The 144,179-nt window shown below is 38.2% G+C and overlaps 3 protein-coding genes across 6 annotated transcripts; 2 read left to right on the top strand and 1 right to left on the bottom strand.

The window, feature by feature from the left end:
• Positions 1–48,559: 48,559 nt before the first annotated feature.
• slc8a1b (solute carrier family 8 member 1b) lies at positions 48,560–120,018 on the top strand. 4 transcript variants are annotated; one of them, XM_057343682.1, is made up of 7 exons: positions 48,560–48,890; positions 52,630–54,460; positions 98,339–98,451; positions 103,377–103,519; positions 104,026–104,125; positions 109,609–109,884; positions 115,753–120,018. In XM_057343682.1, exons 2-7 carry the CDS (start codon positions 52,638–52,640, stop codon positions 116,127–116,129), a joined length of 2,832 nt encoding a protein of 943 aa, XP_057199665.1. In that variant the 5' UTR covers positions 48,560–48,890; positions 52,630–52,637; the 3' UTR covers positions 116,130–120,018. The 4 variants fall into 4 exon arrangements, with proteins under 4 accessions (XP_057199665.1, XP_057199664.1, XP_057199667.1 ...); XM_057343681.1 differs by having other exon boundaries at positions 103,374–103,519; XM_057343684.1 differs by lacking the exon at positions 98,339–98,451 and adding an exon at positions 98,019–98,125 and having other exon boundaries at positions 48,561–48,890.
• A 6,604-nt stretch (positions 120,019–126,622) lies between these two features.
• edaradd (EDAR-associated death domain) lies at positions 126,623–136,002 on the top strand. The gene is made up of 6 exons (XM_057344911.1): positions 126,623–127,049; positions 132,127–132,185; positions 132,622–132,673; positions 133,032–133,102; positions 133,480–133,531; positions 133,634–136,002. The coding sequence occupies exons 1-6, from the start codon at positions 126,992–126,994 to the stop codon at positions 134,008–134,010; spliced, it is 669 nt and encodes a 222-aa protein (XP_057200894.1). The 5' UTR covers positions 126,623–126,991; the 3' UTR covers positions 134,011–136,002.
• A 228-nt stretch (positions 136,003–136,230) lies between these two features.
• On the bottom strand, positions 136,231–142,617 carry si:ch211-125o16.4 (neuroblast differentiation-associated protein AHNAK). The gene is made up of 5 exons (XM_057344866.1): positions 142,491–142,617; positions 140,696–140,751; positions 140,447–140,534; positions 139,687–139,820; positions 136,231–139,588 (listed from the first exon to the last, which is right to left on the bottom strand). The coding sequence occupies exons 2-5, from the start codon at positions 140,699–140,701 to the stop codon at positions 136,742–136,744; spliced, it is 3,075 nt and encodes a 1,024-aa protein (XP_057200849.1). The 5' UTR covers positions 140,702–140,751; positions 142,491–142,617; the 3' UTR covers positions 136,231–136,741.
• Positions 142,618–144,179: the final 1,562 nt, after the last annotated feature.

Below are 144,179 nucleotides of genomic sequence, written 5' to 3'. Positions count from 1 at the left end.
AACTGTACAAGTGTTCTATCAACCTCTGCATTATTACAAGCTCACATGGGTGAAATGTGATCCGCAGATGAAATCTCACCATGCTGAAAATAATAACACTACAGCTGGTTGCTTGTGTTGTGCTTTACGCATTAGGTGCTGCTGGTGTGCTTGCTTGTTTCCACTTGACTGCTTTTTACTAGACAGTTGGTCTGCTTAACCACCAAAACCACACTAGTTGTTCATCGCTATAGATTCTGAGGTTTAGGGCTGAGTATAAATTGCTAAGCCTTTGGCGTTACAGATGCATCTACTTGAAACTGGTGATATGTGTGTGTGTTCTATTCTATTCTATTCTATTCTATTCTATTATTGCTTATGAAGACAAGCTGCATCTATAGGATGCTACTTGATATGAAACTGGTTTTACGTCATTTGAACAGATTTTTGTTTTTCCTTCCATTCCCTGAAAAACAGAGATTTATTCATTTACATATTTATGCCATGGTGTTCATCACCTGATGGCATACTGTAGATGTAGTGTCGCTACATCTAAGGAACATTTAAAAAGCGCTTATTTTTAAGCGCATGTAATAATTTAGGAATGTCTCTGGAGAATTTTTCATTTGATAGCAAATTCATTTAGATCTGCCATTTTACACAGATTTCCTTGCTTTTTGCCTCCAGTTTGAATGGAACTCTAGCAGTGAATGCTGTGTGACCTTTTCCAGCACTGACTACTCAGAGTCTTTGTGTCATGCCGATAAGAATGTTTGTGTGAAACACATTTCTGCATGAGTGGCAGATGGTGCCATCAGGAGCTGCAGTGAGTGTTTCTTCAGAGAAGTTTAAATGTGGAAGAGGAAGTGACAGTTGATAAGAAAGTTTTCCAACTTCACACTCCTTGAATACTGCACGGTTTACACTGTACTGCTTACTGTGAAATGACTGAATACACCCCATACTGCGTTAAGCTGGGGAAGTGTCATTTTAAAAATAAAAACTTATTTTGCTGTTTTAATTCAACTTTCTTAAAGTAAAATTTAAAATAATGAAGAAATGAGAGACATCTAGCGGTGAGGTTGTGAATTGCAACCAACGGTGCACTCCAACCTTCCCCTACCCTTTCAAAGCACTATGGAGGCTGACACAGCAGTAAGATTTACTCACGTTTTTGCTTCTTTGCCGAAGGAGATATTTACTAAACGTGCTCTTTAGAGCAGTTTGTCCGTTTAGGGCTACTGTAGAAACAACATGATGATTTCCATGTAAGGGGACCCTCGGTTTATGTATAGATAGAAATAGCTCATTCTAAGGTAAGAAAAACATTATGCTTCATTATGTAAGTTCTTTATACACCCCTGAAGATAGATCAATAGATCTTCCAAAACATTACACACTTGACCTTTAAGTAGCAGGTCAATTCAGAACATTTGTATACACTGAGCAGTATGCATGCTATATACTACATAAATAGCAAGAACATTATGATTGTATTATGTTTGGATATAGCCACATGTGTAGGGTGTAGAGTGAAAATGCAGGATAAGGTTGGATAAGGTTCCTTTTTTGATGGAAATACATTATTTTCTCTGTGATTACTGCTTAGAATCACATCAGACCTCACCATTTCAATGCAGTATTTCAATAAATCAAATAAATATTAGTTCTCTAAAGGCACATTGAAGAATAAGTGTAGGTTTTACAAAGCAAGCACCCTGAGAAAACACCGCATGTCAGATGGTAAAGCCAGTTATTTGTTTAAGCTTCTAATGCCGTGGCTCAATCTGATGTTGTAGACTGTTGGGTACCACAGAGTGGAAAGAGTTGATTTATCAGAAGGTCAATGGCCAGTATGGACCTTTTAAGACTAATTTAAAGCTCTTTGTGCAGAGTCTTGTTATTAATGTGTATATTTAAAGTATTTTCTTTTCCTTTCCTGCTATCTGCTCTCCATCAGTTTATCCATGCTTCCTCGGGGATGCAGGTTTATGCTGCCCATTTATTACCGTGCCAAAGAGAAAAAGTGGTTTTCCAGCTGTACGGTGATACAGTCAGCATTATTAGTCCAGGGGAAACTCTAGGCTCAGTGTGATAGCAAAAGATTCATCTGCAAAGTCATTACAATTGTATTTTCTAACTCTCTATCTCTGTGTGTGTGTCCTCCAGCCCACGGGTCTCAAGCCTGCATGGCAATGAGTGTTTGTGTCACAAACAATATACACATCATTCTAATGGAGAGCGCCTCTGTGTGTGAGAGAGAGACAATGTTTACCCTGAAAACTTTCTGCTGTGCTGTGCGTTCTGGGTTTTTGACTTGCCTAAATTGGCACTCAACCGTCTTTCAGCCAACAAGATTCTTATCCTTAATGATCTACTCACTTGGCAAATTCCAGAGAGAGAGAGCAAAAGACATTCTCGTAACATTGTCTTAAATCAAAAACATTATACATTTTACTGTACTTAAAGTGTGCCTTTTTTTGGAGGATCTATTGACAGAAATGCAATATAATATACATAACTATGTCTATACATAACTATGAGTTTGTAGTACTTCGAAAGGGAGGGGTGGAGAAAGCCATCGGATGCAATTCACAACCTCACCACTAGAGACCATTAAATTTCATACACTGGACCTTTAAATTTATATTTATTTACTCTATGCTAATTTATGGGTGATTCTTTGCTTCTTATAAAAAATGTTTGTGCAACCCAGATATGATGTGACATTGCAAAAAAGAGTTTTATCCTAACTATGATGGTGATACGTGACAATAACAGATTTTAAAATAAATGTCAGGGCATTATATCTGGTTAGGACTGTGTCTCTTTAATTTCTCATTTTTATGAATACATTTTTCTAATATAAATTTCTGTAATCGATTTAATCAGTTTCTATTATGTTCACATTTGCAAGAGTGTCCGTATTACCGAAATAACCTTTTTACTTTTTTTATTAAAAAAATGAAAATAAGAAAACTTAATTTACTTTGGATAGAAATAATGCTGCTCGGCAGAAACACAAAAACACTTCAACTTAACTTTCAGCTCTCACCAGTCATGCTACAATTCACATGAAGGCTATTCAGGACATATTATCTGTGTGACAGATGTTTTCACCTAGATTAGAAAAATAAGTCATTTTGAATAAATTCAATTTTTTAAGATTGTAGTCCAAAGCATCTGTTTTCGTAATCGCCTATATATAAATATGTATACTTTCACTTGAGGACATTTTAAAATGAAGCGTGAAACAGGTTCAGATCCAGCTTGTAAAATTTCTCCCTTCCCTCGTTTCCTTTCCTCTCTAATGTCCTCTCAATTAAAGTGCAGAACAGCGCTGTAGAACCGCTCTGCAATATGTTACCAATTCAAGCCAATAATGTCATCAAGTTTAAAATGACCACCCCAGACTGCATGCGGATCCATCGTGAGGGTGGTGCTGTAACAGACCTTTGAAATCAGGATGTGATCAGAAAAGTCTTCTCGCTGGACCTGGGCCAGCAGGGCAGTCCTCTGCAGTAATTGTCCACATGCGGTCACACAATGCACTCATGCAGGACATGCAGTACAGTACTGCAGTCCAAAGCTAATGAAACCCAGCACCCCGTTTGCAGTTTTCCCAGTTGCTTCTGATACGAGGCGACAGGAGGGCGACAACATGTCTGATGATGACATTTGCCGTGTAAGACGTCCAAGATGTGGAAGTGTGGCTGCATGACTAATTATCATGAGAAATATCTCCAGAGGAACTCAGAGCGCAGAGAACAAAGATGGATGTTGGCGCAGCTCTTGGCACTGCAGGATGCTGTGAAGAGCTCTCCAACATAATCTTTCCCACAATGCTCTTTAATTAACTCGACATTGTCTTTTTGTCTGTCTTTCTCGCTGTCTGTTTGTCTGTGAACTGTCGATCATATATGCTGACTCTACACCTGCTGCACCGCAGTGTAGTCAGATGTAGTTTGCTGGTGGGTGGGGTTTTCTCTGCGGGCAATTTGTGTTTAATGACCCTGAACAGCTAAAGAGCAGGTAGATATAGGTGTAGTTATATATCAGCCTGATGACAATCTTCCCCACAGCCACCTGTGTCCAGAGCCGTTCTCTCTCTGCAGGTGTTTTACTGAATTCTAAAGACCTTACAAACCCTTCGTCACATTACCCACTGTGTTCTACACTTTCCCTTATAAACCTGCGTGTTTGTGCGTGTGTGTGTACAGTGTTTTTGAGAAAAGGAGTGTGGAGTGTTTTTCTTGTAATTTCTCCTGGCTTTGTATGTAGCCCAGCTTTTCTTTCTGGGTGGTTTATTGATTGACAGAGTTGAGTACTGAGACTTGAAAACCATAAATTTGTTGTACACATTTCGTGTTTTTTTCTTCTGCTTTTCTTTGGTCTTTGTCTTCTGTACTACTGCAATGACCATAAGGTAGAAGAACACAGAGTCTCTCCAAGGACCAGAAAGATTCATCATTCCCAATGATCGGTTAAAGAGATCGATTAATCTCTCTCTTGCTCTCTCCTGGTGGCGCATCAACCCTCTTTATCACTCTTGAGTTCTGCAGGCGGTGTTGTACATTACAGTTTGAAGGTTTCCAAGATACAGTAGGTTCTTTCCATGAATATGGGACAAAATAGAGTGTGTTTTTCTTTATCAAATGGTTGGTAAGATGAGGTATTCAATCTTGAAAAGTGTTGATGGTCCACAGCAGACGGCCAAAGAAAAGTGTATCTGTTTTATTTTTGATTGATTTTAAATTGAAATATGGTTTGAATATGCTAGCTTGAATATTGTTTTTCTGTTTTAAACATTCAATAACCATAAATAATACCTGAATAACAACAGTATGTTTATAATAATGATAGATCATTTCAGCTGTTACGATTTTGCAGATTTTGCGCCTGGAGCGCAACAGCGGCATACAGTATGTCGTAGCACTAACCACAAGGCTATCGGCTCCGACAGGAACTTGCAATTTTATGTCTCAAACAGAGATTGTGATGGAGAGGCAAAAATAACTTATGATCATCTGACACGTTTTATAGGTCTCACAACAAACCACATTAGATTTGCTGTTCTAATGCTTTTACATTTACATTTCTGCATTGGGCAAACGCTTTTATCCAAAGCGACCATTGCATTGTACTACACATTTTTATCTGAGTATGTGCATTCCCCTGGGATAGAACCCATGACATTGGCGTTGCGAGCACCATGCGCTAACCTCTGAGCTACAGGAAAGTAAAGGGACATCAAAGTGTCGAGTTTGTGGTGTTAGGTGTGTGCGTGGCACTGGGGTAAATTGGTTTGTATTGTACAGAACAGGAGAAATAGTTCTTAATTCAGCAATCAAAACTAAATAGGTTCAACCTACCAAGAGAGCAGAACGGTGAGGTCAGACACTTATGAGAGCGTTTATCTTTTTCTCTCACACACTAGTTCAGGACATGATCACAGGCTATTATTGGTAATCGCGTATCAGCTGTGTGTTTTGCAGTATTGTGTGTGTGTGTGTGTGTGTGTGTGTGTGTGTGTCTGTTATCTCCCCCATTTCTTTTCCCAGATGTAATTGTGCTTGCCTGTAACGTTCTAGAGATCAGAAGTCATCAGGGGTTTCTGTCCATTCAGCCACTGATAAAAAAACACTGGTGTGACACAAGCGAATTAGAAGCTCTATCAACTTTACAATGCCATTACCAATATCTTCTGCTGGTTTGAAAATCTGGATAGGAACAAGAGACTTAACTCATCCGGCATTGGCCTTTTTAGCTCAAATATTACCATAAAAGTGTCATTTAACTCAGCTTTTCTTAATGATATTGCGGTCTTGATGTTGATGAAGTCCCTTGCTTTCTTTCACCCTTTCAGAAGCTCTGGGAATCATTTGTTAGTTATTCTAGCCTCCCTTTGGGCCTGCCGAGGTAAAGACCCAATGCGGAGCAAAATGGTTTTCACTGCTCAAAATGCAGCAAAATACTGCGGTAATTGCAGTGGGACCCTGAGACGAAGTTCCTTCTGACATAGATGAAAAAAATCAGAGGTAATGAAAGAGAATCAAACACACACACAGCCACCCACATCAAACGACCACAAACATTCATTCTTCGAGCTGATTGTACCAGACATTAACACAAACAAATGAGATGTAGAGAACAGGAGAACGGATGAGGATGTGAATGCTTTGATTAGACACAGTTCCACACCTGTGCAAACGCTTACACAGAGGAATCGATATTACTTTCCCCTCTCCAGGGAAACACTGAGAGACTCGTAGAACTAATATTTGCCATGGTGTTATCTAACTTTATTAAATTACTTTCAAAATCTGTCATGTGGTGCCTTGCACGACTGCGCCCGGATCAAAAGTAATGCTTTTATGAAAGCATTTCATTTCATGTTTAACTGTTTCTTTGTTTTTGCGCTCTTGAACTTTGTCCTGGAAGTAATATGTATGCAAAAAATCTTATAGCTGAAGGAGTTAAAGGGATAGTTCACCCAAAAAATACAAATTCTGTCATCATTTATCCATGTCATTCAAAACCTCTTTATTTGAAACACAAAAGTAGACATTTTGTAAAATGTCCCAGTGGTTTTGTGTCCACAATGGAAGTCAATGGGGCCAGTGTTGTTTGGTTACCAGCGTTCTTCAAAATACATTCTTTTGTGTTCTGCAGAAAAAGAAAGTTATACAGGTTTGATAAGACATGATGGTGAGTAAATAATGACAGAATCTTCATTTTTTTAGTGAGGTGACATGAAAATAGACAATACAAGTGTAAAATGGATGTAAAGCAGCATACAGTAGCTCAGATAATTTGAGGAGGTTACTTCTTAAACAGTATTTGCTTCAAACACTTTCACCTGAAACGTTTCACAGTTATAGAACACGATAATGTAATTCATCGTCAGTTTTACTGCATGAATGTGGTAATATCAGAGCCTTGATGCTGTTTTATATTTTCGTTTGTTTCATGTTTGTCTTGACAGGTCTTAGTTGTGTCAAAATCCCATGAAAAATGGTGTCTCATAATCTGACGGTCTTTAGGCATGATTTGATATTCATATACCAGAGAAATGTGCATTGATGAATTGAAAAATGAATGATGAGGTTTTCATTTAATAAGATGCAGGAGGTCTTGGTTTCAATGGGAAGTGTAATGGACGCGTATCTTATCAACACATTTTTCAATGTCATTTGCTTGTCGTCTGTGAGTGTGTGTTCATCAGCTGCTGTGCTGTTAAGCTCTTCTATCTGTGATCTTTGTGCTCTGTTGGTCTCCCCAATGAGCGGCAGAACCGATGAGAGTGAAGTGGCATAAGGTTCACGATACGACTCTCTGTTTGGTACTTCCTTTTCTCACTGTATTGATTTCTTTGCAGTAGAACTATGCCAAGTTTGTCTGTTACAAATAGGTAAAGCTTTAGCAGACTTACTCTAAGTGTCCATAGCCAAAGTTCTCACAGTGAAAGAAACAATTTCTTATTCTGTATTTTTGCCTTTTAAAGCAAATTATGGGCTTCATATGGTAGTTCAAACGGTAGATCATGGTGCATGCAGCCAAATATATTAATATTAACAAGATGCATCACTGCCATTGAAATGAATGTGGAGGAACGCAATGCTCAATATGGCTGCCCTAGCGAAGCTTTGCACATGCGCAACATGAAAAATAATGTTTTTAAGCACAATTTGATCATAGGAAACAAACGTTATGGTACCGTTTACGTCATTTTTAAATGTTGTTTTAAAATATATAATTTAATTGGGATTTTAGTCAGCGATTGTAGAAATATCACTATTTTCCATTAACGTCTTGTTTGAATTACGTAATAACACCCTGGAGGCGTGTTGCAAAGATGGCCGCCGAGTGACACAGGTCATGTGTCCAATCCACAGATAACACTTACCGAAGAAGATGCCTCATATGCAAAGTCCATTTACAGAATTTGTGGCAGTCCGTGGCCATGTTTGCATCACAATTACACAACATATTTCCTACCTGTACCACAAATTCTTTAGTTTTTACTTTCTTTAGCTTAAATGTCCAGTGTATGAAATTTAGCAGCATCTAGAGGAGAGGTTGCGAATTGCAACCAATGGCTCACTTCACCCCTCCCATCCGAAGCACTACGGTGGCTGACACAGGGCTAAGATGCTGTTACGTTTTCACTTCTTTGCTGAAGAAGATAACGTACTTATGAAACGCATTCTGTATTGCAGTGTGTCCGTTTAGGGCCACTGTAGAAACAACAAGGTGAATTTCATGCAATCCTGTGGTGTTTGTAGATAGAAATAGCTCATTCTAAGGTAAGAAAAACATAACGCTTCATTATGTTAGGTCTTTATACACCTCTGAATACATTGTTATGTATATTAAATTGCATTTCTGTCAATAGATCGAGGTTGCTTCAACTACAGTGCATGTGCACAGACTAGTGAGTACCTCACAACTCTCTCTACAGAGCGAGCTCCACCCCAGACAATCATTTGTCTGGAATGATTGATTATTGCCTCTTTTTACTGGAGGTTGGGACTTCGTTTGTTAGAGCGGCCATACTGAGCTTTTCATTTCCCAGTGTAGCAGCGTGGTGTCTTGTTAATGTGTATCTTTGCTATTTTTACTAAGTCTCTTGTTAAAACTGCCTTTCAAATGCATAAATATCAATTTTATCAGTCAGTATTTCTCTGTAAAATATTTTAACATTCTTATAACAAGACTAATTTACATAAGAAGCAAAATTATGTATGATATGTTTTTGTTGTTTTTTTGAGAATATATCCTCCTGAATTGTTTAATTAAAGAGACATTTTATTAGCTTTAGTTTGTATTTTCTTCATGTGAGGTTTATGCTTAAAACACACATACAAAATTATCAATAGAGTGACGAAGTGAACCAAACTGAATGAAAGAAGTAGTCTATAAACATTTTTGATTTCACAGAGCGTTGCCTCTCTAGTAAATGTATTTTGTTTCAAGGATGTTTAGATATTTTTACTGGGAAAATACAATTATTTTTTTTCACAGCACAGTCTCACCTTCATCAATTCTGTGTAGCTGTGTGGACATCTGTATATGTGTGTGTTTCTGAGACATTTTTGGTTAGTCATCCTGTCACTGTGGATTTGTGCACCAGGTGATCAACGTGGTATAAACGTGTTTGCTTGTATATCCTGTCATCCTGACACTGAGTAATGCCTCTGTTGTGTGAGGTCATGAAATCTTGATCCAGCAGTGATGCTGTCACTCTTAGTAAAATTCACAAACTCTTTATGAGGCCTGTAACGTGAGAACTGACCTCAACGCCCTGAACAGTTGGTGCTATCAAGATTATCTGTATTATTCCAAGACACTACAGATCATGGGCAGACCACATGGCATCTGATGTGAGTCACGTAAGACTTTGGAAAAAATGCTGTAGGATACAAATTTGCTTTGTCAAACACAAGCGTAGTTTATAGGCATGTGTGTGGGTGTGTGAAGTAATGTGGCCCTCAGACGGACCCTAGCGGGGCATCTACAGAAAATTTCTTCAGGAGGTGACAAACGTGCTGTCATTTTATTTTCCATGGCTGTGTCTATGGGGGACAAGTTTCAGTCTGAGTCATATTTCCTGTCTGATAGCTTCCCTTAAGCGAGCACTACATGACTAAATCTTTAAAACCTATGATGTTTAAAATCTGCAACTAGTATGTGAAACAAAACAAAACATACTCAGTTAGCTTAGCTGTTAGCAACACTTTTTAGTGTGTACCTTTGGCTGGCACGATTCACATCTAGAGTCTTGTTTAGTTGTTTACAGGGCCGGGGATTTTTTTTGAGCCCCTCCAAAAATTTCCAACTGACAATAAAAAATTAAAATTAAATACTTATTTTTTAATAATTTATTTTCTTTTATCTATTAATAATGATCTGTCAATTCAATGACAGATTTTTTAAAAAGTTTGCATGCAATGAACTGTGATTATCTGCCCAACCAGAATGTGTGATGGCCTCCCCAGTCGAGCAAGCCTAGTATCGAGCCTGGTTGTTTAACCTATTTATTTATTGATGATTGTTTCATCAAAAGGGGAAGTGCAAAATAAAGTGCCGCCCTACTTTTTTTTCTAATTTCAGAAGCCGTTTCACTCGGATACACGTCACGATACGAAAAAGAAGTCAATCGCAACTTCCGTTTCATGGTGACTAAGAGATTCTGTATGAAGGAATGGACCAATAATAGTGGAGGGCACTGTATAAAGTAGTGGCCATAAGTGATGTGCAACTTTGGAAAATTGACATCTTCACCCTCTATTTAAACATACTATTAGGGCTGTCAAATGATTAATCGCATCCAGAATAAAAGTTTGTGTTTTCATAAATATGTCTTTGTACTGTGTGTATTAATTTTGTATTTATAAACATATACACATACATATTTAGGAAATATTTACATGGATTTATTTACATTTACCAATAATTTTAATTATATATAAATGTATATTAATTTGTATATTTTATATATATTTTTAAATATATCAAAATATATGGATTAATCAAACTTGCCGGCTCATTATAAGCAAATATAGTGCACTTATGCCCTCCAGACATCACTTTGGCAACTACTGTAGATTGTTTTGAGTTGTGTAGCTAACTACTACTTAGTGCACTAAACCACTTTGCTTAATTAATTGAGCTCCTTTCAATAATGATCTTGTAGTTGTCGGACCTAGCTTCCCCAATACTTTCTCTTCTCTTTACTCACATAGACAGGAATGCAGGTTCATCAAACACAGATGTGAGTCTGTTCAGTCTCATGCGTGCAACTCATTACACACATGGATGAGCTTTTATCTCAGTAACTTACCTCAAGGGTTTAAGAGTCTTATCTGCACTCTTTGTCATGGTACACCACATAACTTATTTGTTGGTCTGCCATAATAACTACCCAATTACACTGTATGTAAAGGTAATCGTTCTGCGTACAATCATCATTATCATCATCAAGCTCAACACTCATAAGTGTCTGATGGTTTGTTGACAATTCTAATCAACGTGATGACTCGTCGACCTAACCCCGTAATTGTAATGCTCACAATAATGACAAAAATATAGCTACTTTATATGGGTTTAAATCTGTTACCTTTATAGTTCCTAAGGGCCATTCACTGACTCTCTTTTTAATTGGCAAAATAAATATTATTTCATTACAACCAGTTAAATGAGGACACTGCACCCAGTTCCCATCTGTTTTTATGTTTGAGCTTTGGAACTGACTGTCTATGCTGTCATTTTGAAAGTGATGAAATAGGATCGGTTTGTTCAGACTGGGAGGTCAGTTTTCAGTGCATCTACATCAGTTACTATGGGAATGACTCAAACTGATGCCAAGAGTTTTTTTGCTACAACTAAGTATGGTTTTGGAACGAGAGAATGAAAAATAGTTTTTGCCTCTAGCCATGTCTATGGTGACATCTCATCATGGTCGCATCTCATGGGGCAGAACATCGGGAGGCAAGGACACACTTCTCTAGAGCAACCAATAGTTAAAGGATTTGCTCAAAGGTGTTTTAGAGCACAATTTCTCTGTTATCAACACCCTTTGTGTCATCAGTCGTGTTGAAGTATTCTCAGCGGGTGAAATGTGTTCTCAGTGTTTATGGAGCAGTGTGGAACATTTATGTGTTAGAGTTGTTTGAGTGATTTTGTTTTGTTTTGTTGAAGAAATAAAAAGAGGAGGCTGTTAAAATATTCTGTCTGTGCAAGTTAAGGGATAGTTCACCTAAAATGACAACTGTCAATTCACCCCCATGTTGTTCCAAATGTATTGTTTTATATCGCTGCTGTCCTTCTCAAACCGTGATTTTTTTAGCTATAAATCATTATTATTAGTCACCATTTACGTTTTATTTTGCAAATGTCTAACCAATAAAACATATTAAAAAGTGTTTGTCAGCCTTTTTCCATTTCCTAAAAAACACAGAATTTGGACATCCGAGGGATTACTGTCATTCCTTCAGAAGAAAAGGACAGCAATGATATGAATAATAAATAACTTCAATATACAGTATATGGCGCAAGATTGGTGACAGTAAATGATGACAGATTTTTATTATGTTATGTAATTATCTTATTTTAATTTTTTATTGTCCTATCCAATGGGGTATATGCACACGGGGCAATGACGTATGTCCGCCAAAATCTCAGCCAGCTAAGCCACTTCCACTCTCATTGTGTAATTTTTCATCAAGTGATGACGATGTGTTTAGAAAGAAAACGTTCAAATTTTAGCGACCCGACAACACTATGGCTGAACATTGCTATATGCCTTTGTCATCATGCCTCGAGTAAGTGCAAAAGTTCACTTAGCTTTTTTTCATATTTGTGAATGTAGCTTGAAACGGATAGCCTGAAGCGCTTCTCCTTTTTGGTTGTTGATGTGTGATGTGTTTGAATAATTTGACTCCAACTTGTTTCCAATGGGCGCATTACAGAGCTGGCTGAGATTTTAGCGGACATACGCCATCGCTCCGTGTGCATATACCCCATTCTTTTTATTAGAAAATTTACATTGTGTTATTCAAATTAATTTGCAATCTGTCCATGTGTCACGGACACGCCAGGCTCCACCCCACTTCCACGCTCACACTCAACAGAATTCTAACCAGCACACCTACAGCTCACCTCAAATCACCGCACCAAGCACTATACAAAGCAGCCACTTCCACAACCACATTGTCGGGTCTCCCCTATACGGAATAGGACTCAATACTGTGTGTTTCAACTTACCTGGATTCCTGTACCTACCTCCGTGTCTCCAGCGATCTCCCAGTGTTCTCCTATGGACTGCTCGTGTTCCCCTGTGAAGTCCCAGTACTTTGGATATCGCCTGCGATCCCCTGGATTCCCAGTGTTCCCCAAACCTGTCAGTGGCTGGCTTCCTGCACCTTGCCCATTCACCTACTCCTGATAACTCAAAGAACTCTGTCATTGCTATATCTGCATTCCCAAAGACTCTCAGTTACATTGATACTCACCTGCTGTTGTCTGATAATACAGTACATCTGTCAATAAAATACCTGTCTGGCTCTTAACCCTGTCGTCTCGGTTTCTGCATACCATCACACCACGTTTAGCATTTCTGAAATTCACATTACTTAAAACAGCCTATATTCAGTTGCCTTAACTTAAAGGCTGAAATTGCTAACGTTGATTTTCTGTTTTGTAGATTAATCTTCGTTTAAAGATTTGTGGCGCTCATACTCATATAAACTTGCACAACCCTCGTTGATTTAGCTGCATTGGCTCTGAAATGTCTATTGAAGAAACAGATTCTGACAAGCCCATGATGTACATCACTATCTGCTACCAGCATGTTTGTATCTCCTCTTTGCCCCGCCTCTCTGAAACACGGCGATTTTTTACAAAGCTCATCGCTCTGAAAAGCGAGGTGTGCTATGATTGGCCAGTTAACCAGTGCATAGTGATTGGTCGAATACTGCAAGCGTGTGAGGGAAATGTAACGCCTCTTACCATATTTGGAACATCAGGTTCCAAAGCAATTGTACTGACAGGTACTCCCACCTTACTTGCGTATACATTTGGGCGGTCTTAGTCAACTCATACCACGAACTGATGTAGATTTGTGGGGGTGTGGTTACACGAGGCGTTTCAGGCAGGTCTGGGTGAGCATTCGCTTTTAGATAGAATGCATCTTTTGTTCCCACACTTTAATTTTTGCAATTTTACGTTTCTTATTCATGCATGGGCAACTTATAACACACCAAAGACACAGAAAAACATGTATTCGCGCGCCATATGACCTCTTTAACACTTTTGTGTGTTTGTTAACACTTTAGCTGCAGTAATTATCACTCACAAAGCACTCAAGCTTGTTTGCATGCACACACACACACACACACACACACACACACACACACACACGTAATCATATATGTAAATATCCAGTGATCTCTGACGAATAGAGCAGTTTGTGGACTGTGTGCAGTTTTATGTTTTCTTTATGCTTTTTCACACCTTCCTTTTTAAACATCCTACACTGTAAAATCAGTTAAATGGGTTAGAATGTACTGTATTAATGTAAAGGAAATAGAATTGGTAAGAATTTTACAGGCCTGCATTTTGAATTTTACACTGCATTGTGTTGTTGTGTTAGGGTTAACAGTAATGGGATTTGGGAGGGGTAGGCTGAACTAAAGCACTATCTTTTTGTGTTCAACAGAACAAAGAAATTTATAAAGCAATTTTTCCTACTATAGTAATCAATAGGGATGCACCAATCTGATACTTGGGATCGATACGGACCTTTTTTGCTGGATCGGGTATCGGACTGACAGGGCCGTTTCAAATCCGATCCTTTTCAGAAAACACATAACATATCTCTTATCTTTGTGTTTTAAAGGAGTAGTCTCTGCATAGAGACAGACAGCATTTAGGCCACGCCAACACCGGGGGGAAAAACAGAACAATTTCTAAAAGCTGGTGTGTGACAAGGTGTGCAGTAAACAAGCTAAAAAACCCAGAACTAAGTTTTTATAAGCTACCGAACTGTAAAAGCCAGACTTTAAGGAGACAAACGTGAAGCATCAGCAGGAAGAATGAGTAAATTGCGGGAACTTAACAACTCAGTATGCCTAACAATACATGTGCAGTAAACATTTGGTCACTTAAGTCAAATATCCAAATGTCATTATTATATAATATATTTCTGTAAACTAAGCTCTAAGCTGTAGCCTTTTGACAGTATGCAACTTTTTAGAATGTGGATAAAGCAGAAAGCTATGCAGTAACGTTATTTTTGCGAGTGCTAAAATGAACTAATATAGCTAACAGCTTTCCAACAGCTTGTCCCACCATCGTTTTAGTAAAAAAAATGACAATATGACACGCTGCGCTCCACTTTTGTGTCCTTAAACGCTCGTTTTTGGGGTAGTTCTGGGTTTTTTAGCTTGTTTACTGTACACCTTGTCACACAGCAGTTTTTAAACACCATTCTGTTTTTGTTATAAGTCAGAAATGACAAGGAGGCAGCTTCCAGCAATAGAAAGTCAATGGAGGGGTGGAATTGTTCCTCACCCCCATTGGGTGTGGTTTTCAGATTATGACGCGTTGCACACTGTAGGCTTGTTCGACTTCATGCGGCGCTGCAAGAATCTGCAGCCGCCTGACAACAGCAATGCATTCTGGTTAGACAATTTGTCCGACTTTGATCGGCGCTGCAGCCGCCTTAAGATCATGTGTGCCATTAAAGTACCGCGAGAGCCAAACGAGACCAGCTGCCTAGGTCAGGCGCTGCAATTACTCAAAATCGGCTGCGAAAGCCTTGATGACGACACACTTTATTCTCATTGGCCAGAATGTTCACGTGTATGTGTTGCGTGTTTATTCTGACACACTCGGTTACGATTATACTCACACATTTTAATTTTTATATCACATTTTATGTTTATTGTACTGATCTTAATGCAGAAAATAGGTATTCCTATCATATTCACTTAAGCCGTGATAAAGAAATGAATATCCCGTGGTCTGCTGTAGGTTCAGCTCCTTACAGGAAGCACGAAGTGTCCGACCTGACGGCCGTCTTTTCACTCCTCCCCCGCCTACAACCGGCTGATCTCGCCAGTCGGTGTCAGGAGTATGGGTCAACTCGAACAAGACATTTCTCTATAGACCCCTTTCTCGCCGACATCACGCTTACGTCATGGCACTAGCTGGAGGCAAAACAAAGGGAAAACTGGAGGCGGCCAATACAAAACAGCACAGATTCGGCTACATAAGGATTTTAAAATATCATCTTGTTTGTTGTGTTGTTTAGTGCCACAATCGACAGAATACAGTCTCCAATTTGATATTTTAACACATTCCCCTGCCATTGTCAAACAAAAACACTGAAGACAGCTATAGTTAACACAATGAAACAAGCAGACTGAGCAGAAACGATCATTAAACATGCTCGCATTTCACTTAATAACAGTAACCTAAGATTAAAAAACTACTGTCTTTTGTTGGTGCAATGGTGGAACAATGTTATTTTTCACATAGCGTTAACTTTTGAATGCATAGGTTATGCTCGCTAACTTTGTTAGTTATACAACTAGCAGTTAACTATCGGCCAGAAAGAAACTGTTTGTCATCTATTTTTAAGTTGTCACAAGTGCATTAGTATAAAGGGAGAGGGAAGGCTCATGTTATGTGTCAGGTTTGTGTTCAAGTAAATGCATTTGCTAACATTTGCCACTGTTAGCACACGCAGACATCTATAGATGTATACACTCTCAGTTCAATCTTTACTATAAACACTTGGTTTCTCTGTCTGGTAGGTGTAGATGTCAGGCCACTTAACTGGAGGTAATCCTGTCAGTTCGTCTGTGGATCCATTGAGTGAGCGCGTAAGGTCGGCCAGATTCCTTGCGTTAAAGTCAACTTTTTTTAAAAACAATCGCGGTCCTAGACAGTGAGTGACGTTACATGTTAAAGTTTAATCAGATTTTTTTCGAGTCATTCTCAAAAAGCAACCAAACAAAACGTGCGACCTAGCATTATGCGGTCAGAGCGATCTTTCTGCCTCCAGCTAAGCTCCTCCCACAAAAACGCGTCACAATGTTTGCTAACAGGAAAGGCATCTATTGGAGACTTTTATATGACGATAGTTTTGTGCAATAAACAGAGATGGATAGTATTATTTTTTACTTTTACTCAAGTAAATTTTTCAAGTATCTGTCCTTTATGAAACTGTTTTTACTATGGAAAAAATGACCTCACCTAGTAAGCACATATTCTTTTTACTCCAGTACATTTCATGAATACATTTATACATGTTGTTTACCTTTAATACAGTACGTAAGTACAGTAAAAATCCAGTGGCGGATTAAAATGTATGATATATGCTTTATAATGTAGTGAAGTAATTTTTTTCCAAAGTAAAAACACTAATAAAGTACAGAATACAGATATTTAAAAATGTACTTGAAAGTAAAAACACTTCAGTGTTCAACTATCCACCTCTGGCAATAAAAGATCAAATTATATGCAATTCTACATTTATCAGGAAAAAACAGTGCTAGTATTGGATTGGGATCGGTATCGGCTGATACTCAGAATTCAGGTATCGGATCGGGAAAGTAAAAAGTGGTATCGGTGTCTCCCTAGTAGTCAATGGTGGTCAAGAACTGTTTGGTTACATGCATTCTTCCAAATATCTTTCTCTGTGTTCATCAGAACAGAGAAATTTATACAGGTCTGGAACAACTCGAGGGTGAGTAAATGAAGACAGAATTTTTATTTTTGGGTGAACTGTTCCTTGAAGTTTACTGATGCTTCCATAAAACATAATACAATGCAGTGTAAACCAGCTGTATATTCCTTTATATTAATTCAAAACATTGTGCCCTTTTTTACATTGTAGAGCATTTTTTTAAATGTTATAGTTACAAATCTCAGTGTGAAAGGGCCTTACCCATAGTTACCCAGACAAGAACACCAGAACAACGAGGTAGACCAGGGGTTCCCAAACTTTTCAGGCCGCGACCCCCAAAATAACAGTGCCATGGACTCGAGACCCCCACTATCATCAAAGGTGGGTAAAGTTACAAACATTGCGAGCAACTGCGCACGTGCACTTATAAGGTCTATCCAAACACGCGCATAATGACAACACAAAAGAACACAGTAACATAATATATGACTTCATAGTTAGGCTATTTACTCATTATTTTATTCGTTGTTATACATAAACCATAAACCATGCATGGCAAGCCGAATTAGCTTTTAATCATTCTCAGGATATGAATTTTTTATATCAACAATTCAATTTTTACTAGTAAAAATTATAATTCTGTCAGCACTCTCAGAAATGTGTATTTTTGATATCAAAATTGAATTTCAACTAGTAAAAAACTTAATTCTTGATATCTGTAATTGCATTTTCACCAGTTAAAGCAGCAACGAGTAACTTTTTGACCTTAAAATAATGTCTCTAAAATTATTTTAGTGGTAGGACAACTTTTAACTAGATGAATTTTACTGCCGTTACTACCTAAGCAGCCTCCTATCGGCTGAAATTGCACTTGTAACTTTGGTGTTCGGGCCGGTACAAGCCCCGCCTATCCCCTGCTTTACGACATACATCACGTTTTAGTCATAGCCTGGGAGAAGTTGGCCAACAGCAGAGCTAACAGTAAGACGAAACTATCCAAAACATCACCATGGCAGAGCCAGCCAAAAAACCTAAGAAGGTTTTGTCGGAGGAAGCAAAGAAAAGAAAGCGAGAGAGTGATCGGACACGAGGCCGATGGGCTTACACTCGGTAGCGTGAGCAGCAAGAGGCAACGGGTTGCAAAACGGATGCAGACCTAGCGGTCCGGCTCCTGGATTTGTAAGTGTTATTTGTACATTTTATGTTACTGTCCTGTACTTTTGAACGTATTTGTTATTAGTCTGTGTCATTGGCGCAACACCGGTTCGCACTTTATAAGCGTAAGGTAGCTGAGAGATAATATATGGTTGCCGGTGTCGATAGCTAGCATGTTGTCGTGTCTTGTCATGAATGCGTGTAGTGCTTGTAAATAAAGACTAAAAAACCACACTAAACGTGTTGTGGTAAAAAGTAGCAGATTATTTTGTTCAGACCAGTAAACCACGTGAATGTTGAACAGTTCAGTCATTGATTAGGGTAGTGTTGTCATACAATATTACTTATTATTTATGTTTTGTAATGTAGTTACAAATGTCTGTTTTCCCCAGTTTACTTTATGTCTGATTGGTTATTCAAACAAAGATGCTATGATACAACCTTATAAACTTATGACAATGTATGCTGTATAAGCTACTATGGACATTGTTGCATGATACATGATTTTGTGGTCAATATTTCATTTTATTATACAAATGATACCCTTTGCAAACAATGCTACATAAGCGAGCTACATACACGAGAACTATGCAAGCAGAAACAACTAGGCTTACTTACCGTTCTTTGTTGACATTACAGTTTATAATTATGGAGAAACGATACATAAATCTTTGTACTGATATACGAAGAACATATGGTAACACAGACTACTTTACCTGATCGGTGGACATAGTTTGAACGATGTATCTGGGTCCATCGGCTTAGTAAACACTCACGTGTATTGAGCTGCCAGCAGGAAATCATTGCGACAGTTTTTACGACACTGCATAGAGACAATTCCGCTAAACAACCACGTGGGGCATCAGTAAGCAAAAGTTACTCGTTGCCGCTTTAAATATCACAATAGACTGCCATTCAAATTCAATTTCAGATATCAATAATTAATTTCTTACATGTTAAAAATCTTATTTCAGATATCAGAAATGCAATTCTTACTAGTAAAAAGCATAATTTTGATGTAATTACTGATATCAAAAATAGCAATTGTTACTAGTAGAAATTATATTCTTGATATCAAGAATTAAAATTTTTACTAGTAAAAATTGAATTGTTGATATCAAAAATTCATATCCTGAGGATGATTAAAAGCTAATTCGGCTTGCCATAACCATGAACTATTACTACAGATAGTCAACTATCATCAAACTGATTTGAGTGCTGATGGATGTCCTCTTTATGCAAACGCCGGCCTCTTTTCGTACCTGTCCTGAGGTCGATAGCCTTTCTGACTGCAGCGCTTCTCCGCCCTCCTCCGCTGGTCTCCCTGCGTTGTTTTTTTCCAAATTCCAAAGGCTAATGGCTTTTTATTTGCATGGTTTTATTTTTAACTTAACTAATATTTTTATATTTTGTTACACTTATTGATTAATTACGCTATTCTTAATACAAAAAAAATATTTCTGGAAATCATCTTGCGACCCCACCCTCGCGGCCTTGCGACACCCCCCCCATGGGGTCCCAACCCCTAATTTGGGAACCCCTGAGCTAGACAGCCTCCTCAACCCCCATGCACGGGTGAACGCCATCTGCATTTTCTTTAGAAAACTCTAGCTCTATAAAAATTGATTCCAGCAAGAGATTTGAGACTGTGACACCAAACTGACTTCATGCGCCGTTCTGCAGTGATGGGCTTAAAAACAAGATCAGGTCTGCATTGTTGTCTCTGTGATTCACGACTCCAGTGTAAACTCCTCTGTCTTTAATCTGCGGCTTTCATAGTTCTAAAAGACAAACCATAAAGATCCAGCAGACGTTTAAAGGCTTTATTTTTCCGATCAAACGAGCAGGCATGCCTTTCAGCTCGTTCACTGTATCTCAGTTGCTCATGGGGGAAACGGGAGACAGATTAAAGGAAAAGAGTGCACTGCTCTTCAGGAGTGACCGGATCAATATGGCAGGCAAACTCATTTCTCTTTGAAGAAAGTGTAGAAAAGGACCTGGAGGGGGGGTGGGGTTGTACTAATGAAAATCTAACGGGGTCTGTCTGGGGTGAGCAGGAGAGAGAGCCTGGCTGGAGAGTCCTGGCTATCACCAGTATGACAGGATCCAATAGATCCAGGGCCCATTTGAAATTCAAATCAGCTTCCCGCTGAGAACCCATCACTCTGAGCAGAGGGAAATCCTGTTCTGCCAATCAAATGTTAGGGGCGGGGCTACGACCCAGCAATTGATCCATGACTTTTGCCTGCCATCTCTGTTTGAAACAAAATTGAAGGTACTTGTCTTTACATGTGTTGTGATTATTGTTGTTAACTTACCTTTGTGAATCTGGGTGAGGTTAGCCAGTGAACCGGTTAACTATTAAGCAACCACCCAGCAACCTCATAGCAACCACTCGGAACACAATAATGAGATTTGTACGTGCAAGCATCACTCGCATTTTCCAAATAATGTAATCTGGTTTGTATGTACAGCCTCATTACTATTATGATAAATACGTTCTTATGTCTTCATAAATATTTGAGCATCTCATTGAGATTGACATCATATGCTACATAGAGATCTCATTACATTTTTTTTTTACTGTGGATGAACTGTGGGCACCTCCTATTGCGTCATGTTGACAATATATGCGATCACAGTAGCTCACTGAAAAGGGATGATCACAAGCAGTCTGTTCCGTTTAGTGTCTCTTTCCATCAGCTGGGTGTTTGTTGATGCGTTTTAACAAAGGAGCACACTGTGGCTTCGAATGCGCCGCATCCAAGTTTCTAAATTGTAGAACCATAGTCTGAAAGTCATGAGCGTTCAACTTTATCATGTTTTAATAGTTTTATAAAAACTGCCCGGCACATGGGGTGATGAAAACATTCTCAAAAGATCTTTATACCAAAGAAGCCAGCATTTGTAAAATAATGAGTTTGGGAATCGCTCAAATATACAGATTACTTTTAACCTTCAATCTCGTTTCAAATGTTATTTCTCTGTTGTGGCAAGATGAGAGGTTCTTTGAAACTTTCCTGTGCACAAGTGTGACTGTGATTCGTTCAGATATCACATGCCAAAAGGCGATAATAAGCACCCCAGGCCCATTATTTCCCAGAATGCCACAGCACAAGCCTTAGAGGAAACATAACATGCTTTAATGGTTGTCAGTGTTTCTAGTGAAATTCTATGAGAAACGCGAATTCTTGGAAGGTCTTTTGTATACTGCCCTTTGCTTGGATCATGGGTCAAATTAAGGGAGCGTCAATAAATTACACTGTATGTTTCCAGATGTGGATAATTGTTCCTCATTTGAAAATTGTTAGTTTGTGTTAGTTTGGATTCTTTAGTTATGTAATCATGTGTAGAAACAAAACCTCCTGTGCAATGCAATAAAATTCTCAAAAACAACAATAGAATTTCTTGAAAAATTAAGTTGTCAGAGCTTGCTTATGTAGAGAAAACTATAGTTTTGGTAGAATAATTCCCTAAAAACTTTTAACATAGCTCTGTGGTGCTTTCAGTATACTGATTGTTTGATCATCCCAACATGGCAAAATTAGCTCAACCAAATGTGCTAGTTTGAAACACAAAAAATGCTGTAAAAACACGGAGAATTTTGAACAGTAATTTACTGTTCTTCATAACTACAGATGAATACTGTAAATAACGATAAATTTGCTGAGCAAAAATAGTAACAGCAAGCTACTGTTTAGTCTTAAGGAATAATACTGTATTTTTGTTTAATTGATGCTGTTGCTTGAGTCTGCTCATTACTTCTCTGTGGAAAGTCACAACGAAGCAACATCAACAGTCAATTGTTTTAACATGACAGATATTTTATTTATTACGTGAGAAGGACTAATTAGAAGCTGTTTAAGTATATGGATTTGCTCCGACTGTGACCCTGCCAACTCAAAGTGGACAATGCATTCACGTGCATACGGGATTTCCTCCTCGTCTGTTTATCAAGGTATGTGCAAACTGATCAAAGTCATTGTTATTAGTATAATTTATAGAATTACGTTACTAATAACAAAGAGATTTATTTGATTTTTATATCCACAAGATTGTAGGATAAACGAAATCAGCAAACTACAAAACATTAACGTTAGCTAGGTTGTTAATTTGCATTTAACTTTTGTTAACTTGCAATCTAATCAATTGTTTGAGGTGTGATCCATTCATTTATTATAAAATGCCAGCAAAGAATGTGACTATTTTATAATTTAGTTTAGGGATTATTGCAATGTGCCCTAAATTTAGTAGGCTAACAGTTAGCTTACTTCACTGGTGTTCTGATGGCCTCATTATTAATTAATATTTGATTTTTTTAATTATATATTATTTCATATATAATATTAATTAATATTTGAGTATAGCTTAAAGATTGTCTGTGTTTAACTTTTGTAAGATTCTTCAGCTGTTTGTCTGTGTATTATAGTTTGAAAAACAACTTGCAACATATTGTGCAACAACATTTTTGCATGTCAGGCACATGCATACTTAGTCTTTTGCCTAATATATCTTTTGAATGTGTTTTCTCTGAATGCACAGTTTTCAGCCTCAACATGAAACGAACAGGCATAGAATAGAAATATAATGCTGTCTACATTAATATAATGCTGATACGGTACAGTACAATGGGTTTTGTCTTATTTAAGTGCAATTAATGTTTAATGTTTAAAATGACTGATTGGTGTGAACACTGAGATGGGAACAAATTTGCCAGCCTGGTGAAGGTGTCCAAGAAGACATGAAAGCTTGTGCACATAAAGCAGCAACTTTGAATCCCCTTGTGGCCATCAGTACAAAAAACCTCATGGACTTTGAATGGGGAATTTATTTAGTCAGGTGAACCTGTTTTCTGCAGCAAGATGTTAATGTGACGTCATAACATTGTGTTCTATATTATATATAATATATTTACGCATTTGGGAGATCCTTTTATCCAAAGCGACTTACATTGTACTATACATTTGTTTCTGACTATGTGCAATCCCTGGGATTGAACCCATGATCTTGGCGTTGCTAGCACCATGCTCTTACCACTGAGGTACAGGAAAGTTCTGCAATACAATATTTTTGTGACATCATAGCATTAGGCTTTGATCAGCCCAATCTTACAGGTGATGCACAACTGTACTGGCGATGCATACTGTACTTGTCATTTAATGAATGCTTTTGATGTGTTATTAGCCTTAATATAAGCATAATGTTTTTACAGTCATCTCTTGTTTGACCCATTTATGTGCAAGCAGTTATTCTATCAGTTTCTTTGACTAATGGGGGGTTATTTTTGCAGTTTTGATTGGTGATGCTAGAGGCACAAAATTCAAACATTCTACTCTCAAATTATTTCTCACTTTCAGAAAAAAATGGTATTAAGCATGAGCTTCTTCTCACCTGGGTTGTGCCCTTCCTGTCCACTGTGCCTATTTTTCATAAAAGTATAAAAAGCCTGTAGCCCATTTGGTGAAAACGACTACAGTAAAACAACATAATGAAGTATGCTCTCTCTGAAGTATGTCATTTATTTTCCATTTCCACAGCTGACGAGCTGGATGGTGGCTTTTTTCCTAGAACAGAATGAAAGACATTATCAGATTTGCTCCCTGCTTCCAGGAACATTGCACTCGATCTAAGGAACAAGAAAACAGAAAAAAAATGACTTGGTCAGTCCCCAGGAGGCCATTTTGCTATCACGTTCAGTAAAGCACAGAGCATTGTGTTCAAATGACATCCTCTCAGAGAGAACACAAACTGATAGTGAAACGATGGATGATCATTTGCTTTTACATTTGTTTTACATTAATTATGAAGCATTCATATTTATGTATATGAAGCCCACCCGACCCCTGGCATCTCTGCATTTTTAGTTAACAGAATATTTTTGCTATCTCATTTACATTATATCTGCATTCATTACTTTAACAGCTGCTTTTATGCATAGTGGATTACCAATGAGGAATACAACAAAGCTGGGACTTAGGGTCTGGGGGTAATGGGAGGGAGGTACATATATGTAACATATTAATGGAGACATTATGCATGGTTCATACTTCAACCTCAAATATACAAACCAAATCTGCCTCTGCAACAAAACAATTGATCTAAAACAAAACTCCGGCATGGTAGTGTACGGTTGCAATGTCTGCTGAGAACCCATTTACCCGCACATAACCGTCTCCACCTGCTTTGCTTACTGACGTTTTTGTTAATAGATTCTATGTAAATGAGAGCTTGAGTGAACATTCTTCAGTTTTACTGTTGTGCTGTTCTCCAAAATTTGTGCAGTGAGTTGGAAATGAAAATATTGTTTCTTTTTAATACAGCGCCAGTCTGACTGATTTAATCACTGCCATGTACATTTACTTGAAAGCAAAATTCTCCCAAATGCAATTACATTCAGATAAAATAACCACCGGTATATTCCCTCGATCTAATATGTATTACATCAAATCAGTTCAGGAAATTACAGGATGTGTTTGCTAGTCTGTTCGCTTGTGTGTAAGTGTAAGCGAGCAAAGAGAGAAGATGTGATATAGAGAGACAGCCAGTAGAAGAGAAGAAGAGAAAATGAAAGACCTTTGATAACAGGGAACAGGTCAAACGGCAAAATAATATCGGATGAAGCAAATGATGACAAAATTACATTTAAAAGGGATAGTTCACTTAAATGAAATCCTGCCATCGTTTATTCACCCTAATGTTGTTTAAAACCTGTATATGATTCTTTCTTCTGTGGAACACAAAAGACGATATTTTGAGAAATGTCTTTGTGGTTTTGTGTCCATACAATGGAAGTCAATTCGGGTCAGTTGTTTGGTTACCAACGTTCTTTAAAATGTTTTTTGTGTTCTGCAAGTAAAAAAAATGTACAAGTTTGTAATGTCATGAGGGTGAGAAAACAAGGGAAGAAATTACATTTTTGGGTGAACAATTCCTTTAATGAGTGTTCTTGAGTGGACAACCTACCACTGTACACCGGGACAGAATGAAGACAGAGAAAGATGGTGGTAGATAGAAAAAAGTAGAGAAATTAAAAGAGATACAGCATGAGTGAGTCACTGGGAGAGAAATAGAAAGAGGGAGGAACTTACAGAGAGATGGAAAGAGAAACACGGTTGTTTTGATGCTTGTTGCCGGGAGACTGAATTCTGTGGAGTTGTAGTGCATCTGAAATGATGGAGAGGCATATTAAGTGATGTGGGCTGACAGCCATGTGTGTGCAGCTTGCGCGCACGCCTACATGCATGCGCGTTTGTGTGTATGCCTGCTAACGTGTGCCTTTGTGGCCATGTCATTTTTTTCTTGCCAAGTCGAAGCTGAGTGTGTTGATTTACTGTAGCGATAAAGACCACAGATGACAAACCCCTATGGAAGAACAAACGTCACTTTGGACCAGCACTGATCTGTCCTTCAGAATGATTAGGAAACACCGCCCTCAGCTCCTGAATCCAGGACACATTCCGCTTTTCTCCATGTTTCAAACAGAAATGCTGTGGAAAGTGTTTGAGTGCTGTGAGGGTGCTGTCATACAGGTTTACAAATAGCTGAGTGCTCAGGATCTCTCTGCTATCTGATTTACAGCACCTCTGAGGGAGAAACAAGTCCCTGTTAGAACACAACAGCTGTCAGATAGACTCTGTGGTCCACTTCAGAGGAACAGTGTGCCAGTGGAATAATGTACAGTAGAGAAAATGGAGCAAAATTATATGGAGTAGAAAAACGATAGGATAGGATAGGATAGGATAGGATAGGATAGGATAGGACAGGATAGGATAGATATACTGTGTAGCAAAATGGAAATCAACCTTTGTAATGTAAAATTTGTAAAATTATATAGAATGGATATTAAACAGTAGGTTGAAATAAAATAAAAGTAAATAAAATATATTAAAATAGAGTAGACAAACAGGCTAGTAAAATAAATAGAATAGAGAAACAGTGGGGGGAAATGAATTAAACAGAGAAGGGAAAAAAGGAAAGTACATTTATAGAGAGTAGAATAGACACAATATAGTAAGATAAATGGAATGGAGAAAACATATAAATTGTATTTAATATAATAGAAAAATATATAGAATTTTTATAATAGAAAACTTAAATTTATATAGAATAATAGACTTTGTAATAAAATTAATAGAAAAGAGAGAAATGAAAAATTAGAATAGAATTGAAAGGCAGTAGTGTGAATAGAAGCTTATAGCATAGGATAGAGAAAATCATCTAAATTTACAGCGAATAGACAAACAGTATAGTAAATTGAATACAATAGAATAACAGTAGGGTGAAATGGATAAAACAGTATAGAAAATGGTGTAAAATTATTGCGGTGAGCTGCAGTTGTTAGCATAAATATCTGCTCTGCTGGTTGGGCGGTTGAGTAATTGATGCTGTACAACTGCCCATATGTATCTGGGTGTACAAGATGTCTCTATAATTCAGTCTTATTGTTGCAGAGTGATCCTGCTGGTCATAGCTCTTTGTCTGGCCTTGATATTGTGACGTTCTGAGAAGGCGCATGGCTCATAAAGCCTTTAAATTGAGCAGCACTGTTTCCGCTGAGCATGTGTATGCAAAACGCTTCTGTTCACTTTCCTGGTTTAAATTGAGCCAGAGGCATGCCGAGAAAGACAGCATGAAGTGACTACAAAAAAAGAAGAAACGGGAAAGAAGAATGGGAATACAGTAGCATTAGAAAGACAGAGGGAAACGTTCCCTCTGTGCACCTACGTAAGAAACCAATCTTAGCATCCACACGCTTGTGAACTTTTATTGTTTTGCACCATTCAGAATTCAAGAAAAGCTGTTTACAGATGCGGATAGACCTTCTAGAATGCCAAGCGGAGAAATTACATATCTGAAGTCACCCACTTTATGTTTTGCAGGCTTTGCATTGTTCTTTGCTGTTGAAAGCAAAATTGAGCTTTTTTGTGATGTTAGTCACCGGCTCTCTGATTACCATCTTTCAATCTGCTATTCTTACTCTACAATTGTTTGTTGGTAGTTATTGTAAAAGTGGTGTCTGACAGACTATTGTCTCTATCTCCTGCAATAAATCTTGCTATTACAAATGTTGTTGATCTAAAATTGGGCCTGTTTTGGTGTGGTTCTTTTGATCTTGTTGAGGTCTCAGATTATGTCTTTGCATCTCAATGTATTGAAATTAGTGACATTGTACAGATACTATAGACATTTTTGCTCTTGTGAAATGCAGCATTGGAGGAAATCTAAGTCTGGAATCGAGAGTGTGGCTGTAGGTGAAGCATGAAAGCTTAGGGCAGGCTTACAGTGATTTAACAAAGTAAGATGTGTGCTAGGGCTGTCATCATGATATCTGACTTTCACTACACGGTTATAGTGGCACGGTTAAGAATTCATGATCAAAATGTATAATATTTTTGCGATATGTTGAAACTGAATGCAAATTTTTAAATGGGTGCACCTACGATGTTGGCGTGCAACCCCCTGTATTAACATTCTTGTTGATCCCGAACAATATATAAAATGAAATACAATTTGAGGTTTACTGTAGGCTTATATTTGGAGCTTCAGTTCAGTTGGGGTTTGGAAATTAGACTAAAAAAGGGTGGGATTAGGATCTAGGATAGAACATTGGGGTTTGAAGTTTAGGGATGGGATCAGATTGGGGTTGTGAGTTTGGATTAAAGGAGATTAGAGGTAAGGACCCTCAAACGATTTGGCTAAATTGTGCAATGCCTTCTAAAGACCCAAATTTGTCTGGTGTTGAAACTCTACTGTCACACGGAGCTCAGTCCGAATGGCTGATTGCTGGAGCCACTGAAACTAATTAAATGAGCACAAAAGAGAAGGTCAATAAAAGAAAAGGATTCATGTTTGTCCTTCAGGTCAGGATAGATGGATGGATGCCCACACATAAAACCAGGTTGGCTGATATAAAAATTCTGAGGGCTTTTCTGGAGAGTGACTCTTTTAGGGAAAACAGTGTTGTGCGCTTGGCATAAGGTGCACACAAACAAAGATATATACCTCCAGTGACACCTTGCTTTTTTGTTTTGTCTCTGTTCATCGTTCTCTTTCTTCTATTTTGTGTTGAACCTCGCAGGGACGGAAACTTGAAGTGTCAGAGTAAAGATGATGAGTGCTTTGTTAACAGGCCACTTGAGATTGACTGCGGAAAACAGTTTTACAGATGAAATACATGACTGGAGCGTTTCCATTGGCACAAAACATTTTTGATTGTCTGCATGTGGCTTCATAGATTCATAGATCTCTCTGTTGGAGTCTTTAATCCCTGAAGGTGTTAAATTTTAGTGAGTGATAAGGATTACTCACAGTGTCATGGTAACAGTAACCGTAGAGAAGAGTGGTGGGAGTGGTCAGGGTTCTCAGAGAAGCAGGGTCTTAGCATACAGCAATGTGCATACAAACCAGAGGCAACCTTAATCAAGGTCACAAACCGGCTGACCAATCAAACGTGATATTTTAACGCCTCTGGCATTTATCAGTCACACCTCTGAGTGTTATGAAACACCACACTTTGAATTTCCTGTATGTAACTTACCAGTGAAGTAATACACTACTTCATCCAAAGACAGCTGAGGAGATAGGAGCCTTTCTTATTACTTATTTTTTATGTTTATAATTATATTTTTGGCCTTTATTTATAGACCCTTTCATCGGACATGCGCGTGCGCGCCTGACCCCCAGTTAACTTCCGGTTTGTGTTTAGCTAGTGTCTAATAATATAACTATTTATATTTTATTTAATTTATGTTCATATTCATTTGTATTATTATTTTACTGTATAATAATTGTATTAAATAAACGATTTGTTGAATTTTGTTGGATGTTCATTTTATTAAATAAACAATTTGTTGAATGGGTCCTGTTGTTCGGTCGCATTTAAACAAACTGTATTGTACATTGACATCTAGCAGTTGAGCTTGGTATCAGAGTCTAATTTCAAAATATTGGAGAGACAAGTTTAGCCACTTAACGGTTCTTCTCGGTGTCTTTTGATTGAAATAATCTACAGGCACATTTGTGAATGTGTACCGGAAGTTCAGTTGGGGTCACAAAAGTGTGCATGCGCAGTAACGTTTGTTTATGTTGTTAAGATGAAACCGTCTATATAAATATTGTGGAGACAGACAGGAGCATGAGGGTAAACGGGCTTTCAGAGACAGGGTACAAGATCAGGACAATACCCGGGTCGAACTCAAACCCAGGTCCCCATGAGCCAACAGCTCATATATGTGTGTGGAGTGCTGACCACTGAGCCACACCTCCGACTTATTACGTATTTTTACCTGTATTCAATTCTACTTTTATTTACAAATGTAATATCACATCATGGAGATTTTGTGGACATGTCGCTTTAGAGTAGACTTGAAAGAATCATTTGTTTTGTAGCTGTTGGAGTTGATGAGATACTGAACTGATATGGGTATTTTTAAGGGAAAATGCAAGAATAATATTGGGAAATTGCACACAAAAGATGATACATGTTTTTACTCTCAGTTCTGATAGGTTGTGTACATTGTTTAAAAGCACGTTTTTTCATTCTTTATATTCTTTCTATTTAATATTTTTTACATTTTTTATTTTGTACAGTTTATTTTATATAGCCCCTTTCCATTTAAATTAAATTAAAAATAAAATATATCTAATAATTGTGGCTGAAATATGAATCTCTGACACAGTATGCTTAAGTGGTAGGTTATTTATAATTTTGTTAATTTAAGAAGAAAAAATTATAGAACGAATCAAAAGAATTACTTATCAAAAGTAAGATCAAAATTACTTACCAAAACTCAAAGAAATGCAAATTCTTTGTTTCTAAACACTTTAAATATAAAAGACTTGTGAAAAATGTTAAGCATGTCAAGAAAATAAATTACTTTTTCGCACCACTTGACATTTTTTTGTGGCTATGGCCAGTTCAGACGAAAAACACTAAAACGACTTAATTTAAGATTCTAATCTGCATTTATATGTACACCACATTCTTAATGTTTGAATAACTACAATAGATATTATTATTAATTTGTATTTTAAAATTGGCGTGTCGAAATGTCATTGACCCACATACTTTGTAAAACAGCGCAATACATTTGAATGAAATTTTGAATTAATACTGTATTGCATTGAATAATGTGGAGTCAACACATGAAAACAATCCAATTCTTCACAAACTTCAGATGTGCGTTGGTTTGTTTATTTGCACACTGTTAAATTGTATCAGTACTAGACTTATTGTACTAGGAGCAATTGTTTGTACTCATGTGTGATGCTACTGCTGCAAATTGCTTAGAACGTCTTTGTAGATATCTTAAATGTCAATACTAAAGGTTGTGCCATTCAAATTGTTACGACTTAAAGCCTTGTTAGCAGTGAACAATGCCAGATAAATAACAGTTTCTCCATTTCTCATGTGCAGTTAAATAAAATAGGGTTATATTGACAACGCAAATGATTCCAAAATGTTTTTTTTGGTACATAACCATTTATTTATAGGTCTGCTTAAATAACCGTCTTTATTATTGCCCTAAGTCATTCTCTGCATCTCGCTGGAGGGGGTGTACGCACGCACACACCGAGCCTGTCTCTCTCAGTTAAGTGCTTTACTCATCTGCTTCATAAAGACGCATATTTAAAGAGCACAGCCTAAGCGTTTAAACCCCCCTGAAGGCTTAGGCACACAATCAATGAATTCCCAGAGACAGACTGTTGTCGTCTACTCCTCATACACAGGCAGTTAATGGTGGACAAAAAGCCGTCTGGAGTCTAAAAGAAGTCAAGGTGAACCCCATCAGACACAGGCTGTGAGTTTAATGCCCGACACACACACGGCCACACTGATAGAAACACAGTGCGCTCAGCTGCACACAGAGATTATAGTTAATGCTCATGCTATGCTGTGGTCAGGCCTGGAGGAGAGAGAGAGAGATGGTTGCCACAGGATAAAAAGGTTGTGTCCGCACTGATCACATACAGGCAGAGTTGCATTTTCTGACATCTTGGAAAACATCTTGGAGAGATGTCAGAGACACAAAAGTAAACGTTCACACTGTGTATTAAAACTTTGACCAACGGTGTAACAGTGTGCCTATTATATGAGGAACACGAGGACAACTGACAACACAAACTTTTTTATATGTGAAATGAAGGTTTTTAAACCAAGGTGTCCATACGAAATGGAGGCAGAGAGAGATTACGTTACTAGCTGATCGTCCACAGATGGCTTTCATTTGCCTGTGCATCAGTGTGTGTTATTGAGACTGTTCTTATAAAAGGTCTGACCTACACTTTGTCATTAGCCATTACAGAGATATAAATGGAGGAATTCCAGAACGTTCCAAATCCATTTATTTAATCTCTGGGTCTGTGACTGAATTGCGTTTGTGGTTCAACCATTCAGGGAGTTGTGTTATTGCTGTGGTAATTATGAAACATGTAATGACGTTGTGGTAACTGTGGGAAGTATCACGTGTTACCGTGCTAATAATTACAAGTGTGATTGTTGCTGTGAGTGTTATTGTTTCTAGACAAACATTGCACAGCAACATCACTGCCGAATTCACACTTGTATGCGTTCAGAATGTTAAGTTCTGCACGGACAGATGTTTCTAGAAAAATATTTGTTTACCCACTAATTCCGTTTTTTTTAAGAAGATCATAAACGATGGATGAATAGACACAATGGTACGTGCTATGGCATTTAAAGAAACCAAGTCAAAAAAAGTGGATAGCATCATTATGCAACATGAAGAGCTCCAGTATTAGCACTGTTTTCCCTACACATCATCACTTCACACTCCATTTCAGTAGGTGACTGTAATACTGCATCAGAAATTAGTTTGTAAATTGCCAATAAACTTAAACACATTCATTGTGAATGTGCTAAAACCATTTGCATGAGGCTACGGGTTTAAAATGTTGCAAAGCACAGATTATTGTTTTGCGTCATAAAGGCCTGGCATGGGGGATTCATTTGTTCCCTGTATTTGCTTTTTTGACCCTTGAAGCGACAACACCTTGAACTTTATACAATTTTTATTAAGTTTACTTCAAGGAACAGTTCACCCAAAAATAACAGTTCTGTCGCTGTTTACTTTGTCACCCTCATGTTGTTCCAAATGCATGGAACAAAAAGACAGATGGGCAATTCCATTGTTATGGATGTGACATTTTCAGTCAAAGCTTGAAATATAGACTCAGAAAATGTTTTTATTACACATTTGAACCATCTGTTTATAGTTTACTAAACCCCTCATGATAGAGTCCAGATATTAGAAAAAATCAGCCCATGCAGGAGTTTTCTATTTTAAAAGAGGGAAAAATTAATGGGTTATGTATGTGACAAAAAAGAACGCACATTTTTGAGAGACAAAATAAAATGTGCAAACCAGAAGTGATATACCCAAGAAATTGAGAAGGTATGCCTCTTTATAGACCGTACAATAGCAACTAGATTTGCATGTGCCCGTTTATGAGGAATATGGACTGGATGTGACAATTCTATTATAAACTTATCTGACTGTGGAAAACTATCCTTTAAAAAATGCTTTGAAACCTAAGAGAAACTATACATGGATATTTAAACCACCAAATTTGGACTTCTGACCTATACAAAAAAACCTTTGTTAAAAACTAGATTTTTTTTCATTTTAAGGTTAAGGTTATTGGATGGCCCAGATTTGATCCAAAATGCTTGTGACAAAAAGCTACACTCACCATTTGCTTTCATTATATAGAAAGAAGAGCAACATCAACATTGTTCAACATCTTGCGGGGTGTACTGTCCCTTTAATGATTTCTAACTAATACATTTAATGGCAAGTTCAAAGGCCTTTACAAGAAGCTAATGACATCCATAAATATAACCCACGGGAGAATTCACATAGCACAGCAGACAATACAAATGACCGCTAGGCTTTTCCGAGGCGCTCAATGAAATGTGTTTCACTCAATAACACCATTACAAACACAGAGAGAGAGAATTATAGAGGCCTCGTACGGTTGATCTCGTAGCAGATTCTGCTTAGAGACATTACAACAGGTCAAAAACATCTCCCAGATCTATCTTATTTGAAACCTTAAAGGTGACTAGGTCTTTAGCTGGATTGGAAGCAGTTGACCTTGAGACTGAGTGAAAGTGCACACACACACTAAGCTGTTGGATGATGCATGAACCCCTATTATTATTGAAATATGAAACGGTCCACCTTACAGTCTGCTCTCCGAGACGGTAATTACATGATTCCATCGCCACACGCACATACATACACGCTTAAACCCCCACCCCCACTCGCACACAATTTCCTCACACACTCCATTCATGAGATGACTTGTGAAATATTACCTAAGCAGGTGATTCAGTATTTTCCAGTGAATAACCTGTACTCTCATCTTATCAGGCTTTTTCCAGTGCTGTGTGGAGGGGACCAGCAGAGATCTCCTGAACATGCAGGTGAGAGCACATTTTGCACTCACACGCTGTCATTTTCCATCAATGCAGCAATATTTGCGCTTTGAGTGACAGGGGGCCTGTGTCTTTGTTTGCAAGACCAGTGAGGCCCCCAAAAAAAGAAAATGATGTTCGCCATATTGGACAGCATGCCGTTAGGTTCGTTCCCATTTTGCGCCGCTGTGCCTTTAAAAGAGCGGTGCCGTATTGCTGCAGAAATCTTTTTTCGTGTCTTCCACTGGTTTCATTAAAATGAGTTCTGCTCTGCCTCACTGCAGCAGCTGAGCGCTGACTGTGTAACTTCTGTTTCCGGCTCCTTCATAATGTCCTTTTCTTCAGCTGCTTGGTTAGTCAGAAAATATCAAAGTTAAAGATAAACTTCAAATCCGCCGACCAGGCCGCATTGCAGAACACAGCATGCGGTGTTTAAATATGTATATGTGCGTGAATGTGATTTTGCTGTTTTAGTACTTCTGGAAGTGTGTCAGGAAGAGCAAAATAATATTAGTTTGATTGGTTGTATTGATTTAGTCTTTTATAGAATAATGAATCCAAAAATGAACATTGTGTAATACATTGTGTGATATCAGTCCAAATGAGTGTGCCTTTCTTGCTATAACAAAACACAACACTCACCATTGTTTTTAAAATGAACATTTGTGACATTCTGCTATAATTTTTCAGGAAAATTAAGTCATGCTGATTTCAAAAGACTTATAGATGACTGAATCATAAAATATTTTTGTTTCCTTTCACAGCTGACCATGTGTGCCATGCGAGCTGTATACGTTGCCTACACATTTTCATGTTTGTGTGAATACAGAAAAAAATATGTATGGTGAGTATTTGTGTATTGGATAGAAACATGACACACTTATTTTCATTCAAGAAATTCATCTAGGGGTCGCAATATTTTGACAATAATTGTGATGTAAATAACCATGATTATTCTGTTAAAGGTAGCGGTTACCCAAAAATATGATTTCATCCATCATTTATTCATTTTTTGAGAAATGTCTTTGTAGTTTTGCATCCATACAATGGAAGTCAATGGGGACCAATGTTGTTTGGTTACCAACTTTCTTCAAAATATCTTCTTTTGTGTTCTGCCAAAGAAAGTCAAACAGGTTTGGAATGGCATGAGGGTGAGTAAATGGTGAAAGATTTTTCACATTTAACTTAATAGTGTTCATATTTGAGCACCAGTATCAAGTGATTGTGTAGCACAATGAAAAACTGATTTTCAACGATTTCAATGAAGTTTTGAATTATTCACATCAACATAACCACGCAGGTTTTGTCTCTTTTTGGACCATGTAACAAATACTGCTCTTGGAAATAACCCAGCAGGTTGTGGTTGTCCTAGTTTACTTCAGTTTCTGTGCAACAGAGTGTTACACCGACACTTAATTTTCTTCAACTCCAAAATGATGAAATCCTTTTTTTCTTCCTTTTTCTTTAAACTGTAATAACACGCTCCCTACTAACGTTCATCCCCATATTTGTCACACTACTAATTTCCCCATTTGTCATGTTTCTTTCACAGCAGCCTCTCCTACTTGAGCTGTGCAGTCAGGACAACATTAGCACTTTAAAGAGAAGGGAAGCCCTGTGTGAAGAAATTAAAACTGCTGCTTGAGATTAGACAGAGTAAATCAGAGTAAATCAGAAATTAGTCCTTCTCTCACACCCTTCAGTTTGTTAAACGTCTTTATTCGGCTTTGCTTGACAAAGCCACATAACGTTAAATGTGCATAGAATATTGAAACATTTTGTGAAATGACCTTTATAATAGCCCAGTTTTGCAGGCTTTCGAATAGCAGATGTTTTATGTCTGTCTCCTGATGAGAAAGGTATTGTTTTGATGCTCGCCTGCTCTGTTGTGTGGTCCGGCCAGCATGGTGCTGTTTCTTCTGAAATCGCAGCTGCGGTCACAAGCTGTGACCCCTCACTCGCAGTCACGGGGAGGTAAATGTCCAGGAGGAACCTTTGATATGTTAGCCCTCGGAAAGACAGATAATGTCAACAAAGAAAACGGATAAAAAACGATATTGTGTACTGCAGTTTTTGTTTTTCTCACAGGATGGGAACTAGGGAAAAGGTAACTAAAGAAAACCGGTTACTGCTGCTGACCTCCACTGGTCTGGAGCTTGAGAACTGACTGGCGTATAGTGTGCCAGGGCAAGGCTGTCGGCTGGCACTGCGTGTGGTTAAAAGCTGTAGAATTGTTTTATTTTATTTATTTATTTTTATTTATTTATATAGCGCTTTTTACAATTTTCATTGTTACAAAGCAGCTGTACATAAGACATATTGACTATAAGTTGAATATAGAATATATATTATTGAGAAAAAGTTGAAAACACAGAAGACAGACATACCCACATACAAAACACTCCACACACACAATATGCACACGTACTAACACACATAGACATAGACACACACACACGGACGCGCACACACACTTACACAGACAAGTACGCACACACACACAGACACGCACGCACACACACACTCTCAGTGAGAGCACACATTTAAGATAAAGAGAGAGAAGCACAGGTCAAATATAACAGACTATAAATTCCTATATGCAATATTAATTGAGTAAAACTTTAAAATTCTAAAGCAGCCCCCCGGCCAGGAAAATAGTGCAAAAAACAGTATACAAACGGTGGCGAGGAACCCAAAACTCTAATCGAGAAAAAAACCTCAGGAGAACCCAGGCCCAACCAGGGGATTCCAGTTCCCCTCTGGCAAAAGCTGCTGCCTCTGCACAAGCTCCAGAGAGCTTGCACAACAAGGCTAAATAAAATAAATAAACTTACTAATAAGGTAAATTATAGTTTAAGATTATCATTAATAATCTAATAGCATTTGAAATTTTGTGGTGAAGACGTGTCAGGTGACCCCTTCTTTATCCAGCTCTATCATCTCAGCTCTCGTCAGGTCGCTGCTTCCCATTCTCTGCTCTACCATCAGGTCAGGCCATGAACTGCATCCTGCTCGCTGTGGTAACCTTGGAACAATGAGACAAGACTGGCTGAGAGTAGAGTACTGTTCTGTACTCTTTGATGCAACAAGTACATCGGTTGTGTTTTTGGTTCCGGTTGATCTAACTAATGCAGCCTAAACCCTCAGAGGATTTATATTATGGAAGAGTAGTGTATGCAAGATTAAAAAGATGCGTCTTTAGTCTAGATTTAAACTGACAGAGTGTGTCTGCCTCCCGGACAGTGCAGGGAAGACTATTCCAAAGTTTAGGCGCTAGATAGGAAAAGGATCTATCACCTGCACTTGATTTTGAAATTCTAGGTATTACCAACTGACAGGACGCCTGAGAGCGTAATGCACGTGAAGGACTGTAATACAAAAGGAGTTCATTCAAGTATTGAGGAGCTAAACCATGTAGGGCTTTATAGGTAATAAGTAAGATTTTAAAGTTAACGAGATTCTTTATAGGTAACTAGTGCAAGGTTGACAGAACCGGGCTAATATGTTCATACTTTTTTGTTGATAATGATAAACTGTATGCATTGGCATTTCAGCTTATTTTTTGGTTTCCAGCTGAGAGTTTACCTGTATATGCATGAGAATATGTGCTTGTGTGATTTGTAATATCAGAGGAGCTGGTATGCTAATTCTTCGTTCCTTTGATCCGGTTGGCAGCCACTAAAGGCTGGGGAGGACCATCTGGAAAGTATGAGAGAATAACAAGAGCTGAAATATCCATGTGGCATGCTTTACATCACTTTACATCAGTTCCTTCGGATACACAGTTTGAAAAAGTTTGTTTGAGAGATTTCTTTGTTGAGCTGATGGTTTAGGTGAAGGTTCAGAATTGCTGAGGTTGTACTCTATTGGGTCTGGCATTAAAATAACTTTGTCGCTGTCCTTCTGAAACCCTTTTCAGAAAATGGAAAAAACACTGTTCTAATTAATACTGTGTTGACAAGCACGTTTTAATACTTTTTATTGGTTAGATATTTGCAAACCCGGTGATAAACATAACGGGTGACTAATTATAATAATTTATGACAAAAAATACAAATCAGGAAATATTGAGATAATAAGGACAGCAGCGGTATTTTTACTATATACACTTTTATCCAAACTGACCACCACAGTCTGAAATTCGGTGACGGTTCTTGGAGCCTGGACACAAACTAACACCCTTTCACTTCATGTACGTGTCTTTAAGCCTTTGTTGCTGGACTTGATGTTGGAGCATAGTTGTTTAGGTTAGTGACATTTAACTGTCCAAATTTAGGCGAAACCAGAATCACGAACATATACAGTTTCTTTCTTTTCAAGTCTTCAGCATGTGCTCAGAGTCTGCAATAAGAGTTTATTTGATTGGCAGGTAAAGAAAGTCTAACCATGTTCATAATCGCTATGCTAATGGCAGGGTGTTATTCACAGAGGTAATCGCGTAGGCTAGAGTCTCTCAGGGGCCGACACAGGTTAAGAACAAAAACTTCACACTCCATTATAAAGCTCCTTTTAAGAGATCCATTCATTGCCAGCGTCAATTGTTCACCAGCTTTAACAATGAACGCTCTCCTACTTGGATAAAAGCGTCTGCCAAATGAATAAATGTAAATATAAATGTAAAAACCTCAGTCCTTGATTTTTCTTGAATATTAGCAATAGTTCGAAGAAACTTGCAGTATGTATACCTGACTGCACCATGCCGGACAAACCATTATTTGGTATTGTATTATTGTGTGCTGCACAAAACTGCAAAATACTCTTCATATCTCTGGGGGGGGGGATTTGGGTGACTCCTGACCTTTCCTTGCTTCTCTTGTGATGAACTTGTGATGTCACAAAAAGCGAATTTTCAGACAAATGTGAGATTTGAGTGCTGTAACTCCTCATGTCATGTCATGCTAAACACAAGGGTTTCTGATAATTATGGTAATAATAAAAGTAGCCGTGACCATTAAAAGGTTCTTGCATCGCTATGAAATCACAGTGAGTCGTGTGGTGAATTTCAGTGCTGAAGAGATGACAGCTCCTGTGGTCCTGGACGCCCACTCAAAACTTTCCACTCAACAACCCGCTGCGCTTTTATTCACACAAACGCACACACATAGACAGTTGTGACCAGTGTCCGAAATGAACAGTTTTATTAGGGAGGGATATTTGCCCACTGCAATCCATTATTCAAACACACAGCATATCCTTCATTTACAGTTGTGTGAGCTCTTCAATAGAATCAGTTAAGTGGGAATTGACGTTTTGGAGGTCTTGAAAGTAATGATATTTAGTGTTTTCAGAATGGATTTGAACTATTTAATCAGAAACTAAAACCGTAAACACTGATAAGCTACTGACTCTGATGTGTATAGATGTTTGACAGCTACAGGTCACTGCAGTGTCCGAAGATGATATAAAAACAATATAACATATGATTAAAGAATACTAGAAAAATATATTGATATTGTCTGACATTGGTTGTGACTGCCTGCAACAAAAATTAATATGCTTCCTCTTCTATTTTTCTCTGTTCCTCTCCTCTGTTCTTGTCTATTCATCTCTGATTCCTTCTGCACATGACAGACCACAGCTGTCTTTGAGTCCTGTCCTCAAAAGACTCTCCGTCTTACGCAAATACACACAACGGTTGTGAAAGGCGAAGGGCTGTTGGGTTGATGGATTATCTACTGTAAGGTCCATCACCGATTATGCTAATGTTGCCCTCAGTTTTGTAGATAGACCTGAGTATAAAAGTATTTGCATGAGGGTGTATGGATTTAATACCTTTAGTTTTAAATGCCCAACATTGGGGAACATTAATTCGTAATGTGCTGAATCATTTTATAATTGTCACTTTTATGGAAAATAACCTAAATCTAATGGGTTTTTCACATAGTTTGTTACGGGCCTAAACACAAATGTTTGCAGGCAGTTGTAGTCTAAGTAATGACAACAAGCAAGCTTTGCATCTGTATGCGCTGACATTGTGTTTACAACAGACACGTGCGTCATGTCGCAACACATTATATTAAAGTTGCGTATTGTCTTGTAGGAACAAGATTGCTTACATTATAATCAGAGAATCGGTCTATGCTGTAAGATTAACATGCTTTAAGTTACTTGAGGTCCTGTTTCTATTTTTGACCCACAACATGGTGTTTAGCCCTGCGGTCTAAAATAATATCATTTATTATATGTGTAAATTATTTTTTATGATATTTGTGTATTTATATAAAGCAATAAACACATAACAGAAAATTGCAATTCTCAAAGAATAAAATCTCAAGCTTCAATACTCCACTAAATAGCTACTACAGAGCTACGGTATGAGTGAGAGATACTCAAAAAGGTCTGAACCCAAAACTGGAAACACTTTTATTTGTTCTGCCTGTTCAACTGGCCCCGCTATAAGCACATCACCTGGCCAGTGGCCCCCAGGTTATTTGAGTTTAACATACCTGCAATCATTTTCAGGTGCCTTATTCTGATGGCAAATATTTCAAAGATTTTGTAATTAAGTTACATTTATTAACTTAGTAGATTAGATATCATGAATTAACTATAGACTATTGGTTCACCACTATTCTAGGTTCATGTTACTGTTTTTCATTGTTAATTCATGTGGTAAATGTGAAATTACTGATCACAGTTATGTTGTTAGCTTCAGTATTAATTGACTGACTTGTAAAGTGTTTCTGAGATATTTAAAATGGAGTTTTGGTGGTGGAGGCATTCCAGGACAATTGTCTTGAGAGTGAGGTAAGCAGTCACAATCCTTGCAGCCAAAGAAATAATCAGTTTTTATTGTTTGTTATTCAGTAAAAAAAAAAAACAGAACATCCAGGATAAATTCTCTTGATACTGCTCCCGTTGTTGATTAGAATAAAACCTGTTTTGTTGTTTTGCGCTGTGTCACTCGCACTCTGTGTAGGCGTATGTGAATACATTATGAAGAAAGGGAGAGTTTTATCATTCTATTTGTCAGTAAACAAATTAGTGCATTGCATAATTTAAAAAAAAGTAACAATAAAAGTGATGCTATAAATAGAAAAAAGGTATATAAAGGTATACAGTTTATATAGTTATATTGTATTAATAATAATAATAATAATAATATGTTTTATTTATATAGCGCCTTTCAAGAACCCAAGGACGCTTCACAAAAAAGAACATTCACAGTAAAAAAAAAAATCATATCTACAGATAATTGACAACAACAGATCACAAAAACAGGTAACATTCATATACAAACAGTGTCAAGACAAATATCAACAAATAATTGACAGACAATAGATAACACAAATAGATATGACATCCAATTACATTAAAAAATGGTCAGTTAGCCTATAGAAGTGAGAAGTTCAGAAAAATGTAAAATGTTAGGCAGATTTGCAACGTTGTTATACCCTCAACATCGCAAATCAGCTAAAGCAATCATACAGCATTTTGCTTTACAGTTCACCCAAAATAACAGTTTTGTCATCATTTATTCACCCTGTTGACATTTCAAGCCTGTATGACTCTCTTTCTTCTGCCAAACACAAAAGAAGATATTCTAAAAAAGTTGGTAACCAAATAGTGCCGGCACCTATACACTTCTATTGTATGGACACAGAACCAATGCAAGTGAATGGGTGCCGGTTAACAACATTCTTCATAATATTTTATTTTGTGTTCTGCGAAAGAAAGAGAGCCATAAAGATTTGAAATGACAAGAGTGGGAGTAAATGATGACATAATTTTCATTTTTGGGTGAACTATCACTTAAAATACATCTACCCACACTCATTTTCCCACTGCCATCCATGTACGGTCTGTTTTCAGAGCAGGTTGTTTGCATTTCTGTGTCACAGATCGAACACAAAGGTCATTGGTGGTGGCAGGAGGTCATGCGACTGAATCCCAGCAGGCAAGGGTTTGGCTGGTTAGCATGACCCAATTAGCCTGGGCTTGTTTGTGCCAAAGACTACACCAACTGGGCTCAAAAAACATCTTCCTACTTTGACTGCCCTTCAGAAGCTGTGTATTCTGAATTTTCAGACATATATGACTTCAAATTTTTGGAAAGCTTCTGTGCAGTAGGATTGTATACAACAAGTACATACTTTTGAATAGGTAGCAAGCAAGCATGCCAATTTCAAGCCATAACATTCTGTCATGATACGATGTTGTTAAATTCCTTACTTGAAAGTATATATTTTTTCCTTACAGGTTTGCACTCCTCATCACTTCAACTAAAGTCTGAAGCGAACGATTCCTCCTCCAATGAAGCGTGAGGGGTTGAGGGCAATAGTAAGTGAAAAAGCATGCATTGATGCACTCAAAATACTATACCATCTGGACATCTTTGAAATACTATTTTTAATTTACTACAATATGCGATGCAGTGGTTTAAATCTCACACTATTTAGGATGGAAGTATGCAAATTGGGATGCAGAATTTGGTTTCTGTACTATATGTCAGATTTGTGGCTAAATTTTTTACAGGATTCGTAACATTAACAGTAAAAACAAACAGCGTTATTAAAACTAGGCATATCGGAGACAAATACCTACATACAGGTACAACTACAAGAACACCTTGGATACAGGGAGTTATACAAATCATACATAAAATAACCAAATAATACATACAATAAATAATCAATCCCATAGATTCAAATGCTATATGTTTAGAGCTGGATTAGTGATTAGTTACAGTAGATGGTCTACTATATTTTGTCTCCCAACATGGTCAAGTTGACGTTTAGCTGGTCTAGCTGGTCGACCCGCATGTCTTCGAATATTTCGTGCAGATGAATCTGAAATGTGATGCTTGGCATGATGTCAACCAAAAACCTTTTTGGATCAGAGAAAATGTAGAAAGACCATTTCTACTGGACAGCAGCTCTGGACGTTATCTGATTTTCAGCTGGGTGTTCTGGCACTCCAGATATCCCTTCAGGGGTCATTGCAATTTTTAAGACATCAGACATGCAGTCGTGGTGATCTGACTCAGTATGTGATCAAAGACACATCAGTGATTAATCGTTACTGTTAGTCTTAATGGAGCATATTGGCAGAAAGCCCCATAAACGCAGCAGGGGTGCAAGTACAGATGTTAGACACAAACACACAATGACCCAGTAATTGAAATAATACTAAATCCCATGACTCCATAGCTGATCTGAGCTCAAATTGCTTGCAGCTGAGTACACTTTTAGTTTGGTTTGTGTTGCTGGCGTGTCTCTGGGTGTGCGTGAACAAACTCGATCTCTTTATTCAGCTAACAATAATCCGATATTGGCCACTATAGAGGAAAGCTTAGTAAATCACATTTTTACGACATGTCAGTGATTTTGAAGTTTTATAAACTATTCAGGATGACAGCATAGCAAGCAATCACGTTATTTAAATGTCAACATAACTTTATCTGGTTTTATTATTTAATTGTGTACACACACGTGCATAGTATTACAGATCCTTTTCTGTTTATTTGCCCTGATTGTTTGTCATACAATATATTGTACAGACACACACAGTGTACTAAAATGAGCAGACTCCAGTGCGGGGGCTGCTGTCATGACCTCTGGGGCTCTGTTCTGGTCTTGAAAAGAGCAGCAGCATGCCCCGGAAGGCATAACCAGACCCACTAAAACAAGCAAATGCGCACGCTCATGACACGAGGCTTGCAGTTGTATTAAAGCGACAGCTCACCCAAAAATGAAGCTAAATTCTGTCATCATCTGTTCACCCTTATGTTGTTCACTGTTGACCTATATCAGTTTTCTTTTTGCTTTCAGCACATAATGAGTTACATAGCAGAATGTCCAGGCTGTTTTATTCCATGTAGTGAAAGTGCATGGTGACTATACGGCTGTCAAGTGTCAAAGTGGGCAGAAAATAATAATAACGCAATATACGCTACTGTCTGGTTTTCACAAAATATTAAAGAAATATAACTTTTTGGGTGTAACTTTAATAATATTCTTCATAATGTTATATGATATTGTGTAGGAACACAGATGTGATTTGTGTTGGTAAAGTAGGACATGTGCGGGGCTGTGTGGGTATTGTGAACTGGTTGTAAAACACTGTTTCAAAGCCAGTGATAGTTGGTTTGAGAAGTTTACTGAAATATATATATATAATATAAACATGTTGTTTATAAATGTTAGCATGAAAAAGAGCCTAAAAATTCTGCTATATGTCATGCAAGTTTGTAAAAAGTTTAACAAACCTAATTTATGTTATTGTACATTGCTTTAGTAAGAATAATAATAGGAGGAAGAATCACATAGACGAACAAATTCTGAAATCATAGCAGAAATCAAATTCAGCGTCAAAAATATAATTATGAGTCAACTTGTAGGTAACAAGGCAGGAGACAAACAGGTTTGGTGTCGTCATTAGTGTTGAGATGAAGCAGTACCTTTCCTTTGATAATAGGGATGAAAGGGGATAGTTCATCCAAAAATGAAAATTCTGTCATCATTTGCTCACCCTCAGATTGTTCCAAACCTGTATATATTTGTGTTCTGCTAAACACAAAGGAAGATATTTGGGAAAATGTCAGTAACCAAACAGATCTCATCCCCCATTGACATACAATGTTGGGCAAGTTACTCTGAAAAAGTAATTAGTTACTAGTTACTAATTACATATTCAATAGTGTAATTAGATTACTGTATAAATTACTCTATAGTTAATTACCTATTACTAATTACTTTCTATATCCTATATCAGCCTTGATTGGTTAAGTGATTCAAGGATAGACATGAAAATGCTCTTTTAATTCATTCAAATAAATCATATAAAACTACATAAAGTATTTTTATTAACTGACCAAAGTATTACAAATGTGAGAATTATGCATTTAAGCACGGATTTTAAAGTAAGACTTTTTATGTCAATTCCACTATTGCACACACATATATTACACAAAGTATTTAGTTTAATTACATCAGAAGTAAATGTAATTAAATTACAGAAAAATTAGAGTAATCCCTTACTTTACTTTTTCGAGGGAATGGTAGTAAATGGGGGATGAGATCTATTTGCTTACTGACATTCTTCCAAATATCTTCCTATGTGTTCATCAGAAGAAAAGTGGGAGTAAATGATGACACAATTTTTCTTTTTTGAGGGAACTATCCCTTTAAAGGTGCGGAAAAGAGAGTGAGTGAGGCAGACCAGAAAGTGATATGAAACTGGGGTGACAGGAAGAGTCCAGTTAAATGTTAACAGAGAAACAGGAAATATTTATGCCATGTGAAGAGATGATGAGACATGAGGAAAACCTTTTCTCCCTCTTTCAGTTTTAAAAGCCCCTCAGTCTACAGAGCAAGAAATTAGTATTCTTTTAAAAGAATACGACCAAAATCGTATGAGAGAAATACAAAAATAAAAACAGTTCTGCATTCTGGATCTTTGCTTTATTGCATTTTGCAGTTTACCAACAACATGTTATTGAATAACTGTAATTGTATGCAGTGGTTTGGCCTTTTCACCCTTTGTTCAGCATGAGTAAGCTTTAACTTTGCAGAGATCCCTGTGAGGTCTAAAAACATAATTATAGAATTACTGAATTGGCAGAAATGGCCTGTATTGATGAGTATTTTTATACAAGTGTGTATGTGTGTGTGGGTATGGGTTTGTCGACGTTGTAAGGACATTTGAAGATAATAAAACCTTTCATCATGGGGACCAGCCTACGGAATATGGCTTAATAAACACAAATAAGGTTTTGATTAAAATCTTAGAATGCAGAAACCTGTCTATGAGGGATAGAAAATATGATTAAATCAGTATATAAGATAAATGGATGTAAATGGAAGGTCCCTACCAGGACACAAAAACAAATGTTTGTGCGCATTAACAAAGGTGAGCAAAATCTTATCTTGGGACATCTTGGAAAATTAGGTAATTTCTTTTGGGATGTGGGTTAGTTTTTTTTCTATAGTAATTGTAATTAGCCTAATAATACAATGGAACTCTGTGGGTTGACATAGACAATTCCCAGAGTACTGGAGTGTTTTTACATATCAGGTTTGTTTAGACTGGCAGTAAACTGCAGGATCACCACCACTGGAGAAAGAGTGAGAGAGCATGTGAGGGTTGAGGGACAAGTAAAGAGAGAGAGAGAGAGAGAGAGAGAGAGAGAGAGAGAGAGAGAGAGAGATCTCCCTCTGGCCAAAATGAACAAGAACTAGGCCACTCTGTACCGCACCTGAGCAAAGCCAAAACAGCTGCTGCTTATTTTTTATCTCACCTTTAGATTTATTACTGAAAAATACTTTATTTGCATAGAATTCTCTAATTTGACCACTGTGGCAACCAAGGACCTAAACTCGACAAAAATTACAATGTTGCGTCAGTGTGTTAAGAATTAAAGTTGCATTACTTTGATACCATTTTCTGAGTGCACATAAGCTCTAATATTTTTCACATGTCTCCCCCAAACATGGATGAATGTTTTAAGAATCTGACAGTTTTGTGTTTTGTGATTCTGCATTTATTTTTTACACATTTATTTTTTAGTGTGTGTGTGTGTGGGGGGGGGAGAGAGAGAGAGAGAGAGAGAGAGAGAGAGAGAGAGAGAAAGAAAGTAGTAGTAGCAGTAGTAGTAATTCACACCTGTGCTGAAATTCACATCCTCAATGCCTGGCTTAGATAGATATGGCACCCCTATTGGCAGATTTAGTTATTGCAGCCAAATAAATGGATAGACAGACAGTCATTATCAAAATTTACTACATGGACTTTTATTTTAAAGTCTTAAAGTGGTGCAGATCATACAAAATAAAAGGTTAAAGGTAGCCTATATCATAATTGACTATATGGAATGTCGCACACACACTATGTCTTGTGTCTAAAAAAAAAAAAGTGTTGTTCATTCTCTCCCTTGGTTAATCCACCTTTAATCCTCCTAGTAGCATGGTGTTGTAAACTAACGGTACTGTTTAGTGTGTGGACAAAATGTTTATGCTCCCCTACTTGTAAGTCACTTTGGATAAAAGCGTCTTGCCAAATGAATAAATGTATTTATTATACGGCTTGTTGTAATGCTTGATTCCAGGGGCGTCGCTAGACCCCTTTTACTGGGGCACGAGCCCCAGTATAAATCTGTTGTGCCCAGTATACATTTCAAGTTTAAGTTTTAACACGTTTGTTTATTTGTCGGTGTAATTTTTTACATTGATAATTGCGGCAAAAAAACAAATCTATATACAACGTAGTAACCTAATTCACGATTATAAAAGCGACGCAGTTGCGCATTTTAACTGGTCCGAAAACACAAACTTGTGCCGTAGAAATCCATGTCCGAGTTCACGTGCGTATGTGTGTTTCCTTGCAACAACTGCAGTACACAGCTGCGCAGATCGCATGCAGGCACGCAAGGGTGACGACACGCGAGTTAGGGTATGAAAACATGACGAAACTAAAGTAGCCTACGTTTCTAAATAATATCAATCATCTTATTTTGACTCGATCATTAATAGCTCCTGTAGATGGACATCAGAATCTGTTTGTGCTAATCAGGGAAACGGAAGCAGAAAGGAGAGATGATGAGTTTGAGGGTAAGACTTAATAAACAAACTTCTGTAGCTACATCCCAGCCAGTCAGGTCTCAGACATTATAGGAAAATGTCTCAAAAACCTTGGTCAAGTCTGTACAATTGCATGGTTGCTTAGAAAAACATTTGTGTTCTGTACTTTCAGCTCTAGTTTAAGACATTACATTAAAAGTTGGCAGTACCTATGGCTGAGATATGTGCTGTTATAGGCAGTACAGTTTAATGCAGTAGTTGGTTCAAAAAATGAACCAACTTTGTTTGGACTTGGCTGTTAAACCAGAAAATATTGTTTTTTTTTGGATAATATATGTTCTTTATATTAGTTGTAGCCATAAAACGACTGGTTTCTTGAAATATTGTAATTGTAAATTCTTGAAAAGTTGTAATTATTCATTGTTATTGTTTTGTAATGAATGCAGATGTGCAAGAAACATTCCTCTCTGCTTTCATTATTTTCATACCGTGCATGCAAACATGTTAATAAAGTTTGTTAAGTATGTTGAAGATACTTAAATATAAAAAAACATAAATGTTTACCTTCCCCAGTATTGTTGCACTGTATAGTGGTTTAAGCAAGGGAAGTTTGTACAGTGCATCGTGTCGCAAGTGATATAACATGTAAAGGGGGCCTGTGCCCTGCGCTCTGAAAAGTTTAACTATTTTCATCTCTATGCCAGAAAAATGTGTGCGCCGCACAGTATGCGTGTCGCTCCCTAATTGCGCGAACTTGCGCGCGCAAAAGACGCGAAATGTGAATCGCCCCTAAGGCAGTCTTGTTTAGAAAAGAACAGAGGTCGTTATTAAGAATAAGAATAAAATCCGCTTTAATACTTTAAAGATGCGGTTTCAAGCAGATTCGAAATGGTCGTGAATGTGTGTGTTTGTGTGGATGTCCACCTAACACTGTTTTTGAATGCACTTCTTTGAAACCCACAATGTTTTAAGCGTTAATCACATTTTCCGTGATGATGTGACAAATCAAGACACATGCTAGGCCTGCTCACAGGAGAAGAAATGAACTGCAGTGTAGAAAATGAATGAATGGTCGACGCATTTTACCTCTACGAAACACCACATATATTGTAACACGTGGTAACCATTGTATTGAGTGATGATTGAATAATGAAAGGCCCGCTTTTCCATTCATATACGTGTGTAAAAGAATACGAGAGAAAAAGAAAAACCTTTCACTCTTTCTCTCCTTGTCCCGCTCAGAGCGCGAGGCTCCGCTGCACGCGCGCACACGCACTCACTCCAGCGCGGTCGCACACACTGAACGAGGAGAGGGAAGAATGAGGAAGAACTCGCACGCTCTCCCGAAATCTGCTGATAAAGCATCAGATATTTGATCGCTACGGGTCAGTCTGGGGGAAAATCAAACGCGCGTATGGAAACCGTAGGGCGAATATAATACTCGTGTGGGTCTCTTATAGTTCAGGTGTCTCCTATATAAAAACCTTAACTAATGCGAGGTGGGATACTACAGACGGCTTCCGACGCGCACTGTCTCCGTTAACACTACTGCTGCCGCTATCCCTGACTCTGACTTCTTCAGACCCAGACGGACCGGTCCGTTACGGTAGGAGACCTCTCTATCCTACTCATTTAAAACATTGTTTGATATTACATAGATTTGCGTTCAGCTTAACGGTTTGGGGAAGCAATAGTAGCTAGGGAATTTGGGAGACGATGGGATCGTTGCATTGGGGTTAATAGAGGGCATTCGCACATTACGATTTCAACATCAATGTTATCGTTTGGCTGAACCATTGGATACAGAGGTGCACTCGTTTCCGTCCGGTGAGGTGCAGTCCGGTCCGCATTGGCCCGCAGATGATGAATAAAACCGACTGCGTTCGCCTTCTGTATCTCGGTTTACGGGATTTTGGTGTGCACGTGAAAGTTGTGTTAAACACGCTCCGGTCTCGCGGCATGGTGCGATCTTCTCCTGTCCACGAGCACATCGCGGACAAAATCCCGCTTGGAAATGTTTAACGTTATCTGATCAATAATAAGAGAGGATGCGCGTGTCCGCATCATCGCCTGAAATGTGGGATGACAGATGTTTTTTTTCTGTGGATGGGGTTGAGGTGCTGAATGAGAGCAGTGGGTTGCTGTAGATGTGAATGAGTGAGAGGGATATCCAAGCGTAACCGGTCGGTATTAGATTTATTTGCATTTGTGTGTCGGTGTATTAAAATAAATACGAGAATTAAGAAAAAAACGAATTCGACGTGCGAAATATTTGATATATACTTCTTTACGGTCAGTGATGATGACTCGATCTGTAACGTGCAGAGAGACGATTATTAAAGCTACTGAAATGTGTCCGATTATATTATCACGCTGAAATGGTGAATATTATTATATGTAGGCTGTGTAATTATATGTGAGTCATATTAGGCATTGGAAATGTATTCATTGATTGAGTAATACAATGACTGCAGATATGTGTGTGTCGGTGGGAGTGTGTCCATGCGTGTTTTGCACCATGAGCAAGTGTTTCATCTTCCTGCCTCAGGGGCCGCTTGCCACCCTTTGCTTGATGATACATTTTACAGACATCTGAATTCAGCTTGCTCGGAGTCGAGCACTAAAGTCTTAACCTGACTTTTATTGGATTTTTAGGTTGCATTATGAAATGGACTCGTAATGCTTTTCAAACAGACACCCAATTCAGAATGTAATGTGATGCACTGGCTTAAGGGTTCGTCTGGATTTGTTTATGCATGCCATGGAAACCCCTCATCGAACTAATTGATAAATGTAACAAACGGATAAGCAAGTCCAGATGCTTCTGAATTAAATTTTTGGATCTTACCTTTGTGAATGATTACATTTACAGTAATGCCTATTGACACAAGTTGCCTTGGATGTCATTCAATGTATACATTTTATCAGTATGTGTGTTCCCTATAGGGATCGAACCTTGTGACATTTGCCCTGTTAAAGCAGTGCTCTGTCAGTCGAGCTACAGATGCTGCAATGTTTGCCTTTAAGCAAGTACTGTTGAAATGTTCTAAATAATGTAAACATTTCTGAAAACATTTTTGTACAGTAGTAGCCAAAGGAAATGACCAAGGGGCATATATACAATTGTTGTTTTTAATGCCCCCTCATGTTAGAGTAAATCATCAAATTATTAGGTGTATGGTAGGCTACAAAATCGACAAATGTTAAACTTTTAAAGTGAACTTTTAAAGTTCACCCAAAAATGAAAATTCAGTCATCATTTAGTCACCCTTTTGTCATTTCAATCCTGGATGATTTTCTTTCTTCTGCATAACTCATACAACAGAACTAAATGGGTCCCTGGTGCTGTTTGGTTACAAAATGTATTCAAAATATCTTCTTTTGTGTTCTGCGGAAGGAAGAAAGTCATACAAGTTTGAAATGACAAGAGGGTGAGTAAATGATGACAGAATTTTTGGGTGAACCATCCCTTTAAGGTGTTGGTCAAAAATATTTGCCAAAAAGGCAAACCACAGCACATCAGAGAATATGTGTTTTGACTGCAATACTAAAAACTTGATTTTTGTCCATGACCACATTTTGTCTCACTTGGTTCCTGTGGGGATCAATTGTTCTTTTCCTTCCATAAAATAACATGTCCACAGACAACTCAAAAACAGTGAAACAAACGATTTCCATCACTTATAATTACAGGTTTACTTTAGGCCTCCATTCAATTAAACTTAATTATATCTCATATATAACAATTCAAAAAGTGCACGTTCCTATACTAGTACTGATACTGGATACTGTATGTGTCTTCTGACTTTGCATTAGGTATGTTCGACTTCTTGAAATGCTGCAGACCGATCGGCGAATGTCTGACATCAGAGTACCGCGAGAACGTTTCGAAAGCACAAGGAGCTCTGCTCACGCGGCACTTCCATGTCATACGCTGACCGGTCTGCACAACTTGCGCAACATCTCATGAAAGCGAACATGTAGTACGGTTCGTACATGGTCAAAACACTTGCAGTATATGCCGGCTTTGAAACTCCTCTGTCAACCTTGACGGATGTATGTATGGACTTCATGTGCGAGAAAGACTGTTCACACGGATATGAGGAGTTAACGCAGCACATCCATACTGACGCGTCGCAGTTTGCTTACATCTGCTCACCGGATACTTTGCTGCATGGTGTGTTTTTAAAACTTTTTACATGTGATTACATAGCGCCACAGAGAGCCGTAACTTTCAGTAAAAGCATGACGCTCGCTCTTCTAAACTCATCGCGCTCTGGATGGGCTGCGGGCGCGAGAGAGGTTACCATAGAAACGTTGTTTGTCGTTGATTAGTGTTGTGACGCTTGGCATAGCACTGCATGCGTGAATTGGCCACGACATCCTGAAATATTCATATATATTACTTTGTTTTTTAACGATCAAATGTTGGAGAAGGGTAAGTCAACTGGATAGCCACATGATTTTTGAAAAGAGTCACGTGTAGGGCTGGGTGTCGATTCTGATGTTCCGATTCGATTCCGATTCACAAGCTGTCGATTCGAGTCATAATTATAGATTTAATACAAATCCTATAGATATTTCTAAAAAAGATCAGAAAATATCACATTACAATGGTGAATTAGAAAATGAAATGAAGAGCCACAAACCTGTATATTAAACTTTAAACACACTTGGGTGTATTGAGACACAACAGGTTAATATTACAGTTAAGATACAGTATAACAAACAAAATTAGCTGTAAAGAGGGGCTGCAATCATATGAACCGCTACATTTTATGTGAAGGTGATGTTAAATTCGACAACACACCCGCATCCGCCATTTTAATTAAGCAATGACTGAACGATACGCTCCCTGTTGTAACATCCACCCGTTGTAAAAGGAAAAGGGACATCTAGTGGATAGTAGTAGCAATAGCATTCACGTTAATGAATTTTCAGTGCTTGCGGAAATATGAAAGAAAAAAATCGATTCACATCTTTTGAGAATCGATATTGAATCGACCGCATTTTAAAAAACGATTAATCGATTTTTACGTGTGGCTCGCTAGCCATAGGTTCCCGACCACTGTTGTAGTGATTCACCTGGATTATGTCTAGTTTGCACGTCATTTTTTGCCTTAAATTCTTCTCAAAACTAGGCATCAGTTTGTACTTTTTAATTAGCAATTTTAATAAAGATTGAAAATGTCAGTCGTCCAAAGTTGGACATCACTTTTGGCCATTACTTTAGATGGTTACTTGTCATCCTGTTTTATTTCAATAGTTGTTTGATCTGTATACTTGTATGTCTGTATTTTTACTTTAATCCTCCTTTTTATCTCTTTCTCTGTTGTGTGTCACAGATTTAGGAATGATGAGGCTCCGTGAAGCTTCCCCACGCCTCTTACATGGCTTTCGGTGTGTAGTCGTCATGGTGATTGTGCTCTGCAATGTCCACCATGTGACAGCGGAACATGCCCCAGACCACAGCCCCGATCATAGTTCTCCGGTCAACAAATCCTTGTCCTGTTCCGGGTCTTCCATATGTGCCCCAGGCGTCATCCTGCCTGTGTGGGAACCACAGAATCCCTCTTTTGGGGACAAGGTGGCTCGGGCTACGGTTTATTTCGTGGCAATGGTGTACATGTTTCTCGGAGTGTCGATTGTTGCTGACCGGTTCATGGCGTCTATTGAGGTCATCACCTCTCAGGAGAAGGAGATCACCATTAAGAAACCAAATGGTGAAACGACCACCACAACTGTACGAGTTTGGAACGAAACTGTCTCCAACCTCACCCTGATGGCTCTGGGGTCCTCTGCACCTGAGATTCTGCTCTCAGTCATTGAAGTGTGTGGCCATAACTTTGAAGCCGGTGATCTGGGACCCTCTACAATCGTTGGCAGCGCAGCATTCAACATGTTTGTCATTATCGGAATCTGTGTCTACGTGGTGCCGGACGGAGAGCATCGCAAAGTGAAACACCTGCGTGTTTTCTTTGTCACCGCTTCGTGGAGCATCTTTGCCTACTTGTGGCTCTACCTGATCTTGGCTGTTATCTCACCAGGCGTCGTCCAGGTGTGGGAGGGTCTTCTCACCCTTTTCTTCTTTCCCATTTGTGTTGCCTTCGCTTGGATCGCCGACCGCCGCCTCCTGTTTTACAAGTATGTTTACAAGCGCTACCGAGCCGGCAAACACCGCGGCATGATCATCGAGACGGAGGGTGACCGTCCTCTGCCGTCCAAGGTGGATATTGAGATGGACGGGAAGATGCTGAACTCTCACGCGGTGGACTTCTTAGATGGAACTCTGGCTTTAGAACTGGAGGACAAAGACTTGGACGAGGAGGAAGCCAGACGTGAAATGGCGAAGATTCTTAAGGAACTCAAGCTGAAACATCCAGATAAAGAGGTGGAGCAGCTGATCGAGCTCGCGAATTACCAGGTGCTGAGCCAGCAGCAAAAGAGCCGTGCATTCTACCGATGCCAGGCGACCCGCTTGATGACCGGCGCAGGGAACATTTTGAAGAAGCACGCCGCAGATCAGGCTCGCAAAGCCGTGAGCATGCACGAGGTACGAAGTGACACTGGAGAAAACGATCCGATTTCCAAGATCTTTTTTGACCCCGGCTCCTACCAGTGCCTGGAGAACTGTGGAACCGTGGCGGTGAATGTGATCAGACGTGGAGGCGACCTCAACCAGACCGTTTCTGTGGAATTCCGCACAGAAGACGGAACCGCAAACGCTGGCTCTGACTACGAATTCACCGAAGGCACCGTCATTTTCAAGACGGGCGAGACTCAGAAGGAGATCAGAGTTGGAATTATTGACGATGACATCTTTGAAGAGGATGAAAACTTCCTTATACATCTCAGCAACGTCCAGGTGCTTCATGAGGGTGATGAGGCCGAGACCACCGAAGCCAATCATGTGGAGACCATCGCGACGCTCGGCGTGCCCTCCACTGCAACAGTCACCATCTTCGACGATGACCATGCTGGAATCTTCACATTCGAAGAGCCCGTGACCCACGTGAGCGAGAGCGTGGGTGTAATGGAAGTGAAGGTCCTGCGCACTTCTGGCGCCCGTGGGGTGGTGTCAGTGCCGTATAAAACCATTGAGGGATCGGCCCATGGGGGAGGAGAGGACTTTGAAGACTCACATGGTGTCCTAGAGTTCCAAAACGACGAAATATTGTAAGTCATATTTACTTAAAATGTGTTTCGTTGATTTGGGTGCATGGTCTGACAGGTCACTCCTATTTAAAATCTGATTTATATTTTATGTTGTCTTGGTGACTTGTCAGAACAAGACTGTAATGCGTGTGTTCCTAAATCGTATGCACCTGATGTTAAATATTTTGCTGTGTGATGTCATTGTGATGTCACTGTGATGTTGGAAAACTGTACGCAAGGGCAGAAGATTAAGGATGTCATCAAAAATCTTCCCAGATCTACTTCTATCTTCTCTTTTCCATTGTTTCTTATATCTTTCTATCATAACTCTCTAGCCTCAAAGCCTGATCCGTGTGAATGATGATGCTAAAGATGCGATACGTTTCACTGTATTTTCTTGTTTTTTTATTCATTTATTTATTGATGCTTGATATGATCTTGTATTGGATGATGCTGTAACCCATCAAGCCAAATTTCTCAGTGGCCTTAGAGACAAATGAAGAGTTTATTTCCAAAAAGAGATAACTCTGTTTTCATTTTTTTTCAAAAATCATGTTTTTTATTATGTTGTCATGTTTTTATTGTGCTAGTTTTTTTTTAGTTATTATGGCTTAAATCAAAACAAACCAACTGCATTTTGATTGATATTAATTGGAATGCACAATAAAAAAAATGTAAATTGAGTTATCTCTTAAAAACGGAAATAAACTCTTCACTCTAGGTTGTTATTTCCAATGTCCTCATGCTGTTTTCTAGGCCACAGCTCACCACGTCTATGGCGCGTGTGTGTGTTTTTTTGTTTGCCAACAAGCAAATGCTCGACACAAGTAAATCTGCTCAAAGCTATCTTGCACATGTCCCTCACACCTGAGTAAAGGTTAGTGAAACAACGACTATGCAAACAAACAAACAAAAGAGACAGAGACAAGGAAATACTGTATATTCTCTGTACAAGCCTCCCCACAACTGTCAGTCTCCCCCCGTATATAAGGAAAACACAGTGACCGATTGTAAGAGGGCCATTTTAAGCAGATTCAAAGCAGATGTTGAGGGTCAGACATGCAGGGGCCTGTTGGCCCTTTGCATACTTTCCATCGAGCAAAGCTGTGAGCCCCTTTAAGTGGATTTTAATAACACTCCTGTAATGAAATGATGGAGGTGTGCCGTACCGCTCTAGTTGCTCAGCTAAACTCAGAATCGTGAAGTGGAATGCGATGTCTGGATTTCCTTCGGATGCTAAAAATTTCCAGAACGTATAATTAGAGCATTATCTCAGCGTTCTGGAATATGAATGTGGAACAAGGTTGGAATGCAGGGTTACCTCACTGCGCAAGACCATGATTCATTGCACTTTCTGAGCAGTTTGGACACTGTTTACTAAATACAGCGCTGTGCAAATTATTCTCCAAAACCGATGAAGCTTCTCATGTTTGACCTCTTTGAGAAACATCACTAATGTCAGCAAATAGAAAAAAAGAGGATGAAACTGCTCGTACTGCCAAAATGTTAACATCATAGATGTGCCTGCAGAAACACGAAACTTTTTATTTTTCCTTATGGGATTATGTAGACTCTGTGGTCTCACATTCACACTGTACATCATCTCGATTCAGTCGCTTGTGGCAAATATCAGTTCATTATGCTCTCTTGTGGTGCTTTCTTGTGGTTGAGGGTTTTATGAGAGATGTTGAGAAGACAAGACCAGATCTCACAGAGAGATGCGGCTGCTGCGATGCCCTTGAACACATCCCAGATGCAAGGCAGAACCGATTGCTCTGGGGAAAAAAGAGAGGAAAAAAGAAAAGGGAACGAGAAAATAGATGATCTACATCCCAGAGCCAGAGGCAAACTCCACCCTAATTTTAGTGTCGCAGTTTGTGGAGAAATCACAGAAGTTTGAGCTAGAGTTTCTTTCATGTAATTGATCTTTTCTGAAGGTCAGCGGCTGCTTGTTTGAATTGAACGTAAAGTGTGCGTCTGTGTGCTCTTAAAGCACAGACCAGAAAAGATAGGATTACATGACACACAGATTTAAAAGACCGGCACATGATCAGTTTAAACATTTTGGCATTTGTGTGCATGAAATGTCAGGGCAGTGGGTGAAAGGAGGGTCATGACAGTGCTTGTACATCTGCTTGTTTGTTATTTGCAGGGGTGTGCATGTTGTGTGTGTGCTTGCGTGTGTGTGTGTGTGTGTTCATGTTTGTATATCCCGGTGGGGACCTAAACCTGAATGCACACCAACACATGGGGACTCGTGTCACCGTGGGGACCAAAATTGAGGTCCCCGTGGGCAAAAAAGCTAATAAATTATACAGAACAATATTTTTTAAAAATCTAAAAATGCAAAAAGTTTTCTATGATCTTTAGGTTTAGGGGTTAGGGTTAGGGATATAATATACAGTTTGTACAGTATAAAAAACATTACGCCTATGGACTGTCCCCACGGAGATAGTAAACCAGACATGTGTGTGTGTGTGTGTGTGTGTGTGTGTGTGTGTGTGTCTAAATAAAAAAATGCAGGTGTAGATTAGAGAACAGCATCTGTATTTTCATCTGACAATGCAATCATCAGACCGTCCCTCTGGAAACAGGATGAGATGAGCGAGGAAAGGAATGAAGGTTAAACATAAGGGAGAGAAATGTGTCGATAAGAAAACAAATACAAACCAAGGTAACAGAGAAATCTGTAACACAAAATATACAGGAAAGATGTAGTGCATGTGTTCGAGAACCTACAGTAGTGAGGTAGACAGCACTTTCAGGTCTCAGAGGCTATAAAATGTGACCGGCCATATATAGGCGTACTGTAACCTATTTCCATGGCCATGAATCTATGTTGTCACAAGGAGGAAAACAAAACTTTAGTTGTCCTACATAAACTTCTGGTAAAATCCTCACTTGGGTAACTGTTGAGACCCACACGATGTTTTCTTCAGTAGATAGTTCGATTCCATTCTCTGCCGTCACTTAAATCAGCGAGACTAAATCATTCTGGCACTCGAGCAGTATGTGATGTATTATATTGCGGTTTCTAATAAAGTTACCCGGCAAAATTTGATCTATTACCAAAGCCAATTTTTGACTCATGTTCGGCACTTAGCTAGTGCTAATTTTGGACCCTGGCAGTAGGTAAAGAAGGAAGATGAAGAGAGAGAGATGAAGCTATACATAGGTGAAGTGAGAAAGAGAGAGAGAGACGTGGTCAGTTTTGAAGTGTTAATCTGCCGTCTCTCATTAGAGCCCATAACAGCTGCAGGAAACAACTAGAACATTTACACAACACACACACACACACACGTGTTCCCTCACACGCAGTAAACACACAGGCTTACACACACTTGCATATAGGACACCCCTGCAGCCCCTACCCACTCTTAAATGCCAAAATAAAGAATATTAACTCTCTTAATTGATATGCGAAAGTCATTTCACACAGGAAAACCATTCCTTTATTATTTTCCATAAACTGATGGAGCGAAAAACAAAGCCGCCCTATTTAAAAACTATTAAGGCATTTAAAACTAATAAGAGCCACTGATAACTGTTCTTAGTGGCGTGTGAAGCCAGTTATATGTTACTGTGTGTTTCATTTCATATTAGTAATGAGCTCTCATAATATTAATAGTGAAATATTTCAAGTGGGTAATGGTATTGCTCTATTTCATCATTACTTTCTAGTTGTTCTTATGCTGTCTGTCTCTTCCTGTCACTTTCTCCTTTTTGCTCTTTCTTCTTCTGTTTGATCGTGGCATGAGAAATGTTGGATTCTGAGCAGAGATTGAGTGTCTGTAATGAGAGGTTTATTAACAGTGATGTTTCAATTAGCGCACAAGCTTCCTGTGCAGGTGGGGATGGAGTGTTTCTGTCAGATATCGTGAACCCTCACTCGCCCCAAGAGCTGAGTCAAGCTGCACTAATGAACACACTGTCACAAGTACTGCAGCAGGCCACTGTCTGGATTCATGTCTGTGTCTTTCTGTCTGTCTTATATCTTTCAGGCCAGTGTCTGTCCCCATGCCTAGTTTGGTTTCGGTTGATTGACACTTGTGAAAAAAGAGTGATGTGTTTGTGGAAATGCAAATGAAAGCTGAATTGTCTCTTTTGTTTTCGCCTCTTATGAAACACAACATAAATTGGTGTAATTGCTTGAATCTCATGACACCCTTGATATTTTTATAGGTTTAACAAAGCAGAATTTCAATCTTTTCCAGTACCCCTTGGAGTATGCCCACCCCTGGTTGAGAACTGCTGGTTTAGTACAAATATTCCTTGTAGTCTGAAAATACAGTATATAGGAGGCTATGGAAACTGCATGTATTACATGTTGTACAAGAATTATTGATGTAGTTTACAATGGTTTTAGATAAATAAAAGCACGTAACCCTGCAGGACAATAGTGACGAAATATTCTGTATCACTCTCTGTATCACTCTTGTCTTTACTATGACATATTCTCTGTACAGTATACACTATATGGACAAAAGTATTGGGATGCCCCTTTCCAATGAACATGTTTGACCACTTGAGTTATTTCTGTGGAAACAAAATTCTGTATGGTATTGTATGGTATAGCATTCATTTTTGTTTTGATTAGAATTACTGGAATAGATAAACTAGGAGGTGGTATTCCAATACTTTTGTCTATATTGCATTTGTGTGTATGTGTTTAGAGAATATGTGAGGAATAAGAGAGAAAATGAGAATCGGAGAGGGCAGTGGAATGTCTGTGAGACTGGTTTGTTGTATTTCAGCTTGTCTGGCAGACGCCGAGCTAACAGGTGGGAATTACTTCTGCCAAAACACTGCTAGTAGTATTTGCTGTGACCAGATAACACGCACTGATGTGCATGTGCGATGTGACCACCAAACACTATTTTTTTATTAAACATTTTATTTTTCACTAATCTTTTTATTTGACCCAAAATATTACAGAAAATATAGACACAAACACACCCTGTCTCATGTTCTTTCTCTCATCTGGGCTTTATTCACATGCTTTATGTTTAGACACGAAACGACATCTCTTATTCATCTAGTCACCCAGAATTAATGTCTCTGGATTGAAATGTAATGTAAATGCTTTCCAGTCTGGAGACAAGCGAGAGAGCCGCATTTCCAAAGTCATCGCTAAGCAACAGATGTAATGGAGTGGTCGCCGTTCTATAGAACACAAACAAGAGGAAAAAGAAACAAGGGAAGAGGAAATAGCACTGAGAGAAAGAAAAAAAGGGAGAGGGGTAGTGAATTAATGAGCTGGTGTGGATGGAAACATTGGCATCGCTCTTTTCAAGGATTAGTGGAACAGGAAAATCATGCAGGCATTGGAGACTGATCTCTATGGATTAGAGCGATTTTACACACCTTTACTTAATTTATGTCATAGGCATACAAACACGAAAGCTGATCTGTCATCCTTGTTTCAGCTTCTCGCCATTTACAGTGGAATATTTAAGCAGATCTTCCTTGTGTGACTTGGATTAAAGTTGGCTAATGCACGGTGGCCTGCAGGTCACATTTTTCTCCAAACAGATCCAGACTCTGCTGGATGTGGCACCAGAGTTTCCAGAGTTGGGCTGATGGAATGAAAGTTAGGGCGATCCCTCTGCCCAACATCGCCGGTGATTTGCTGAATGTCACTTCACTTTCAGGCCTGGAGCGAGCCAAAGAGCATTAATGCTTATTAGCTCTCTGAAAAGGAGGTTATTAAATGTCTTTGGTTCGGTAATGAGCTCAGCTTTAGATTCATGATGTTGAAACAAGCACAAGAAACGATCCATCCTCATTAAAAAGAAGAAAGACAGGAGAAGAAGAAAAACGGACAGAGGAGGAAAAAAAGAGAGAGAGTGAGAGATAGCGTGAGAGATCTTTTTTGTCTCTCACTTATTTATTACGTTTAAGATTTATCCATGATGTCCATTATTAGTTTAGTGAACAAATCTTTGGGCACCGATGTGACATCTTTTTTAAAGTGATAGTTCACAGAAAAATGAAAATTCTGTCATTATTTACTCATCCTCTTGTCATTTCATACTAGCATAACTTTCTTCTTCCGCAGAATACAATAGATGATATTTTGAAAAATGTTGTTAACCGTACAGCTACGGCACCTATTCTCTTGCATTGGTTTTGTGTGTCATATCGGATTCAAATTCAACAGATTACTGGAATGGTAGATTATTAGTGACCAATGACTTTAATTGTAGTTTTCTATTAATTTAACGTATATCATGAACACCTGTATGTTTCTTTTTATGTTGCTTTTGTATCTTTTCCTCAAGTTGATTTGCTTGGAAAAGGTTGACCAGTACATTCTTCAAAATGTCTTCTTAATTTTAAATCCCAGATTTTGTGCAACAATTATGGACAGACAGAAAGAAAGATGAGTCCGTGTATGTATGAGATGACAGGTGATGATGTCCCGAACCTGCCGAGTCTCGTTTTAACAGCTGTTCTGTTCGTAATCTTCCGAAAGGAAGTCGGCCCTCTCGGAGGTCCAGCTATCCCATACTCCCCTCCGGTTACAGCGTTCTCTCGCACACGTCTCCTCCTCAGGATGCATCATTTCAAAGCTGGCAGATGAGGACGTGCTGAGAGGTTCTTTTTCTCCGCAACACAAAAGGCTTCATGGATCGGCTCAGCCCGGTTCCTGGGCGGCAGATATAATTACACTCGTCCCAGTTATCAGTGCTGTGCTGAGAGAGAGAAATCGATCAAATACACCGTTTAAATTAATCATACTCTTTCAGCCCATCGATTCCATTTTGTGAAAAGTTGGACCTCGGGTATCAGTCTGTCTGTCAGTTGTGTTTGACTGTGGTCAAATGAATCTTGTTTTTTTGTACGTTAATAGCTTTCTGTGTGTTTAGAGGGATTTGTACAGCGTATTGTACTGTATTGCAGGTGTTTGTGTTTCTTCAAGATAATGGAGCACTGTTTTTTGTGTTTGTGTATACATGTACATACTGTATATAATGTACAGAAACACAATGAGCATCTGCATGTTGCGGAAACTCACTGATTGAATGACAGAATGAATGAGGTGGAAAAAGAGGTATCCGTTTTCCCCTGCAAATGTGCAAATATCAAATTTTGAAAATAATTTCTCCTATAGTATAAGTCTTTTTTATTGGTTCTATTTTACATTTCTAAATATTTAATTAAATTACGACCAGAAGCTGAAAATTAATCTATAAATAAATTAAACAAAAGTAAAGACATTATATTAAACTTTTTTACATTTTTAATAATATTTATTAAATTTGTAAAAACAATTAATAGAAGTCTGTCTTTAGACAAATGACAGGTAACTGTGTTTCTCCGTGTGTGTGTGTGCGTGCTTTCATGTGTGTATGTGTTTAGTTGAAGAGGTGTGTGTATATGTTGATCATTTTATTTCACGTCTAGAGGACTCGAGAGGTTGTGTTGTGTGTGACTGCATTCTTCATTCACTGTCTTTTCTCCCTCCCATTCACTATTACTCTGGGCTTTGGTGGACTTTTATAAAGGGATTACACGAAAGATTCGCACTCTATTGACAGAACATCCTTACACATTTCCCACTGGACGTGTACGTGTATATGTGTGGAGGCTAATGCTGTGTTCCAAAATGTAGTGCACTGCCTATGGAGGCAGCATTTTAGGTCAAAAGCTAGTCAACTTTGTTACGTGCCTGCATACTACAGTAAAATTGCAGTAACCATGGTTTAGCATTTTTAATATGATATTTACCAAAGATGTTGTGGTTACAATTTGGTTTCTGTTGTGAAAAAGTGATTTTTTTACTGTGGATTAACTACAATATACTTTAATTGAGCCATGGTTACTATAGTAAAACCTTGTTTGTGTAGCACACAGTGTTGCTCCCTATGTAGAGCATTTCAAATCGCTCATTTATGACAGTCTGTGATGGTTGTAATGCTATTTTAGAAAGCAGATGTCTTTCTAGGCAGTACACCGTGACTTAGCCGGTTAGGTTTTGGAACAGATAATCTTTTATAGACCTATTCACACCAAGAATGATCACTATAACAATAAAGTTGTAAAACTAATTTTTAAATGTGAGAAGATAGCGTTGTCCATACCACAATTAAAATATGAAACTGAAATGCACAAGCTTAGAATACACTAGGGCAGGACCAGAATATTCGAATATTTGTTCGGTGGGTTGGCATTCGATTTTCAATTTTGAGATTCAAATTTTTTTCTAAAACCTGGCATCCCCGCAAAGCGGTTCTCATTCGCGATTGAATATGAATCGTATATGAAATATGAAAAGTCATGAACGTCATGATTCTTTATAACCCTCATTCTCTCATCACATGTCGTGATGTTTCTGAGTTGTGATTCTGCAGTAGCTAATGGAGGAACAGCACATGGAAACCTTATAATGTACAGTAGGGCTGGGCGATGTGACGATGTTATCGTATATCGCCGATGTCTCGCAAATATCCCGATGTCGATTACAACAGACAGATACCAGACGATAATTGATAATAATGGAAAATACGCGTTATAACATTATCATGCGACGTAGGCTTTAGCGTGAACGTTCATGTTCATATGCCCAGGCTGTCAGTAACAGTGATAGAATTTTGGAAACGCTGTTTTGTTCGGTCAGTTGAATGAGCTGCTGACTCCCCGTGAGATTCAATATTATCCGACTGCAATATCGGAGGCTGCACTCTCAGGGACACACTTCTAGGACCCTAATTGGTTTTTACAGCGCCACCTACCGAATTGGAGTTAGGAGAGAACCGTAATACCAAGCACCCTAGTTTTTGAGGATCGAAAAAGTGCAACTAAGACAGTATATCCCCCAATTCTAATTACTTAGTTTTTAAAAGGTTTATTACACACAAATACTATATTTCATGCAATTAAACCTTATTGCTGAACAGCTGAATGTTGAGTAATTATTGTGACTAACTAGCATAATATAATAAGAAAATTTAAATAAACAATAAATCATAGTATAGCCTTTTTAGTCACTAGATCAACCACATTTCAAGTACAGAGTGAAGACACAATGATGACTGTGGGTGCACTGTGGGTGCAGATTTAAGATTGTGTTTATTTAAAATCACAACTGAACAGTTGAACACACACACACACACACACACACACAAAACAATATAAATAAATAGACTTAAATTAGGCCGAAGCCCAGTACTTGACCAATTTATTTATTCATCTTTTGTCATACTACTGCCTGCACTGAGCTGTGTCCTTGAATAGACTACACAGTACATTACAAAATCTAGCACATGGTATTTTAACAGTCAATTATTATGATGTCAAATGTAACAATCAATATTATAGAAACAGTGTCAAAATGAAGAGACATGCATCGTGGGATTAACAAATTGACTGTGCGCACGAGACAATTAAAACATTAAGATGAATTTAAATTACTTAAAATGGAAAAACAATGAGTAATTAACAAGGTTTCACAACGAAGAGTGCTACAGTTTATTGTGCTGGCTTGGTCTAGAATTAATAATCATCCCATAACCCCAAACTCAACATACGCTTGCCAGTCGTGCTACAGTTTCGCTAAACGAATATACGTTACTTACAACTCGTTTTACAGCATTAGAATCTTATATTGTGGCTATATATTGCATTCAAGACTATTTTCTCAACTCACTTCGGCTACATTAACTTTCCAATAAAATGTTAAATGTTTTTAATGTTGAACTAATAAAAATTTATTCAAATTTGACACTCACACTCTGATTGTCGTCTATTCTGGAAATGCACTCGACTCGTCACTTCCGTTGTCGCAGGGTCCTAGAAATGCGTCCCCAGAAATGCGGTCCTGAGAGTGCAGCCTCCGATATTGCAGTCAGATACTACTCGTGAGATTACGACTCCCCTACTTCTAAATGGTTCATTCATTTAAGGATGCTGCTTTGTGATCGGTCCCTATCTCTAAATCCCGCCCCACACCTAATCCTAACCCTAACCTTCGTAGGGGAAAACAATGGAGTCGAGGGGCTGTACCGGTGTTCGAATTGTCCTACCTTGTCAGATTTTCCTACCGCAGGGCAAATTTGATATAATCTAAACCACATCGACAAAATAAACAGGTAGGATGATTTCACAATGCAAAATACCCTGTCAGATTATCCTACCATCATAAAAGAAACATGTAGGATTAGTTTACAGCGCAACACCCAATCAAATTGTACTATAGGTATTAAATAATATGTAGAATGATTTAACAACGAAAATACACTATCATATTCCCGTATCAGTATAAAATAAACAGGTAGAATGATTTTACAGCGCAAAAAGAATGACGTAACATTGATGTGCGCATGCCTGGTAGGATAATCTGACGGGTAGGATGAAATTTACCTGCAACACTTTTTTACTGCATAAAAGCTTTATGGTTTATCTGCGCTCTTTACCTGATGAAAGAAGTCACTGCAACACTGGTTTGTGCTCGTGGCGCTCTTGTGTGTGTGTGTGTGTGTGTGTGTGTGTGCACGTGTACCTGCGTGCGTGTTTGTTTGGCACTTGGCGGGTCCGGAACGTATCCGCAGATTGATCGTCTGCGCAACGTTGCATGAAGTCAAACACACTCGATATTATCGGATATCGCGATGATTTTAAAGTCGATTATCGATCAAAAATTTTTAACACATCGCCCAGCCCTATAATGTACCGTCAGCCACGCTGATGTGCGTGTGGGAGGCTTGTTACAGAACCAGGAGCGGCTCTTATAACACCACTTATTCGTCGTCAGAAAGGTTAACATGAAGACATAGCAATCAGCCTGTCTTTCAGTCAGCCCACACGCACTCATACACACTCATCCAATCAGAAAGTGGCAGGGTTGAAACATGTCAGAGTGCCACTGTGGCCTGTGTTAGTGTCTTTTGATACAGGCCATCCTGTAGCTGTGTATGAATTGTAAGTGGGTTTTGGGAGTGTGCTGTGGTAAGGGCTCTTTATAGGTTTGTAATGGGTTAGAGGTTTTTAGAGCCATTTATTAGGATTTATGTGTGTGTTTGAACTTGTGGATTTGTGCCTATTGGTTTACCTAGATGAAACTTTTATTGCTCATGCATTGCTTTTTCGTTGCTCAGAAGTCTTTAGGAGGCTCTTTCTGTAGACATGGTGTTTTTTTAGTTTATTTTTAAGGAATGTCATCATTCGTTCACCTTTAGTCAGTTTCAAACTCCAAACAAAATGAATCTGTCTCGCATTAAACACAGAAGGTGAAATCAACATTTAACATTTTGCCTTAAAGTGAAAGTTCACCCAAAAATGAAAATTCTGTCATCATTTAAACCTGTATGACTTTTTTCTGCAAAACACAAAATAATATATTTCGAAGAATGTTGGTAGCCAAACAACGGCGTTACCCATTGACTCGCATTGTTTTTGTGTCCATACAATAGAAGTGGGCACCGCCATTGTTCGGTTACCAACATTCTTTGAAATATCTTCCTTTGTGTTCTGCAGAAGAAAGAAAGTCCATACAGGTTTAAAATGACAAGAGGAGAGTAAATGATGACAGAATTTTCTGTCATGAACTATCCCTTTTAGAAACACATTTGTTACAAACTCAAAGTAATTTGTTACAAAGTAACTTTACGAGCTGTGGTGGAGGTCAAGATGTCAGGTTTGGAATGACATGAGGCATGAGGCATGAGTTATAATTGCGCCTGNCTCTCTCTCTCTCTCTCTCTCTCTCTCTCTCTCTCTCTCTCTCTCTCTCTTTCTGTCTCCCTACACTCCTACTATGAGTGTGATTCATTCACCCACAAAGAGAAAACAAAATAAACAGAAATTAAATGTATTTATTATTACATTGATTTCAGTATATGTTGATAATAGTTAGGATAAGTAGTTATGCACATTCAGACCTACCATGATGATGTCATTGATGTCAGACCAGGCCAGGTTTGAACCGCACAAATACAAAGTAACTTTACGAGCTGTGGTGGAGGTCAAGATGTCAGGTTTGGAATGACATGAGGCATGAGTTATAATTGCGCCTGATGAAAAGTTTAATAGGAAATGTTTGTTGTCATAATCTGAGCACGTTTCAAAGAATTTCCTGGGATCTCTTAAAGGGATAGTTCACCCAAAAATGAAAATTCTGTCATCATTTACTCACCCTTAGATTGTTCCAAACCTGTTTAAATTTCTTTGTTTTGCTGAACACGCAGGCAGAAATTAGTAAGAATGTCAGATCTCACCCACTATTTACTGCCAGAGTAGGGAAAATAAATACAATGGGAGTCAATGGGGGGTGAGCTTTCACAATCTTCCAGATATCTTCCTGTGTGCTCAGCAGAACAAAGAAATTTATACAGATTTGGAACAATCTGAGAGTGAGTAAATGATGACAGGATTTTCATTTTTGGGTGAAGTATCCCTTTAACAGGCTACCAGATCTATAAAACATAGAACTTGAGCAAAAGTCCTCATTCAACTCAATCTCATTGCTATCTAGAAGAAACAATTGATATGTTAAATACACACTTATCTGTAGTATTTCTGTTCTATAGTTAGATCTGTCATTTCAAAACTAGTCCATCCATGAAATTTGCTCTCTTTTTATCTGTGCCTTTGTCTTTACTTTCTTTTTCTCTAGGCCTGGCTCTTTGGAGGTTGTCCTGCTTCATTTCCCTATTTTTGTTCTGGCCTGGTTCACAAACGTATTTATAGACGTCTCCTCAGGCCCCTGGCAACATGCACACACGTGTTCTCCTGGCTTTTGTCTTAGACGCACCATCACCTGATTCAGTAGCATGTGAAGCTCGGCTCCTGTCTTGACACATCACAGAAAATGTGCTCCGCCCGGTGGGGCAGATGTTTGTGCAGTTTCAGTTGTTGTACGCTGGTTGTAGCACACTGTAGCGTTATACAGTATAAGAGATGGACAGGTGCAGCCAAGTTTCTTATATTGGAGTGAGAAAGGAGGAAAGAAAGAGAGAGAGGATATCATGCTGTGCGCAGAAATGCGATAAATGCCAAACATTCTCTGATAGAACACAAGGTAATTATGAAAGCACAGAGAGCGGGGAGGATGCTCTCCACGGGGTGCATGGGCGTGCTCGAGTGTGAATGTGTGTGTGAGAGTAAGAAAGATCCTAACATGATAAATATGCTAATGTTTGACTTTATTGTTGTTGTTGTTGTTTAGAGACTTTGGTAGACTGGTAAGCATGTGTTCTGTATTTTGTGCCATGGTACCCAGCATCCTTGGTCAACCAGCTTTGCCTAAACCAGCATCACCAGGTTTGTGATTTAGCACAGATAGAAAGCGGTGGCTGAGTAGCTGTCTCAAGCTCATTTTTAGCGCTCGCTAGTTGGCGATGTGGTTAGGTTGAAGGGCAGGTGATGCATGCTGGGATGCCAGAGGCAATTTAAATGAAAGACTACAGGCAGATAAAAATCTCTCTTTTTACTCATCTTGCATTTTTCACTCTCTCTCATTCATTCACACCTTCTCTCCTTTTGCTTTTCCTCTCTTCTGTTGAGAGAGAAACGAGGGTGAACATGTCTTAAATAATGAAACAGACAATCTGGACAGACAACCCAGACCCTCAGGATTTATAACACACATGCATGCACTTCAACACACACACGCTGGCTCATCCAAATCACAGAAATAAAGAGAGAGAGATAGTCTGAAGGTAGGTTCTGGCCAAGGTTGTTTCATTTAAATCAAGTGTACAGAGGTTCAGTATGTTTGTTAGAAATCAGTGCCCGTTTATGAATACTGAAACCTTGTAAATGTAAAACAGCGCGCCTCGCAGATGTCTGACACCATAAACCGTTTAGAACATACATGAACCATCATAATCATAAAAATACCCAATAAAACTAGAATAGTGTTCAAATGTGGTGTGCCTTTAGCAGTTGTTTGGGCTGGCTGCTATTTACATCAGTTCTAATCGTGTAAGTGACCTTAAATGTTTAGTGTTGGAAGAGATGTTCCCTGAATCTCCAGCTGCCCACGGCTAATACCGATCATTACAATCAAACATATTCTACTGCACAAAACCGGCTTGAATTCCAGGTGTCAGCTGTGAATCTGGTACTAAAATGTCATTTGGATGTAAAATGTTTGAATGTGTTGTTTTATCTGATGGGTGTGAAGTTTTCTAGTGAAAGGACCAGCTTACATCCGTGTTCGTGTCTATGCTGCTCCAAGCGCTGGATTGGTGTTGGTGTGACTGGCGAACCAGTGGAATTAATAGACTTAAGCTAGTATATCAACATTGAATCTGGTTTATTAGGGATGTTTTACTAGTTATGCAAATTAAGCAGTTTGAAGGAGACAAACAAGCTTTTACAGTAAATTTAAGGTACAGTAACACTTTGCAATAAGGGTCTACAGTATGTGTCCATATTAGTTAAAGTGATAGTTCACCCCAAAATGAAAATTCCGTTATCATTTACTCACCCTCTTGTCATTTCAAACCTGTATGACTTTCTTTCTCCTGCAAAATTCAAAAGAAGATATTTTGAAGAATGTTGGTAACCGAACAGCTCTGGCACCCATTCACTTCTATTGTATAGACATAAAACCAATGCAAGTGAATGGGTGCCTGTTAACATCGTTCTTCAAAATATCTTCTTTAGTTTTCTGCTGACGAAAGAAAATCATACAGGTTTGAAATGACAAGTGGGTGAGTGAATGGTGACAGAACTTTAATTTTTGGGTGGACTATCACTTTAACTACGTAGGTTAGCATGACCTAACAATGACCAATCTACAGCATGTAATTATACTAGAAATGCATTTTAAAAATGAAATGTTACTGTAAAATGAAATAACTTAAATGAACACTTGTATTAGTATTGACTATCATTAACAAAGAATAATAAAAGCTGTAAATAAGTGATCCGTGTTAGCTTATGCATTAACTAATGATAATGAATTAGACCTTGTTGTAAAGTGATACCACATTTACTTTCATGCATTTGGTAGTTCCTTTTTAGATAATGCAAATATGTATACATTTTTATCAGTCCCTGTGTTCCCTGGCAATCGAAACGCTTTGTTAGCACTATGCTGCAGCTGAACTGACCTGCATCCTGCTGCTACTTTCTACAGTTCTGCAGAATTGAATTTTGTATTATCTGTGCACTTGAGGCTGCGATTGAGTTGACGGGCCCAAAACACTGTTCCTCTACAGCTTTACACACTTTCAGTACTCTCTCTCTCACATGCACACACACACACACATGTTTGCGCAGCTATCTTTATGAGGACATACATTGACGCAATGCAATCTCTAGCCCGTTACCCTAACCATCAGAACTACAAGCCTGACCCTAACCCTTACCCTAAACCTAACCTAAACCTAATTATAACCTAAACCCTAAAACCAAGTCTTCACCCTCAAACAGCCCTTTAAAGGGGTCTCTGGAAGTGAGGACTGGCCAAAATGTCCTCACTTTACACTCCTTGTCCTCACACTGCTGGTCTACAACTCAAACCGGTCCTCACAAATATAGATGTACAAGTACACACACACACACACACACACACACCAAAACATGTGCAACTACTTTTCACTGTTTATTCACACCTACAAAAACAAGCTGTAAAAATACAAACAACAGCCATACACATACAAACACTCATAAACATCTCTGTCCTCACATCACTGTCGGAAAATGTTATTTTTGTTCTGATTTATGAAAAATAAACTTAAACCTAAAACCCCTCTGACATCATTAGAATTATTAACAAACGGCACTAGATCTTACTTCCATTACTGATCTGAGGTCAAACAGCCGTCATTGCATCTGTATAATTACAGGAAAGGCCCGCTGCATTTTTTTACTGTTCAATAACATCATTAGAGTGAAAAAGTGCCTCCATTTACTTTAAGCGTCCTCTGCCGAACCATCTTGCGGTGCTTGGCTAAATCAGCAGTAATACCTTTGATTAAACCCCAGAATCGAACGCTGTCGGGATACAGGTAACCTTGTTGAAAACCAGCTTTGTCTAGACTGGTTTGAATAGCCATGCTTTTAATCAGTATTATTAAGCTGGTTTTTCTAGTTTTTTTTCAGTGACCGAGGACTAATACTGGTTAATGAAAGTTCACCCAAAAATTAAAATTCTGTCATCCTTTACTCACCCTCTGTCATTTCAAACCTGTATGACTTTCTCTCTTCTGCAGAACACAAAAGAAGATATTTTGAAGAATTATGTTAGCTGGCCCCTATTCATGTGCATTGGTTTTGTGCCATGCCATAGAAGTGAATGGGTGCCAGCCCTGCTTTCTTCAAAATATCTTCTTTTGTGTTCTGCAGAAACACAAATTCAATTTTTCATTTTTGGGTGAACTGTCACTTTAAGGAACTATGTATGTTGGTGCATAACCAGTGTGACATCTTCTCCAGATCATTTCTGCTGAATTTTGCCTGCTTTACTTTCTAAATTAGTTTAGCAAGTTTAATAAATACTGTTGTGTCCAGATGCAAGAATATATCAGATTTTTTGGTGAACGGATATAACGACAGTAGGATAAAAAGCCATTTCTTTTATAGCCATATATCCCTGTTGTTTAACTGCTAATAAGGTGCTATGTTTAGATTGCTCTATTATCTTAAGTTGGCATAGGCCTAAAACGTGATGTTTATGGGTACAATGATCACCTTGGTCTTAAATTGGATTCTTTCTGTGTTCTGCAGAAGCGTGAGATGGGCTGATGCAGAAACGCTGATAGGATGAGTGAGATAATAAAATGCTGTCAGGTTAAAGTTAATCCAGAGATTATATCCCACAACATGACTGTATGTGAATTATCGATTTGGGGGTTAAAGGGATAGTTCACCCAAAAATGAAAATTCTGTCATAAATGACTCTCTAGTTGTTCCAGACCTGTATAAATTTCTTTGTTTGGTTGAACACATAGAAAGATATTTGGACTAATGCTTGTAAACAAACACTTCTTGGACCCCATTGACTACCATGGAAAAATGACAATGGTAGTCAAGAGTGCCCCAGAACTGTTTGTTGTCCTACATTATTCAAAATATCTTCTTTTCTGTTCAACAGAACAAAAAAATTGTAAAGTATTTTTTCCTACTATGGTAGTCAATGGGGTCCAAAACTGTTTGGGTATAAGCATTCTTCCAAATATCTCTCTATTTGTTCATCAGAACAAAGAAATGTATACAGAACAACTCGAAGGTGAGTAAATGATGACAGAATTTTTATTTTTGGGTGAACTATCCCTTTAAACTCAGCCCAGAGGTCATGAAAATATCTTTTTTTAAATTATTCACTTCTAATTTATTATGTATAAAAGGTTTAAATAAAGCCATGCAGAAGGTTTGATATTGGGGTAACATTTGAATAAGACTAGGGCCAGAGGTGATGTTTGATATTTGTGATGTTATTAGAGGAACAAATTCATCTAATCCCAACCTAATACAGTAATTGACAAAATTAGGTTTATGGGTTTCATTGTGATGTTGGTCTAACGCAAAAAGAGCAGCGTTTTGGAGAGGGACTGTGCTGTGTATGTATGTGGGGGCAGCTTAGCTCCTTTTATAACTCATTCCCTCCAGGGTGTGGTCAGGACAGGCAAAGACAGCCACCGCGCCACACACGTGCACACACATTGTGCTTCGGTCTAGTGTCTGTGTGATCTGAATATTGTTGTGATGGATTGAGACCTAACTGCTGCAAGTCAAAAAGCCTGAAATGACATAGATCTTTCTCTCGCCTTGCTTTCTCTCTGTCATGTTCTCTCTTTCCCTATTTGCTAAGGGCAGGTTGTCCAGTCCACTTAGAGGACAGAGACACTGTAAAGTGTGTGTATTTCTGTGTGTGTCCTTCCCCTTGGTTCCTTTAGTTTGAGGGCCATGATGTCCGGTTCTGACAGCTGAGGCTCAAACCATCTTTAGTTTGGAGAGATTTGGCTGTGAGAAAAATGTGACACATACAGTCCACATGAAATCAAAATGGATTGTGTTGTATTTTTAATACAGTCATCTTATTGTGCATAATTTAGCAATATCCATTATTCCACAGAAGCAAAATAGAACAGGGATAATGTCAGCTTGTAGTTATCACAAAATAAATGATGATACAAAATCAGATCAACCTCCTGGGTTTTACTTGATAAAACCCCACTGACTTATTATCGTTTTAACAAGTTGCATATTTTACAATCAAATTAACTGCTGATGGATTAAGTAAATTTCACTCCGAAATACATCTGATTAGGGATTAAAAATGGGTAGTGGTGCTTTTTATATTGGAGAACATTTTCCCATCTGTAGTTGTTAGAGTTGACTCAATCATCAACTTTTATTCTTCTTTCCTCTCTCTGGCTTACTTTCTTTCTCAAGTGAGAAAATGGCAACAGATTTACAGCTCCCACAGTAATGAGTGTGAACTACAGTAAGAGCAGACCACAGCAGGGGGAACGAGGGAAGAAGAAAAGAAACAAAGTTGGTGAGAGAAGAAAGAGAGGAAAGGGGGATTAGTACATCCATCTGCACTTTGGGTTATTAGTGCTACTGGTGTTAGTGGGTTTAATGGCCTTGAGTTAGCGGATTTTTGGCTACTCTTCGGCCTTTTTGGATACCACTTCACAGAGCGATGCTTTAGAGAGAATGAGAGGGAGAGCAGAAAGGAGGCAAATGGAGGCGAGTTAAAAATAGTTGTCCAAAAAATGAAAATTCTGTCGTTTACTTACTCATATTAGTTCCTTTTAAGGAGTTATGTCTACAATGTTTTTCCATACAGTGAAAGCGAATGGTGACGCACAGCTGTCCCTGGTCCCCATTTACATTCATTGAATGAAAAGGCGCTTATTTTGTGTTCCACAGATTAAGTACCATTTTCAGATAAAATGGTTTTATTTGTATTTTTGTAACCCGTCAATTTAAAGCGATAGTTCACCCCAAAGCTATTTTTTGTGATCACTTACTCACCCTCATGTCATTTCAAAACTGTACGTCGTTCTTTCTTCTGCAGAACCCAGAAGAAGATATTTTGAAGATCGTTGGTAACCAAACACCACTTGTCCTCATTGACTTCCATTGTATGGACACAAAACCACAGACATTTTTCAAAATATCTTCTTTTGTGTTCCACAGAGCAGTCCTATGCAGATTGACATGAGGATGACATAAACGATGACAGAATGTTTATTTTTGGGTGAACTTTCCCTTTAAGACAGCAAGAGATGTTAGGTGACGCTGAAAGATGCAAGTAATATTACCATTAACTGTCATCTTTTGAATTGTTGTTGTCGTATTCTTCCCATTCTCTCCAAATCACTGCTCTCAGTGTGTGTGTGTGTGTGTGTGTGTGTGTGTGTGTGTGTGTGTGTGTGTGCGTGTGCGTGTGCGTGTGTGTGTGTGTATCTCTGTTCGCCACAGTATGTGATCTGTTGGAGTGCGTCACTGCAGCTCTCCACTATGTTACCCAAGGCGCACAACTCGCATCCCAGAATTCTCTAGTTCTCTACTTAAGCATCTTCCACACAGAAACACACATTACACACAATGTCAGTTAGTATTACATTCCCTGTTTATCTTTCCTGTATTATAAAACCAATTTAATACTGCAGAAGAGCTGTGATCCAGTCCACTGAACTGACCCCATAATCCATCTTTACCATCACAAATTATTCAACCGTGTGTTAAACAAGTCTTAATAACAGACTCCTGGAACTTTGATCACCATCCCCATATCGAAAGATGTTCATTAGCGAAAGAGAAATGAGGTGGGATGAGTTTAAGTGTCACGTTGACACTTTCGAGACATTAGTCACTACCTGTCAACCCGTTTAATCTACGCATGGAAATGATGACATGTAGCGTTCTGACATCACGCACAGGATGTGGACAGCGTGTGTCGAGCGTGAGACTTCATTAATAAAACACTCCCACATTTATTTTTGTACCCTGATTTCTGCTTTGCTCTATGACACACACGTCCATGCCTCATCCGTCTGTCTCCAGAAGCAAAGCGTTCTGCCGGGTGGGCAGAGAGGCTGGCGTTGCCATAGAAACACGGTTTAATTGACAGGAAGTCAGAATGAGCTTGATTCTTGCTGTCCATTCTGGTGTGTTGGTTTCTTTTTGGCAGGCAGCGAAATGAACAAACTAAACCAAAGAAAAAGGCCCAGAGAGAAAAGAGGCTTACTATTAGAGAAACAGTGAAGTCACAATTTAGGTGGTCAAGCTGATTTCCACCAGGAAGCCAAAACTCAACGCTTGTGTTTGTGGTCAGTCCAGTGTTTTGGACCGAGAACGAAAAATTGTCCACATCTTCAGAAAGCCAAGTTGAAAAGAAAAGTGATCCGACCACAAATTACCAAAATAACTGCAGCTAGAATGTCACAAACCACTGTTATTGTACGGCTTTGTTGTGCGCATCATGTTTTTCAGCGTTTTGTTGCTTTTTGTTCTTTTCCACGCTCTCTCTCTCTCTTTTTCTCAGTTCTCGCTCTAAAAAAAAGAATAATGATGTGACATGAAAGTCAATATGAAACTTAACCCAGATACAGACATTGACTCTCTCTCCCTTTGTGCAGATCTTTTATTTTAACAATTAGCTAGAAGGTACAACCTTGTCTTTGTACGTGCGCATGTTTGTACTGTATATGTGAATGTTGTCGCTTTAAACGGTCTCTAACAGACACAACCATTTGCCTAAATAGGTGTCTGATTGTGTTTGTGAGACTTCCATTCACTCAGTCTAAACAAAAGAAAACATGAAATCTGATTCTGTCTTTCCAGCTGCTGATTTATGAATCAGATTCTGTGACCTTAAAGGCCAGCCCTCTGAGGCACCTGACTTGAGGAAGACTTTGTTTTGCTTTTAGTGAGTCAATAAGCTATTGATTACTTGTTTGTTTTGTGCTATGATATACAAGAAATGTTACTTTTTATGCCCATGAGAAAAAGATATCCCTCATTTATCAAAATCAAAATTACACATTTTTTGTTGCTTTTAGTCAATGTGTGTAGTTTACAAATAAACTGTGTCCTATTAGAAAAAAATGAACAGTGAAGATAAATCTCTTTTATGCTTTTTTATATTATACATATACACATATATTATACTGTCACACAATTGGACACATGGTACAGTTTATTTGTGCATGATGTTACAGTAGCTTTTTGGTCATTATCAATGTTGATGACTCATCCTGCACTACACAGATTTTTGTCCAATCTGATGCTCTCTAGAATGCAGATATCTTTTTCTATATACTACCTACATTCCATCGCAAAGAACAAATCATTAAATAGGTGATATTTCAGTAGGATCGGGAACCGAAATGGGAACAGCATTTATCTTCAGCACTTCTTTTCTTTAGGGTCCACGAAGATGAAATCCTATACCTGCATTACATTTTAAATTTAATATCAGAAAGTGTTAGCACAACCATATGGACACCCGACTTGAGTTTATTGTTACTCTGCAGTAATATTCCTGTGTGCAGAAGGATTTGTTTGACTTTTAAATACATTCTGGTGTACTACATGTAGATGTTCTGGTAGTGATTCGATTCATGCCTGCTTGTAGCTGAATTAGACGTTTCTAAGGTTTTGTTACTCTGAGAGGGACATTCTGAGAGCTAATGGAAAATGTTGGAATCCCCCAGGAATGCCTAGACGTCCCCTAAAAACACACACACAGTTCTCACAGTTTCTTTTGTTCAACAGCCGCAAAAACGTTTTTGCATTGCATTGTTTATTTCTGTGTTGTGTTTTTTATTTTGTCTATTGATGGTTTTGATTATTCTTAACTTTACAGAGTGTTAAAGTGTTAGACAGTGTTCAATATTAATGCAGAGAAAAAAACTTGAATTATTATCAATGTTATCAATATACCGATGAATTACAGAATGTTCAGAGATTACTAACCCTGATTCATTCATTCTCTTTCTCGCTGTCTCTCTCTCTATCTCTCTGTCTCTCGCTGGCACAGCGTCTTGTTTTGAAAAGCTGCATAAACTTCAGCATTTTTTCCATGACTTCAGTCCTTTTGAAACACACACAGTCCCTGTGAAACTTGTTCAGCTGGTCTTACCCAGAGAACATGAGCTGATATACTGTATAGGGGCAATGTCTCCCGGGCGAAAAAAGGCCCCCGCTGTGTGTGTGTGTGTGTGTGTGTGTGTGTGTGTGTGTGTGTGTGCGTGTGTGTGTGTGTGTGTGTGTGTGTGTACATTTTTGTCCCGCAAACACGGGTCTCCCTGTAGGTCATGGAGAATGCATGCGTCTTGCTATGTAACAGTGTATAGGAAAAAATCAAACAGGATTTGCTATATTAGCTATATTAGCAACATTAGGATTACACACATCTCTTCCCGCTTGTGTTTGTGAGTTGAAGTTGTCAAGATTGTATATGTTATAGTACAGTGGATCTGGCCGGTTAACAACACTAAGATAAACATCGTGCTTTAATGTTTTTTTTTGAGTCAGCTCTGTTTCATGTCATAACAGCGACGTGCTGTCAGAGCACATTTTACGTGAGTATGTTTAGTCTGTTACGGCAAAAACGTGTTCTGTTGTTTTCATTGGGCATCCATATATTTAAATCCACACCCGTTTCCAAAACATTGTCATTAAATATTTTGATTAATTTGGTTTTCATCTGTGACCCTGGACCACAAAACTAGTCATAAGTAGCAGGGATATATTTGTAGCAATAGCCAACAATACATTGAATGGGTCAAAATTATCGATTTTTCTTGTATGCCAAAAATCTTTAGGATCTTAACTAAAGATCATGTTCCGTGAAGATATTTTGTCAATTTCCTACCGTTAATATATCAAAACTTCGCTCGCTGCTGCCCGCTCTTTGGGAATTACCCACTCAAGTTTGGTATCTATGTAAAGCTACTCTCCACAATGACATTTCAGTAGTAAGCCAATAAAGAGCGTTAAAAATATGTTTCTTCTTAGCAACAGCCTGCCACAGCGCCTCTGATGGACAACTTTAAAGACTATTTTCTCAATATTTTGAATTTTTTGCACCCTCAGATTCCAGATTTTCAAATAGTTGTAGTTTTGAGGTGTATAAATCTCAGTTTCAAAAAATGTATCCTTATGGATTTGTGGTGCAGGGTTTATCATGTTTACTCTTTTTAAATCTATCCCATATAAGTCCGAAAACAGAAAATGCTGAAAAGCTTCATCAACATATTTAAACATAGTTTTGAAATCGGCATGATCGATGTAGGACAGTCTGGCACAATCCGCAGGGTTTATGAACACTCAAATAACGCAGATGCCTCTTGCATCTTAAACGCGCGTGTGTGTTGAAACATTAAACCTTCGCTAACCTGATTTCAGTGTTTGGCCCAAAACTACATCAATCAAATCACACAGCTCACACATGCCGATACTGGAGGATGTGTGTGTGCGTGTCACAGGTTTACCTTCTAATTTAATCAGGTGATGTAGGAACAGGAGAGATGCCAAGGCTGCTGAAACACTTTAAAGGGGTGATATGACACGGCTAAACGAATATTATCATTTGTTTTAGATTTGTGAAATGTGTATACACGATTTAATGTTCAAAATCTCTGTATTTTCCACATACCGTGCATGTTTGTATCTCCTCTTTTCCCTGCCTCTCTGAAACGTGTAGATGTTTTACAAAGCTCATCGCTCTGAAAAGCGAGGTGTGCTATGATTGGCCAGTTCACCAGTGCGTAGTGATTGGTCGAATACTGCAAGCGTGTGATGGAAATGTAACGCCTCTTACCATATTTGGAACATCAGGTTCCAAAGCAATTGTACTGACAGGTACGCCCACCTTACTTGCGTATACATTTGGGCGGTCTTAGTCAAATCATACCACGAACTGAGGTAGATTTGTGGGGGTGTGGTTACAGGAGGCGTTTCAGGCAGGTCTGGGTGAGCATTCGCTTTTAGATAGAACGCATGTTTTGTTCCGACACTTTAATTTTTGCAATTTTACGTGTCTAATACATGCATGAGCAACTTATAACACACCAAAGACACAGAAAAACATGTATTCGCGCCATATGACCCCTTTAAGAGAGAGAGAGAGAGAGCAGCAGCAGTCAGTAAGATGGACAAAAACTGTTTTATGATGAATCAGAGAGAGTAAGAGAGAGAAGCCTTACAGCAGGTAAGCTTGTAGACAGATGAGAAGCAGGTGTGTGTGTGTGTGTTGACCTATAGCTTTTGATCCAGATGGTTGTCTCAGAAACTCCGGCATGAAAGACCAGCAGAGACGACACAACGCGTCACATAAAAACGGGGTTGAGACATTGCTGTTTTGTTGAAGTCCATATCAGGCAAACTCTGTCTTTCTGTCTCCCTCTGTTCTCCAGTTATCTGTTTATACTGTAGACTGTTTTCATCAAACATCCTTCAATGAACGTACAGACTCTGTATGTGTGTCCATTTTTGGAGGATGTTCTTGATTTTGTGTGTGTGTTTTTAGTGAGATTAGTGCTATCTATCAGAGCAGATTTCTTAGAGAGCGAGACGAATTAAACATTGGCAACTTTAAAACTACCCCCATGAGTAATGATCAAAATAACCACACACGCAAACCCATAACCAACAAATTAGGCAGTTATGTTTCTATTTTCTAATTCTATGCTAGTAAAGTGTGAAATCGTGGTAGGAAATATATTGTGACCTTGCCTGTGAAAACCGCTGAAGTTTTTGTGATTTGCTGTTCTTTTACATAAAATCTTCCTACATAATTTAGAAAACATTCTGAGAAAATATAACTTTGATATGTTCAATATTGACTGAGTAAAGCCATCTTAAAGGATGCAATGTAGGATTGAGGAGGATCTAGTGACAGAAATGCAATATAATATAGATAACTATGTCCTCAGATATAGATAAATGTCCTCAGAGGTGTATAAAGACCTTATATAATAAAGCATTTTGTTTTTCTAACCTTAGAATGAGCTATTTCTATCTACATACATGTACCGCTGGTCCCCTTGCATGGAATTTCCCATGTTGTTTACAGTAGCCCTAAACAGATAAACTGTTCTACAGAGCGTGTTTTGTAAATATATAATCTGCTTTGGCAAAGAAGTGAAAACGTGACGACATCTTAGTCCTGCGTAGTGTTTCGGAAAGGAGGGGGAGGGGTGGTATGAGCCTTTGGTTGCAATTCGCAACTTCACCACTAGATGCAAATTTTATACACTGGTCCTTTAAAGATTGAAATCAATGAAATGAATTGTTGAAATCAAACTTTGATGTGTATTCTCTCTTAATTAGATTATGAAATATAAGCCTGGTTTTCAAAGCCAGGGTCACACTTGTTTGCTAGAAAACGAACTATTTTTACCTAATACCTTGCATGTTTGTTTGTTCATGTTTTCTGAATCAATATGAGTTATTTTGCCACGATTAAGTGCATATCACATGTTTAACTCACTGCTGGCACCGAAAATGTGCAAAAAAGTGTTTGCAAATGAAACGTAATCATACAAAAAATGTCAAATACTAACTTAGCTACTAATATTGCATGGTCAGTACCCTGTTTCGCTCTTTCTTTCGTTCCTTTCTCCTCTGTAGGCAGATAATTCAATTAAATGAATGACCTGTTAGCTCAATTATTCATGAAACTCGATAGAACACAAGTCCAGCCAACACACGCATGCCAACACTGAACAAAGCTATAGAGAGAGCGAGATAATGAGGGTTCTTTGGATCAGTTTTATTTCTGTTGGTACAGTGTGTGTGTATTTTAATATGCTGGTGTTTGCGTGTGTTTATAAGTGTATTGTTTTATTGGGATAATGCATTGGTTCAGTAGGAAGAGAAAAGTGTGTGTGCGCGAGTTAATTTTTGAAGCTCTTTTTTCCATTAAAGTGACTGATGTGTTCTTGCCTCTGCTCTCAAAAAGTCAATTAACCAGAGAACAGATCCTATTGGCTGTTGCCATGGAGAACGGAGGTGGGATCACAGAAAACAGTCCTGATAGGTTGTCTTCTCTGTGAGATTAGTCGGACAGAGTTTGACTGATTAGTTGGTCATGTTATAATGTATCGTGCTGTGTGTTTGATGGTAAGGACGTCCCAGGAACAGCAAACACACACACTCTAGTTCGTCTAGTTATCTAAAGACATTCTATAGACATACTGTACTTTTTTGTTATGTATAAAGTTTATTATAATTACAATAGACTATTCCTAATCCAAATCATAATGCTACTCCGAAAATATTTTTTTTGTATATACTTTTTGTTTTTTGTTACATTTAAGGATGTCCACAAAACTGCATAAGAAAATGAACCACAGTGCAGGGCCGTTGTCGGGTAAAAGAATGAGAGTTTCCCACTATACTCACAAGAGTGCCCACCTCTTAGATGTTTATTCCATCTCAGAATTTTGCAGCGTATTTACTATGTGTGAACCGCTAAATGTTAGCAGTGCTGATTCAGGATGAACAGGAGTTTAACACGGTTAAACACACACAAACATATACTTAAAGTGGTACAGTAGTTCACTCAAAAATGAAAATTCTGTCATCATTTACTCACCCTCTTGTCCCATACAGACATCTATTGAACATACACATGTTATGTCTGATATTTTATGACTGCTTTTACTTTACACTTCGGATCAGTCCCAGCGCTCTCAGAGGTGTCACTCACTGCAGCTGGGTCATGATTGGCTCTGAGCTGTCATGCAGCGTGACAGCTCCTCCCACTTAATGTCTTGCTGTCTTTGGTGCTGTCACATCGACGAGGCTCATGGGAAATCTCAGTGTGTGAGGAAGTCTGAGGGGTGGTCGCCGGGGAACACGGGTACGGCGCGCGAGAGATGAACGGATAGACGTTTTACAGAGTGGCATAGTGGGGATTGGCTCTCTTTTTAGAATTTCTTCTCTTTCTTCTCTTATCTTCCATCTGTTTTAAGTGACAGTAGTGTCTACTGGCTCACTCCATGTGTTTGGAGAGTTCTACATTCTCTATGCCTCGCTTTAAAAGAGCAGTTCACCCAAAAAAGTTCTGTTATTGACTTTTTACCCTCATGGTCTTTTCATGCCAGTTAGACTTTTATCGTTATGTGAAACACGAAATATATATATTTTTTTCATTATTGGCAAGCGCAGCAGATGTCAAGATTTTGAACGAAGATCGACTTTTTGAGCAGCGTTTTATTGAAAATTGTATTCATTTATTACGATTTTAGACAGTTTCATCGGATGCGCGCACCTGGCCCGAAGTTAACTTCTGCTCTGTGTTTGGTTATAATGTAACAATTTGTTTTATATTTAATTCATATTAATATTTGATTGTATATTAATTGTTTTAAATGAAATGAAAACTACTCAACAGTTATAGATTTTTTTGCAGAGGTCTACCTGAAGTTACGCTTAGGCCATATAATGTTTGTTTGTGTTGTTGCCGTTGAAACCGTGTTTACTGATGCTTTGCTTTGTGTTTTTTAAAGCTTAAAAATCTTGACATCAGTGTTGTCTTAAGAGTTAAGGGTTGGTAAATGATGGCAAAATTTTTGTTCATTTTTAAGCAACGTATTTAACAGTAGCTGGACTAGCAGCAGTGTGTCTCTCTCATCTTTAAAGAACTTTAAAGTCTTTGAGGGATTTTAGGATGAACATGATCAGTGACGTCACACTTTACTGACACAGAGACACACACTCACTTGCAAAAACACACACCATGTCATTCCATAAGCATTTCAGTGTTAAATAGTCAAATGTGGAGTGTGTGTGTGCACGCGCAAGAGAGAGAGAGAGATGATGTACTGGTTTAATTTCATGGGCGCTCTTTGCCTGGAGGACCACTGTCGGAGTAAAGGAAGGAAAATAAGAGATGAAAAGAAAAAAGAAAAGGTCAAGATGATGCAGAGAGGGAGAGAGAGCGCTGCTAGGCTAAATGGTATTGAATGAGAGACGCTTGTCTCTGGTTAATCCCTAATCGGACTGCATATGATCTGAACACAGTCTCAGACAACCTTGTTTAATCCCATTATACTGTGAATAATCTCCTGCCTACCAGATCTGAAGAGTCGATAAACCTAAATTGGGGTCAAAATACAATGTTTGTGAATATTTATCTGTAATTTGGGATCCTGATGCATCTCCATAAAGGAATAGTTAGTTCAAAAAGATGTCGATCCAAATCACCATAATCTGTTGTTTTTCACCTAGATGTGGGTTTTAGAATACATGTTTAGAATGACACACGGGTGAGTAAATAATAATTTTTCATTTTTTAAGAAACAGTACATTTAAATGGAACGGTTTATATTGATTCACAGCTCTCGTTAAATGTCTCTTTCCCCCATACTGCCTCAACACACACACACACACTCCATAACTCTCTGTGGTATTGTTCATCTATGCCTGGTTCAATTAAAATGCTGACAGCAGCCACAAAAGACTGAATTGAATGCTCCAAAAGGTCTTTTTACCATGCCGCCTGAGACTGGTGAGAGATTGAGAGGGAGAGAGAGAGTCATCAGAAGAGAACCAATGCAAACAGTGATTGTGTTCTTCCTCAATCTGCCTGATCTTTACTTCTGATCTGCCTTTGCAGCCACGCTAATGCTTTCACAACTCTAATTCATAGAGCTCACAGAATAAAATATTGTAAACTGTGAATTATGAATGTACAGTTTGTTGTCATAAGTTTAAATACCCATATTTTTTAATAAGGCGTTTAACTTCAAAAAAGTGAGGCGAATAAAATCTGTGGTGCAATTTATGTGATCCTGTTTTAAAGGATGTAAATTTATGAGGACAATTTGCATTTGCTATTTTGTGGGTTTGGCTATACTTGAAAAGGTTTCCTGTCCAAAAGTAACAATAAACATGTTGAAAATTGACATTAGGACAATTGAGCTGTTTGTGGGAAATTCCATCATTCTCTTCAATAGCTCTGACCTCTTGGCTCTGATTAAATTTAGGTCACTTTGTGACCTTTTGATCTGACATGAACCTGTTCTAGACACAGTACAGCATTCTTCTCCAAGAGAACCGAAGGTTTTATCAATTATGGTACTGTTAGCCTATTAGGAATAAAAAAATCAAAGGACGGCTAAGAAAAGTGGAAGAATTAATTGAAATCAGCCCTAATAATATTAGCGGCAGTTCCTCTACCTTACAAAACACAGTAGAACAAAATAGAGCAGAACAATGTAGCCATGTGCCTGGGGTCAAAGATCAGAGCAAAGGTCATCCTGACGTCAGGTATCATCCTCATATTTCTACTTTGCCGTTTTCAGAGAAGAACAAAGGTCATTGATATTTCCATTTACAGAAGTCCCTGGAATCTACTACACATGCGCACAATTCAAGTCCGTTCATTTATTGTGTCTTTCTTTCTGTTGGCTCTTTAGGCAGTAAAATGAATTGTTAATGTGTAAAATATGAGGAGAGTGATCTGCATTGTGATAGAGATTCCTGTTTTGCAGGATATACAGTGCAGTCCAGTTAAATGAACAAATTTAATAAACAAGTGTGACATTGACCATGTTAACTTCATATTAAGATTATAATTCCTCGCTTCCATTAAAGGAAAAAGATGCTCTTTAGATCATGCTGGGATATCATCACGATGTGGAGAAATGTTGTCATTAAAGCGAAAAGGGAACCCTTCTTTTCCTCTTCTCTCTCTCGCTTTCATCCATCATCATATATGCACGGATTAAACAGCACATGCTCTTCATATTTCTTACATATCGCTTTAGTGGCTTGTTTCGTGGTACAGGGTAGCAGGAGAGACGGAGAGATGTGGCATATTGTAAGAACAGATGGAGAAATGAGTGGAGGATAATTGTTGCCTCTGTAATCAAGCGGAAGAAGCCGTTTTGGCCTAACAGAACGCACACACACATCTAGGGTGTGTTTTTGTGTGGCGTGTCACAGCTGTTTGAGAGTTTTGGATCTTTGATAAGATTTTAGTTAGACTGAATGTAGATGAGCTATAGGGATGCTGATAGAATTTGTATAATATATTGGCAATGATTCTTCCTTGAGTTCAACTCTGCACAATCTACTCAAAGACATTGAAATATTTACATTTAGTGCATTTGGAAGATGCTTTTTTGCAAAACCATTCGGGGTATACATTTTATCAGTACTATATATCAAAAAAGCTGGAAAATATCCAGCAAATAAACTCTTAAATCATATCTTGAAAGCCGCTCAGATTTATTGAACAGCCTTAGTCTCGCATACCTGACGTGACCAACAAGACAGCTAACAAATGCTGCTTAAACCTATTATACTGTATTTATCAAGCACACTAACAAGGCAGTTTTGAATTAATTATCCACACTTAAATCCTTCCCAAAGTGATGCCAGTCCTCCACAAACCTGACAGATGGCACAGTTATATGCTCAGCGTGTAGCTGTAGCATTTCAGGTTTGATAGGAAACAGTCTGTGAGCGTGCAGTTGTTCAGCGCGCCCCCGCAACCAGCTGTCACACTTCATTCTCATTCAGACTGGACGGTGGAGGTGAGGAGGTGATTGGACTGCTAGCTGCATCCAAGTGGGATAAGTGCAGTCCGTGAAGCATAATGTTTGTGATTTACAACATATTCTGCCCTTAAAATGGGCCTGGATGTCATGTGGGATTGTGGGAAGACCTGGGCTACGGAACAATTTGCATAATATTGGTACTGTATAATATGAGAGATTAGCATAAGTGTCTCAAATAATATGTAAATAGTACAATGTACAATGATTGTACCTAGCTAGACATTGTACAATTTCCAGAATTTTCAAAAGTACAGTACACTTCTGTGTATTCAGTATATGCTTTTCATTAGGGGTGTCACAATATAACGTATTGCCAAAACCATGATTATAGTAAATACCGCAAAATATTACCGAAATATCGTAAATAATAATATCGTTAAATTTTTGGCACCAGTTTAAATCGTTACAGTCTTTGCAAACTCTTTCTCAACATATTTCATTGATAACCTTAATATTTAAAATATTTGAAATAGCATGTTTTGTCTGCTATCGGCGCGTACATGCATAATGTAAACAACACAAACTTATAATGAATCAACACTTATGCAGGGATAAGGCGATGATGTAGGGCTGTGCCGATAAACGATATCATATCGAATCGCGATAGAATGTATTTCAAAAACGATGATAAGCTATTGGCATTTTGACTCGATATGGATTAATCTTACAGTCTAACAGAACGCAGAAATAAACGCAACAACAGTCAGTCAGCGTGCAGCTTTTATCATGCGCGTCAAAGTACAAAGTCCATTTCATACTGCACTTGGCAAAGAAAACTCAACACGAGGAGGAAAACTACTGGAAGCGGAAACAAAGGTGAAACTAACCTCGAGCTGTCATCACGCGGTTTATCAAGTGTCTTCTTTTTTTTCGCAATTGCCGGTTAACCAAAACAAACTTGAGGCGCAATTGCAAGCGAGTTACTTCGAAACTCAAGCACAAACGTTTTTATATCCATCGTTAACACACCTGCTAACATGAGCTGGTGCTTATTAAACAAACCAGCGCTGCCCTGTACAGATTAGAGATGAATGAAGTGAGATGAATGAAGTGAGTTTGTGTGCACATTAAAATATTGAACCTTGTATGTAAGATGCTTGCATGATTAAAGAAATGTACTACAGTTTATGTGAGATGTCTTTAAGGTTCACTGAATACATTGAATGAATCCCACTACTCGAGCAAGACATTATTGCAGCGTTATGTATGTGCGCAGGTGCTGAGCCAATAGCGTTCGAATGGACCAGTAACGGAGCCCTTTCATTGGTTGAATGTACTGAATGAACACTCCCTTTACTTTACTAGTCAATTGAGTCAAAATGAGACTGAATGAACTGGTACATGTTGTTTATGGCCTAATATCCTCTGTGTTGCAACAGTGCATTCATTTAATTGAATTTTAACTGGTTAAAGGTTAACTTTTGTTAATAAACTGTATTTAAAATAGATTCTTTTAAATACAGTTTTTTAATTAAATATATATCGAAATAAATATCGTTATCGATCAATATAGAAAAAAACTATCGAGTTTACTTTTTTGCCATATCGCCCAGCCCTACGATGATGTATTGTGTGCTTGTGCTTTAGTTCCGCCCACTGTAGCCTCCAGGAGATCGACTGTTTTCGGAAAAAATCGTACAGCTGTATCTGTCTTTTATCTTACAGCTGTATCTGTCTTTTATAAATGTGATAAAACTAAATACTCTTTGAAGATATAAAGTATGTAATACTACTCTATAGGGAAAAAATCTGACACTTGAATGTTTTAATCTGCAATCCCTAACTTGTGCCTCTCTGTTTTTCATTATAAAACTTATAAAACATTTTTTTCATTTTGTGGGTTTAAGTCAAATGATGTCAAACTGACATTACTTGTCAAATTGTTCTGTACAGCTCAAATTATAAATCACTATTATAAGCTTACCATTGCAAAGGAGGCCATTTTGAACACTATTTTATGCAAACGTCATGTGACAAATGGTTCTGTTTTATCAACAAAAAAAATTACAAGTGCCATTGTAAAATACTCAAAAGCATTTCCTATCATCAGCTTAGTATGTATAGTATGTAGTTGGAATTTGGGATGGGTCATTGTGTTTGGTGGATGTGAGGTGAAAGTGACAGCCGCATGGCCATAAGCTGAGACTAATGAGCCCTAAAGGATGTTTGACTGAGCACAGCAGGATGGACATAGAAAGACACTAATCCGCCCTAAAGGGTTTGTGTGCCAGCGATGATAGTCTCACTCCTGGACTATAAACACACAGCTGGGCTCCTTCCCTTGTATTATTGACATAAACGGACACAGACTCACCTTTAAACACACACACATGCACCAGAGCTTCAGAAGAGGTCAGGGCTTCCTTTACAAGCCTCTTTTTCAAGTAGAGACAGGTTGGCCACCAATGCCATCTGTCAATCATCTGGATCAAGTCAAACACCCTGGGAAATACACACACACATACTTGCTGTTTTTATTCCTTACCTGTTTTGTTTTGGCCGAGCGGGTGGTTGCCGTGGAAATTGTTGGTATGTGTTAAATATAGACTAGTTTTGGGGCCTGTAAGAAATTTAGCCGCATTTGTGGACATTTGGATTTGTGCTCACATTGACATACTTGTTTGTGCTCTTCTGCCTTTGATCAGTGGTAACTCATGTGTAGAATAGCTGTGCAGCCGACCGGAGAGTGTAATCGAGGTCTGACTTTAGTTGAAGTATGTGTATAAAGCATGCAGATTTTTTTCATTTGCTTTTTGCCGTCACCTGTAACCCATCCACCCCATCACTTTCCATATGTGTCCTAAATATGTCATATTGTATATGAATCTTAAATGCAGTAATATTCATTTCTATGCAAATAATAGTTGCTGTTAGTTACTCTTAATCATAACCCTCACACAAACGTGTTTGTAATCATTTGTAGGAAAACATAATTTGGCTGATTTACTGAATTTTTGAAATATTGAGAAGCACTTGTGTATGAAATTTAGTGACATCTAGTGGTGAGGTTGTGAATTGCAACCAATGGCTCACTCCCCCTTCCTTTCAAAGCACTACGGTGGCTGACACAGAACTAAGATGTTGTCATGTTTTCGCTTCTTTGCCGAAGGAGATAACGTGTTTACGAAACACACTCTGTAGAGCAGTTTCTCTGTTTAGGGCTAGGGTGAATTCCATGCAAGGGGACCCGTGGTGTATGTAGATAGAAATAGCTAATTCTAAGGTTCTAAAAATATACGTAACGCTTCATTATGTAAGGTCTTTATACACCTCTGAAGACATACAGTAGTTATGTATATTACATTTCATTTCTGTCAATAGTTCCTCGACTACACATTGGACCTTTAAAATGTCATTAATACTTAAAATTATAGTATAATGTTAATAATAATATTATTAGTAATATAGTTTTTGATGTGTTTCTGAAGACATTTTAGTGCCAGACCTGTACACACACACGCATCTCTAATGGCCCAAAAGGTTGCTATGTTTTTTTTTCCAGTTCTGAACGATTGATTAGACCTTCACTGGAGCTCTATTGAAACTCCAAAACAGCTTCTTCGGCTTCATTTTCCAGCTGAGAACCTTCCCTTTACCTTTATTCTTTCTTTTCTTTCTCTTTGAAAGCCTGCTCCTGTGAAGCTCTCTAACTCCTACGGTTATTAAAGTACCTCACTCCCTCTCTTTCTCTGTCATCCTTCTTTTGCCCTGTTCCACTGTACCCCTAGATCATGCCTTGAGGGAAAGAAACAGGTGCTGAATAGATTATTTCTCAAAAGTCAAAGGTCAGGAATTACCTGATTCTAAAATACCTGGAGGTGTCTTTCATTCTGCATAGGGAGAGAGAGAGAGAGAGAGAGAGCATCAAAACCCAGCTTGTCCTGACCACTATGATTTACTCTTTAGATAGGACGTTTTGTATAGCTTGCAGTCGTTTTAGGACCTGGACGAAAATGGTCATTATGCAATCAATATTGCACTCTGTTGATTTATTGGACAATAGGCCATGCTTGACCATTCAGCATCATTGAACCCACTGTTTTAATTGGATTAGAAATGAATAAAAAATCTGTCATGCGGTTGTTTTATTAGAAAATATATATTAAGAATAAAAATGTCATTTGCTCATCCTGTTGTTTTAATTTTATACAGTATATATACAAAATGTTTCATTTTCTTTACTCTATGGAACACAAAAGGAGAGAAATGAAATACAATGAGACTGAATGGAGACTGGGGCACTCAGAAAATATATATTTATGTTCATGCTATAAAAAATTGTGTATTGATCTTGTGCACTGTATTCTTGAGGCCTGTCTTTGTGTGAGAACGAATTGTAAGTTATTATTCCCTTTTGCTGTACCTTTCAAATCTTACTTTTTGCTTCCAATATACAATATGTATTTTTGACAAAAAAATCCCCCCGGTTCCCATTCACTTCTGTTCAATAGAAATGTTTCCTGTGCTCTACAGAAAAGAAATGCTGGTTTGGAGTGACACAAGGGTTAAAGCTGGGTTCACACTACGGATGCACCGATACCGATACTAAGCTCATGTATTCGTACTCGTAAAAAGGCACCGATACCAAACACCGATACCTCATGTGACAGAACTGACTGAAATTTGTCGTGAAATTTGCTTTGTTTGTGACATGCACATAATGTGTTTAAGGTGGAATTGTTTCTAATTATGAAGCTATTCTATTTTTATTAGTCTCGCTGTGTTGTGAAAAGGTACAGGCATCGGTACAGGCATGTATCGGCGAGTACCAGAAATATCGGTACTCATAATCAGTCTTTAAAAAATGGTATCGGTGCCTCCCTAGTTCACACCAATCGCGAACAATTGCATTCCACACTCTTTATTACTTGCGGGAAAATTTTGTTATTTTCACTTGAGTGACGCGATCTCGCAAATATTTTCAACCGTGCTGCCCGATTCTCGTCATTCGCACCGCCTGCCGCGAGTTCGTGTCTATACGCGTCTTTGCATTGACTTTGTATGTTATTTACTCGCGCAAAATGCTTAATTCGCGTTTGGTGTGAACCAAGTGAAATTTTTAATGACAAAATGTAAATTTTGAGATGAACTGGTCATTGAAAATATGTGTCATATTTGGTATGTATGTATGTATTTTATATGAGGAGACTTGTCTTTTTGCGGCTGACATTGAAACAGAAGTCTGTTTTATTCCAGTTGTCTTCTTTTCTTTTTTTCTCTCTCTTGAGAGCTTCTTTGGCTTTTCAGACATGAAAAGTGACACAAGTTCTTATAATGCATTTGTGTGTCTGAGTGTATGAGTAATAGTGATGTGTGTTGTTCTATGAGTAATAGCTGTGTGTGCATTTGTGCGTGCATGTGTGGGCGGATGGTACAGTAACAGATGCGGCAAACAAAGTGAAAGAGTGACTGGAAGAGAGGAGAGGAATGGGTTAGTGAAAGATGTCAGTCGAGAAGAACGATACAGGGAACGAATACACTTTTGGAGTGATGTTTTAAAATTCCTCAAAACAGTACTGTTGCCATGACTTCACAGAACCTTTGGGAAACAAACAGCTCTATGACATCAACATCTGATTGGCTTTGTCCCTTATGGAACGTTGATCGACAGCTAAACCTCATCCTTCAGCAAGTTCAAGATCTTTGGTTACAGGGCGGATTTTTCTGAAGCATGTTTGATTTGCCTGCTGGTGTGTAAAGAGGAAAGATTGTGATTTGTTGATGGACGTGTTGAACTGTTGACCTGATTAACATAAGCTATTTATTATAAATTAACTGCTTTTGCATGTATTGCCGCATGCCATTACTTGCTAGCAGACAGTTTTACCCGAAGTGCACTGAGTGCAGGAATAAACCCTATAATGGTGCTTCAATGGCTGCCAACCATGTGGTCAAGGTTTGGCTGGTTAGCTTTGGCAATTAGCCCCTGCTGTTAGACGCCATTATGTGGGCCAACAGCATGTTTCTCAATTGACAGGCTTCAGCAATGTATTCTGATGATACAAATACATACCTGTGCTGCCCCACCGGCATAAACCAGCATGAAAATTCAATTCATGACCATCCATAGTAGTGCGACCTGGAATCAAGTGTCAAGGTCACAGTGATCTCTAGGATTTACCCTACCTGTATTCAATCCCATGAGGCTTTGCCACATCCACTAACCTCAGTGATGTCTTTTGATGTCATCATTTTTCAACAAAGTAGATCACCGCAAGCTTTTGCAGGATCAGTGGACGCTTTGTTTCTTTTCTTTTTTGGGGGGATGTTCCTCTCTCCCTCCCTCTGCTCTAAATCCCTGCCCAAGCATGACTTCATTAAATTGAGATTTTAATTACCCCGTTGCAGTTATTTGCATATACAGTGGGACGATAAAAACCCTCTCCCTGTGCGGCTCTCACCGCGTGACCTTTGACATCAGTCAGGCGGAAAGCCCATGAGACGAGAGGTGTCGTAAGAGGTTTGTTGATCTCAGCTCTTTCGTAATAATACTTGAGCGCTGTGCCCTTAAACTACACGTTCATTCTTTCACAGTCACGACATTTACGCAGAAAGCGTGTGTGGGGTTTTTTTTCAAGCATAAATTTTATTAAATATGTGCTTTGAGGTTGCCAGATCTGCTTAACAAGTCAGTCCAATGGCTGTTTTAAAATTATTATCCAAAACTCAATATGCCATGCTAACATCTAAATGTCCAGTGTATGAAATTTAGCAGCATCCAGTGGTGAGATTGTGAATAGTAACGGCTCACTCCACCGCTCACCCCTCACTTTCGAAGCACTATGGTGGGTGGCTGACACAGAACTAAAATGTTGTCACGTTTTTGCTTTCTGCCAAAGGAGATAACGTATTAACGAAATACGCTTCGTAGAAACAACATGGTGAATTCCACGCAAAGGGAACCGCAGTGTACAGTATGTAGATAGAAATAGCTCATTCTAAGGTAATAAAAACGTATCGCTTCATTATGTCAGGTCTTTATACACCTCTGAAGAGATAGTTATGTATATTATATGGCATTTCTGTCAATAGATCCTCTATTTTTTATCATAAACATAGTCTGTTTTCATGAATAACTTCATATCTTAAACTCATACTTTCATACAAAACGATATATACGACTGCTTGCACCTTTAACCCATGGAATAAAAATAACCCATGGCAACCATTTAAAAGTAGCCAAATTTTGCTCAAAATCCATCGACTTGGCAACCCTGATGTGCCTAGAAGCAAATATTTACGGTACAAGAAAAAAGTATTTCTTTAAAAGGTATATCTTGTTTTGTGGATGTTTAGATATTTTTATTTGAAAGTCTAAAATACAGACACACTACAGCTTTTACAAGAATTATAAAACACTTCTTTTTTTACCAAGTTAAATTGTTCTGCTATGGTAAGCCTCAATCCTCTGTGAAACTGCGTTTGTACTGTTATTCAGAATGACTGGATCTATCGCTATCAATAGAACAGAGTACAAGCTGGCCTCAGGGTCTCCAGGTCTGTCAGTCTCCTCTTGTACGCCATTATTATCACCGCTAACTACTAGAATTTTCTCTTGAGCGGTTATGCTTGCCTTGCACTTGTCCGACAAATCAAATTATCTTTACTTCAATTCATGCAATCATTACTTCCCAGAAGAGGTACGGCATCGTTTGTCAGGTGCTGACGTGACTTGAGGTGAATGCGAGACAAGCTTCTGGGTGTCGTCGGTGCTTACAGGAGCGATGGGTTGGAACGGGGCCACTAGAGCTGCGGGCTGGAGCTGATGTGCTTCATCTGTTCTCGATCCGAGCTGAATGGTTGGGAAATTAGATGGATAATGATCTGGTGGGACGGCAGTCTCTGTCCCTCTGATTTGTGTGCTGTCAGTTTGTCTTGACTTTAACCTCCGCCGTGTGATGAGTAGCTTGAGGTCTCTGTTAAGAGCGTGTGTGCCTATGAAATATGCAGCTTTGTAGTAAACAGTAATCCGAGGAGAAGTGGATAGCAAGGCTCTTCCCAGAAATTGAGAGGTGAAAGAGAGAGAAAGAGATGGCTGTTATTTGACCTCTAATGAAAGTATGATTACTTTCTTTTGTGGTATGTTGTTTGCCTGACATCAGATGTAGGAGTGTGTGCTTCTGTAAAGGTTTGGCGACATTTATGAGAGACAATTTTTGAAAATGCCCTCATAAATGTAATGGAACATGTCAATATCCAATGTTTGTGCTTTGGGGACAAAATCTACAGGCTGGATTATAGTAATAATAATTAAAGTCTGGTACATTATGTGTCTTTTAAGATAAGTAAACGTGTGTGGAGTGAAATATCTAAGTAAATATCTACAGCAAAATATAATTTAAAACTGCTGAATATCCTACAACCTGATCCAGTGACATCTGATAAGAAGGATCACACACACACACATACACACGTCAAGCAGCTCTGTTATATATGGAGAGTGGGTTCTGAAGCACTTACTCTAGGGGTACCCGCCGTTGCTACGGTGACAGTGAGGCTGATGTACGTGGGATCTTTAGAGGAGGAGAGGTCAAGAGGTCAGTGCTGAGAGAAACATCCTTATATGGGCATCCAGAGAGCCCAGCAGGGAATATACTGTGTGTGTGCGTGTGCGTGTGCGTGTGTGTGTGTGTGTGTGTGTGCGTGTGCGTGTGTGTGTGTGCATGTGTGCATGTGCACTTTCTTTCTTTCTTTCTTTCTTTCTTTCTTTCTTTCTTTCTTTCTTTCTTTCTTTCTTTCTTTCTTTCTTTCTTTCTTTCTTTCTTTCTTTCTTGTCAGAATGGCAGACAGTATTGTTGGGGTTCCAGCAGTGCTTGATTTAAATCGTCCTGCTGGAGGAAAGTGCACAGAATGATGTAGAGACCAGCACAGGGCTGTAAATAAAAAGAGAGAGACAAGAGATGCAATGAAGGTCATGAAGACAGCTTTTGTGTTCCACCGGCGTTTCCCCGTATGTGTTAGCGTGTATGTGTGGATCCCTGCCATGTTGGAAATGTGTCTCCGCCCTTTCAACTGAAAGCACTGCAGCTCTTTCAATTAATACATTATTAATGATTATCTAAACAAAGCTCATGAATATTAAAATGCTTTCACTAAGCAGTTTGAAAAAAACAGAATCACCAAGTGAACACATACATACATACATACACACACACACACACACACACACGCACGCACACACACACACACACACACACACACACACGCACACACAGAAGCACACATTAGTCTCCTGGGGCATGTAGCCAGTTATCATTAATCTAATTAACTGTCTCACTTAAGACCTGCCCATCAAAACTTACCCAAGAGAGAGAGAGAGAGGCGGGGTGAGCCAGATACCAACAGACAGCAGCACCGAAGCTTTTGAAGTGATGTGCTTCTGAAATTGGGTCCTCATGTCAGTTCTGTCTCTTGTGACAGTTTAGAGAAAATGTGTCGAGAACAAAAATCTTTCATTCAGTTTGGATTCACCTTGACCCGTAACATAGAACTGAGCGGAAAAAGTGAACCGAAGTAAAGAAAGAATTGATAAAGAATTTTTTTTTTTCACAGGAAAGGTTTTAAATGAGTCTTAAAATAGAAATCTATTTGCTGTTTTGAACTCAATTGCTTGACTTTTTAAAAACTATAAATATATATATATTTACATACTGTATAATGTATGCATTTATAATACATATATTTCTTTCTTTCTTTTACTTTATTGTGGCTTCATACATATACATACATTTTCTTCTCTTCCCACTCTCTCTTCCTTTCTCCATCCATTATTTACCAGCAGGTCTCTGCAGAAAGCTCTCATTTCACCCCACTGGTTTACACATCAATCAATACATGCACTGTGTGTGTGTTTCACATGGCTTTAAGTTCTGTAAAACAAATGTATTTGAGCATACATACACATATGTCATAAAAAATAGGTCATAAGATGAATGCACACACACACACACACACACACGCGCACACGTAAAAGATGATTTGATCGTATCATTGACAAATTCACACATGAATTTTCTTTGGTTTAATTCAAGAATTTATTTTATGCGTTATGCCATTGGCTTTTCACACAAATCAAAAAAATAGAATAAATGTCACATATTTACTCTAAGCATTGACATTCACTGCGCGCACACAGTACACATGTATGCAAACGTCAGCCCGTATTGATTTGGTGTGGCTCCTCTGCTCGACACGATCTGAATTTTAAAGAGATTTCATTAGTTACTTTATGCTCTCATGCTCTCTCTCTCTTTCTTTCTGGTAATAGCAGTTGAAAAGTGGCTCTATTTTGGCTTTTTTTCACGGTTGCTAAGCACAGATCTAATTGCAGGCAAATGTTTCTGGCCACTGTAAGTCAAACAGCGTGTGTATGTGTTTGTAAATCTGGCGTAGACATTAAACTAATAGGTCTGGATCTCATTCCAACCTAACTGCACTGACCCAAACCTGGTATACTTGATCTGAGCTTCAGTCTGATCTTGCATCAGCCTCAAGAGGTGAACTCAGATCACTGCAGTCACTAACTCGCTGTAATGCAGCAGCAGGGAGGGATCAGAGATGGAGGCACTGCAGCATGAGTGTGTGTGTGTACTTAGCTATAAGTGAACTAAAGTTCATGAAACTTGCTTTTGGGGGCGTCCTTGGTATATAAAACACAACATAAATAAAGTAAATAGTTTTGAGATTTCTATATTCAAACAAATTGTTTAGTTAGGGTCTGTTAGGGAGTGTATTTTATAGAACCAGCATCATTTCACATTTTAACATCTAAAGTTTTGATTGAATTGTATTAGCCACATACTTTTTTAGAGAGAAGTACAGCAGAGTAATGTGCACAATGTTCTTGTTATTATTACTGCATGTGTGTTTGTTTTCAGCTCTGTTCCATTAAAAGTTACTGCAATGCAGATATGCTAATGAACACATTATATAAAACCATGCGTGTGCACCCCGCTGCATTTTTACTCTCTGTGTATGTGAGGGTCTTATCTCATGCTCTGTTTCTGGTCAGACATGATTTGAAACAGCTTTATATAATGTACTGATCAGAGATTCAAGACCCCGGGCATAGCCCACAAGCCCTTGCTTGTTTGCCTTAATCTAAAGCGCACTTTGACATCCTGCAGGCTCGAATATGAGCAGCTAAAGAGAGACGAGCGCTCTCAGAGGAGACCTCGGCAAGCAGCGCACACACAAACATACAGCCACTATCATATTTCACATTGTAAAGAAATACTGCACTAAAATAATGCACAGGACTCCCAAGTGTGTGTCTTCATATCAGATTCTCATGTGTGCTGTGAGCACTGAGCACGTGATGCTGAGTGTCAGGTGCCATAATATGTTTCATTTAGGAGCTAAACTTGTTTGATTTTGTAAAACAAGAACCACGGTTGTCTATTTGCAGAGTCTGTTTACACTTCTACATTTCTAATCTACAAAACACAAACTCTCAAAAAAAAACACTTTGTTTTCCATCAGTTTCAATAGCTTTTGTCTTATACAGTTATACCTATGATTCCATTTGGAATGAGAGCAAGAGAGATAAAGGGGAGAAGTGAAAACGAAAAGTCAATTAACAACAGACGACAAATGTATCTATGCATCTACGCATGTTTCAGATGTACAAAATAACGTCCCTAAATGTGCACACGCCACACAAACTGCACGTTCTGCAACTGTTAAACCAGTTCCATTACTTATGTAGCATCAGCGTGCTAGCATGACCTCAGCTGAACCAAACCCACATTCAGATGAGATGTGAAGAGGGTCATTCCCACACATGGCGTACTGCACCTTCCACTGTGTGTAATGTGTGTGGAAACAATCTGTGTTCTCTAGAGGAGCACAACACTGCGTTTCTGTGACAACCAGCTGGATGGAAGGAACATGAAATTGTCTTATGAGAAATAAGAGAAGAAGAGAGAGAAAGAAAGAAAGTGTTTATTAATCTTCCCTGCAGCATATGCCAGCAGTTAGACTCTTAAAGATAATTCTTATGTTCTGTCTTTCTCTCGCTTTTTTAATCACACCCTCCTTCTAACTTTTCCTCGTGATTTTTATTTTTGGTAAGACGGTTTAAAAACAACAACATAAACAAGCGTTTCTGTGCATGCATGCTTTTGTGGCCCAAACTTAACTTCTGATACACATCTGCAAAGAATAGAGTCCTTGTAGATTATTTCTGAAAACAAACCAACGAAATAGCAAATAAATTACATTAAAGTACTTGTCTAAACTTAATTGCGACAAAGTTACACGACCCATTCAACAAATTGTTTATTAATACCATTATCATTCAATAAAATTAAACAAGTTGTTTATTTAATACAATTATCATACAAAAAATATTCATATAAATTAATATAAATGTATTAAAATATAAATCGTTTTATTATTATCCACTAGCCAGACCGATAAACAAACACAAGACCGGAAGTTAACTTCGTGTGTCCGATGAAATCGTCTATACTTATGTTTTGTTTCTCTATAGATAAGTACATTTATGTTTGTTTTAGGGCTGCTCGATTATGACAGAAATCATAATCACAGTTATTTTGGGCAACATTGAAATCACGATTATTTAACATGATTACTCATCATTACTGACATTTTAAACAACATATCAAAATAAATGCAAAAAAGCTGTAGATCGTTGCAAAAACCATTTCACCTTTATTATTTTGTTTTTATAATCGTTGAAAGCCAAGATTGATGATTACGATACACAGCACAGCTCGATTAATTGTGTTTTATTCGTATATTTAGTTTAAGATTCAAAGGTAGCGAATTGATAGCACCTTTTGACATTAAGCCAGTGTGATGTGGTGTGGCAGTGGGTGTGGTCATGAATGCTGAGGGAGAAAATGTCTACAAAAGTGTGCGTGTGCGCGCTTGTCTGAAATATAAGATACACGGGTTAAAAAAAAATCTATGTTTGTGTATTTACAATCAGGCTTTGAGGCTTCTCTCTCTTTCTCATTCAACAATCTGCCTGTGCATGACAGCATGCCTTTAATCTTTCATCTTTTCCCCTTGATCTGCCTTTTCCTCACTGTGTTCCTCCTCTATTTCTCTTTCTCTCCCGCCCTCTCCAGCAAAACGATAAAAGTCAGGATAATTGATGACGAAGAATACGAGAAGAACAAGAGCTTCTTCCTGGAGATTGGAGAGCCTCAGCTCGAAGAGACCAATGAGAAGAAAGGTGGGGGCGTGGCCTGAGCCTGCAGAGGAAACCGACACACGTACACACACTGATTCCCTCTCTTCTCCCCATCGTCGTCGAGATCACCTACAGGCCAAACTGCACCATCCTCTGCCCTTTGGCTGGGCCCCCGAGCATGTGTGTGTATGTGTGAGTGAGTGTGTATCATGCATGCATTATTCCAACCCCCCGCCTGTTGTCTTGTTTCTGCAGGAAGACGTTAACAGTCAGGGTTCTCGATCGAGAGGAATACAATAAGCAATGCAGCTTTTACGTAGAGCTACAGACGCCGTTGTGGAGGAGGAGAGGATGGACAGAATACAGAGGTTTCGCTCTCGCCCTCTCACAGTTTTTGCTTCACTTTAACCTTTCTGTGAGGGAGTCTGACCCTCTTTCTCTCTCTCCCGATGTCCATGTGCTGTCTTACTGATCTAATTATGTTTCTTTGGTTTTGCTGGTGTACCTACTTATACAACCACCCACACAAAGACATGTAAATTAAAGTGGTCGTATCCTACATGTTTTTCTTTGATGTCCACTTATGAGCTTTTTCTATAACTGCCTCGCTTCCTTATTGCCTGTATGTTTGCCAGATTGTATTTTACTCTTGTGCTTAGTTATGTGCCAACTGGAGTAATAGTATTTGCTTCTGTTGTATCTGGTGTTCATCCCATCTTCAGCCTACCTCTTTTTTATTGCTTTACCATGACTGTGTGGGCTAAATAGTCTTATGGTCATGTGCTCATGGTTGTGATGTCACAAACATGATGCATATTTCTAAATGACCCATTTTTCAGCCGTATTTAACTTCTAGATTTTAACAGTACATTTCTCTTATGTCAAATGGCAGAGGAAAAAATAGATTATGATATGACCCCTTTAATTTATGGTCTTTTACAATATTTCGCTGCTGTCTTTCTGAAACCTGGTATGTCCAAATTTGGTGTTTTTTTATTTCTTGCCATAAATCATTATTGTTAGTCACCTGTTATGTTTGTCACTGGGTTTTGCAGATATCTAACCAATAAAAAGTATTTAAAAGCGCTTGTCAACTTTGACAACACAGTATTTAATCTTTCAAAAAAATACTGTGTTTTTTACATCTCCTGATAAGCGGCGAATTTGGGACACTTCATACTTCAGAAGGACAGCAACGATTTGTGTTTTACTATGTAGGGTGCACTCAGGATACCTCATAAAATTATTATTTTGCTTTTTACAGGATCCGAAAGGAAGCTTTAATGTGAACCAGCAATTGAGTCTGGGTGTATATTTGAAGAGAGCTTAGGGGAGTTTAGAGAGAGAGCGAGATTGGAGGCTGTCTTCACAGCCCAGGTTGTTAGAGTGTGTTTCACCTTCGATTAAGTTAAACATTTATTTTCCAGGAAGCAGAACGCACACTGAACAGCTTTTTTTCCCTTTATGTTTGCTGTGTATCAAATGTTTTTCAACCAAATTTATATTTACCTTTTGGTATTTGGTTTTAGTTTATGCCGTTTCCTCAGAGCTGTCATGTTGTGTTTAGTAAATGATTAATCTCAGAATGAAAGAAAGATTATCCAGAATAGATAAAAACAGAGACTATTAGATATTCGAGAGAAGGTAGAATGTAAGGTAGATGGATGTGGGACTTGGTTATAAATTATTATGGTGATGTTTTGCAATTCAAGTATCTGACATCATCAGTGATTAACAAAATAACTGATTAAGCCACTCGAATGACAAGCAAAACATCTTCAAAATAATGAATAATCACATCTTTGATTGGCTTTGCATGAAACGAAGAAGAAAATGGATTTCTGATGCGGCAAGACAGAAGAAGAGATGGAGGGATGAGAATGAAATGAAAGGATTTAATATGCATATGTGTGTAAGATATGCTGTGATAAGCTGAAGACATATAATGATAGGTTTGTTTTCAAGGACAAAGCTGATAAGAGTGGATTTGAACCGATGAAATCAATTTATACACACATGTTGTTTGTACACCCCTTATATTAACCTGATTCACAGTCTTAATGTTATGTGGTAATGTGTTATTTTAAGAATGATTGAAAATCACCGCATTCAATTACCAAACTCATTTCAATGCAAAAATGTAGCCGATTTATTTTTTTACACTTAAGATGCCACACACATTTGCATTTTTAAAACTTGTTATGTTAAATGCTTAATGAGAACATGCACCACATACACTCAGTGGCTAGAACATCTGTTGATTTCATTACATTTACAGTGGCTTGTTACAGTAGTGAGTGACATAATAACACATTATGGTTATGGTTAAAAGGCCCTAACGTGGTATAATCGGGATGCTTTTAATGCTTTTTTACGCCACAATAAATAATGCAGGAGCAACTCATTAGCTGAAATGTTACAAGCTGTTCTTTAGTCAGTTAATATTTGAGTACTTCCTGTTCACATTCAGTTATGATTCACACTCTTCAGTTATTCCTCAGTCAGTCATTGCTCAGCTTTTTCTCTTCAGTTGTTCTTTAGTTAGTCATTGGCCAGTTTATTTCTTTTCAGTTTTTCTTCAGTCAGTCATTGGTCAGTTTATTTCTCTTCAGCTGTTTTTTTTCAGTCAGTCATTGGTCAGTTTATTTCTCTTCAGCTGTTTTTTTCAGTCAGTCATTGGTCAGTTTTGCTGCGTCCCAATTCGCCTACTTATACTATGCCCTTAAAGTATGTACTGTTTTTGTTATGGAAAAGTATATACAGTACATTTTAGTGCGATGCAAGACTGTATGCACGCATTGGGACATACTAACGCGAAACGGAAGTGGCCATTGTTGCCTAGACGACACTGTGATCCTTAACTGTCACGAACATCAAAATACAGCTCTTCATGCAATTACATATTTATTCATTTATTATTTTGTATGTAATGTTTACTGTATGCTTACAGTACATTTATTAATTTAGCGAAGCATCTTTTATTTAATTTTATTTATGCAGTGTAGCGTCACTAAACTCCACCCTCTCGTGGTGAGTTGTGGGTAATATCAGTCGTTAAGTCTCCATGGATTCACACTTCGAATTTTCACTGGAAACAGAAGACCATCCGGGTACTTCGAGAATACTCATTTCAACATACTATGATTTGGGACATACTAATTCTATTTTCGAATACTATTTAGGACGGATAGTATGCGAAATGGGACTCAGCATACGTTTTTCTTCAGCTGTTCTTCAGTCAGTCATTGGTCAGTTTATTTTTCATCAGCTGTTCTTCAGTCAGTCATTGGTCAGTTTGTTTCTCTTTAGCTGTTCTTCAGTCAGTCATTGGTCGGTTTGTTTCTCTTTAGCTGTTCTTCAGTCAGTCAGTTGGTCAGTTTGTTTCTCTTCAGCTGTTTCTTCAGTCAGTCATTGGTCAGTATGTTTCTCTTCAGCTGTTTCTTCAGTCAGTGAATGGTCTGTTTGTTTTTTTCAAAGTGCTTGATTGTTTCTCTTTAGCTGTTCTTCAGTCAGTCAGTTGGTCAGTTTATTTCTCTTCAGCTGTTTCTTCAGTCAGTGAATGGTCTGTTTGTTTTTTTCAAAGTGCTTTATTGTTTCTCTTTAGCTGTTCTTCAGTCAGTCATTGGTCAGTTTGTTTCTCTTTAGCTGTTCTTCAGTCAGTCATTGGTCGGTTTGTTTCTCTTTAGCTGTTCTTCAGTCAGTCAGTTGGTCAGTTTGTTTCTCTTCAGCTGTTTCTTCAGTCAGTCATTGGTCAGTATGTTTCTCTTCAGCTGTTTCTTCAGTCAGTGAATGGTCTGTTTGTTTTTTTCAAAGTGCTTTATTGTTTCTCTTTAGCTGTTCTTCAGTCAGTCATTGGTCAGTTTGTTTCTCTTTAGCTGTTCTTCAGTCAGTCATTGGTCGGTTTGTTTCTCTTTAGCTGTTCTTCAGTCAGTCAGTTGGTCAGTTTATTTTTCATCAGCTGTTTTTCAGTCAGTCATTGGTCAGTTTGTTTCTCTTCATTTCATCTTGACATTTAAGGTCAGTACTTCTATCATTTTTTGTTTACAATATTTAAGCTTTTGTTTAGAGAGCTTTGAATGTTGTCACCTGGTGGTTTTGTGCACAGTATGAATATTGTGGATAAAAATGTCAGCAAATACAGCAAGAAAGGGTGAAATGTGGAGTAGTATTTTGTTATCTCATGCATAAACCAGCAGTGGAGTGAGCAAAACATAGAGTAATTCACTATAAAAGGACAACAGACCATCTATTCTATAAGAATAAAGATGAACAGATTACACGGTGACATATGAACATAAATCATCAAGATGCAGAGCGAGCGAGAGAAGGAGAGACTGTTTATGCTACAGGAGCAAGTCGTTCTGCCGTTAAACTGACAGTGAAGCTTCTCTTCTAATGCTTTAGGGTTCATTTGTAGCTTGAGATGTATTTATTCCATTAGATATTTCATTTCATTTATGCAGACGTTCCTGTCTTCAAAGCTTGGAAACATTGTCATCATAACCTTGTTTTATGACTATTGCCGTTGTTGGTGCAACAGTTATGCCAGCTCAGCGCGTGCACTGAAATGAAATATGGAATAGAATAGACAGTAAGAGAAAGAGAGAGATATGTGGGATGAATGAAAGGGTTTTGAAATTACATTTCCACTGAAATCACTGGTGCTGCCCAGAGCATTTTAATTTTCTCCAACCCTTCCCCTTTGTCTATCCACAACAGCATCTGCATGTGTATTGGGTTGGATTCCTCAAATGTAACTTAATTTTGTGTCCTTTCCCAACCTCATCATCCCTCTGTGGCTTTGGGTCTGCATCTGCTGCATCTCCTATGGCCCTTTCATTTCATTGTGTGTGTGTGTGTGTGTGTGTGTGTGTGTGTGTGTGCGTGCGTGCGTGCGTGCGTGTGTGCGTGTGTGTTTAATTGTTTAATTGCACAAATGTCACACGATTGCTTACCTGAAAATCCCACTGGGCCCATTGAAGTTGTAACACGTGAAACAAATGAGAAAAATGCTGCCAATGACTGTGTGTGCACTCTTATTTAAAGTATGCAGAATAGGTCCAGTTTTCACAATTTACCCAAGATGCCCTTTTTGATTGGGATCTTTAAAGTATTTTACCCCACAGAGCCAAATTCTTTCAACAAAACTGCATTTCAAAATTGACCCACAATCTACATTATCTACAAAAACAGTTGATACAAAATATTCAGAAACACTTGCACAGGGTGATTGAAACTTAAAATCTTAAGGTTCTGTTTTACACTTTCTGATTGGTGCTGTTATTTTCAGAAGAAGAGAAAGAGGCGGGGCAGGAAGATGAGGAGCTACTGACAGGCGAAGAGGAAGAGGAACGTCGCATTGCTGAAATGGGAAAGCCAATGCTCGGAGACCACCCCAAGCTGGAAATCATCATTGAGGAATCTTATGAATTTAAGGTATTTATAGCTACATAAATGATGTAAAATCACACTCTTGACTAAGCCCACAAAGCCACTTATATAGTATAATACAATTATATCAATTTTCCAATCAGTATGAATTTTGTCCAATTGAATCCTCTCAAGAATGAGAAAGGCCTTCCCCCAAATACCACTTTCCTACGTAGCAAGTAGTAAATCACAATTCATAGTGTGTGTTGACCATCTTTTCCAAGAAACAATTTTCTTCTTTCTAATAGAAACATAAGACACACAAATCTTTAAGCCAGATAAACATATAGCCACACATGAACTTTAGCCCACACACTCTTGCCGGGCACGCTCCACTCCCACACACACTTCACTGCAGGGCGGAGCAGAGAGCAGTCAAAAACACTCAACCGGCCGCACACCGTCTGAAGTGTGTCCGTATATGTGCGTGCACACTTTTCTGTGGATGTCATTTCTCTTGCACATAATAATAGTGCTCTTCCGTGTTCTTTGTGTGTTCTCTCTCTCTGTAGAACACAGTTGATAAGCTAATAAAAAAGACAAACTTGGCTCTTCTGGTTGGCACCAACAGCTGGAGGGATCAGTTCATCGAGGCCATCACAGTGAGCGCTGGTGAGTATGCTTGTGAGCATTCATCTGTCTAGTTAGGGGTTCATCTTATTTATCACTGAACCGTTTAAAATTTATTTTCATCATTTCAATGATTTCCTGACATTCGAGTCAGTTGTGTTGTGCTCTTGAGGATGGATTGTCAATGTGTTTAGGCCTTTTACACGCTTCTGGGTTTCCGAATGTGGAAGATTCGTTAGTTGTGTAAAGACATTTCCGGCAGTATGTACAAGTGCTGTAGCAAAGAGAGACTAGACAATTGTAACCCAATCAACGAAAACGCGGAAGCGTTCTAAAGCACAATTTTAATCCCGGAATTTTTTTTAAACCCAGGATGTTTCTCTCCAAACAGTGTTTAAAGTTTTATTTATAATATTAATAAAGCACTGCTATGAAAACACCAAATCCGTAGAAAGGCAATTAACTCCAGAAACATCCTGGCTTTAAAATTGTGCTTTCTCTGTGTTCATCAGAACAAAGAAATGTATACAGGTTTTGAATAGCTCGAGGGTGAGTAAATCATGACAGAATTTTATTTTTGCTGAACTGTCCTTTCAAAGGGCTAGTTTACCCCCCAACAAACCACCCACATCCAAGGCTGTTCTTGTGCAAATCAAAGATGAACTACTCTTTTAAGAGAATGTAAAAATATCTATTCTGTGCATCGGGCCTTGTGGTGCAAACGCAGTCTGATGGACCTGTTATCTTACATATTATGTTGTTAACAAGAAAAGAAACCCATTTACTACACTCGGTTTGTTTTGTTTTCTATTATTGACTGTTAAATAAATTGGAAAAGCAATATTTCGAGACTGATGCACATGAAATTAAACTCAGCAGCCTCATTTAAAGACATTCTTCTCTGTGCAAAGGAGAACGAAGAAAGTGTGCAAACAGTAAGAAATTTGAGCACAGATGAAGCGGGGAAAGAGAAAAGGCGAGACGGAGAGAGGGAAGTTTGTTTTTTTCTGAAGTAATTAGCACTCGCAGCACGACCTCAGAGAGAAGAGAGCGAGAGAGCGATGCTACAGTGTACTGTGTTTTTGTGTGTGTGGACCAGGTGATGGTGACTTAGTGATTCACACTTGAACACCTCTCAGCGTGCCAATTTGTGCTCTGAGGCAAAGCAAGGTTAAAAGCCTGTGTGCGGGTGCGTGTGTGGTTCTCTGTTGTCAGAACTGACCTGTAATCACCTGCACACTACTGTAGACAGTCAAGCATGGATTGCTGTCAGACCCTTCACAGCAGATAGACTTATCCAGTCTCATACAGCATCTAATTGCTTCAGTTGTCTAGTTTTTTAAAACCAGGTTTTATAAGAATTAATTAGTGCATTAAAAATAGACATTTGTTGTTTTGTTTTTTCTTTTTCAGTACATCAAAAGTATGTTTTCTAGTTGTGGGAAACTTGTTGCCAAGATGATGTGGATTGTCCCCAGGGTGTTGGTTTGCATGTTAAGGTGTTGCGAGTTTTTTTTTTTACTATCCGCAGCCACTTAAAGGGATAGTTCACCCAAAAATTCTGTCATCATTTACTTACCTTCAAGTTGTTTCAACCCTGCATTCATTTTTATTGTTTAGTTGACACACAAAGAAAGATATTTGGAAGAATGTTAGCAACTGATATTTCTAAGGCACCATTGACTACCATAGTAGAAAAAATATTGTATATATATTTTTGATCTGTTGAATACAAAGTGAGATGTTTTGAAGAATTTAGGACAAACAGTTTTGGGGCACCTTTGACTACCATTAGAATCTTTTCTACTATTGTAGTCAATGGTGCCCCAGAAATCTCAGTTGCTAACATTTTCCTAAATATCTTTTATGTGTTTTACAGAACAAAGACATGTATATAGGTTGAGTCATTTGGTTGAGTAATTCATTACAGAATTTTCATTTTTGGGTGAAATATCCCTTTATAAACTATACACCTGGTATGGCTTGGGTCCCTCCTTCATAACAGATGTACTGTTTCGGTCACATTATGCACAATTTGACGTGTCATAAAATCCATGAGGGGCGAGTTACATTCTAAAGTTTAAAACTTTGTTTTAAACTGTTTAAAGGAGAGGTTTCTTTCTACTTTTACACAAAGGTAATATAAATCTTAGGGGTCCACAGAATGTGTCTGTGAAGTTTCACCTCAAAATACACCGCAGATCTTTTATTATACCATGCCCTAATTGCCCAGTTTTGCATGTGAGTAGAAACACACTGTTTTGGTGTGTGTCTCTTTAAGTGCAAATGAGCTGCTAGTCTCCGCCCCCTTTTCAGCAGAAAACTCAGCCAGGGCTGCAAGCCTGTGCTTCCATCGACAAAAGAAGGGTCACATAAAGTGAATGAGAAATGCTGTTTCCATCTTTAAACACCAAACACATTGTTTTTTATAAGCGAACAGACGGACTCCTAACAAAGGCGTCATGTTTTCTACATGCGAAATTACACATGACAAACCGGTCGCGTGTTTACAGACCATACACACTGCTTTCTTTGCGTGAACGGACAAACGTTTCACAATGACGTTTTACCTACTTTTAAGTTGCCACAGGTCCCTGAGGACTTACTTAAAAAATAACGGTACTTACAATGTCTTTATTTGCAGCTTTGCCTCGTTCAGTCTGGTGGATTTCCATTGAAAACAAAATAAATCCATTGCTGTCCTGTCAGGCTGGGAACAGTGTTCTGTGCTGCTCTGTGCAGCCAACAACACAACACTTAGCATGCTTTGCTTACTTTTGCCATGGTGTTTGAACTAATTCACATATGTCGCTTGCGAAAACAAAAATGGCGGCAGCGCCATGGTGGACACATTCAGAAAAGGGGGCGGTAATATTATAATAAGAACGACTACCTACGTCAGAAAGCGAGCGAAATCTGAACGGCTCGTTTTCTCACAGGCTTGCAGAGATAGGCTCACGTAAACAAAGTTACTGGATTGTCATTTTTCACGTTTTCTGAGTTGGTAGACGCACCAGACACCCGATTATTGCACTTAAACGTTGAAAAAGTCAGATTTTCATGAAATGTCCCCTTTAATTCACAAACCCAAAGTCTAAGGTATGTATAGAGAAAGTGCTGTTTTTGCTGGGAATCCGGATGTTTAGATTTGCACAGATATCTGAACATATTCAAAAATTGGAACAGGAACATTTCTTATCTAATGCTACTGATAAAATATATTTTCCATGACTTTTATCAGGATACAAAGTACACACACACACACATAAAGAGACAAAGAAACTCAAAAGGTCGGCAACTAATGGCAGTAAATTGAAGAGTTTAAACTTTAAAAGCTTTTTTAAATGTCAGACTCTGTAGCACAACGAGAGGATTTATCTGGAAGATAAGAATGATGTAAACACAACATGAATACTGTGTGTTTGTGTGTGTGCACTTATCTGTAGTGTGGAGGAAAAATTGTGCCCAGAAGATGAATCTGACAACCTCAGTTTAGGGACATTTGGGGCGTCCCTGCCTGGAAAATGTGTTTTTTGAAATGCTAAAACAAAGGCCTTGTGATAGGTTTATTCTACAGCAGGGTTAGACTTTTTATAGCAATAATTGTTAGCTTTCTATCAAATCTTTATATAAAGTCTTTGCGATGTTCTTGTTCCGGTATCTAAATAAATATTTCTTACAGCTTGCTTGCATCGGTGCAACACATTTGACATACCTGCACATGTTTTAATTTAACTATACGTTTTTAAGCATGGTTTTAGGCATGTTTTCCAGCCTTAGCATTTATTTTATCAAGAATCGTATGTAATTCGCCTTTGCTGTCAGAGCAGAATGTCCAAAAGATGACTAAATCCACCATGTCTTTGGCTGTGAGCTGCTGTGTGAATAAGAGAGATTTCTGAACATCCTGTAGCATCTAATCACACTTTAAAGAAACAGCCTCACCTGTCAGCCGCCTGTGTGTGGGCGTGTGTAAGCTGCTCTCTCAAGGAAATGCAGCACCAACAGAATATCAAACAGATTAGATCCTGTCCCCGAGCACACGCGCGTCTCACGCGTGCTCTACATATCTAAAGCAAGCTCATTTTCTGTTATTTGTTTAATGCTTCTCTTAATGTATTACCTGCAAGAGTGTGTGTGCGTGTGTGTGTGTGTGTGTGTTCATGTTTGTATATCCCGGTGGGGACCTAAACCTGAATGCACACCAACACATGGGGACTCGTGTCACTGTGGGGACCAAAATTGAGGTCCCCATGGGCAAAAAAGCTAATAAATTGTACAGAACAATATTTTTTTAAAATCTAAAAATGCAAAATGTTTTCTATGATCTTTAGGTTTAGGGATAGGGTTAGGGGATAAAATACACAGTTTGTACAGTATAAAAAACATTACGCCTATGGACTGTCCCCACGGAGATAATAAACCAGACATGTGCGTCAATTTGTGTGAGACTTCAAACACGTATAATTTGTATGTATGTGACTCAGTAAAAACAAATCTTTCTTTCCTTCTTAAGAAACGGAAACGTGAGGGGGCAAGGGTCTTTGGATGGTTGTTATGGTTTGCTTCCTGGCCCAATATGCACAAAATTTACTTTTAATTTCTCCTCAGGTTATATTAGCAAATATGGGTTTTATTTTCAATATTTAAAAAAAATAAGCAAATAAAACAAATCGCTCACAAAAAAAATCATAAACATACATTGACAGCGTTTTGTAAATCTATGGAATTTTTTAACACTAAAGGCCATTGCACATTGAGTCCGAAATTTGCGTCCGAAATTTTTGCACGTTAAAAAATAAATACGACCTCACGTTGTGTCAATCACATTTACACACTGCCTCCGATATTTTCGTCCGTCATAAAAAAATCGGACCGGGTTCGATTTTCTTCGTTTTTCGCATCCGTAGCAAGCATTTTGAGAGGCGTTTTGACAATTCAGAGACACCGTACAAACGAGCGCCAAATACGAAAAAAACGCCTACGAAAATTTCGGACTGTATGTGCAAAGGCCTTACGTGTTAGAACAAAATACAACTAACAGAACATTTAAAACTGAATCAAAACATAAAACAAACATATTTCAGACTTATTTAAAGGTGTAAAAAAACACTACAAATGTAAAAATTGAAACAAAAATTGCTTGTTTAAACCCAGTGTTGTTTAAATCTTGCAAAATGGTCTAAAGCAGTGGTTCTCAACAGGGGGGCCCCAGCTGACTTCCAAGGGTGCTTCAAGATGACTAATAATTTAAAACGAGCATTGAAAAACATTTTAAAACAACTCAATTGAATGAGCACTTTTCCAGTTAAAATCAAGTTGTAAAATATTTTATTGGGTAGAAATTTTGTGTTTTTGTGAGTGGGAGGGAGCGGACCCGTTGAATATTGTTGAATACAGTGGGGAGTCAAAAAAGTTGAGAACCCCTGGTCTAAAGGGTATCTTTCATGTGACTAACAAAAATACTTGGTGGTTCTTTGCTATATTTGCTACTTATTTTCTGCCCATTCCTCGACTTTCTCCAGGTGAGGACGACGACGAAGAAGAATGCGGAGAGGAGAAGCTTCCTTCCTGTTTCGATTACGTCATGCATTTCCTCACCGTCTTCTGGAAAGTTCTCTTCGCCTTCGTCCCACCCACCGACTACTGGAACGGGTGGGCCTGTTTCGTGGTGTCTATCCTGATGATTGGCCTTCTGACAGCGTTTATAGGAGATCTTGCATCCCACTTTGGTTGCACCGTCGGGCTGAAGGACTCCGTCACCGCTGTTGTGTTCGTGGCATTGGGCACTTCGGTTCCAGGTAAGAGATATACAGTATAAAGCACAACAGTGCGTTTTGCATTTCAACCACCCTTGTATACATTTTCATTTACATACTGCCATTTATTATAGAATTTACGATGTCCAGAGTCTTGTGTGTGCTAAGGGCTATGATTATGATATATCATATAATTACGCGGAGTACGACTCCTTGCTACATTGCGCCCCATATATTACCCTCATCAGTCATGATAACTGTTATTTAAGACTGGAGAATGAAACACACAGGGCTTCGCTCATGAACACGAGAGACATACACATGCTAACGAGATTCAGTTTGCCGGAAGCACAGTATGTTCACCATGTTTAGTATTCCAGACACACTGGACTGCTCATAGAAGAAACGCTGAGAGTGCAGAAAAGAAATATTGCCTCTCTCTTTTCATTATGTGTCCCTCCATTTGACTGCTTTTATCTACACACCCTTTCTATAGGTTTGGCTATTTCAGCTACACCCATTACTAGCTGGTGTATAAAATTAAGCTTACAGCCAAGCGATCTCTGTAGACAAACATTGTGGAATGTGATTGAACAAGTAGAATGAGGCTCAGCGTTGTGTTTCAGCGTGAAAGCGCCTCTGCGCACAAGGTGGGGTTTATAAAAAATGATTTAGTGAGTCTGGTGTGGAAGTGCCTGACCTTACTGATGTGTGTGAATGGGAGTAAATCCCTACAGCCATGTTCAGACATCTAGAAAACCTTCTTAAGAAATAAAAGCTGTTATAGCAGCAAATAGCTGACCATAATAGTGCTGATGGTTTTAAATAAATGTGACCCTGGATCACAAAACCAGTCTTAAGTAGCACGGGAACGTTTTTAGTAGAAGCCAAAAATACATTGTATGGGTCAAAATTATCGATCTTTCTTTTATGCCAAAAATCATTAGGATATTAAGTAAAGATCATGTTCCATGAAGATATTTTGTAAATTTCTTACCTTAAATATACAAAAACTTTATTTTTGTGAGTGGATGGTCTGCCACAGTGCCCCTGATTAACAACTTCAAAGGCAATTTTCTCAATATTTTGATTTTTTTGCACTTTTTTGCATTTTTTTTTAAACGGTTGTATCTCACCCAGATATTGTCCTATTCTAACAACTCATACATCAATAGAAATCTTATTTATTCAGCTTTCAGATTATGTAAAAATCTCAATTTCGAAAAATTGACCCATAAGACTGGTTTTGTTGTCCAGGGTCACAAATGTCAAATTATTAGGGCTGTTCAACGATTAATCGCATCCAGAATAAAAGTTTGTGTTTACATAATATATGTACTGTGCTTATTAATTTTGTACTTATAAATACATACACATACATGTATGTATTTAAGAAAAATATAAAAATCAATAATAGTTTATATATAATTTAAATGATATATAAATGTAAATGAATAAAAAATAAATGAAGAGTTTGTTTCCAAAATGAGAAAACTTTTATAACTTTTTTTTTTCTGGTGTTTTATTGTGTTAGTTAGCTGTATTTTTTTTTTTTAGTTATTATGGCTTAAATCAAAACAAACCAACTGCAGTTTGATTGATATCAATTGGAATGGACAATAAAAAACATGATTTTTCATGAGTTATCTCATTTTGGAAATAAACTCTTCAAATATTTCCTACATTTATTTGTACATGTATGTGTTTATAAATACAAAATTAATATGCACAGTACACAGACATATATTATTAAGTGAACACAAACTTTATTCTGGATGCGTGATTAATCATTGAACAGCCCTAAAAATATGTGGGTTTGCATACGCCCTCTTTCATTCCTTTAATTTAATTAAGGCTGTCGTCTTATTGTTTCCTTACTTTCTTCACCTCTTTTTGATCGTCTTCTGGATTTCTTTTTTTTAGTGAATGAATGAATGCAGCAAACATTCCCATGCCCTTTCAGTATGAGCGAGAGCATCAGTTAAACTTTAATGGCGTGCACAAAATCATATTTCCATTCATCTGTTTGCTTGTTCTAAACAAACTTCAAAAAACGGTTCGTAATCACATCTACAGATTTTTTCTGCTGTTGATTGATTCCAATTGTGCTTTTGAGCACAGTTTGACAATGACAAACGTTGCGGTATTGAACAGTTAGCAAATGTGTCAATCTGTTGCTAGATGAAAGCCAGTAAGACTCAAAAAAACGTCCAATTAGCCGAGCGCTCAGTCAGAAAGCAGGCGAATGTACGTTGACTGATAAGCTTGCTTTTGAATAGAAAACAAAGCATGTAGATTCAGCATACAGTTACATCTATGAATTATACAGCGTACTGCATATCTATGAATTATTAAATGGCTCAATTAATTTGAAATTGTAATGGATTTCTAGGAGCCAGATTACTGACGTACGCCGGCTGAATGCAGTCCCGCTGTTGTGTGAAAGGTTTATTATAGGGATTTTTTGGCTCTGTGGACTGAATATTTTTTAACTTGCTTTGTTTTTTCTAACGTAATGTCTAAACAGTGCTGTATGTCACTATAATGGCCTTTACAGACTCATATTGGCTGTGCGGCGGAGGCACAGACACATTTATAGTAGAGAAAGTGTTCATTTAAAGTCTATGTGGTAGTTTGAATTTGTCTCCATGTGCAAACTTAAGCGGTTTGAGGTCTGTAACAGTTTCAAAGTCTGGAACAGTTTCCAACGTCGATCCGTTTTAACTCTGGAATGATTAACTGAGATAAAGCTTTACATCGACTTGACACCCACGTTAGCGGCAGTTGTCGTCCGCGCGCTGCCAGGCTGTTTGGCAGGACTCAACACCAGACTGGGTGTTAGCTGAGTCTTAACTGAGAATTTCCATGGTAATGCCATGGAAACGGCTCCTTCCAGGCTGTTGTTTACAGCAACATATGAGAACGGCGAAGGATAGCGAAAAGGAAAATCTGAGTTCAGAGACGAGTGTTTACTGTAAACCCTCACTTTGACCTTGACTTTATGGGTCCTGGACTGTGTCAACTCCTGTAGATGTCTGCACATGCCGGTGAGTCATTTTTGGTCCGTCCATTCGAAAAAAAGCTGGGTGGTTTTAACCCATGGTCAGGTCAAATGTGGACATCTTCTAGGTAAATGTAACACAACAGTTGGGTTTTTTTCCTTTTTGACCCAATCATGGGTTGAAAACAATCCAGCGGGCATTGGAGGCACTAAGAGAGCTTATACTTTTTTCAGATTTGCTGAAAAAGTTTTTGCAGTCGCATTAGAACAATTTTCACGATGAAACATTTGTCATCATTTCCTTAACCTAATTTTATTTTCAAAACCCATAAGGTTTTACCCAATATAGTTTTTCATTTGAACATTGATGGTCATAATTGTGACCCTGGATCACAAAACCAGTCTTAAGTAGCACGGGAATATTTTTAGTAAATGCCAAAAATACATTGTATGGGTCAACATTTTTCTTTTATGCCAAAAATCATTAGTATATTAAGTAAAGCTCATGTTCCATGGAGATATTTTGTAAATTTCCTACCCTAAATATATAAAAACTTTATTTTTGTGGGTGGATGGCCTGCTACAGTGTCTCTGATTAACAACTTAAAATGCAATTTTTTCAATATTTTGATTTTTTTTGCACCCTCCGATTCCAGTTTTAAATGGTTGTATCTCCGAAACATTGACCCATAAGACTGGTTTTGTCTGGTCACAATTCATATATTTCCAAAGTACTGGATGATTGCTTACCATATAATATAGTTTTGATTTTCGTTTTATTCATATTTTAAATTTTAAAACTTTATTTTTATGTTATGATAATTTTAGCTAAATTATTAAGAATTTCGTTATATGCTTTTTGTCATTTTATTATTTGTTTGTTTATTTATATGTTGCCATTTAAGATTAACTTATTTTATTTTAATTTAATTTTTGTTTTTGTTTAATATTATAATTTTGGTTTATTTCTGAGGCAACACTTTGATTTTCCGTTTATAGGTTTTTCCAAGAATTTTTAGGCCAATATTTGATTTGATTTAAATAAAACAGAAACATTTTCAAACTAAAATAACCTTGCCATAGGCCCATAGTAGAGGTCTGCGCGGGACTGTTTTTTTCGTCCCGCCCGCACCCGCTAAATTTTACTCTGTACCCACCCACCCACTCCCGCTGAAAATTCACTCTGTGTTCACCCGCTATCTGCTTAGAATGATTTTTGTCCCGACCTGATGGATCCCGCTAAATTTAGATCATGTTTCCAGATCTCACATTTAAGATCTCACATTTAAATTTCTCCTTAACAAATATAAAATACGCTATACAAAAACTTTCACTCAATCTATAGACAAAATATGAATAAACAAAACCCGTTGGCTTATAAACGAAACCCGTTGGCTAGCTCATGCAAAATGAAATCCCTCTCTCTCTTCTCTAAGGTGCACTCGGCGACCTGCCCGCTCTGTCTGGGGGCTGACGCGTGCAAATTAAACTTGTAACGGAGTAAGAACTGGTCCGTGCACTCAGCACATGCATAAAACAGTCCTCAGATCAGGCTCTACATGTGGTCACTTAGAAGGATGTCACAAGTGGGCACCCATCCAAAGACCCGCTCCCGTCCATAGTCCAGAGTTTATGACCGCTACAGTCTTTTATCCAAAACATTTAATCCCGCGCAATCTGTATCGGGTCCCGTGAGTCCCGCGGTGATGCAGACCTCTAGACCATTGTAATGTAGTAGTTTTTAATTTTGTAATTAATTTAAAGGAACGCATAAAACCCTGGTATTATATTAATACTGTGCTACTTTTTGGTAATGAGGATTTAATCCAAGCAATGGTCAAGCAAAGTTGAAATCAAGTTTATTATAGTTTACAAAATCTAAAATCTGTTTGTTAATTGAAATCATATAAAAAAATGTCTAAATATTAATTGTAAAACTTTTAATTCAAACAAAATTTGAAATTGCCTCAACAATAAACAGAAATAAGTTAAACTTTCAATTTATTTGTAAGTTCCTTCTACAATTTTGCATGGTTGCAAAGCAGCTTTACACAAAAAATAATCTTAAACAGAGACATCAGAAAAAGTAAAGACATACGTTTAACAGAAAACGCATTTTAGCACAAAAGCAATAGAAATGTAAGAATAATATATACAGTATAAGCAGGAAAATTATAAAAATCCATGATTACTGTTTGAAGACGTGTATATAGCAGTATAAAAATAAATAATAAAAAGACAAAAGCACATAACAAAATTGCTAAGAATTAAACTAAAATGACCATGAAAACATGAAAAATATCAAAATAAAAGCTATGTCAAAATATTAATAAAACTGAAAAGAAAACTATAATAACTATAATAATTTTATCAGAATTCGTTTATTTTACGGTTTCGTGAACACATTTCATTTGAGATTCCCTGCCAGAATCTACATGAATATGAATGTGTGAATATTAGAGTGTGTCCACAGAATAGCAAGACCATTAAATGAGAAAAACGGCTCTCTGTGACTGCCGGCAGCAATATCTACACATCAGGAGGGTTATACGTTCTGCACTACATTACCATAGTGAGAGAGCGAGGAAGATTAAAAGAGACCGAGGAAGAAAGAGTTAGAAAGGAAGTAAATGTGTCTGGGATTATTTAGAGGCTTTTTCTTCTGCAAGTATCCTACTACTGCCAAATGCACAATCAGCATCCTGATGGTTTCTCAGGTGTCAGGAATGGATCAGCCTGTTAGCATACAGCTGTCTCTAAAGCAGAGAGAAGCCACAGTGTTTATTTCAGTCTGAGTTCAGAGGTTAACCATGCTGTTATTACTAAATTACAAACGAGGTGGGGGAGCAAGAGGGCGAAGATGTGTGTGTGTGTAGTAACATACTGAAGTGTTCTCTTCTTCCCCTCAGACACCTTCGCTAGTAAAGTGGCAGCGATCCAGGACCAGTACGCTGATGCGTCCATCGGAAACGTGACGGGCAGCAACGCCGTGAACGTGTTCTTGGGCATCGGAGTGGCGTGGTCCATCGCCGCCATCTACCACAACTCCAAGGGCCGCGAGTTCCACGTGCAGACCGGTAGCCTGGCGTTCTCCGTCACCCTCTTCACCATCTTCGCCTTCATCTGCGTGGCGGTGCTCATGTACCGCCGCCGGCCCGACATCAACGGCGAGCTGGGGGGTCCGCGGACTGCTAAAGTGCTGACCACCATGCTTTTCGTCAGCCTCTGGCTCCTCTACATTCTGTTCTCCTCTCTGGAGGCATACTGCCACATCAAGGGCTTCTAAACACGCAAACACGCGCTCACACACACATGCACACTCAGAACTACACTATTTCACGCAGTGACATACACGTTCATGCATAAAGATCATAAGAATGAAGACTATACACAACTGAGGAAGGCAACAGCGGAGGACCCGGTTTTGGGTTTATGCAGATAATATCCGCAAACCGTAGGCCAGTTTTTTGTTTTGTTCACACGCCACTTCTATGTCATCATCTTTTTTTTGTTTATTGTGTTTTGAACGACTGCATCTGATAGGACGGTCTTTCCACAGTGTGGACCACGGCGTATAGACTATGACAGCTTGCTACCTTTAACTACTGTAGTTGTGCTTTTTAAGTCGAAACCAGACAGCAGACGTTGGCCTGCGGAGCACCGTGGAGTCTGTAAGCTCATTGAATTCTGGGTAATGTAGTTCAGTGGCTTTTTTCTGTGTTTTTTGCTTTGTTTGGAGTGAGCCGTACTGCACTTTGCTGCGTGATAGAGATGCAGGCTTCTAGAATCTGTAGACACATTTTTCATCATTTTTGGAGTGGTCTTGGAGATTTTCACAAACAGCTTAATGTCGCTTTCAAGAGCAGCTCCTAGGGACTAGTTCCTGTGAAGGCCAGTTTTTATCACCGTTAATGTTTTTTGCATTCAACAGCTGAGATCAGAACAAGATTTAGAAGAGTTCAGTAGAGGCCGATGTAATCTCTCCTAGCACTAAGCTTTAGAGACCAGAGTTGTGCATTTCATTTAAGAGCCCTGAAATGACAGCCAGAAGGATTGTGAAGTGCTATTGAGAGCTTTGAAGACACATTGATTTTTATCTAATAGCACGAATATTTCGACATACTGCAGTTTGTTAAAGATTGGATTCGTTTATGCAAGCACATTTGACTGATGTGAAAACCTGTGAGGTCAGTATAAAGTGAGATAACTGTCTCTAACAGGTCAATTAAATGGCTATCAAACGCTTTTGTCAACATCACATCAAGAGTTTACAATGAAGACTGTTACTTTCTGTCTAAACGTACACACACTACACAAACGTACACTACACTTTCATGTTTTTCCAACGTATAGTCATACACATGCAAGCATGCAGAAGTGGTAGTCTTTGCTTGACAAACTTTACGAGGGTTTACGAGGGCTCTCCCTCCACCCCGACTGAGAGCGCTTCTTTGTACTTTGTAGATTCACTGCATATGAAGCTGTAAGGTATCGTAGAGTAGCGGTTTTAGACATAAGTCGTATTTTAAGGTGGAAATTGTAGAATCTGAATTTGACTCTGAACAATAGCATGGGCCCAACATAAATCGTCAAATCTGAACGTGTTTCCTAAAGTAGCTTTGGCTTAAATTTTGAAACAAGAATTTTTCACACTCCTTTCCAAAGTTAGATTTAGTGAGCCATGTCAAAAAAGAAATGTGTATTTGATGGGGCGCAGTGGATGTGACAGCCATCTATTGTGTAGGGAATTTGCTAAAGGGAAAGATTTTTCTTATGGAGAACCGTGCCACAGCCCCTGAAGTAGGTTTTGTATCTGAAATTTTACGGGGTTTTTTACCCACACCAAAATGTACTCGCAAGGATTAAGAGCTTGCCTTGGTGACATTTCTTATGGGTGTTTGTATCTAATTCGAGGGACCTCCGCCTCTTTCACTGCATAAGAACAGCAACTTTTCTTGTGATGGAGCGTCTCGGGTGTTTTGAAATGTGTAGCTTGATTTTGAAAGAGAATAGCTGAATGCCTGTTTATTCTTTTGGTTGAGTTTTGTTTGTTTTACATGTTTTAATGAAAGGAAGCATATTGTACCAGCTCCGGGGCTTTCCGTTAGGAAACCTCGATGATCTGCAGTACTTGATGAAGACGGCCTGCTGTTGCTTGCTAATTCTAAGCTCCACCAGAAAGACACTACAAACGAAAAAACAATCAATATAAAAACACACACAGACGTTTTTCCTGAAGCCTAATATCTATTTAACCAATAAACAAAAAAGAAAAGATGAAGGTTGAGGAAAATGGGGTTTGGTGAAACCATGTGAATTACAGCCATACTCTTAAGGTCTGCCTAGAAGACTTTCACAAACTCTCGCTGTGCGTGCTGCCCGCTGGCACTGAGCTGGAGGCGTGTCTACACTCACGGGCTTGTCCGACGTACGAGGCGTTCGAACTGTACATGGTCTCTATGGTTTATACTGTGTATGTATTTGCTTTGGCAGAGCTGGGGGTCGACAATTGTACGTCTGTGCTCTGCGGTTATGGGTGTGTCTGTAAATCGGGGCGTGAATGCATTCGCCCCTGTGAAACATAGCCCCTCCCCCATGCCCCACCCCTTGTTTGCCATGTCCATATTTGGAATGTTAATGTGCTTCGTGTTGACAATGCATGGATGCTAACCTGTCTGTATATAGTACGCAGAATTTCCTTCATTAATGTAGTCGACAGAGGTTTGAAAGCTGTATAGATATTCTGATGTTTGTTTGTTTGCTTGGTTTTCTTTTTAGTAAGTTTCATTTGAATGTGTTTGTTTTTACTTTGGATTATTTTGAACTTGCACATGTATATTAAAAAGGCAGTATCTGTCGTTGAATACCGGCGCACATGTACAAACATAGGAAGCAATATATCTTGGTTGTTGCCGTGGTTATATTATTTAACAGTATAAAATAGTTTGTCACTTAAGAGTTCAGATGTGTATGTATATACTGTACAGCAGAGTGAAGACTGGCATTATTACAAGAGAGAGAATACAACATATTTATTCGAGACCTTTACGAACATGAGAATGACAAATATTGCCTTTTGGATTGATTGTTGCAGAGCTTTGTTTGTTCTGTTTTATCTTTGCTGAGCAGTGTGTGTGTGCGCCTGTATATGTGTGTGTGTACCTGGTCCGGAGCAGTGTGTGGTATCGGTAAGATTTAAGGGAACAAAAATCCATTATGTGTTTGCTCCGAGTCTGTGAACCATCTGGAAAATGTCTGTAAATGTTGGGAGAACGTGTGTGAAATGTCAGGTTAACGTTTGCCTCGTGTATGTCTTACATTCCTCGGCTCCCCCTTTCTCCTCACTGCTCAGATGGACTGTAGTTTTTCAGGGGTTTAATACTAATCTTTGATAATATTATTTTCCTCTCTCTCTCTCTCTCTCTCTCTCTCTCGCTCAAATCCAAGGCCTCACAAACATGTTGCATTAATGTGGCCAGTGCTGAAACTACATAGGCCGTGTGTTGTAAAAACCGCAGAAGTGTATATGTGTGAAGAATTTCTTTATTTTGCGTGTATACTGTATGTGTGTATATGAGTACATGTCACTTATTTATAATGAATAATATGTATAAAGGTTTGCGAAACCATCTAAACAACGGCCGAAAGCTCTCACGCCAAAGCAGGACTGAATGTATTGTGTGTCCGTGTAATAGCTGGTCTAAATGAAGGAAGTTTTATTATATTATCTGTCTTGTACAGATGGAGGGGCTCGAGTCATTGTTGTGTACAATCGACATAGGCTAATGCTGTGAGTCATGTTAATGCAAAGTGTGTGTGGCCTTAGTGTGTCTTACACGCTCATAAGCTTATTAAAGCTTTCTCTATTGTCCTGCTCAACCTCTCTCTCTCTCTCTCTCTCATCTCTTCTTTCTTTTCTGTTGCATTTTTTGCCTTGTTTCACACTGTTTTGTTTTGATGGTTAGGTTGTTTTAATTTCAAGCTGAATAATTGAATATGACATTTTTGCGTTTGTTTTTGTTTTGACTTATTTGAGTTGTTTGTGTTGCACTCAATCTAATAAAATGGACGTCCACTAACTGTGATTGCTCCCTTAGTACACCTCTACACAGGAAATAAAGTTTGGGATATCCTGTTTAGAGCCAAGGGGCTGCACTGTGTCTCTTTTTATGTTTGTATGATTTTGTGATGTTCTCAGCAAACACACACACTACACAGATGATGTCATCAGTATGTTTAAACAGAACCAGCAATGATAAGGTCAAGGGATTGATCATCAGTGAACACACATAAGGGGCCAATGAAAAGTACAACAATGACAAAAGTATTGTGTTTGCATGTGAAAAAAAATGTAGAGATTTAATAATGTAGTACACATGCATAACATCCTTTGCTCCATTTTTCTGTACTTTTCTCATTACAAGGCATTTATTCAAAGGCTTTGACTGTAGACTGTAGACAAAATGCTTTATGCCGTGAGCACAAATAACTGTGATTCTGTCTCTATTTGTAGTGTTTGTAATGAGTTTTGGCTAGACTGAACGTGGGTTCACCTTGTCTGTGGAAATTTTTATTGAAAGCCGGATGAGGTTTAATAATCTAAATTCCCTCATCTAATTGATTACATTTACATTGTACAGAACATAAAGCCACAGAGAAACCACAAGGTATTTCTGAGCTATTAACAATGGGCAGACAAAAACGTGCAATCAAATTGGACTGAACTATAAAAAAGAGCAGTATTATAAAACAATCAACAGTGTAAACTCGCTTCATATTTGTCCAGCTACACAGTAAATTCTTAAAGGCGCAGTTGACCCAGAAATTGGAATTTTATCATTTGATTACGCTTATATTGTTCTACACTTTCGTACATAGAAAACAACATGAGAAATTTAGAAGAATGTCTGTATACAAGAATGTCATGACTGTAAAACTTTGCTGTAGTTTTTGCAGCAGGTTTGCCAGTAACTTACTGTAGATTTAATTACTACTTAATATACTTTCCAATTAGTACTGTTTTCAATTACTTTAATCAAAATTAAAACAGTTTGACTTTTGAGATTCAAAATGATCAAGAAGAGACTGGCATTAGCACAGCAACAAAGTCAAAAAATGGCATTCTTCCTAAGCATTATTCTCTTGTTTTCTGTAAAAATATTGAAAACTTCTTAAATGATGATACATTTACATAACAAGAAAAGTGACCCAAGATATTTAGTCTAGTTTTATGAAAGAAAAATATATAAACTGGGTAAATTTATGCTTAAAACAAAAGTGTACTTTAAATCTACAGTAAGTTACTGGCAAACCTGCTGCGAAATTACAGCAAAGTTTTACAGTGTATGTCATATAGCGTGTTTAAAGGAACATTTCACCCAAAAATGAAAATTCTGTCTTCATTTACTCAACCTCAAGTTCCAAATCTGTATAAATGTCTTTGTTCTGATGAACACAGAGAGAACAGTTCTTGGCCACCATTGACTTCCATAGCAGGGAAAATTGCTTTATAAGTTATTTTTTTCTGTTGAACACAAAAGACATTTTGAAGAATGTAGGTCAGAAAACAGTTCTGAGGCACTTTTACCATTGTAACTTTCATAGTCAATGGTGATCAAGAACTGTTTGGTTACAAGCATTCTTCCAAATATCTTTCTCTGTGTTCATCAGAACAAAGACATTTATACAGATTTGGAACAACTCGAGGGTGAGTAAATGATGACACAGTTTTTATTTTTGGGTGAACTGTCCTTCTAAAATGACTTGGAATTTAGTGAACTATAGAGATTTTGTTCATTTTGAAGCATGACAACCTCTGATGACCTTTTATTGTATTTTTACTTTAAAAGTGGGGTGAAAAGTCTTTTAAAACAAATTCCTTTGTGTTCCTTGAAAGAATGAAAGCCATGCGAATAGCGTATTCATGTTATTAAGCAAATCTTTAATATCTTCGATTAGTGACCTGTCACAGTAACAAAAACAAATAAGATTCCTTTAACGTTATAGTCTTTTAAAATAAACAATATATAGCTCATATCAATGCTGCAATGACTCCTACAGTTGTTGAAAGTTTCAATAGCACTAGTGTGTTGGGCTCATCACAAAAAAACCCGGAGGCTCTGCACTGATTTCAGATCAGCAGGTGTGAAATGCACTGCAGCGTAATATATGTGAAAGCAGGATGAGATTACAAGCCATATTATTAAAATAGGCCCATATATCATCCAACACACACACGCTCACACATTTCCTGTGATATGTATTTCTGTACGTCTTTCATTTAGTGATTTAGTTATCAAAACATCGTTTGATGTTGGACTGAATGTTACATGAGATATCAAAAGCAGAACATGAGTTTTCACAGTGAGTCTGCCTAAATGCTTTTCATTAAATGTTAAAAATTCACTGACTGGATGCATTTGTGTCACATTCAAAAGTAAAAGGCTGTTTCCAGACCAATGATCTTTATGAAAGTGCATGTGCCAGCAAACAGGACACATTTTATTCATGCTTCCATTTTTTTCTCTATTTGTCTATTCATTCATGTACTACTTTACAAAGAAATTGAATAAAGAGGAGTTTGCCATTTGAATATACCAGCAGAGATGTTGTTCAGTAATTAGCTGCTTTTTAATACTTAGTTTGTGCCTAAATCTACTCATATCTAAACGCATCTGATTCAAATAGCACAATCCTGGAAAGCATAAAGAGTTTTTTAAATGTCACACAAATGCCGTTCAGTGCTCTGTGTGTCCTTCAGTGTGTGTGCGTGAATGCACCCTACAACGTTAGAGCGCTTGTTGTGGTGACTTGTGTTCAACTCAATAAACGTTAGCAAAGATTATACACACACACACATAGCACACTTTGGACTTAAACAGCAGTAATGTGTTCGTGTTAAGCACTTAATGTTGAAGGTTATATAGTACAGAGTGTTTAGAAGGTATTAGACAGGTCTATGCTCTTTATGGGTTATTATAAAGCTTGTTATTGAGACAATTTTATGTAGGCTATGAAGGGACTTCAAAGGAAATATAATTGCAAATGAAAATAATAGTTACCAATTGTCTTTATTCACTTACTCTAATAACAGCAGGTTTTTATTCGAGGCTGTAGGAGATGTCTCAGCTCTGACTGTGGGTCTTAAAGGGGTGATATGACTTTGCTAAAACGAATATAATCGTTTGTTTTAGATGTAATTCTATGTGTATGCACGATTTAAGGTTCAAAAACATGGTATTTTCCACATACCGTGCATGCTTGTATCTCCTCTTTGCCCCGCCTCTCTGAAACGCGCAGATTTTTTAGAAAGATCATCGCTCTGAAAAGCGAGGTGTGCTATGATTGGCCAGTTAACCAGTGCGTAGTGATTGGTTGAATACTGCAATTGTGTGTTGGAAATGTAACGCCTCTTACCATATTTGGAACATCAGGTTTCAAAGCAATTGTACTGACAGGTACGCCCACCTTACTTGCGTATACATGTAGGCGGTCTTAGTCAAATCATACCACGAACTGACGTAGATTTGTGGGGGTGTGGTTACACGAGGCGTTTCAGGCAGGTCTGGGTGAGCATTCGCTTTTATATAGAATTCATCTTTTGCAATTTTACGTGTCTAATACATGCATCGGCAACTTATAACACAACAAAGACACATTTAAATCCTTTAAACTGGCAAAACGTCTTTAAAGGGATACTTCACCCAAAATGAAAATTCTGTCATCATTTACTCACCTTCGTGTTGTTCCAAATCTGTATAAATGTCTTTGTTCTGATGAACACAGAGAAAGATATTTGGAAGAATACTTATAACCAGATTTTGCCCCCATTGACCATAGTAGGAAAAAATACAATGGTAGTAAAAAGTGCCCCAGAACTGTTTGCTCTCCTATGTTCTTAAAAATGTCATCTTTTGTGTTCAACAGAACAAAAAAATGATTAATACATTTTTCTATGGGAGTCAATGGTGGCCAAGATCTGTTTGGTTATAAGCATTCTTCCAAATATCTTTCTCTGTGTTCATCAGAACAAAGACATTTATACAGATTTGGAATAACTCGAAGGTGAGTAAATGATGACAGAATTTTCATTTTTGGGTGAAGTATCCCTTTAAATGTATCACTTATGTAATGTAATTGTCCAATAATCATCCCTTATTAAAATACACTAATTTCTGATTTCAATACATAATCTACACTTCATAATGTACTCTCATGGTCTTTTGTTTTTTACAAAAGGCTAAAATAAAACAAATTAAGCAATTCTGTGTCAATTAACATAATATTGTCATTAGTCCCATTCATTACAACATGAAGCCTTTGATTTCAATTGTTCACCTATAATTATTTTTCCCTTCTTTCATCATTGACATTCTTCTTTTTTTTTGTCTTTCTGTAGATGTGCAAAATGGTTTCTTTACCAATCAAATCATAAATGATTATTGTATTATCATTATTTTACATTTTATTTAATTTGTGTGCAACTCAGGTCAGACGTATTTAAAAGGTTAGTATACTCTCCTTTTTCAAAATGATTAAGAAAACACACGTGAGTAAGACATTACCAAGACATTATTGAGATATCTTCATTGTTCAGTAATTATTTGTGCAGATGAAGCGCTACAATCCATTGCTGCGTGATTAACAGTATCTAGTAGCTTTTCATTTATGATGCCCCTCTTCTCGAACCCTCGGTTGTTAAACGGAATAAAAGAGTAGAATAAAAACTGGCCGACGCAGGGCTGTATATCACGCCATGACCTGCCATTTTAAACAATAGAGCATTTAGTATGTATCGAGCAGCTAATTATTCTGCTTGGTGCTTTCCGAGAAGTGTATTAATGTTCTCTTTCTACATGGATACATCTAATACTTCGCCCCAGTGAAGTGAAGCCAACATTAACATTTACAGGATGAAAGAGATTAAATATGAAAACTGTGTCAAAACGAGGATGAGAGAGGTGATGTTTATCCGTGCTGGGATCTGTTTCTCTCTTCTCATCTCTCTATCCCTCTGATAATAGTGTTAAACGAGACTCAGAAGACACACATATATTATATTATACTATACTTGTCTGGTGCCTTCAGGTGCTGTCAGTATTCTTCAAGTAGATCACTATAAGTAGGATATTATTGTGCACTGTCAGTATTCTACAAGCAAGATAACTTTTGTGCTGTCACTGGTCCATATGTAGATCACATATGCTTCCACTGCTTTGATGTCGCTGTTCTGTAAGTGGAACACTATTCTGCACTGTCAGAATTATATAAGTGGAACACTATTTTTTACTGTCACACTGCAGTGTAAGAAGAACACTATGATGTATGTAGAATACAGTCAAGAACTCTATTCTGTACTGTCAGTGTTTTATAAGTAGAACACTATGCTGCGCTGGCAGGGTTCTACAAGCAGATCACTCTCCAATGTTGCCATTACTCTATAAGTAGAACACAATTGTGCACAGTCAGTATTCTTCAAGTGAGACACTATTTTGTGCTCTAAGTTGAACACTATTTAACTATTTATAGTGTTCTACAAACACTACTCTACGCTGTCAGCATTCTACAAGTACTATACAGTATGTATTCTATAAGCAGAACACAGTTGTGCACTGTCAGTATTCTTCAAGTGGAAAACTATTCTGCACTGTAAGTCGAACACTATTCAACGCTGTCAGTGTTCTACAAAGACAACACTATTCTGCACTGTCGGTATTCTTTGAGTGGAACAGAATGTTGCCATTGCTCTGTAGAACACTAGTGTGAACTGTCGTTATATGAGAGGAACACTATTCTATGCTGTCAGTGTTCTATAAGTAAAACACTACTGTGGAATTGTCAGTTCTATTAGTGGAACACTGTTCTATGCTGTCACTGCTCTGTAAGTAGAGCACTATTCTGCAACAAATTAGTTGTCATACAGGCTGTCTTAGCCAAAACTGTAAGGTTTTGACTCAAATGTCTACTCTCACATGCAGTATGTGTTTTTCCACCAGCAGTCGCTTTGTATGTTGGTTCTATTTTCCAAATCAATATAATCATATTTTTCCTATGCAAACAAGTGAACAAATTGACAACACACATGAAAGCAAGGGTCAACTAGGCTACATATTAAAGGCAGTTCAACGGCTTTTTATGGACCATACTTTATACGTTTGTAGAACATACGTTAGGTTTGTGCTTACAAAAAATATTTCCGACTTCATTAAAAAGGTACATTAAGAAACTCACTGAACTAAAAAGTGTGACATACTTAAAATGCACATACGTCACGTTGCAACAAAACATACGCAGAAAAGTACAAAATGTGTTCAACCGTGTGGCTTTAGCGACCCTCAGTGGTCGTTTTAGAAGAGCAACTGAAGTAAATGACTCGGACAAATTTTTAGTTCAGTCACTGGATTACACACATATTTGGTCACAGTTTAGTGGCGGGTATATTTAACTGACTGAAACTGCAGCTTGTTGTAATAGGTCAGCTGTATCGTTTAACGAAGTGAAAAATGTTAATATTTTTGAACAATATTCATTTGCATACTGTTGACTTTATTTAGTTATGTTCGCTTAGAAATTAAGAAATGTATCCCATACCTACTTTTTGGTAGGTTATACATTTTGTATGACCATATACATTATTATTATTATTATTATTATTAATTGTTTTATTATTGATAGGCCTACATTTAACAACTTAATAACTTAACACATTTACAACGGGGTATTTTCAGTTCATATGTATGAGGTTATTGTATGTAAAGGCGTACATTAGTCATTAATGCAGAATGTGTGCTCCTGCTCTTGCATGTGTAGAGGTGAGAAAATGATCGTATCTCTATCCTAATGCTGCTCGGGCATCTACGCAATTTCCTTGTGTGGGAGCTGAGAATCTCGATGCGTTCCGCTCTCTATTAGCTCAAAACGCTGAGGTGCGTCAGCAATCGCGTGCGAGTGCGTAACGTGGAACCCGACATGTATGCGTGTATCTTTCTTTAAAATTTACTCTGTAAGAAAAGTATGATTTGGCAGGTTGGAGTTGATCTGTCTGGGCATCTGTGCAGAGAAGCGCACAAAGGTGAAGGAGAGTTAAAACGCCGATTTCAAACAATATTTCCCGGCTAATGTAAAGGACACAGTCCATATTCTCCTCCTATGTTCGGAACAATCTTTGAGAACATGACTAGTTTAAAGGCGTATAGTGAGCCGTACGGTAAGTAAACCTACTTGAACCTGCTGTTGTCTGGGAGTAGTTTGATTCGTTATTTACTTTGCATGTCTTTGGCAATAAATAAGCCTTTGTTTGTTTAGACTTTTTTATTTACTAAAGACTGTTGATGAGAACCACGGATGAAAATGACTTGGTCGATTTATAATTGAAATAACATACAACAGATTAAATAACAAAACTTTTAAATAACAGTAGACATAGTTACATAATGCTTATCCAGGTGGACTTTTGGCACTGGTAGGCTACATGTGGATGCATCGTCTCTTTGTTACTTCGTTACAAAACTTCTCGTTTTTTTTCCCCCAAAGACTTTTAGATATTTGACAGAGGTAACCGAGTATATAGCCTATTGCAGTTTTTGTGTCTTGCTTTGCTAGCATATGGGTGGCCATGCATGCAGAAGATCCATGCAGAGGGGTTTTGCCCTGCAGGGCTACATTATGATGTGGTTTACATTTTATCTCTTCAAGTTCATGCTGCACAAGCAGGTACATGCTCTCTGCATTCCCTTGCTAAGCAGAAACATTCATGAATGGATTCAGGCTGCACACGTTTGGATTCGTGCTGATTATTCTCTGTATAATGTTGCCACATTAGTTGTCCAGGGATTTAAAGTTCATCTCTCTGTCATTCTAGATTGAATAGACAATAACACACAGCAAGAGTTTTGTCAACTCTCAAAGTAACTGTTTATGTTATCATTTTCAGTGGTTATGTAAAGCATAAGATAGTGAGATGTGTTCTTAATTCTCACAGAAGTATGATCAGAGAAGCAGAAATTGCTTTTAATTAAATAGTTTTGTTTGATTTTCTAGATAACATCAATACAAGTGCTTTGTCCAGGACAGTTTTAATGAAGGAAAGTTATCTAAACTGAAGAATCTCTTAAAACCTCTAAATGCTGTATACCTTTCATGTGAAGTAGTTAGGGTTGTCACTGTGTTTGTAAGCGTGAGAGAGTGTGGCCCACATCCTTTATTTCACACAGGTTTACCACTTGAAACCACAAGTAAGTTTCCTAGAAGACTTGCTTGTGATTGACAGCTAGTGAAAACTCTGTGACCATTACTTTTTACATTAGAAATCATATTAATAGATGCATTACAATGTTAAAGATGCCATGCATTGTACAGATGTTAAAGCTGCTATTAAAGAAACCTTGCATATTGTGAAATTGTCAATTATAACTGCTTCTGGAATGAGAAATTACAGAGAGCAGCAGAACTTGTTTTGGGTCTTTGAATTGATTGGATCATTAGTTACTGGAAGCCATTGGACAGTACATAGTCCCATCCCCAGGCCGAGACTTAGGCCATGTAGAGAGTATTGTAGATGTTGTTTGGAGGGGGAGGTTCTTGTTTTTGGTTACCCATTATGAATTTCCTGTAGCTCAATGGCGCTAACAACGCCAAGGTCATGGGTTGAACCCAGGGATTGCACATACTTAGAAACAAATGTATAGTATAATGCAGTGTAAGTCGCTTTGGATAAAAGCGTCTGCCAAATGCATAAATGTGAATTAAAAATGTAAATAAATCATTTAGAATGAGCTCTACAGAAATCGTAAGTATTGACGATGTTTTTCATGGTGACTCTGCTTTGGATGAGGTTATATAACCGTCATGCATGTTTTTCTATCAAATCTGAGGTGACAGACTGTGTTTTTTGTCTCACTCTGATGATATCTGCTTCTGATATTATGTGCGTTACTATAGAAAAAACCTGGGTTTTTCGGTTGCTGATCCTTGGTTAACATGTCCCGTGTTTCAATCCAAGTAATTTATCTCGTGTGGTCAGGTTTTAAGATTATTCAAAGATGCATATTGATAATTAATGAATTATGATAATGAAATGCAAATTGATAGTGTTAATAACTTCATGTCGACAAGCTTGTTATGTTGACACTTTAACTACAATCATTTAGCAAAAATGTCTAATTGTACATGCTATACTGTACTAGGGCTGTGCCGATAAACGATATCATATCGAATCGCGATAGAATGTATTTCAAAAACGATGATAAGCTATTGGCATTTTGACTCGATATGGATTAATTGGCAAAGAAAACTCGACATGAGGAGGAAAACATTACTGGAAGCGGAAACAAAGGTGAAACTAACCTCGAGCTGTCTTCACGCGGTTTATCAAGTGTCTTATTTTTTTTCGCAATCGCCGGTTAATCAAAACAAACTTGAGGCTCAATTGCAAGCGAGTTACTTCGAAACTCAAGCACAAACGTTTTTATATCCATCGTTAACATATCTGCTAACATGAGCTGGTGCTTATGAAACAAACCAGCGCTGCCCTGTACAGATTAGAGATGTAATGAAGTGAGTTTGTGTGCACATTAAAATATTTAACCTTGTATGTAAGATGCTTGCATGATTAAAGAAATGTACTATAGTTTATGTGAGATTAGTGATTGGAATTTCGGATCATTTTAGTGACTCGGACCTTTGAGTCTTGTTCAGCAAAATGAACGAATCTTTTTTCGAGTCATATCGTTCATTTCGTTCATTTTAGCAAAATATAATTAAAATGTTACATGTTACTTTCCTAACACATCTACTACTTATGCAAACGTTGATCACATTACAAACAATACAAAACTATAATGCTTTAAGAAACAGAAAAGATTAATTCATTGTTTACCTGGGTCTTTAGTCTATGATTAGCTCACCACACCTCTTATCTGACGAGTCCTCGGGTTTGACTCCTTCGTTCACGACGTGACAGCTTCGTAAGCTAAACCAATGCAGTCTGAGCCGGAAAGAGAATTGATTAGTTCATCTCCCGAGTCTTCGGGTTTGAGTAGTTCGTTCATCACGTGACAGCCCCCTACGCTTTACCAATGCAGTCTGAGCCGGAAAGAGAATTGATTAGTTCATCTCCCGAGTCTTCGGGTTTGAGTCGTTCGTTCTTTTGTCACAGGACCCATAAAATGTTGCGCAATGCGCATGCGCGACTGGACAAATCACTCCCCGAGACGACTCGTTCTTCCCGAGTCACATTAAAGATTCGTTCAAAATGAACGAATCGTTCAAGAACGACCCATCACTATGTGAGATGTCTTTTTTGAAAGACTAAGGTTCACTGAATGCATTGAATGAATCCCACTACTCGAGCAAGACATTATTGCAGCGTTATGTATGTGCGCAGGTGCTGAGCCAATAGCGTTCGAATGTACACAGTAACGGAGCCCTTTCATTGGTTGAATGTACTGAATGAACACTCCCTTTACTTAACGAGTCAATTGAGTCAAAATGTTAAAGGTTGGTTAAAGGTTAACTTTTGTTAATAAACTTAAACTTAATAAACAGTTTTTTTATTAAATATATATCGAAATAAATATCGTTATCGATCAATATAGAAAAAAACTATGGAGTTTACTTTTTTGCCATATCGCCCAGCCCTATGCTATACCCTAACAGATATTTCAGCCCCTTAAAACAAGTGATCCATTTTATAATATCAGTTAACAACACACACACATAGAGGCAAAACACACTTCTTAGTCATTTAGTCATTGTGACAGCCTATTTTTTTTTTTATTATTGTTTCCGTTGTCATACGGATGCTGAGGAAGGAAGTTTATTTGAGAACTTTCTACAGCGCTTTTCATAATACACATGGTTTCAAAGCAGACAATCATATTGAAGTGAATGCAGAATCCTTGCACATCTTTTGTGTCTTGTATAAAATACCATACATTTTTTTAGTGTCTTTATTTTAGTATAGACTATATATGATGTGATCAAAACTACACGTCAACATATATTTTTACAATTTACATTACGTTAACTCATCAAAATAAGAAATTTTTGCGTTTTTATAAGTTTTAAATAGTAAGTTGAAAAGATTTGTAAAGCCAGTTTGATTGAATTTTAGAGGTGGTTTCCCGGACACCCGGACTGGACTCGGGTTTAAGGAGTTAAATTACAACATTTAAGTAGTTTATACAAACATGCCTTACATAAAAACATGACCTGTGTGCATTTTTAAAACAATGGCTCTGATGTATTTTAAGATATGTCTGTACAAGCTGTTTTCAGTTTAGACAGCTCTAACATCATGGTCTAGTCTTAAAGGGACAGTTCGCCCAAAAATAAAAACTGTGTCATCATTTACTCACCCTCGAGTTGTTCCAAATCTGTATACATTTCTTTGTTCTGGTGAACACAGAACACAGAATGCTTTTAACCAAACAGTTCTTGGCCGCCATTGATTATTTATAGTCAATTTATAATTAGAGTTTTATAGTCAATTTATACAGTTTAATTTGTACAGATTTGGAACAACTTGAGGGAGTAAATGAAGACAGAATTTTCATTTTTTGGTGAACTGTTCCTTTAAGTCCTGTACAGCGTATTGGTGTCTGGTAAAACAATAATAAATGATTTTATCATCAAATATTTTAGTTCCACACTCAACAATTATATTTGTTGATGTGAATTGGTAAATGTTTGCACTTCTCCAAATCTCCATATTAAATTAAATAGTTTTAAAGGGATACTTCACCCAAAAATTCTGTCATCATTTACTCACTCTCAGATTGTTCCAAACCTGTATACATTTCTTTGTTTTGCTGAACACACAGGAAGATAAGATATCTGGAAGATTGTCAAATCTTACCCCCCATTGACTCCCATAGTATTTATTTTCCCCACTATGGCAGGTACCATTTGGGTGGGTGAGATCAGACATTCTTCCAAATTTCTTCCTGTGTGTTCAGCATAACAAAGAAATTAATACAGGTTTGAATCAATCTAAGGGTGAGTAAATGATGACAGAATTTTCATTTTTGGGTGAAGTATCCCATTTATAGTTGTTGTATATTTATATCATCAAACCTTTTATATAAAACAAAGCACCTTCACCTTATGTGCCTATATCTACAAATTACATGCGCCTATATATGTATTTTAATTTGGACTTCGCATCTCTATTAATGCTAGATCAAAATAAGTTACTGTTTATCAGTTTGATTATTTCTAGAATGCCACTGTGACGTGTTGTTTTCCACTATTCTTTTTCACCCGAGTTGTTGTTTTTTTCATAGGAAGAGTGGCTTCTGAACCAGTAGAGGACACTGACCCTAGTACCTTTGTTACAGAGATGGTATGTTGTCTCTTCTCATACAGGAATGTATGAGTGATATAGACTTTGGGTTGTTATGACACGCTACATGAGTTGTAAACCTTGTTGCCTTTAATTCTGAAATCAAACAGCCCAGATTACATCGGTTGGACACGATTTTGATATGACAGAACTGTTGATATAAATCCTTTCTAGTGGGAGAGGGGTGGGGCATTGTGTTCTATAAAGCCTTCTGCTAATTCTCAGAGGTTTGTTCTAGCATGTCCTCTGCTCATTTGTCTATGTGTCTGAAAGTTTAATTTCTCCTCTTTGCCACACAGTTCGCCCATCCTCTCTTCAAATCTGCCTCTACATGTAGAATGAGAAACAAAGTTGTATTGTCTTCTGTCACTGATACACTGATGTGTGTGATGTTTAATCTCACCTGTGCTTATTAATGGTTTTCCTCTGTTTTCAGTCGCTGAGGTCGAATTACCCTGTTCAGGTCACTGATCCACAAGATATGAGAGGTATTTGTTGTCATTTTATTATGTTGCTGACTGTTTATAGTGGTGGTGATTGATGAGTGTTTGTTTTTGTGTCATATGATGCTATTTGTTTATTCTAGTTATTGATTCATTCAGGGGCTTTATTCAGCCGTCTAGACATCTGTGTTGATAAGATCTGTATTCCTTCCCCTAAAAATGTATTTCCTGTCAGTTTAGCATTCGATCAATGTCGATGATGCTCATGTATTGAGAATAGTGACCTTTTGGTCAGCCTCCACACTTTCCAAATACTGTAGTTGTATTTGAGAGGACACAAAGACAAAGTTTGGATCGCAAACAGCAGATTCTTTCATCGATTCTGACCTCTGATTCACTACAGATCCTGTGACCCTTCAGCTCAGCTCCTTTCCCGCTGGTTACCTGACTCCATCTGCGCACAGGGTACAACAGGTGAGTCATGTGATCTTTGAGTGGTCTGACATCATTCCTTTGCATATTGAGTGAGTTAGGTCTGGTTGAGGTCTAACAGCGCTTGCGGATGTCACGTACCAATTTATGACAGGGCGTGTATTTATAGATGTACACCACACGTCGTGTGTCGTACTGCTTCTTGAGCGGTTGTGAGATGTGGGTTGCTTAGGAATTATGTGGTTATTGCGTAAATGCCAGTGTAAAAGACATATTATTCCACTCCTTTGGGCTATTCCCTTTTGATATGTCAGATGTCAGTTGCGTTTTTATTAGAGTGATGGATTCACTTATAGTTTTAGTATTTAGTTGATCATTTATTTAGTTTATGTAACTTAAATATCACCCTTTATCCGCAGCCTGTGGAAAATGATGGGAGTGGTTCTTTTCCGTCAGCTTCTGTTTCATCAGGTATGTATCATTGATGCAGACAAAATGTTTGCCTCTTTTTATTATCCCTGCATCATTCTCTTTGAGATTATATGCGACTGCTTTGCTTTTCCCGCTCTCTAGGCTTCAGTAAGGACCATACGCCCTGTAAGGAGTGTTCTCGTTCCGCCCCTCCACCCAAAATCAGTGACCTGATGAACGACGAAGACCTTCTGTACACCCTGCGGTTGAAGCTGGACCCAACTCACTGCACTGTCAAAAACTGGAAGAACTTCGCGAGCCGCTGGGGGATGAGCTACGACGAGCTCACGCTTCTAGAGCAGCGCACACACGGCTCCACCTATCACAGTCCCACGCAAGAGTTCCTCATGCGCTACAACCAGAAACTTGTCACAGAGCTCACCGAACTCTGCCAGACCTACCAGCGCATCGACGTGCTCAGACTGCTCCAGAGATGGATGGAGAACGACTGGCCCTCGCGCTGGCAAAAAGCCCATTAGCTGGGGATTAGTGAGAACTGTAACTAGACTTCTACAGGGAAAAGTGTTCCTTGAATCACAGAGTGAGTCAGAACTCACACTACTGATGAGTGGTCGAGCAAAAATAGTGTTTACAGGGTTGTAAACTGGACGGTTTATTGCTAGGGGTATTTCAGAACGCAGGGTTAACATACCAGGATATTGAACTTGGTTCAAGGAAACCGGTTCACGGTTAATGCAGTCAGAAGTGAGATGGAAGAGAGTTTACGGTGAACACCGAAAGATGTTCTAAACGGAAACGGACGCCTAAAAATCTTGCAAAACGCACAAAATAATATGGCGAAACCAGTTTAGGATTACACATGACGTGACAAAAACAACAATTCTGTAGCACTTAAAACATACAGCAACTGTATGAATAAACAAAGTTTACAATTACAACATCACACCTTATCTGTGGTGTGTTTACAGGCGGTTGAGTTGCTTTCTGGAATACCCCCGATATCTAAATAAAGCAGATAATGGTTTCATGATAAATCACGTCTAACAAGGTTGGAGCGATGTTTAACAAATATATGGAGTTATCAAGCAGCACATCAGTATGTGCTGTACTTGTGTGGTATTTAATTTATTTTTATTGAGTCATCTTTACCTCTGGAGTTATTAGTTGTTTCATGAAGTGTTACTCACATTTTTGTTTTTGTGGTTTTGAGTCATTGTACTCGAGATCTAAATATGTTTTGAGATGATTTCTCATATGTAGTCATGTCTGCTCCTGTACATCGTGTGAATACATCACAAAGGAACATGGCCGGAAAGATGTCCTAGAGATTTGCAATATTCAATGTTCAATAATCATGTCCATTTCAACTGGTTCAAGAGTGGGATCACTCTTAATGTGATGTACTATAGAATTTTGTGACATTGCAATACAGCATATTATGAAATAGCTATTATGAGAATTAATGTAATTTGGTGGATTTGGTATAAATGGTTTGGTAATTGGCTGAATTAATGGTTATGAGGGGTTCTTTAAGTGGCCAGTAACATAATTGCATATCTAGTTCACACCATTGTGTCTAATCTATGTTAAATGCCCCATTGCACTGCACTATGATATTTGGTAAGAATGGCACTTAAACTTAGACGTGTGGATATCTCTGGTGTCTCTGGGAAAGAAGTGGTCCAAGAGCAGTAAAACTGCACTAACCAATGCATTTTAGAAGTTTTATATATATATATATATATATATATATATAGTATATATATGATGGTTTTAAAATGCACGGTTGGGGTTCAAAATTATGGTTCAACATTATCTACAAGTACAGGTTGTGAGCACAGCACCTTTTTTGAACAGACTCCTTTAAAAACATTTTGCTTGGGTTTTCTGCCCTGTACACCAGTTTTTGATTCTCTGTGTCAGAAAATCCATATCTGTTTGTGTGCATTGGGGCTTTTCTTTGTTTAACAATAAAACATGCTGTATCTGAATACATGTCTTAAAGTATATCTATAGTTTCAAATATTTTTCCTTAAAGGTCCAGTGTTGAAATTTAGCAGCATCTAGCGGCAAGGTTGCGAATTGCAACCAATGGTTCACTCCACCCCTCCCTTTCTAAGCACTACGGTGGCTGAAACCGATAATGTCGTCACGTTTTCGCTGAAGGAGATAACGTATTTATGAAACACACTCTGTAGAGCAGTTTGTCTCTTTAGGGCTACTGGAGAAGCAATATGGCAATTTTCATGCAAGGGTGTAGACACACGCTGTATGTAGATAGAAATAGCTCATTCTAAGGTATAAAAAACACAATGCTATATAAGGTCTTTAAACACCTCTGAAGACAATGGACGTTTCTCAATTCCAAGAACTGATTTGTGTTCTTTTGGAGATCGGTCTTGCGAGGCAGCCTCGGAAGAACGGAATTGGATGGACACGCCACAGTGACTTCTGGGACATACGATGCATCCTTGATATTGAGAACACATCCTGGTACTTTCATGCGTTCTCTGTTCTTGTGTTCTGGAGTATTGGAACTGTCCAATGGCCAGGCATTTTTGACCCTCCAAGGCAAAATAAAGCCCCTGCCTACATTTTTCCAAATTTCAGAAGCCATTTCACTCGGATATACGCCACGATACGGAACTTCCGTTTCATGGTGATTTCAAATATAATTCATATTTAGATCATGTGGCAACCCAATTCTGAGGTTTAAAATAAATAAGCCATGCTTTGTTCATTACTAGCTTTATTCAAATGAAATAGTGCCTATGCAAAATTATATCAGAGGGCACAGGCTTCATTAGACATAAATGTGATGTTTATGTATCAAAAGTGGATGTCCCATTCTCAATACTGATGAATATATATGTTAATGTATATATAAAATAGGAATGTAGTGTAAACAAAAGACTATATATTAGATTAATACATGTAAAACAGTAGAAATATAATCAGAATTATAGGCATGGCATATTTTCCTTCATTTTAATAAGGTAAAACAATCAATACATTTGAAGAGAACTTTATACAATTATCAATATACCTGCACTCATACAAAAATAATTACATCTCTTTTAGATTCACTAATGCTGTACCATCAATGCATTCCTCCACATTACCCAATCATCATCATCATCCACCCATTCTTTAGTAAACAGCTGGAGAGGTTTTTTTTACTTATGCATTAACTATATCAAAGTGGGGTGGATAATGTGGTTAATACCAGTGTTAAGACTTATATCAACTTTAATCCGTTGACAAACCAAGCATATTGTTCAAGCCTAGACTAAGCTTGGCATTTTCATCATCTTCCTTGCTAGTAGACTCCACCACCGGATAGTCCTTTTCAGCATCAGGCTTTGCGACTTTAAAAGTTCCTCTATTCACTTTTATAGGGCTGCCTGGTTCTGAAGATAGGCTTATGTCAAAATCAGAGCTTACGGGACGTGCATTAGCCAACCTCAGCCTTTCTCGGATGTCTACAGCAGCTGTCTTTCCATTAACCCCAGCAGACGTTGATGAAGACCTCAAATTTGTCTTGAGAGAGGCCATGGCGTCAGTTAGTTCTTTGGAAGGCTCACTGTTGAGGTCAATCGCTCCGGTGCGTTCTTGCAACAAGCTGTCAATGCTGCTGTTGGGTAGCCTGTGGGTCTTGAACATGGGCATATTTTTTGGAAGTTTAATTTCTGCAGTGGGACCATCGATTTCTGGTGCGTCAATGTTTATCTCGCCATTTTTGGATTCTAAGGATTTGCGCCATTTGAAGGGCCATTTGACCCTACGTTTGGAACTGTCGAAATCAGCATTGACACCTGGAATATCAACCCCAGCGTTGGGTAGATTCATGTCAACATCAGGAGTGCCAACCGTAGGTGCTGATAAGTTTAGATCTGGTCCACTTACGTCAGCAGAAAGGTCAACATCAGGAGATTTGACTTTTGGGCCTGATAAGTTAAAATTTTTGATTGTTGGGAGTTTCAGCTTTCCTTTGGGAGTGTTAATGTCAAAGTCTGCTGTGGGAAGCTTTACATCAGCATCTGGAACTTTTACATCTGCGTCAATAGTGGGAGCGGAGAGGTTGAGATCAGGAGCTTCTGCATTTAGGTCAATGCCTGTGGCCTTTACGCTCGGTTTCTTAAAGGTGATCAGTTTAAGCTTGCCAGACGGAGACTGTATGTCTGGGGACTTGATGTCTAGATCAGGAATACTTGCGTCAGCTTGTGGTAAAGATGCGTTTATGTCAGGCACACTGACATCAGCTTTGGGTAGTTTCAGGTCAACACCAGGTGAGTTTAATTGTCCTTCGAGTTTGGGAATGGAGACATCCAAATCTGCATTAGCATCCAGCCCAGGGCCTTTTACTTTGGGTCCAGATAGATTCAGTTTTGGCATCTTAAAATATGGCATCTTAAATTTTCCAGAAGGGGCATTGATGTCGACATCTGGGACTTTCAGGCCTGCATCAGGTCCTTCCAGCTCTGCTTTAGGCAAGTTTAGGTCTACGTTTGGGGCGAAGAGATTGACATCTGGTGATTTTAGACTTCCACCAATGTTTGCACATGGAGCTTTTAAGTCAGCTTTTGGCAAATCAACGTCTAAGGATGGAGAAGATATGTCACCTTTAACCTTTGGTGTGGAAAGGCTGAGATCAGGTGCTTTCACATCTAGATCAGGTCCCTTGAGTCCTCCTGAATCTGGCCCTTTCACTTTTGGCCCGGAGAGGTTTATTTTAGGCATCTTAAAGTTAGGTTTCTTCAACTTTGCAGACGGAGCTTCTATATCAACATCTGGAGCATCCACATCAAGGTTTGGAGTTTTAATGTCCAGGCCTGGTGTGGTAATATCACTCTTGATTTTTGGTGCAGAAAGGTTAAGGTTTGGTGCCTTGACATCTAGATTCGGACGGTCTAGTTTAGCTTTTGGCACTTTCATGTCTACATCAGGAGCCGATAAGTCCAAGTCTGGTGTCTGTAGGCTTGCATCTAGACCTGGACCCTTCACCTTTGATTTGCCAAACTTTGGAAATTTAAGAGTATGGAATTTGGGCTTTCCAGATGAAGCATGAATGTCCACATCGGGTGCTTTTAAATCAACATTAGGGGTCTTTATGTCAGCTCTTGGGAAAGTCACATCTGCATCTGGGGCACTGATTCCTCCTTTAATCTTGGGTGCTGAAAGACTCAGATCAGGTGTTGAGACGTTTGCATCTAAGTCAACCTCTGGTCCTTTAACTTTATGCCCAAACGTGGATTTCTTAAATGTTGGCCACTTTATTTTGCTAGATGGAGGATCTAAATCAATTTTAGGAGATTTAATATCTACACCGGGAGAGTCAAGATTGGCTTTTGGCAGATCAATGTCAACATTTGGCGCTCTGACATCTGCCTTCACCTTTGGGGCAGAAAGAGCGAGATTTGGTGTATCGATATCTGCATCAACATTCACATCTGGTACTTTGACTTTTGCTGTTTTGTTTTTCTTAATTTTAGTGAATTTGAACTTGCCAGAGGGAGCTTCAATGTTGGCTTTTGGTGTTTCCATGTCCAGACCTGGTCCACTGAGGTTAGTCTTGGGCAGGGTCAGATCTATATCAGGGGAGTCGAGTTCTCCATTAATCTTTGGGGATGACAGACTCAGATCAGGGGTTTTTAGGTCAGCACTCAGGTCTGGGGTGGTTAAATTCACATCACCGCCCACCTTTGGTTTTTTGGTATGTAGATTGAAGTTGGGCTTCTTAAATTTGGGGGTTTTGGCATTGAATTCAGGTTTGTCCACATTGACAGAAACATCTGGGGTGTTTAGTTTAGGAGTGGAGAAATTGACATCAGGTGCTTCTATTGTGCCATCTAGACCTGAACCTTTGAGCTTTGGACCAGAGAAGTCAAAGGTTGGCATTTGGAACTTTGGAGTACTGAAATTGGGTGTGGATTTATTTAGCTCAATATTTGGCATTTCTCCGTTTACTGTGGGGGCTGTGATTCCACCTTTGAGGTTCGGGGCATTTATTCCTCCATTGAGTCCTTTGACGTGAACACCTGGTGCTTGAAGTCCTGCCTGTGGAAGTTCACTGTTCAATCGAAGATCGGCAAGAGACTAGATAGAGGAAGAATAGAATAAATAAAGACAGCGATGAAATTAAAAGGTATTCTGCTCTTGATTTTGTTCATTTATTATATTTTCAATGTTCTTACCAGTCCTGCTTTCAGATCTGCTGCAGTCTTAAGTTCAAGGTTCTTGTCATAAGGCTCAATGATTTTGATCAGGTTCAGTACTTCATCTTTACTGAGATGATCAAGATGAACGGTGGCAGCAACAAGCTGGTGACCTAGAAGAACCATTAAATAGACTACAGATTAGAGACATTAAAACATATTTTCGAAATAAATTGTTAAGCATGATTTTTACAACACATGCCTGGGTTCATTATGAAAGAATAGCCCCAGACCAAAATGAATGTTTGAGCCGTTTAAAATATGTCAGTGCCCTTGTTGTGTCTCAAAATGCACACCAATGTAATGTTTTTTTCTATTGCATTTTTATAGAAGCAATTTAAAAATCCTAATTTAACAAAAACATAGTCCTGTCTTAAGCTTTGTCTGCGAAACTGGGCCATACATTCTCAAAAGTAAAGGTTCTTTAATGGTTCTTAGGTTCAGTTAAGGAGCCATTTTGGCTATAAGGTGCCTGAGCTGCTATGAAATTATTCAGGGATTAAAACATAATTTTTGTATCATTATATAGTATTCGGATTAGTATATTGTCTGCTAGTTTATTTTGAGTGAAGGTTTGTTAGCATTAGCTTGTTAGCTAGTGTCAGATAAGTGTCCTCACGACACCAGATTTAAATCACTAGTACAAAGATAGTTTTCCAAATAATGTTCTCTCTTATAACATTCAGCCTTTTCATTTCATGAAGGTATGATATGTGTGCTTTTTGAAATAGGATTGTACCTTCTCTCAGATTAATCGCTGGATTTCTAATGCCTGTGACGACAACGCCTCCTTCCTGCATGTCATCCAAAATCTGACTTTTATCATTCTGCACATGAACAAGAAACGTTACGGTGAGTAATTATAATACAATATTTATAATCTTATAGTATAATACATGTTAATGTGTGTATCAGGTAGAATAGTTTACACTGTAAAAAAACTGTAAATGTGTCAAATGTAACTAAATTGTGATAAGAGAGCACCAACCATCATTTTTTTACTTTAAGTACTGGAAATGTCATGAAAACCAGTTCTCGGATGATCTGTGAAAACAAAAGGGAACAAAACATTTAGACAGTAATTCATTCCAGTCAAAATGGCTTGTGGCTAATTTACTGTCATATAACAAAACATTACTTAAAAAACTTTGACGAATGAGTCAGAATTCTTCGGAATTTGAGGCTACAGACAGTTTTAGACCACAAAACAGCCTAGAATCCCCTGCAGCTTCAAAACAAAGCCAGTTCATTTAGTCCTCTATAAATGGACATACAAATACGTGTGTGTTCACCTCATCACTTCCTATTTAAATCCCTCCCACACTATTTTATACATTTGTTCCATCTGTATTGCATCATGTACTACATGACACAGACTGTGAGTCAAGTAGCATCACTTTCCTCACATGGCTTTAGAATTGTTGCATTGTTATTTCAAGATGTGAAGAAAGACTGGTGATTATTTGAGGCCTGTAACAATCTTAATTTTGGAAGGAAGTGTGAGGGAAACGTCAGGAACCACCTCCATTTTCAGAAGATGTAATAGCCTGTAAGTGTGGTTGCTGTTTATTCACCAGGACTAAATATTCATTGTGAGTTGGTGTTTGTTACAAGAAAAACAATATAAGAATACAGTAATTCATTTTGTTTGACAAACCACATTACTAAATCGCTGTAAAGAGACATTGTACATCGAAGGTCAAAGGCCTACACTTGCTGTATTGGGCCAGTTTTCAAATTTGCCTGATTTTACTTGTAATCATTTAAAAAAGAACATTGTCTATATATGTGCAGACTACAGCATCTAACGCTTAACACATGTAAGTTTAACAAACAAAAAACAAAGCAGTTCATTCTTATCCTTTAACCATAGTTTAACTCTGATATTCTTGTTAAAGATGACATTCTTTACCAGCATGTTAACTGTGTGTCTGTGGGCAGGTGGTTTGCATCTGTGGAATGCTTGTGGAATGGATGGACTTTAAAAAATGAGGAGAACCAGTTTGTCCAGATGAAAGAAAGATGTCCAGATAAATGCTGCATCTCTCTCTCTCTCTCTCTCTCTCTCTCTCTCTCTCCCCCTTGTTTAATAGTCTCTTTGCCATATTTCTCTCTTTTTCATGATTCCAGGGTCAACATCTATCAATATCTATTGATTGTTCTATGCTCAATACAGCCATGAGTTTAATCGGCAACAGTATCATTTCATATATTTGCTTTCCCACCACCATAACTCAACCCCAAAACCTTTGCCGAACAGAACGCAACAAATTCCCACATGTTTGACCCTAAACGATGTACTAAAAAGTTGTAAAGCAGTTAAAATTATGATCCTAGCAACTAAATCATTTTTAATTTGCTGCAAAATCACAGTATGTGTGCATTATTTAAAGATTGAGCTCAGGAAAATATTATATAAAGCTTCTTCCTTTCGTAATTTTGATGAATGCTTTAAATAAACAATCACTACAACCTCCTCACATTTATGACAACAAAGACAACAGCCAAAACAATATCTACAAAGACCCTATCTCTACAAACACACTCTATCTTCAGAGCAGAATTACTATATTTTATTCTTTGCTTTTAAACGCCCCATTTGAAACAATTGGGTTTTGCAGATTAACTGATTTAATTCATCAATTCTCATCCGAAGCAGAGACGACTAATCCCACTGGAAATCAGACAGGAAAAGCCCACGTTTGATAAATCGATGTTTGCATTATACTGGTATTTCTGATGATCACACAAGCACATGTGAAATCTGAGCGTGACCCACTTACCTGTTGTTGTTCATGTGAGTGCATCCACGGCTGCTGGTGTTGACACCTCTTAATTCCAAATGAATGTGACTGTGTCATGCATGCTCGCTGTCATGAGGTTTCTGTCAGAAAAATGCACGAAGAGCCACCAGACAGGTTCTACAGCACCAACATGACTTCCCTGCCAACCACACACAGCAACACACCGAAACTACAAAAGACAAGGGGCAAAGTCTGAAAGTGACTGAAGACATTTAAGGTTTACATGTACTGTAGATGCAGTAATATTATCGTTTAAAACATGTCTTCTACTAATGCTCTGCAACACATGGTCAGACATTTAAGTGATAAAACTTTACTTTTCAAAGACAAAGACAAAATTTATTTTTAAAACATGATTTTAAAGAATCATTCAGTATAAAGAAAGTTGGGCCGTGCAAGTGTTTTTCAAGATAAAATACTAACAATAATTCATTTTTACATTATGTCAGTGTGAAACTAAAATGAGGCTAATGTAGTTCTGCTGTGAGACAGTCTGTTCAGTTTATGCTATCATAATAAATTCTCAGTGTTGAGTAACGAAAAGTAACATTTTCTGTAAAATAAAAATAACAACAACAACAAAATACGTAATAACATTACCAACAAAAGTGGAATCACAATTTTCTTTTGTTTTAGATACTTACAAGTGTGACACTTTTAACATTTAGCACTTATACGTTAGCATATTATGTTTGGCATAAAGAAATAAACATACTGAAAAATCTCAAATTAAAATGGAAAATAATAATAATGCAAAAAAACTTTTTTTAAAACAAATAAGAAAAACTACAACAACCCTGCTCTCCCATTCACTAGAAGGGAGAAATGATAGTTTGTCAAGAAAAGAATGAAACATTCAATCAATATTATTGCAAAAGTTAAAATTTTAACAACTGGAAGTCTCTAAACCAATATTGTTAGGTACCATTGGCCCGGTGATATCCTTAGAAACATAACATCTTAAAACATGTTCTGAATTACTAACGTCAACAGTGAAATACTTGAGTTCTTTGAGTTGTATTTGCCTGGGTTTGGCTTTATGTTCCACACGCCCTTAAGTAGTTTTAACACATATGAATACATAGAAGTAGGAAGGTTTCAGTACTTCAGAAAGTTAGCTGTCAGTCATCATAGTGTTCTAGTGCAACACCCACAAACGAGACTGAGCAGTTTTGCGATATTGGATCATAATAACCCTCAAACGTTCAACTGGAAATTGGTCTTGCTGAATACATTTACATTTATGCATTTGGCAGACGCTTTTATCCAAAGCAACTTACGTTGCATTATACTATACATTTGTTTCTAATTATGTACTGTATGTATGAATAATATTGAAAGTTGGAGAAAAGTCATTTGGTAAAACAGATCAGAAAGTTTTGACCATAAGATTAAGTTTTCTCCTTCTTATGAAATGAGCTGTCCTTCCTGCATATTATAATACGTTTTAATGTAACAGTTTTAGTTTATGAACTGTAGTATAATCCTCATTTCTAAGTAATAAGTGTTTTGGAAGGCAATGCTATTAGTCATTCAGTTCTGATGTAAGAATCTGTGCAGAAATGCAGGCCTTCATCTCAGGTGTGATCACACTGGATTTTAGATTATTTTCACAGGTTGCATGTGGTAATGCATAGCATTTATACAACACTCTGAAGGTCAAGTTCA

The sequence above is a fragment of the Triplophysa rosa genome, linkage group LG10 (genome assembly GCF_024868665.1).
Source record: "Triplophysa rosa linkage group LG10, Trosa_1v2, whole genome shotgun sequence".
Lineage (NCBI taxonomy): Eukaryota > Metazoa > Chordata > Actinopteri > Cypriniformes > Nemacheilidae > Triplophysa > Triplophysa rosa.
Note: the sequence above shows the minus strand (reverse complement) of the source record. Positions and strands in the feature narration are given on the sequence as shown.

Excerpts from the sequence above, each read along its gene's own strand:
- slc8a1b (XM_057343681.1), top strand. The coding sequence starts at position 52,638 with ATGATGAGGCTCCGTGAAGCTTCCCCACGCCTCTTACATGGCTTTCGG. Across the intron at positions 98,452-103,373 it reads AGGATGGACAGAATACAGAG|AAGAAGAGAAAGAGGCGGGG; the intron begins GTTTCGCTCTCG and ends TGTTATTTTCAG. Across the intron at positions 104,126-109,608 it reads GGCCATCACAGTGAGCGCTG|GTGAGGACGACGACGAAGAA; the intron begins GTGAGTATGCTT and ends GACTTTCTCCAG.
- edaradd (XM_057344911.1), top strand. The coding sequence starts at position 126,992 with ATGTTCGGAACAATCTTTGAGAACATGACTAGTTTAAAGGCGTATAGT. Across the intron at positions 127,050-132,126 it reads GGCGTATAGTGAGCCGTACG|GAAGAGTGGCTTCTGAACCA; the intron begins GTAAGTAAACCT and ends TTTTTTTCATAG. Across the intron at positions 132,186-132,621 it reads GTACCTTTGTTACAGAGATG|TCGCTGAGGTCGAATTACCC; the intron begins GTATGTTGTCTC and ends CTCTGTTTTCAG.
- si:ch211-125o16.4 (XM_057344866.1), bottom strand. Across the intron at positions 139,821-140,446 it reads AGCGATTAATCTGAGAGAAG|GTCACCAGCTTGTTGCTGCC; the intron begins GTACAATCCTAT and ends TGGTTCTTCTAG. Across the intron at positions 139,589-139,686 it reads CAGATCTGAAAGCAGGACTG|TCTCTTGCCGATCTTCGATT; the intron begins GTAAGAACATTG and ends TCCTCTATCTAG.